Genomic DNA, 123,301 nt, shown 5'->3' on the forward strand with positions numbered 1-123,301 from the left:
TGGGTGTCTTGTGCGGCTGCAGGTTCCCCGTCACTGGTGCAGGGAACCACGCTCCAGTCTTGGTTTCTCCTTCCTGCTCCCTGGAACAGCTTGGAGGGGGCGATGGCCTACAATGAGATCTCAGCTGAGCGGAATTAAAGCACGGTGTTTCCTCAAATTACGTCATGGGGTGGGCAGTGGGCGCAAAGTGCTCGGTCAGAGCTTTGTTCTGTGGGTGCGCAGTACGTGGGGTGGCACAGGAGGAGATGAGTGAGCTCAGCCCCCAACGAGGAGCTTTAGGGACCGGGGCAGGGGATTTTGCAGGCGGTGCGGAGCCGCTCCTCGGAGCGCTCTGGGACAGGTACGAGCTCTGGGGAGCACAGGGCTTGCGGTGAGGCGCCCGCCGGGGTTTTCACGGCGCATCAGCCTGGGGGAGGTGGTGTGGGGAGCGTGGCAGCCAAGGAAGGTAAAGGTTGGCTGTGGTGGGTCAGGCTGGCGGCACCCCCTGTCCCCAGCGGGGATTCGGAGGGGACAGGCAGTGAAGTGGGGCTCGGTGGTGCTCCAAGCCTGCGCCGGCTGCGTGCTCAGGGGTCGGCCTGCCTGGTGCCTCCTGCGCGGCCTGGCTGCTCCCCGGCACCTGGCCGCATCCTGCACGGCCTGGAGCCAAACGTAGGCTGCAGGAGCCGCCAGCCCGGCCCCGGCACATGCGGGACCCCGAGAGAGGTGTGTGGGTGGTGAGAGCATCCCCAGTGCGTCCGTATGGGCTCTGCCTGTGTTCAGCAGCCCGGGAAAGAGGAGGCTGGGTCCTGCGCGGCCCCGAGGTTCCCCGTGAGAAACTGTACTCTGGCACTGCTAAGCCTAAATGTCCTCTGCCTTACAGGGAGAAGGCATTCCATCTGTCCGTCTGTCCTTCTGATGCAGCTTTCTGCTTCCCTGTGCCGCCGTCATGTCTCGGAGCCCCTCTGTGGATGACCAGACCTTTCTCCTGGAGTACCGATGCCACCCAGTGCGGCCGGACCCCCCCAGCCCGACCTCCCCGCGCAGGAAGCTCAGCTCCACTACGGCACCTGAGGCCACCTCGCTCTCGGCATTGGGTTCTCCCACCTCGGCTGAGCCGCGCCGCATCGTCCTCAGCACGGACAGCCCGGCCGCGCTGAAGGTGGGAACCCAGCAGCTGATCCCCAAAAGCTTGGCTGTCTCCACCAAGACCAAGAACAACCCCTCCCGGCACCAGAGCTTCGGGGTGGCCGGGCCGAGCCGGGAGCCCCTCAGCCCCGATGCGAAGCGGGTGTCCGTCCCCATCCTCTCCCTGGAGGCGGAGGTGGAGGATGATGGTGGGGGGGCCCTCAAGCGCAACCTGAGGAACATGTCCTACCGCGCGGCCATGAAGAGCCCGGGTGCGGAGCCGGAGCCGGCAAGTGCCGTCCCCTTGCTGAAACCCGTGTCGGAGGAAGGCAGCGCCCGGCCTGACCGCAGCCCCGGCAGGAACAAGGTGGGTTTTGCACCCGCAGTCACCCGATTGCTCTCGGGTGGGCTTCGAGCCCCCGCTCTCCTGGTGATGAGCTGCTGCCGAGGGGTCTGCAGAGCCTTTTTCCTGCAACTCCTGTCGGTCAGAGCTGCGTGAGGCTGGTGTGGAGCTGGCACGGCTTTGCTGAGCCTGGGGACCTGACTCGTGCCTTGGGAAGCCTGCGTGTCCCCAGCAGATGCTGGAGGTCCCCAGAGAGCCTGGGAATAGCCGACATGGCTTTTGCCGGGAGCGTAACTGGCTGCTCTGGGGCTCCCGCTTGTCGGCGGGCGGCTGCAGGCATGTTTGCAGGGTGGGGTTGGCCGGGAGCGCGGCTCCGAGGCGGCGGTTGGTTGTACACAAACATGGGAGAAGCAGGTCTGGGGAGAAGGAGACTCCAGTGCAGGCAAAGTCCAGGTGTGAGAGAGAGAGATGTGAAAGGCGGCGGCGTAACTACAAAATGGTTTAGATTGTGACCCCGATACCGCAAGGCGAAAGCTGAGTCACTTTGCTAAGGCAAACAAAAGCTCAGACGATAATCAGGCTGTAGGAACAGGGTGGTACTTGCTGCCTGGCCGCGCAGGTGCCTTCTCCTCCGTCCTGAAGGAGCGAAGTGCTTCCCAGGGCCGCAGAAATACAGTAACTGCAGCGCGTTCTCCACTTCTTCTTGCAGAGAACCTTCGGGCGGAAGCGGGTGCAGAAGCGTGGCGGCTCCTTCAAGGACAGTGAGTGCTGCTCCCGTCTTCCCGCGAGCGCCGGCTGCGGCGTCCCCCCGCCCTGCAGGGCACCGGGGCGCTTCTCAGCGAAGCGAATCCCTGCAAGTCCCTTCGCCACGTGCGCTGCTGCCGCTGCTTGTCCCTGGCCTGGGGCAACTGCTTTTGCCTCGGTTTCCCCACCTGCGCGAGGAACATCGCAGCCCTGCTTTCCCGCTCCCCGGGGCGGGATGAAGCCGAGGCTGCTGCCGCGCTCGCAGCTGGAGCGCTCCCAGCTTTGCTTGCTCCGGGCAAACACGGGCGAGCTGCGGGAAGCTGTCGGGGAGCGGGAGCTGCTGGTTAATTGGTGCTGTGCAAAGTCCGGCCTCGGTGGGGAGGCGCTGGCCTTGGCGCGCCGGTGCCCGTGGCAGGGCTCTGGGCCGACGGGGTGAGGCGGCAGCGGTGGGAAGGGAGGCCGTGGGCCGCGGCTGGGAGCGGCTCCGCTGACCCTGTGCCTTGGCCTCCCCAGAGCCCCGGCTGTATCAGGAAATCCGTGAGAGAGGTCTGAACTCCGTCAGCCATGAGTCAGACGAGGATTTGCTGGAGGAATCCATCCCAGAAGAGCCGTCCCTGCCGGGTGCCGCTATCGTGGTGCAGGGCTATCGCCCGGCGCAGGTGACCTGGAGCCAGCTCCCAGAGGTAGGGGCAGCAGCCCAGCCCGGAGGGTCCGAAAGGCCCCGCTCGCCCTCGCCACGGGCTGCTCCCGTGCTCGTGATGTGTTGCAGCCACAGCTGCATGTATTTTAAAAGCTCTCTGAGCTGCCAGACAAGCCGTGGGTGGGTAATTCTGCAGCATTAGTCTTTGCGATGGGATGTTCTGGGGCTGTCCAGCCCTGGCTGGGACACGCAGGTTCCCGTCCGGGCTCGTTGGGATGCCGGCAGAGCTGCTGCGGTTGTGCTTGCGAGAGGTTCACCTGCGGACGGGGCAATGCAGATGCTCCTGCTGGGTACCAGGGCTTTGCCCCGGGGGAGAGTGGTCTCCTCCTGCGGAGTGGCATCAGCAAACCGCCGTGGGCTGCGGAGCTGCGGGGGGAGATGGTGCTGCGGGGGGAGATGGTGCTGTGGGGGGGTCTGGCAGAGCCCCGGACCGCACTAGAGGGCGTGCAAGGACCATCAGTCGGGTGAAGGCAGTGGCTGATCCCGGTCTCTCGCCTGCAGGTGCTGGACTCGGGCATCCTGCAGAGGATCTCCCCTGAGGAGCGCAAACGGCAGGAGGTGAGAGGAACCTGCGATGCAGCGCGGACGCCGAGCGCAGTGGGGACACGCGTGGCTGCGCCCGGGACCTCTCGCGCAGGGCTCTGGTTTACGGTGCCACTCTGGGACTGGGCAGCGCTGGGAGGGCTCACCCGCACGTCTTGGCGGGGAAGCAGACAACTCCTTCAGCTGCTGGTGGGAAATAGCCACTGAAGGGAAAACATCTTAGTGCTGTGGCTTATTAGTGCCCGAGTGTACTAAAACGTGCTGAAGTTACTGGTGTAGGCTGGGCAATGCATGAGATGATATGGGGAATGCCATACTGTTGGAGCAGAGTCATTCCAGTGGCTTTGTGCCAACCGAATGTCAATAAGTTTTAATTCACCGCCTTGTTTAGTCAGTTTGTGCTGTTCCATCTTCACTGCCCTGCTCTTTTCAGGCAATGTTTGAGATCATCACTTCCGAGTACTCCTACATGCACAGCCTGAGCATCCTGGTGTGCAACTTCATGAGGTCGGAGGAGCTGAAGGAGACCATGACTCAGACGGAGCACCACCACCTCTTCTCCAACATCAGCGACATCCTGACGGTCAGCACGAGGCAAGTGGGGTTCATCAGCGTGGGGCTGGGGCCAGGCGGGCCTGGGGGAGGGACTCTGGAGCTCCGTTTATTTGCCATGTGAAAACAACCACCCCTGGGATTTGTTGAAGGTACTGAGTCATCCCACCTCTTGCCCTCCTTCCTGGTGCCTTGTGTCACGGCACGCTCCCCTGCAGCGGCTTCCTGCTGTTACATACTCGGGACCTGAATGTCTCATGAAAGATGTTCTATTGCCCTGACATCCTTTTTTTTTTTTAATGGGTTATAATGGTGTTGCTGCCAATGGGCACCGAAAGCTGTCTGAGCCCCTCTCCCCGGCCTTGGGACACTCCTGTTTGCCTGGAAACTCCTCCTCGGGTGTCCTGGCGCTGCCGCGAAACTGAAACTGTGCCTTGAGAGAGCCAGCGGAAGCGTGGCCTTTGCTCCTGGGGAGGTGGGGAGCAAACGCTTCGGGAGCCGCTGCTCGGGGCGGCCGGCAAGCCGTGTCCCCCGGGGAAGGCAGCAGGAGGAGCGCGCAGGCAGCCTGGGAGCTGCTGCGGGGGCGTTGAGGGCTCGTGGCTTCCCGCAGCTGGGCAGAAGTGGCCCTGATGGGGCAGAAACGAATTTTCCCGGAGAGCTAAAGCGGAGGAGGGGTCTCGTGCAGGAACGGAGGAAGCGTGTGCGTCTGGGGGCCGGGGAAGCTCGAGGGCTGCGTCCCCCATCTCTGCCGCGGAGCTGCTGGGAGCCGCGTGGGTGTCTCAGCTGCGTGGAGCTGAGCTGTGCAGGTCCAGGGCCTCATCTCCCCTGGGAGAACTGGGGAAAAGTTGCAGTGGGAAGATTGTGTGGTTTGTCTGGCCCTAATGAGTCATGCAGTGAAGTTATTTGAAATTCTCTCCTTAGCTTCTTTGAAGACTTAGAGAAGCGCCACCAGGAAAACCTCCTAATTCCCGACATCAGTGACATAGTGGAAGAACACGCCTTGAACCACTTCAATCCTTACATCAGCTACTGCTCCAACGAAGCCTACCAGCAGAGGACACTTCAGAAGCTGCTGTGAGTACTGCTGTGCACTCGGGCCTTGGGCTTGCGAGGGGGTGGCCTCCCAGGGGGCTTTGGGCCACGGGGATGGATGCCAGCTGGCTACGGACAGGGAAGACGGGACCATGACTTTCCCAGAGCTCCCCCGGCTTGCGGTTGTTTCCTTTTCCCTAAGGAAGGCTGTCTCCTTTCTGAGCAGAGCTCAGCTTCTACACCTCCGTGTGGCTGTGTCGGGTGATTAGGATGTGATTTGTGTCGTGCGCGAAGAAGGGTGAAGGACGGGGATAAGCGGGGGTGATGCTACCACGTGCTGAAGGCAGATGGGTCTTGCCACGGTCAATAACACATATGTGGTGTGTTCGGGACACGTATGGCAACTGTTTGCCTCCAGATCATACTGGTGGTACAGGTCAAGTTTGTGTCTACTGTTGGTACCTCTACGGCTTTACCCGCCTTTTGGTGGACTCAACATCTCTCGGTGCTTTTCCACCACCCGCTGACGGCCCAGTCCCTTTTCCGCCCCAGCTGTGTGCTCTGAGCTCAGCAGACTGCCGTTGGGCACTGCCTGTCTCGTGCGTGGAAAGCTGCTGGAAAAGTCTTGATAACGGAAGAACAGAGTTAATGGAGCTTTCTTGTCCTGTTCCAGAACCACAAACCCCTTATTTAGAGAGACCTTGAAACAAATTGAAAGGAAACCAGAATGTGGAGGCCTGCCAATGATATCATTTCTCATTCTGCCTATGCAGAGGGTAACGCGGCTTCCCCTGCTGTTAGATGTAAGTAAGTCACACGGTGGCATTGCTTGGCGCCTCTGAAGAGGCGACAGTGTTATACCCTTCTTTGGTTTGCTGAGCCCGGGACAGCCTTCTGCGTGGGCTTCCAGCCTCCTGGGAGCCGAGGCTGCGGCGCCCGAGCCTCTATTCAGGATTTGGATCCAGAGCGATCTGCTGCTTGAGGGTGTCAGACGTGCAGCTTAAAGCACTGTGAATAATGGGTGACATCTCGGCACCATCCACCCGAGCGACATGAGGTTCTTCCGTGCCCCGTGCTGCGTACCCGGAGCGCGGTGGCACGAGCGTCCTGTTTGATTAACGGGCAGGTGGCCCAGGAAGGGAAAGCAGGTTTTGCACAAGCTTCATTGAAATCTGGGACTTCAGGACCAGCTGCTGTAAACAGCAAAGCTGCTGGAAATGGGATCTCTAGTAACTGCCCCCGGTCTGGAATGGGTCGCAGGAGAGGGCCGGGGGAATGCCCGGTGCCTGGGGTGATGGTCAGGCACGTATCTGATGTGAAAGCTCCAGCAGAAACCACGTTCACCGCTACCAGCACTGTTAAACCTTGCTTTGTGCCTGTCCCGCTGCCAGGCTGACCGTTGGGAACGGCTCGAGCACGTGTCACGTCCCGAAACCCCAGGGACGCGGTTGATGCGCAGTTCTCTGTCTTGCAATATCACTAAAGCGCCTTATCTTGACCTTCTAGACTGTCTGTCAAAAAACAAAAGCATGCACTGCAGAGTACGGAGCTGCCACCAGAGCTCTGAAAGCCATCAGCAAGGTGAGGCCCGGCTGCCACCGTCCCTCCTTCCAGCGCACCGTTGCGTCACCCCGGCCCCGAGCCTGCCCGACTCGCCTCTCATTTTTCCTCCCCGTGTCGGTTCACTTGGGATCTCTCTGCTCCAAATAGCTGCTGGATGTACACGTCTTCTCCCCCGCACAGCTTTTTCCCCTGATCTTGATTTTCCCTTTTTCTTGTCATCTTTTCTTCTTTCCCCTTTGACCCATCGTTTGTCCTTCCCTTCGGTGTCGTCTTCTCCATTGGTGCTGTCCCTTCTCAGAACCGCCCTCGAGGTGGCAGCGAGCTGTGACACTTGATTGCTGTGGTTTTTGGAGATGTAGGCAAAGAGCAGCAAACAAAGCAAAGAGCAAAGTGTAGAGGAGCGAAGGCGCAGTGGCAGTCATGAGCTGTTCGTGCTCCCGTGTCTCCTCTCCGTCTGCTTTCCCACCTGGTGGTCAGTCACACAAGGCGATGCACCACGGACATTATGGCCACCAAAGTGGCCGCGGTGGCTCTTCCTTCTGTCCCCCCTGGCTCTTGGCAACGTGCTCCTGCCGCTCGTGGTCTGTCCCGCTCGCTCATCCGGTGAGGGAACAAAATGCACAACGCCCCCGCGGGCCGGGCTGGACCCCCTTCCCCGGGCTGGGGGGCGGCTGGCGGAGCGGCGGCAGCACGAGGGGGCAGAGTGCCACGTGGCAGTGTGAAATGTGGCGTCGGTTCACCTGCCTGTGGAAGGCTTCTGTCCTCCCCTCCGCCCGTCTGATTCTTCATCCTCCTGTCTTAACCTCCGCTCCTCCAACGATTCATTCTTCCTCTTCGCGTTGCTCCTCCGTGAGGCTTGGTTTCGGTGCGGTTTCGCTTTGGTCCTTCTCCAGGCAGAGGAGACGTGTCGTCTGTCCCCTGGAGATCTCTCGCGGCAGGAGAACCTCCAGCTGCCTTTCCCCACAGCCTGGCTTGAAAGCTGTGTGGGGACGCGGCGGTTTCTGCCGTGTGGGGAGGCGGGTGGCCGCCTGAGCCTTGGTGCGGAGGATGGGGGGGCTCAGCCTCCCGCCATTCTCCGCTTCCCTCGGGGGGTTTCTCTCTTTCCAGCTGGTTAAGAACTGCAACGAGAGAGCTCGCGCTATGGAGAGGACAGAGCAGATGTACACCCTGCAGAAACAGCTGGAATTTGGAAAGAAGAAGGTGAGGTCTTGTGGAAGAGGCGGGGGGAAATCTCGCGGGGTGTGCCCCTCCCAGGCGTGCCCGACCCGGCCTGGGAATCCTCCCGGGAAGCCTTGGCCTGCTGGAGCATCGCTGCCGCCGGGAGCAGCATCACCACCCCGTGCCCGGGGTGACCATTTTTTCCTGCTGCTCTCACTTTAATATAAGTTTGTGGGCAGTCTCCCTGCCGGCGTGGAGAGTTCAGCAGAGTAGTCCTGGATAATCCGCGCCCCCTCACAACCCTTCGTTTTCTCTTCTGTCGCGCTCTGAGCTTTCATCTCCTGCACACGGGTGGTGGCAGCTGGACTCGCCCCTGGCAAGAGGTTTTACCTGGGCAGCAATCTCTGCTCTGGCTGTCTTGTTCCGGACAGACACGGGCCTCCGTCTGTCCGTAAGGACTGTCGGATGCGGGCAGCTTTCTAAAGGGCGCTGGTAAAGCCTTGACGTTGTGCCCCACCGCGGTGGTTCGGGGGGCTGTGTCTCCGGGGGTGCTGGAGCAGGGCGCTGGGCTCCGCTTCCCCGCCTGCCTCCTGGAAAGTCTCCCGGGAAAGATGTTTAGGAGTGGTGTGATGAGTCCATCCCGATGGACCCCAGGGTCCGCTGCAAGTTCAGATACGGGTTCTGAACTTGACTTTGCCTGCAGCTTGTGGGAGAGGCAGTAAGGCAGTCTTTCCCTGGATCCCTTTCAGCCTTTCCCGCTGATTTCTGCTTCCCGCTGGCTGCTGAAGCGGGGGGAGCTGTACCTGCTGCTGTCGGAAGAGGCGGGCATCTTCCGCCGCGGCGCCGGCAGGCTCTGCTACCTCTTCTCATTCAACGACGTCCTGATCATAACCAAGAAGAAGAGGTACGTCTCGGGGGGGACCCTTTCCTTTCCCTACATAACAATGAGGGGGGTTAAAACCTCAGTTTCCCAAGCAGCACGTAGCCTAAGCAATTCTCGAGATTCCCGTGTGGACCTTAATTGAGGTGTCCCGTGTTAGCCAGAAGGGAGGTGACCGGCTCCACAGCCCTTGGCCTCACTTCTCTTTGCGGATGGCCAGCAAGTCCGCAGAGCCCTGTCCCACCCCCTGGGCATCAGCTCGTGTCCTCACCATGATGGTCACCTCGGTGGTGCCCACTCAACTCCACCCTCTGGGCTCTGAGCTCTGCTGGGATGCAGCTCGGTCCCCGCCGGCAGCATCCGCTCTGCGGCTGCACGTGGCTGAGGTGCCGATCCTGTCTTTGCCGCAGCGAGGAGAGCTACACCGTCATGAACTACGCCACGCTGGACCAGGTCACGGTGGAGAAAATCGAGAACGTGGACCCACCTTCCCCTCCGCCCGGCAAGACGGGCAGTGGTGGCACAGCTCGTGGCGCGGGCGGCGGGCACCTGCTCCGGGTGGTGATGGAGAAGGACAGCGAGGGCCGGCGGGAGGAGATCGTGCTGTCGGCAGAGACGCTGTGAGTGGCTCAGTGGGATTTCACGGGTGCGCGTTCTTGCTTGTGGGATATACTGGGGTGCTGGAAATCCCCCTGAGGCGTCTGTGAAGCATCCTTTCCCTCCCAGAAAGGGGGACCGGCGTGGGCTTCTCCCCGTGCTGTTTCCTCCTCTCTTTTGGGTTTCCCATATAATTCCCATATAATGCGTCCCCTGTGCAAATGAAGCGACGTGGCTGGGTGATGCGTACTGCTTGTGAAGTATCCTTATGCTGAATGCTCTGATCAAATACTTGTCCGGTCCGACTTCTCTTGAAAGCCTTCATCCTGCCGGGGATTTCCCAGCTGCTGCCAGCAACAGGGGGGCAGTCTCTAAGGCTTTCTCTCCCTCTGCCAGGAGTGACCGGGCCCGCTGGATTGCTGCGCTGATGCACCGAGAAAAGGAAAAGCCTGACACCACTCCTAAAGGAGGTACGGGGATGCCGGAGGTCAGCCCTGGCCGTGCGGGGATTAGCGGTCGCGCTGGAGCCTGAGCGGTTGCAGGCACAGGTTTTTACCCTGTTACTTACCCGCGCCTGCTGGAGGAGGGGCTGAGGACGCGTGTCGATGGAGAGGAGAAGTCGGGGTACCACGCCTCGCTCGTTAGGAGTTGCCTCCCATTAAGTTATCGGTCACAATAAACCTTCAATACATTCCCTGGGAGGCACGGTGAAATTCCAGGAATGCCGCAGGCTGTCAGTAAGAAGACATTTGTCTCCCCCTCCCCATGCGCATGGAGGGGGCAGCGGGAGAGATGAGGGGAAGGGAGCGGGACCTGCTGTGGAGCCCCGGCGTGGGGGGCGGCCGGGGGGGCACTGCCGAGCAGGGGTGCCGGGCTGGGGCTCCCGGCCGTGCCGTCTCACTCGGTCCTCACTGCTGTCCTCCGCAGAGCTGAGCCAAGTGGAGATAACCCGCACCTACCTGGCGAAACAGGCGGACGAGATTTCCCTGCAGCAGGCGGACGTGGTCCTGGTGCTGGGTGGGGAGGACGGTACGTGTCAGCCCGTGGGGACCTGTGGCCTGGGGGAGGCTTACCTTCGGTGGAGTGATAGTGTGGGGGGGGAAGCTCCAGTGAACTGGAATTTTAGCAATTTTCAGAAGCTTCCAGGAAGCCCTAGCTGCTGGTGGGGTCCATGTCGCTGGCTGGAGCTGTGTCGCAGCAGACGGCGGTGGGTCCCCGGGGGCTGAGGGAGGTGGCGCTGCCGTGGGCGGCTGGTGTGCGCTACTCACCAGGAGCGCAGGCTGTGGCTGGCAGCCAGCAGCAGAGACCCCAGCAGCGAGAGAAATAAGCCCCAGAACAGGCAGTAAATCAGAAACCTCCTCCCCTGCGCGGCTCTCCCCGGGCGCCTCTGGCTGTCACCTCCGGGGGAAGGGCAGCGGCGCAGCCCTCGACTCCCGCGCGCGTCCCCGGGAGCAGTGGCCCTCCCTCCTTGCGTGACCAGCTCTGCTCCTCTCCTAGGCTGGTGCTGGGGCGAGAGGCTCAGGGACGGCGAAAGGGGCTGGTTCCCCCAGTCCTGCGCCCGGCAGATCACCAGCCGCACAGCGGTGGAGTGCAACGTCCGCCGGATGGAGCGGCTGCGGATAGAGACCGACGTGTAGGCTTACAGCCGGGGAAAGACACCTCTGTCGTGACTTATTTCAGGGGTCTTCGAACCTCCGCGGACTGAGCCCGTAACGAGAAGGGAGCGGGAGGTCCTTTCTCCTTGAATTTTGTTTGTCTTGAGCAGTCACAGGTGGCAGCTTTTATCCTTCAGGACTGGTCTTTGTAGTGGCCGTGACAGCAGCTAATGGCTGTGAGACCTGGCAGCCGAGTGCTCTGGCCAACGCTAATATTAACGACCTGGAACAGGCTTCAGGAGGCCGCCGGGGTGTTGGCTCAAGCTGAAAAGGCCGCGGCTGCATTCTTGGCTCGGCAACGTGCCGCCTGCTGCCCTCTCGTTCCCTGCTGACCTCTGGGCCGGTGCTGGGGGCAGCGGCCGCACACCTTGCGTGGGAAGAGCCGGGGCACGGGGCCGCCATACCCGAATCGAGAATTTTTAGGAACTTGAATCTATGTGCCAGGCTTGTTCCTTGACCCAGTTTTCCCCTCCTATTTCTTTTTTTTTTTTTTTCCCTTTCTCTTCCTCCCTCCCCCAAATTATTCTTGGTTCTTTTGAACACCACTGTGACCTTGGCAGGGTGAGGTGATGCCCACTGACTTTCAGTCCCTCGCCAAGCCATGAGATGCTGGAGGCTGATGCCGTCGGGGTTGTTCCCGTGGCATCAGCTCTAGGGGCAGGAAGGGGATGTTCCAGCCAGAGGGAAGCAATTTGCAAGTCCCACCAGAGGAGCACAGAGAGGAGCAATGCTGCAGCTCCCACCTGCCTTTGCCCTCTCTGGGGGGGACGGTGGCTGTAACTGGGCAGAAGGTGGGGGCTCAGTCCACCGTAGCCACAGAGGTCCAAACCCCATCTGTCCCGAGGCAGAGCCATCCCCTCTCCTGCCCTTCTCCCCCAGAATTGGCACCAACGGGAGGAATGAAGAGGGCCGAGGCCCGGTAGTTCTTTTGTCAGAGCCGGGCAGTTCACATCTGGGTTTTTCCCGAGCCAGATGTTTAACGCCGCAGGGCCGTCGGGGCGGTGGCTCTGCGATGCTCAGCCGGTCGCACCTCAGGGAAACAGCAGTGACAATTTCGGGGTGAAGCAGCTCCGTGCACTGCCTGGGTTGGGATTCGCTGGGGCAGCAGTGTTGCAATGTGTCTGTCTTGATTACATTGATTGATTAGATTAACAATAAATTCATGGATCCCGGTGAAACAGGTGTTCTCCTTGCCCAAAAGAACTGCGTGCAGCGTCAGCAGCACCGGTGGGTCCCTGTGTTCAACTCGTGAACGGCTGTCCCCGAGCACGACAGCTCGGCGGAATGGGCACCAAGGAGCCAGCTTTCCCCATTACCGGCTCTGAAATGAAAGCGTCAGTCTGATGGCAGCATCTCTCGTTCTCGACATACGCACATCTCGGGAACAATCCTTCAGAACAGCTGACCAAACGTCTGCTGTCAGCTGCAGCACATTTCACGTGTCAGTGACTGAGAGAGAACAGATAAATAGAAGTTGAGAGAGGCTTTCTGTTTATTTCTCTCTTAACGGTGGAAGAATTAGAATTTCTCATCAGTGCTAAATTAGAGGAGATGGGATCCAAAAAGAGAGACACTAGCGGCATGAAAACAAACTGTATTAAGAAATATGAACAGGGAAAATAAATCATGGTATCAAAAAATATAGGTACAGAGGTGCTGCGCTCCCGTGCTCAGGCATACGGTTTACTCCGAGCAAGCGCTCGGGGAGCCGCGGAGCCGCAGCTCAGGCGTCGGGACCGACCCGTCCCCGCGCTTAAGGCTGGGCCGCGCTCCCGTGCCCTCCTGGAGCGGGGCCGTCGGTGCCGAGGGCTGCTCCTCAGGCACGGCGCCATCGCTCGCCGGCAGGGTGCCGTGGCTCGCCGGGCTCCCACGTCCTTAGCCGGCCCTCTGCCCGCTCCGCGGCGCCCGGCTCGCCGTGCGCGGCGGAGGGGCGCGTGGGAAGGGGCTGCTCGCTCGCTGCTGGAGGCCGCGCCGGCTTTGCACCCGGCCGAGGGAATAAATAGAAACCTGCGGCTGATGCGGCGCTCGCTTCAAGGCAAGTGTAGGAAAACGTATGATTGTCTGGCGAGGCGGCAGCAAGAGCAGCAGGATTGATCGGGGTCATTTGGCACACGGACAAACTCTTCCTACTCCCTGGTCATCAATCATACAACGTACAACCTCAAGTACACAATTTTGGTCCTTCACTACGTACTTATATTAACATTATTTCTTCACAAGAATGATATCTAATGCAAAAAATACTGTTAAGGAAGAAATAAAATAGGAAAAGAATTAGCAAAAAATTACAAGTTATATACAGATTAAAATAAATTCCATCAGGAAAAGAAACAACTCTTTTATTATTTTCCGTTGGCCCCCGTGGGAATAACTTAAAGGCCAAGCGCCTGGGCAGGGCTGTGCTGCCGCAGCAGCAGAGGCAGATGTGCCGGGACGGGGCCGTCCCGTCTCCTTCGCAGAGCCTGGGTTCTCCTGGCGTTGTCGGCTCTCGGCCTCTCTTTGCCCCAGAGCTTTGTGCAAACAGAGGGGCCCTTTGCCGGGGTGATGGCGTTCCCCGGTGCTGCAGGTGGCAGCCGAGGCTTTGCCGGCATCCGCACTCGCTGCCGCACCAGGCTCCATCCCCTCCCCGGCTCCTGGGCTCACCCCGGGTGGGAAAACAGCGCAGGGTCCGCGCTGGGCTGGAACACTTCACTGGGGATGCGCTTTACTGGACCACCACCTTCGTGTCTATCCATACGGTGTCTCTGATTATTACACTTAATTTCAGCATACTTTTCAGTGGAGCAAAGTGGGCTGACGTGCTCCAACGCCTGCCGGGAGCGGACGGCACTGTCAGCGGGGCAGGCGCTGCCTGTCACTGGAAATGCACTCCGGGGGCACTGGTCTGGCACTGGCAGGGAGAGGGTCAGGCTGTGGGCACTGGCTCTGCAGAGGTGCTGAGGTCAGCGCTAGAGCCCACCGCCTTACCCCCACCCCCAGCAAATGATAATTTATAGTAAAAGAACATTGAAAAACGCAAATAAAAAAAAATTATAAAAGTCAGGTGAGGCAGTACATTACGGGAGGCATGATCTCAGGAGAGCCGGGCACATTCAGCCATCAGGTCTGACCACGCTGTTGTACGGCTTCCCATAAATACTGCTGCATAAATACCTATTTCGGACCATAATTTCAGCCCCCTCCCAGAAGCCCAGCACCCAAAAGACGAAGGCCACGAGCTATCAAAGTCTGCTGTCTGCTGACCAGAAGCGATCGCTTCTGAACTGTTCCTTCTGCTGTGTGGCCGAGGGCTTGTGCCGGTGCAGGCGCGCGTGCCCTCGCCGTGTGCCCAGAGGACAGCCCGTGCCGCCGTGGTGAGCCGGTTACACTCGGCGCTTCAGCCGCCCTCAGACAACCCCAAGAGCAGCAGCTTAGTCTGTCAGGCAACGATAACCGCTCGCGTGGCTTGTAAACAAGTTCGTTAAACAGGTCGTTGGCTTCTTGAGGTGGCTGCTTGGCGACGCCGAGGGAGCGCTGCCGGCAGCTGCCGGACCTAGTGCTCGACCGGCCGGAGCCCCCCCTGGGGCGGGGGTGACCCTGTGGGCGCCGGGGGCTGCACAGCTGGAAGGGAAGCGGGGACAGGTCAGGGGAGATGTTACAGGGCTGATGCACCGGCGCTGCTGCTCTGCCCCGCTCTGCTCCCTCCCTGCCGGGGCAGGCATGAGCTGGGAGCGCTGGTCCCGCGCTGTGCCCGTAGCCGGGCTCTGTTGTCTTGAGGTTATAATAGTCCACTTTTGTCGGGGTCTCTTACTGACCTGGGAGCAAGGAGGGGTGCTCGGCCGAGGGCAGACGAGGTGTACCACCTGCAAAGCAAGTCAGAGCATCCTGCCACCCGTCCCCGCAGCAGCACCCACGGGGCAGTCGCTCTGAGCCAACCAGTTCCATCATGGTTTGGCCAGAAATGAGGGGGGGGGCGGTTCCACCCTGGTCAGTGCACGGGATCATTTTGTTCCAGTGTGCCCAGAAAAGAGTGGGCTTGGTGTCCGGGCTTTACCGCGGGCACATTTGGGGTTAGGCTACTAACCAGCATTATCTTCACAGCAGTCAGCATGCAGCCTGCGTCTTCCCTCGCGGCTGGGGTGCCGGCGAACAAACCATGCCCAATGAGGGCTTTGGGAAGAGGCCGGTGCTACACTATGTTTATTTGCTTATACCTATACCAAAACCAGCCCACCGGAGCACGAGCGACGTCCCGAGCATGGGTACCACAGCATCGCTCCCCGCAGCAGGGTCCTCCCACTTTGGCCTCCAGCGGTACTCACTGCGCCTATACGTTACCTTCCCGACACGTGGGTCCCATGTGTCCGCTCAGACAGAGGCACTGGCCGTTCCGCGCGTTACAGTAGGAGCTGCCGGGGGCACACTGGCAGGGCAGGCTGCAGTCGGGGCCGTACGTGGTGGGTCGGCAGTCTGGAGAGGGGGCAGAGAGGGGTTCGGGCTGCTCCTGGGGCTGGGCAGCGGTGCCGAAGCCCCGCCGTTCCCCGCTGGGCAGCGGGCAGGGCTGGCAGAGGCGGCTGAGCGCGAGAGAAGGCAGAGCACGCTTCTTGCCTCCCCTCCCCCCCGCCTGCTCGCGAGCGCTGGCAGCGGAGCATCCCAAGGTGTTCCTTCTGCAGTTGAGCCTCAGCCTTTTGACCCCTCTGAGCTAAATCCGAGGGCACGGGAGGCTGGGGGCACATTTGCATTCAGATCTGACTACAAATAGAGGCTGGAGAGGTGACTGCCTCTGTTCGGATACCCTCTTACTCTTTGAGGGCACACGCAAGAAAGCAAGCCCCCTTCCATGAGAATTTGGGTCCAGCAAGAGGGGGTTTGCATCCATCTTAGGACTGGGCTTCTAGCCCACTGTGGATGGGCTTCTAGCCCACTGTGGATGCCCCTCTTGCACGGTCCCTTTCTCACCTTCCCAAGCTGTGGCTCAACTCACCTGAGCCGCACTTGAGGCCGGTTTTCCCCGGGGGGCACAGGCAGCGCCCCGTGGCCGGCTCGCAGGGCGCATCGCCCAGGCAGTCGCAGAGCTGCTGGCATCCCTCGCCGAACGTTCCTTCCTCGCAGCCTGTTTTGAGAGGTGAGATACGGCAAAAGCGCTATGAGCCTGCGCCGGGGGATCCTGCCTGTTTCTGGGGATGCGGGAGGAGGACGGCGTACCTGTCTGACAGCGCTCTCCGCGGAGCCCAGCGGGACACTGGCAGCGACCGGTGGCTGGGTCACAGCCTGCGCCGTGCTCGCAGTCGCAGCGCTCCCGGCAGCCGGCTCCATGGAAGCCCGGGGGACAACCTGCGATGGAGCCGGGTGGAGAGCTCGGTAAAGTGCGGCGGGATGGAACTCAGGCTCAGGCGCAGACAGGCTCTGCAGCAAAGCCTCCGTCAGCCCACCAGAGAGAAGCAGCGAGCCTTGCTCGCGGAGAAGTGCCCCAGTGCAGGCAGCTGCAGGAGCGCAGCGTCTCAGCTCCGCGGCCCCACCGCCGCGCTGCGGTGCCGTGCATGCCCGGCTGCCTTGGGGCGGCACCGCTGTACCCAGCGCTCGCATGCAGAGAATGGAAATTACTTTGTGACTGCTGCTGCCGCCTGGGAGGGGTTTCTACACCGGTAGGAAAACACTCTGAGTGTGGTAAAGCACTGGCCCAGGTTGGCCCGAGGAGCTGTGGCTGCCCCATCCCTGGAGGTGCTCAAGGCCGGGTTGGACGGGGCTGGGAGCAACCTGGGCTGGGGGGGGGTGGCCCTACCCGGGGCAGGGGGTGGCACTGGGTGGCCTTTAAGGTCCCTTCCAACCCAAACCATTCGGTGATGACTCTATGAAGTTGGGCATTGGACTAGATGACCTTTAAAGGTCCTTTCCAACCCAAACCATTCTGTGATTCTATGATAAAAGAAGCGCCCGTCGGAGCACACAGCCACGTGTGCAACTGCCACAAGTGACACCCGTGTCCTACGGGCCTGCTCTCTGCACGAGCTTTAGGAAACACCCGCCCTCCTCGCAAAGCTGAAGGTGTTCCCGCTGCCACGACTCACTGTGTTCGCAGAGGGGCCCGTAGTGGCCCGGGGGGCAGCGGCAGGCTCCCGTCCCCGGGTCGCAGGTGGCATTGTGCAGGCAGGCGCAGCGCAGCCGGCAGTCGGCACCGTACCTTCCCGGCGGGCATTCTGCAGGGAAGAAGCGGCGGCAGAGCTGCTCAGCGGCCGGAGAGCCCCGGCCCCGCTCCTCCTTCAGAGGGCTCTGACGTGATAAGGCAGGACAGGCACAAGCGGAGGTAACAGAAACTGGACCCAGTATGAAACAGACTGAGTGAGCTCCACGGTTACCGGGCCGGTGCAGGACAATGCAGCCAAGTCAGGTTTACCTAATTCGCAGGATTTCCCCGTCCACCCGAGCGCACACGAACAGGAGCCGTCGGCCGCATCACACAGCCCCCCGTTGCGGCAGGAGCAGGTCTGCTGGCAGCCCACCCCGTACCGGTGCTTCTCACAGCCTGCGGGACGAGAGGCAGCGGCAGTGCGCACGCAGCCCATGGCGCGGTCCGGGCAGCAGCGCCCCAGCGCAGGCAAAGGTCTCAGGGCCAGGAATTCCGTTCCTGCTCAGGACCTGTTCCAGCCCGCTGCCTGAAACACAGCCTGATGCACAACCCTGCAGCTACTCTTTACCTCGCTCACAGGTGGGACCAGCTCTTCCCGGTGGGCAAACGCAGTCTCCGGTGACGGGGTGACAGGTAGCGCCGTCCCCGCAGGAGCACAGCCGTGCGCAGTCCTTGCCGTAGCGACCGGCAGGGCACCCTGGCGGGAGGAAGACCTTGGTCACGCCAAAGCACTGCTGGCTGCGTTTGAAGGCTCGAGAGGAAGGACTTTGGGGAGCAGGAGGGGTCTGCAGCGCTGTCGCCAGCGCGCAGCGCGGCCGGCAGAGCAGGGAGAGAGCTTTTAGGACTCCTTCTGCTGGAGGAGAGGGGCTTTTTTAGCAGAGAGACAGCAATACAGTGACGGCATGACGCGGGGACTGATGTGTCAGGCCTTGCCTAGTGGAGAAACCACTTTGGCACAAAAGAAACGGAGGAAGAGAATGTTTCCCTGGTTAAGGCAGACAGCAAATGCGATCAGCTGCAGCTGCATTCCCGCAGTAAGGCTGGCACGACGCGCGCCAGCGCCGTGCTGAGGCGGGGAGGGCACTGCTGGGAGCGCGGGTTGCAAAGGGCGACAAGGAGCTCTTTTTCTGCTGATGGGTCAATGCAGGAGTCCGTCACTATAACGCATCTCATCTCCCGCAGGCTCAGCACCCGGCGGTGTGCAGGATTTGCACCTATCACCATTCGCCTCTTGCTGAGGAACCCCCTGCGAGCCCATGGCCCCCCCGGCCGACCCGGGCACTCACCGACACCGCAGTCAGCGCCGATGTAGCCGGCCGGGCAGTGGCACATCCCTGTGGTAATGTCACACAGACCCCCGTTCTTGCACTTGCATGGCCTTTCGCAGTTATGGCCGTACCACCCAGGGGAGCACTCTGCGGGGAAAGAAAAAGAAACAATGGCCTCAGGGTCTAAAAAGATGAGACCAAGGTCCAAACTCTCTGGAAAAGCCCACCAGGTGGACTCAGCCAGCCATTTCATCGGCGAAGACGCCGACAGCTCTGCTGGAGGTGGGTTTGTGCCAGGCTGGCACAGGCGATGGGCTCCAAGGCACACACGGGTCAGCCAGCTACGGCAGTGTGCCAAGTGCGTGCAGCTCACACGCACGCATCCCTTCCACGAGCGGATCGTGTCGGATGTGACCCATCCATCGCAGCCAACACAAGCTCCTGCAAGCCGTGCTCAGGTGCTCCGTCCCGGCGGCACACGCTGAAGTGCAGGAGCGCCACAGTCGCTGCGAGGGGCCACCGGTTCAGCAGGAGCCAAAGAAAACCCCAGGAAACACTTAAAAGTAATCTCATGGCAAAGAAGAAACAGCACCATGTTGCTTGGGACTGTTCAGAACCTCTCTATTAAAGACAGAGCTGATAAACGTCCCACAAATCAAAAGAAAAATGGTCAACACAATGGCCCGAGTGCAGACGAGAATGATGTTTTGTTTCCATGAGCTCCTGCTTGCAAATGAGCCATTGGGAGACACCGCAGAGGTCAGAGCCGCTCTGCGCGCAGGGCTAGGGAGCACGCAGACCCGTGCCTGGACAGACGCCGCTCCCCCGCTGTAAGAGCGGGGCAATGACCAAGAGCAGAACGAAACAAGACCTTGGCCAAGCAAAGGCAACCACGGCACGAAACCAGGGAAGGCAACCTGTGCTTGGAAGCTGCTCCAGCCAGCTGGCTGCTCCCCGCGCTGAGGCTTCTCCCGCGGTCAGCCCAGCACCATCCCATGTGCCGGGGAGCGATGGCTCTGCGCCGGCACCGCCGGCGCTCCCGGCACTGGCACCGTGCGTTCAGGATGCAGCGCAGCCTCCGGCAGCAACCTGCAAAGGTCCGTGGAGCAGAGGAGGGCCGGAGCGCGGACTCACCCAGCTGGCAGGTGGGACCGTGGAAGCCGGGGGCACAGACGCACGCCCCGGTGACCGGGTGGCACTCCTGGGTGGCTCCGGCACACTGGCAGATCTGCCCACAGCCCTCGCCGAAGGTCCCTGGCAGGCAGGCTGTCAGGAGAGAGGGCACCAAGGGACTCGGATTCGCTCAGCGGGAGCTATCCCACCCCTCTGTGCAAGACCCTTTTTTCCCTTTCTATTTTAAGCCAGGATTTAGGAAGCCTTTTATGAGGGCAAAAGATCTTTGCCACCCAAAAAGCAAAGGGGCAAACGGTTCCTTGACTCCGGGAGAGACTTGGATTGAAAAGAAAACTGAGTACTGAAAGGCATCAGATGCCTATTGCAATGCTACCCCTGCCGACCCCCGCGTCCCCGCAACCTGCCCGCCCCACACACGCGGACATCGCAAGCGCACCCCCGTCCCCCGGGTAAGGAATGCACTCACATGCCTCCCTCTCTTCCAGACTTGCTCACACCCACAGCAGCTCATTTTAATACTGATTTATTGCTAATCCTCTGGATAAACACATAGCTCTGATTTCCCTCTTGGCTCGCTGTGCTTCGCTAACATTCCGTGGGCGCACACCCGGCCGCCAAAATGAGAGCTGCTCCTTGGCACGGCTTGCCGTTGGTTTGGGTTTTTTTCCTTGTTTTTCCTTTTTATTTTTAAACTTTATGTAGCGATTGCTTGACCCATCAGGTTCCCAGATCCTGTCAGCAGAACTGTGAGAGGATCGCCCCCTTCTACGTACATTTTTCACATCCAGAGCCGGTAAAGCCCGGCAGGCAGCCGCAGCGGCCGGTGACGTGATCGCAAGGCACTCCCAGGGGACAGGCGCAGCGGCTGGCACAGTCCTTCCCGAAGGAACCGGGCAGGCAGGCTGCAGGGAAGCAAGCAAGGAGAGATGTGAGGCTCCCAACCGGCTTTCAAGGTAGTGTTAATGCCTGAGAGGCATCAGGGGCTGAGGGGCAGCTCCTGCCCTCGGCGCCCGGCTCCCGCGCGGGTGCTGAGCCAGCCAGGCAGCAATTTTTGCAGCGACCCAAAAGCCTGTTTGAGGGCAGGCTGTCAGCTCCTCTCAATGTCTTGCCACAATTCTTATTAAAAACGAAGTTTCTCTGCTTCCCGGACCGTGGAAGGCGCCAGGGATGTACCCAGCGGCGCCCGGGCGCCGTGCCGCCGGAGGGGTGCTGGCTCACCTTTCTCGCAGCGCCGGCCCCGCCAGCCACGGGGGCAATCGCAGGCGCCGGTAACGTGATGGCACGACACGTTGTCCCCACAGTCGCACTGCTCTTCGCAGCGGGCCCCGAACACCCCCTCTGGACAAGCTTCGGAGATGCGAACACAGGAGAGAGATGACAAGTTATACAAAAAAAGCGACACGGGTCTTTTCCACTGCAGTTTCTGCAGGCACACACTTCACTTCAGTTATGTCCCTTCCAGTCCTGCCAAGCCAGCGCGGTGCTGTGGCTGGAGCTAACGGCCCCTCTTGCCTGTGGTTTGGCAGTGATGGGCAGCACCAGCCTGTCGGTGCGGGGACTGCAGTCCCTCTCTGTCCCACGGCACGCACGGCGTGGGGAATGGCTGCACGGCGCGCCGGAGCGCGAGTGGCTCAGCATCATCACGGCCCAAACCTGCCCAGGGTACGCGAGCGTGAAGTGTACCGCTGGCGGTCACCTAATTCAGCGGGGAAGTCTTTTTTAACTGCGCCAGAGGTTGTTGGAAGAGTTATTCCTGGAGAGTTATATGGTTGTTGGAACAGTTATTCCTATTCTGTTTGACGAGAGCCGGGTGCCAGCACCGAGTATTTGAATCACGGCAGCGATCGTTTAGTTTTGCTGCTTCTTCTGTTGTCATAGAAGCACCCGGTTTCTAAGGCAGCTGCAAGACAAAGTGTGTGCAGTACCGCAATTAGGCAGAAGTCAGCGCTGCGGGCGCAAAATCCACGAACCTATTTCTCACTTCTGCCTCATGATGAATGAAAGCAAAAAAAAAGTCAGCAAGTCCCTGTACAGCTGTCCAGACAGGCTGCTTGGCCACGCAAGGGCCAAGTTTGCACATGCAGCCGCGGCGAGAGCGTGGCTGCGCCGTGCACAGGTATTTGCACACACACGCAGTTTGAATACAGCTCTGTGGGAAGCCAAGGAGACAATTCTAGCGCTCTTTTTTTTTTTTTTTGAAATCATATAATTTGTGCATTTGCAGGTGTGTTTTTTAATTAATTTCTGTTGAAAGAAATTATAAAATGAACCGGCGGGTGAGCTCAGTGCAGGCAACTGCGGGCAGGGTGAGGCAGGAAAGTCCCCGGGGTACGATGGCCAAAACCACGGGGGCACCTGGAAGCCAAATCCCCCAAACGCCCGTCCTTTGTGATCTCCACCCCGGCAGCTTCACGCTGCCTCGTGCTGGGGACCTCGGTGCCGGGGGGGGCTCTGGGTGTGGGTGTTTGGAAGTGTGTGACACGATGCTGGGAGGGGACGATGTGCCTGAGGACGCGGCAGGATGCGCCGTGAGCTGCAGGTGCCACTCCGTGGCCGAGTCTCGGCCGCCGGCCGGCCCGCGTGCCAGGGAGACATTCCCGGGAGGGAAACCTGAGAGCGCTCTGCTGTGGCTCATGGCAGAAATAGCTGCAGCGCGCAGCTCCCCCGTGCCAGACCTCGGCTGCCAAGGAATGGCACTGCACCGACGTGCCTTTTGCACCGTGATATAAGGAGTATGCCCGGCTGAGGTGCCACGACCTCTGGAAGGGAAGCGGCTTGTGGGTCTCTTCTCGGCGTACTGATACTTGATGAAGCCCCCGCTGCTGCTCTTAGCACGGCCAACAGCCTTTTCAACACTTCCTCATAGCAAAGGGATTGCCAGGGTGTGTGTTACGCTTAAAGATAAGGTGAACAGAGGAGCCTGCCGAATGACAGATGTAATTATTTGCGGGGGCTCGGGAGGGAAGCCAGGCGTTCCGGGTCAGTATAATGCGGGGAAGGGCAGGAGAAAGAACGGAAAGGAGATGACCTTTTGTTACACTTAAAACAAATGGGACGGAGGAAGATCTTCCCTCGGCAGTGTGGGTTCCCCGTGCGGGTAGTGGGGTGCGTGGGGGTCTGCTGCCCTGCCGCGCATCCCTGCGCAGAGCCTGCGGCATTGTACTGATGCCCTCGGGGACCGCAGCCCTCTCCCAGGGGCTCCGCTGTGGGCAGCTGCGGGGCCTCGGTGTGCACCACACAGCCAGAACCGCGGTGCCCACAGGCTCTCTCTGCAGTGCCGAAATCCAAATTTTATGCCTTTGCTTAACCCGCCCCCCCGAGTCCCCCAGCCCCCCCCCCAGGGGCACTGCTGCAGCACGCGGTACCCGTGGATCGCATCCCTGGGCCACACTTACGGCTCTCGCAGTTCGGGCCCGTCCAGCCGGGCTGGCAGAGGCAGTGGCCCGTCCGGCGGTCGCAGAGCCCCCCGTGCTGGCACTCGCAGCGCTGCCGACAGCCGGCCCCGTGCTGGCCCAGCGGGCACTCTGGGAGGAGGCACACGGTGAAACGCCGCCCTGGCATCCACCTCCCCGACCCCCCCCCAGCCTTCGGAGGGAAACGGGTCCTAAACGGGACAAGTTTGTGCCAGAGCCGTTACTCACCCAGCTCGCAGGCCAGTCCCGTCCAGCCCTCGGCGCAGGCACAGAGCCCCGTGACGGGGTCACACGTACCGCCGTTTTGGCAGAGGCAGCGCTGGCGGCAGCTCCTCCCGTAGAAACCCACCGGGCACGCTGCGGGAAAAGCAGGCATCCCAGTCAGAACACAGGTCCAAAGGCAAACGCCATGCCTCTGGCAGCCCGCCAGGGTGACAAGTGGATGGTCTGATATAAAGCGAAGCCGTTACTGCTCGCAATGAGAGGCAGAGAGAGGAGCCGACAACACCCTGAGGCTGCTTAGCTGCCCACACGAAGACATTTGGTATTTTAACCTGCTCAGGTAAGAGGTGGTGAGGACACAGGGCTCTGGGTGCCTGATCTCTTTAGAGCCTTCTTAGCTCCGGGGGTGGAAAATACACAAAAGAAAAGAAGGTTGGGGGAGTTCAGCAGCCTGAGAGACGCTCAGTTGGTAACTAACGCCTTCGGTCCTGAGCTGCAGAACATCCTCCTCTCCTCGACCCAGACAGCGCCAGTGCTTGGCAGAGAGAAAATGCCATTTAACCACATGAATAATTGTTGTCATGTGCACAGGTTCACTGAGCTGCGCCTAAAGGCATCGCCGAGTTGGTGTCTGTGCAGCGGACAATCCAGCTGCTACTCTCTGCTGCTACCAAACTGCAAGTCAGTGCAATTCCTGGTGCTCTTGGACAAGGCAACCTCTTGGCTTCTCTCTTTATGACTGAATCAGGAGGCGCTGCAGAGCTAACCATGACCTTAGCTGCAGCATGGTCTTGCTATCGAACTGTCTCAGCTTTTTGTAGGTGCTACCCCATAGAAAACTCCGACCCACCCTGAGAACTGGCGTGTTTAGCGCACGCTGGCAGAGGAGGCAGACGGTCTGGGTTAGGAAGCGACCGTAAGGCGCGTTACCTTGCTGGCACGTGGCTCCCGTCCACCCGGCCGCACAGAGACATCGGCCGCTGACGTGGTTGCAGGTAGCGTTATTGAAGCAGTTGCATGTCTGGCTGCAGTTCTCGCCGTACCTGTTCTCCTGGCACGCTTCGTGGGAGCAGAAGCAGGCACAACTGTTAGGCAGCAGGTATGGGTTACATCAGCCAGAGTCCCACCAACCGTCCCGAACGCGCTTGGCTGGGAGAGGAACCAACTCTGGTGGCTGCTTTGGACGGCTGTGTAAGTTGGTTTTTATGGTGCTATGGGGAAATAACAGCTGTATTCTACAGGTGGGTGACATCCAAACACGGACACTGCTGTTATCGTCAATGTTACGTCATTTTATCTATTTGGAAACTGCTTTGCTGGATGCCCAAGCCCTCATTACATTCCCATACAATGGGCTCAGCCAGAGCCCCCCCACCCCTCTCCAAAACCAAATCCTTCTCTGCTGCACAGAACTAACTTCCATGCGGAGAAAATCACACGTGAGGAACAGACACCTAAACCTCCGGGCTCTACGACTGAGCAGTGCAAGAGCCGGCGAGGGCTCCGGAGTGCCTCATGGAGGGCTGCTCCAGCCTCACCCCATCTCATCCCATCCCATCCCATCCCATCCCGTCCCATCCCATCCCGTCCCCTCCCATCCCATCCCATCCCATCCCATCCCATCCCATCCCATCCCATCACATCCCATCCCCAGGCGCAGAGGGTGGGTGCCAGGCTGCTGTGACACCTACCCTGGCCGCAGCGGGGGCCGGCCCAGCCGGGGGGGCAGTGGCACTGGCCCGTGACATGGTCACAGCGGGCACCGTTCAGGCAGTCGCAGGCTTCCCTGCATTCCAGTCCGTAAAAGCCATCAGGACAGGCTGCGGAAAATGAAAGATAAATCCCCACAAAATGCCTGTACAGAGAGCTGGGAATCTCCCAGCAGAGAAGAGATGCCTCTTGGTGGCCCTTTTTGCCGATACGATGCTGCACCGGTGTGACAGCCAGCCCCTTTCCCCCGGCAGGGCCGCAGGACATTGGATGCCTGTCCGTTATTGTCACTCAAGGTACAGGACAAAGCTGGGGTGCACCAGAAGAGCGACGGCACGAGGTTTCTGTCCACCGAGCAGGTTGGTGCGGGAAACAGAACCCTGCACCCAGGGACCCCTTGGAGAGGCCGCTCCGAGACCCGGTGTGCAACCTGCGTGCACACACGGGCGACCGGGGCAGCTCTGCATTTACTCCTTGTATACATTTTGTTAGTCTTTTTTTTTTTTTTTTTTTTTTCCCCTAGACCTTTGCCCTTCAGCATTAAAACCAGAGACCTAGCAGCTTGCGGAGATGCGGTTTTCCCCATCACCATCCCGAGGGGTTCTCTTTGCTGTAACAGGACAGCAAAGGAGTGCGGACCCCGCCGGCGGGGAGCCCGCGGTGGGCAGGAGCTGCTGCGGCACTGGGTCCCAGGCACCGGTACTCACCGTGCTCACAGAAGGTTCCTCTCCAGCCCGGGCTGCAGGTACAGGCGCCGCTGACATGGTCGCAGGCAGCCCCGTTGTCACACTGACATTGGTGCCGACAGTTCAGCCCAAACCATCCTGCCGGGCACTCTGGCAAGCAGAAGCAAAGGAGACTGAGGAGCCTGTCCTGTCCCGGCGTCCCCGGGAAGCTCTGCTAAGGCAGGAGCTCAGGCTCTGGGTGGAAATAACAGTATATGGCAGCTGCTTTTTTATAACGACTTCTGGGCTCTACCCTACCCCTTACCGAAGTGTCCCCGTGTCACCCAGCCACCCGCATGACAGGAGTGGACTGGCAGCATCACAGACAGGGCACCGGGGACCGAAGCCCTGCGACTGAACCAAGACGCGCTGCTGGCTGCCTGCCCCACGCCTTTCCCCCCGGAAAACAAATGGGCACGGTTTGGCATCAGGGGCGCGCGGGGCAGCCCGCTGGCAGCACTCACTCTCTTCGCAGCGGCCGCCCGCGTAGCCGGCTTCGCAGGCGCACTGCCCCGTCTCCGCGCTGCAGCTCCCGTCGCTGTTGCTGCAGTTGCAGGCGTGAGCACAGTCGGGGCCCCAGCGACCGGCGTCGCAGGCTGAAACACAGCGGGGAACCGACCCTCTGTGGCGTGGGGGCCACTTGCCCGGCCTCTCCCGCGAGCCCAGCGCGGGCACAGCGCTGCCTTCTCCGCGGGGTGTGATATCCATTGGTTACAACTGCTCACTTGGGCAGAAGGACAAACACGGCTGTAGGTCCTCAGAAAACCCAGTGGGACAGTGAGAGCGGGTGCTACGTTAGCACGTATTTGATGTGAAACTGGTGAGGGGTCTGGAGCACATCTTATGAGGGAACCGGGGTTGTTTAGCTTGGAGAAAAGGAAGAATTTCTTTACTGAAAAGGCCATGAGGCATTGGAACGCGTTACCCGGGGCAGTGGTGGAGTCCCCATCCCTGGAGGTATTTAAGGGTCGTGTAGATACAGTGCTGAGGGACATGGTTTAGTGGTGGGCTGGTCAGTGTTGGGTTAATGGTTGGCCTAGATGATCTTACAGGTCTTTGCCAATCTAGGAGATTCTGTGAATTCACCCTGCAAGCAAGCCCACTACAGAAAGGCAGCCGGCGGCGCTGGCAGGGCGGAGTGGAGAAACCCAACGGATTTCAGACAGAGATCTGTCTGGCAGAGGCACAGCACAGAGATGACAACGAGGCAAATCCCAGCGCAGCTTTGCACGGGTCAGGGTGTTCTTGGCGCGGTGGATAATAAGCAGTGGGCACAATACCTCTCTGACAGTGGTACCCCGTCCAGCCAGGCGGGCAGCTGCACGTCCCCGTCACGGGATGGCAATGTCCGTCGTTCCCACAGCTGCAGCTCAGCTGGCAGTCTGGGCCGAACCAGCCAGGCGGACACACTGCCAACGCAGACACGTACCAACTGCAAACGGCTGCCCTAACACCGCAGTACGGCTTCCTGCCCCGCAGAGCCAAGGGGTGCCGCAGGGCGCTGCTGCAGAGCCAGCATGAGCAGCGACGCGCCTTGGCTGAGCTCCGCTCCGGGCTGAGCGGGCCAAGGGCCTTCGGGCTTTACCTCCCCTTCTGCCGATGTGAAAGTTACCACTGTGAAGGTAGGACTAGCGGGACATCAAGGGAAGAACCCAACCCGTGCCCCAGAGTGTGAGGCACCGGAGGCGTGCACGATGCTCTGATGCGTGCGGCGGTGCCCAGTCCATAGCTGGATGCTCTGCTCGCTAGAGCAGGCACTCCAGGTCCACCGAAATACCCCTCACCCCAGCTGGAGAGAGCCGTTCAGGGACCCGACGGCCGACAGCACTCACCGTCCTGGCAGCGACGGCCGGTGTAGCCGGGCGGGCACAGGCAGGCTCCCGTGGCGGGGTGGCAGCTGGCGTTGTTGGCGCACTCAGGACAAATCTCCTGACAGCCCAGTCCCCAGCGACCCTCCGGGCAGGCTGGAGCGCGGGCGGAGAGAGAGGACACACAAGCATCGGGATCACAGCCGAGGCGCAAGAGGGAACTTTCTATTTTCTGGTGCGCGGCAACGGGTCCCCTTTCTCGCTCATGTCCGTGCAAAGCATGGACTTTTGTTTGGCAATACGTGGCTACTAAGAAGGACAACGTTGCTTTGTTTGTTTGATAAACAGCGTGAGCCCTGGTAAGTGCTCTTCTGGTCTCACTCCAGTACTTTCATGTCAATTTTGGATTTCCATCTACTAGTGGGAGCTCCAAGGGCTCCTTGCTAGGAAATGGTGTTGCTGGCAAAGGGTCTTCGCAGCTGCTGTCCCACTACCGGACAGCACGTTAGTCAGCGCTCCCAGATCTGCTTGCAGTTGCAAAGGAGAAGCAAAAGGCTGAGAACTGATAAAACTGGGGCAGGAATTCTTGTTAAACTGCTCCAGGGCCTGGAAAAAGTCAGTTCAAAATGTATGGTGAGCACTGTGCATGTGTGGCTTCATTGCTCAAACTATTTAGGAGCAGGACATCTATATATGACTAATACCTTCCAGCTGCTCTAATACTGTATAATCATGTAAACGTTTTTAATTTAGGGTTGTCTAGTTTTGCAGCAGTTAAAGAGTAATATGGTGAAAGCAATTAAAAGTGCACATCAGTGAAGAAAGACTCCTTTCATATGTTAAGGACTGCAACAACCGAAAATATCTTCATCTTTTTTATTGTGTATGTTTACTTCTACTCCGCTCAGCTCCAACACCAGAGCTAAGCTAGCTCAGGCTATTGTTTAAGACTTACCATCAAAAGCTGCATGTTTTCTAATTTTCCATGAAGATGATTCTAATTGCACGAGACGTTTTTTAAAACTAATTTTAGCAAAAGAAAAATAACAGCTCCACGCCTAAATCCCTACCTCGGCGTGTTTGCTGCTGTCGCCTCCTCACCTTGGCCACAGTCGTGTCCGGTCCAGCCGGGCAGGCAGAGGCACTGCCCCGAGCCCCGGTCGCAGGGCGCTCCCCCGCAGCGGCAGGGCCGCCGGCAGCCCGCCCCGAACGTCCCCTCCGCACACTCTGCGGGGAAAAACAGCGGGGTGAAAACCTCCCCCTCCTGAGGTGCCCTTCCCAAGAGTGTATCACCGATCCGACCCCGCACACCAAAGGAGCCTCCGGCTGTGCGAGGAAAAGCCCAGCGGTGAAGGGCTTCCATGCTGCGGGGCAAGACCGCGCTCACGGGCTCGGATGCGACCGCTCCGTTACCCGCACCTGCATCCTCTAGCATGTCCCACCACCGCCTCGAGGTGACTGTTTGAGCATCGCTTCTCTGGTGTTGACTGTCCTTTCAACAAGTATCTCCTCCTACAAGCGCGACCGACTGCATGCCCAAGAGCCGAGGCCAAACCGGTCTCCAAACTGTGAACTCGATTCTGCAACGGGACCCGCTCCCTCCCCGCCGCGCCCCGGCAGCACCGCAGCCACCGTACGGCAGCACCGCTGCGGCAAAGATGGGCTCTCGCTCTGCCTCTGGGACCCACGGGCTCGTCCCACGGGCAGCGGCCCGGGCCACCCTGCTCCCCTGGTGCAGAACACCGGGTTCCCAGCCCCCAAACCCGTACCATCCCTTGACTTCTAGAAGATGTTCTGAGGGCTTTTTACTGCGCTGGCTGAGTGCCTCCAGAACCTGGAAGCCAGGCCCCGAAGCCGCAGCTAGGGTTGCAGCAGGTACCTTGGCGTAGAGCAATAAAGAAGGAGCATCCTCAGCCACGGGAGGAGTAAGCGCTTTTCCTTCCCTCTGCTCTGAATGCCGGGGGGTACTGCTGACACCAGAAAGCTCGGGTCGCTCCTTGTGCCCCATGACACAACGCAGCAATAGCTAATTACGTGCAGACTGAGGGCCTCAGACCCAAAGATCCTTAAATCCTATTGGAGTCTCCCAGAAGAGCTCCATGCTCGCAGACCTTTGTGTTCACTGAAGCCAACGTTTCGTACGGCTTCAGCAGACGCAGACACACCAGCGTTCACAAATCACGGAGGAAAAGCACACCAGCGCGTAGATTTCAAGTGACACAGTGGAGTTTTTGTTATTCCTCCTCTTTGCTAATTGATGGCAGATGTTTGTCTTCACCCTTTAATAATTTCCAGATCCGAACAACAGCCAAGAGCCTACTATTTCTATACAAATATTTGTGTTATTTCCTGTGACTCCCCCCTACAGGCTTAAACTTCTTTCTTATTCTTTTAAAAATATCCCCACCGAGAGCGCCCAGCCCGCCGAGGCGCCGCGGGGCTCTGGAGGCAGCAGCGTCCCGCCGCGCGGGGGGGCTCCGGGGCTGCCGGGACCCCTGCGAGGGGCACCAGCCCTGCGAAAGCTGCCCGCGGCGCTCCTCCTGACGCTCCTCAGCCCCGTTAGCACTTGCTGGCGTTGGGACTCTTTGTGGCCATCTGCAGCTTTTGTGCTGATCAACAGAGCAGCGATGCTCTACCAGCTGTGGCGTCAGGCAGGGTAATCATGCGCTAGCGGCTTAATTAAGTTAATAGTTATAATTTCTGGGTCGGGTGTAGATGGGGTGCTTGGTTAAACTTCAGTTAGTACAGAAACTCCCGGGCTGCTTGAATGAGAATTCGGACGCTGACCACCGCAAGCCTCCTGATGCAGTGTGCCTTCTCCTCAGGCAGTGGGTCTTCAAGTGTGGACTTCAAGAGTTCAACTTTTGCATTTTCTGCTGGCTTCGACCAGTTGAAGCGTGATTCAGGAGACAACCTCACAGGAGGAGGAGCCTGGCTTTTCAGCCCTCGATCAGCTCTGAGGCTGGCAGAAGTTATTATTTTCCAAGAACTGTGTTCGTGTTTTGCAATCATCACCTCGTGCCAATGACTCACGGCCATTAGGTTCACTCAAAACACCTTTGTTCAGGAAAGCCAAGCTCTCTGACACCCCAGCTATCTCCGAAGGATCTTGAAAAGCTGCGCCCTCAGAGCTTGTGTGGCACTGCGCACCCCGAGCGGGGCAGCGGTTACCGTACTGCCGCCTGGCCCTTTGCGTGAAGAGCAGAAAACTGCTCTAGGAGGTTCACACAGAGGCAAAAGTTTAAATCCTAATGTAAATGAAATATAAAATTTTCTTTTCGACTTGAAGATCAAATAGAGTTTCAATATGGAATAGAGAATAGAGCGGAAAATATGATACCGTTCTGCTGGGCACTGATTGCCTGGAAGTACAAAAGACATCAAAGAGGGAGGAAAGATAACTAGATACCTATCACCTTCATCTACAAGAGCAAGGATGCCCAAGTGGCAGGATAAAGCGAGACCTTGTTCTCCTTTTCTGAATAAGACCCATTATGCGTGAGAAACCCTGCCCCCCCCCCGCTTTGGAGAGACTGCAGCGTTTTACAAAGACCTGCAAACGGCAGCTCTCGTGTCCTCTAAAGCCATTTCAACTCTTCTCTCATCAGATCAACTGCAGTGGGCGAGGGGGCCCGAGAGAGCACAGGAGGAATTCTGGAAGTCCTTTCATGTCGTTTTGTGAAGAAAAAGTTTGCATGTGCGGGGAATCGCGAGCTGAGCGCAGGCTGAGCTGCCGCGCGGGGCCACTGCCTTACCTTGATCGCAGTTCTCCCCACGGTAGCCTGGGGGACACTCCTTCCAGCACTCGCCGGTGACATGGTCACAGGACACTCCCGGAGGGCAGCTACACTTCTTCTTGCAGCCATCCCCGTAATAGCCGGGGTCGCAGTCTGTTGACAGCCATAATTAAAAAAGAAAGAACATCTGGCGTTACTCAGTGGACCCTGGGAGAGCGGGCAGCGCCGGCTCACCGCGCCGGGCACCGAGCGGCACCGAGCAGCACCTCCGGAGCCGGTGGCCGGCACAGCGCTGCACGAGCTCCACCGGCCGCCTTTACCGGCACTGCCACCCGGCTGCGGGGGTTCCACGCGCTAACCCGAGGCCCACAGCAAGTTTTCTTCCTAATCTAAATAAGAAGAGCTGAGATAGTCTTAGGAGGGGGGAAAGCTGAGCTTTTCTCCACGACAACGAGTTAGGGGGAAAGAGGTCGCGGGAGGAGAAAGGGAGAGGCTCCGCGAAGGCTTCTCGGCCACTCACTCGTCTCACAGCGCTTGCCGCGGAAGCCGGGTTTGCAGCGGCAGGAGCCGTCCCTCTTGTCGCAGTCCTGCGTGTTCGGCTGCACGCAGCGGCACTCTTCGGAGCAGCCGGGGCCAAACGCCCACTTGGGGCAAACTGGATGCGGAGGGAAAGAGATGGTGAGGGACCTGCGAGGCCAAACGACACAGGGCACGGGACAGAAACTCTGCCAGGGATGGGACCTAGAAAAGCTATAATCTGAGAATAGTATATATCTCATAAAAAAGCTGAGGACGAGCGTACCTAGATGGCAGTACCGTCCGTATAAGCCAGGATCACACAGACAGGCTCCGTAAATCCGATGGCAACGACCCCGGTTGGCACAGTTGCACTTTTTCCTGCATTGTTTCCCAAAAAATCCTTTCGGGCACCCTAGTAACAGAGAGAGAGAGAGTTTCTGGGAAGACGAGTCGATTTCAACCTGTCACTTTATTTCCAGCAGGAAAACCACACCAGACTCAAAGCCGTACACCACCGGGAATGAACCCAGGCAAAGGGTGAGCGAGCGTGGAAAAGGAGGCTGGCTGGGTTTCTGAGAGGGAGCGTGCTTGTGTCTCTACACAATATGGCAACGATAAGAGCGAGCAGCTTCCCTGCATCAGCATCAGCGGTTGGCACTCCTGTCCGTGCCCAGTGCATCTCTCGTGCTGCCACTCGCCAGCCCTGGGGCGCCCATCAGCTCCGCACCGGCACCTCGCTCGGACCGGTACCGCTGGCCGGGCGAGGGACCTCCCCTGCGGGGCGCTGAGAGGTCAAGTTTTTCATACGAGAGAAAGTAATCCATGGGGCTGTTCCTATTGATAAACAACAGCGATATTGGCACTATTAAGAGAGCAAAATTATTGTTCTTTCTCTGTTACGCTAAAGATCTTAATATTAGAAGCACATGGCAGACAGGCTGCGTCAGCAGAAACCTGCGGCCAGCATCTGTCCGGGCAGCGCACGCCTGCTCCCGTACGATGGGAACAGCAGAGAGTTTAAGCAGAGGAAATGCCACCCTGGGACAACGCATCAGTTCTTCATCGTTTATTTTAATCTCACCTTCCTGTTTTTTCTCTGTACCCCTCAATCACCTCCTTCCTACAGAAAAAAAAAGGTCGGGGCATCTCTTGCCTTCATTTACATTCTGCTTCGGTCTCCTCCTTCAGTAATAGTTCCCAGATGCTCCTAACCATTTGTCTGAAGTCATTTTGTCTGAATCCCTTATTGTCTCACTCTTTCTGTGTTTTTAGATTACGTCCCCCAGATTTTAACTCTTTGGGAGAACAAATACCTACCAACAGCAAGGGACACCTCCTTTTGCAGTACTTTGGGTAACTACTGTTGTCACAGCTTTGCAATGCCTTGGGTTTTCTTCAGCAGAAAATACCTCCAGTGTTCTGTAAATTTACCACTGAATATTCATTTTTGACATCCTTTTCTGTGTTCGCCACTGAATGTTCAGTGAAACATAGACGGCTGCCCACACCACTGCTGAGGGACTGCAAAACTCTTCCAGTGCAAAGAAAGGCATACTACCTGGAGGACCGTTTTGTGGGTGAAGAACCCCCTTTACCATCTTTCCCTTATTAAAATGACATTTTTCCACACAAGACTAGGTGACCCACCGAGTCAGACGGAGCGGGGATGTGTTAGAGCCACTCCCGCTGGGGCGGCTCAACAAAAGAGCTGAAAGACGCTTTCGGTGACCGGCTGCAAAGGGAGCAGTGTACGGTGTGCTGTGGGAAAGACTTTAAGGCTTCTGAGGAGCACAACGGGAACATCAAAGAGTGGCACCAGAGATGGCTGCAATAGCCATTTACCAAATTACAGCAAATGCTTTACTAACACGTTGAGAGAAGCAGAAAGGAGCCATCTCCGCAGGCGGGGGAGCATCACCCGCACCTCGCTGCGGCCGTTTCCTTACAGGAAAACGTTTTGGGGAATGGAGGAAACTGCAAGGGAGCCCCCAGCGCTCTGTGCCTGACGTCAGGGCCCGCAGAGGGGCCATCCTGCCTTTTGGCAGCGAGGTGAGACATCCCGCACCCCGCCGGGTCCCCGCGCCCGGCCCAGGGCTGCGGCGAGAGGGAAGGGGATGGCCCCCAGCGCGGCACGAGGCAGGCGATGGAGAGCCGCGCAGGCTTACCGTCTTGGCAGAGCTCGCCGGCCACCCCGGGCGGGCAGCGGCAGGCGCCAGTCATGGGGTCGCAGGTGCCGCCGTTCTGGCAGCGGCAGGCCAGGCTGCAGTTCCTCCCGAAGGTGCCGTCCGGGCAAGCTGGGGCGAGAGGGAGAGGCGATGCTCAGCCGGCTGCCACAGCCCCGCACGTGGCCACCACCTCCCTCATCCCGGAGTGGGGACGGGAGGAGCTCATCCCACCAGCATCACAGAATCCAACTGGTCAGGGTTGGAGCTCCCCCAGTGCCACCCCCCGCCAGAGCAGGGGCACCTCCGGCAGTGGCACAGGACATGTCCAGGCGGGTCTGGAGTGGCTCCAGAGGGGGAGACTCCCCCCCTCTCTGGGCAGCTGTGCCACTGCTCTGCCGCCCCCACAGGAGAGAAGTCCCTCCTCAGGCTGAGATGGAACTGCCCATGGTCACGTTTGTGCCCGTTCCCTCCTGTCCTGTCACTGGGCACCACTGGAAAAGCCTGTTCCCATCCCCCGGCACCCGCCCTTTAAGCACTGATAAGCGTTGATAAGATCCCCCTCAGCCTTCTCTTCTCCAGACTGAACAACCCCAATTCCCTCAGCCTCTCCTCTAAGAAAGATGCTCCAGTGCCCTCATCATCTTCGTAGCCCTTTGCTGGACCCTCTCCAGCAGTTCCCTGTCCTCACTCTGGTTGCAGAGGACACCAGCATCACTCACTCTGGTTGCAGAGGACGCCGGTCCAGCCTGCCGGACAGTCGCAGCCGGTCTCCTCCGCATTGCACGTGGCTCCGTTCTGGCAGTCCTCGCAGGTCAGGCTGCAGTCGGGGCCGAAGGTGTGCTCCAGGCAGACTGCGAGGAGAGGCGCCGCTGGTGAAAAGCCTCCCCCAGGGCTGCCTCAGCATCTCGGAGAGTTTGGGCAGAGAAACCCCCCGTGTGCCGGCTGCGGCAAAGCTAAACGCATCTGTGCTGTAACACAGGTTCTGTGTACATGGAAAAGGTGCTCGACAACTCCTGTTGCTCACCAAACACAAATAAACCCAGCACGCGTGTGAATCCCGAAGAATTCCAAGCAAAGTATGCCATTTACCAGAGCTGCAAAATGCCTACCAAATTTTTCTGAAAGTGTGTGCTCTCCTCTTGCTTCCATCTCTTCCTCCTCTTCATAGTCGTCATTAAAGAGCTGCGTAAGTTCATCTCGCAGGATTGCAACATGAGGGATTGGGCGGATAACGGGGCGCTGAGCATCCAGAGCTTCCACAGGGTCCTCTATAGCTAGGGAAGCAGTCACGGAGAGGACAACGTCAAAGTGGGAAAAGAGACAAGATCTCCAAGAGGTGAATAATAGGGCAGAACCTCTGTAATAAGAAAGGGAAAACAGAAACGCCCGTGCAGGGCTGCTGCATCTGGTTTGGCGTGGTTTGCACCACTGGTCTCTCTATATCGACACCTCTAAAAATTTCGCAACTTGTTTGCGTGTTTGTTTTGCCTGGAATGGGCCCGGGGCAGCTGAGTGACCTCACAGTCTATGGGAGAAGCTTTGGTCGGAACCTCGACAGACAGCTCTGGCCTCTCGGGTAGCTCCGCTCGCCCTCACCGCATCGCCTCTGCCCTGCTGCTTTTCTGACAGAGCCACTCGGCTTCTTTGCGTTTTCTGCTAAAAGTTAATTCTTTTCTGGGAAATTAAACAATCTAACAAAATCAGGCAATGCTTTCCGGCTCGGTCCTCCTTTTGGAAAGAGCATCTATGAGGTACAGCTCGGGGTCTCCTTCCCTCGCAGGGCAGTTGCAGGGTTCGAGCCAGGCACTCGCACTGCGCGCAGGCACGCTGGGGACCCGGGGCGGGGGCTGCAGAGCCTACGGAACCACCGGCTGGAGGAGGCACAGGGTAGGGAGGCACCGAGCGCTGCTCTTTGGGGTCCAGAGCTGAGAAAGCCTTTCCAGGGCCCTGGGCAACGCTGCTGGGGGCCGTCGGGTGAAGCGAGGGGGGTGTTGGCTGCCCTGTGAGGGAGGAAGTTGGGAAACGGTGTGTTTGGTGGGGGGATAAAGACAAAGCCTCTTAAAAAAATAAATCCATTATAAGGGGAAACTGTAAAGACTGTGGAAAGGGCCCTGGTTCTTCAGTTAATGTGGAGTGGTCACTGCAGCCTGTTGTAAGTGTAGCTGTGCCAAAATCCCTTACGCTTCTTTGGAAAGGCTGAAACAGCACCGGCCCCGTTGGGGAACGCTTTCTGCCGGTGGTGTGAGTTGTTTCCGCTGCTAAGAGTAATAAGTGCTGTGGAAAAGGTGGCGTGAAGGGCTAGGGAGCTGCAGGGCGAGCTGGCCCCGGCTGTGCCGGGGGAGCAGGGCCAGGGGCAGCCCAGACGCCGCACTTACAGACGCAGCTCCTTCGGTCCTCAGCCAGCTTGTACCCGATCTCGCAGCCGCACTGGAAAGAGCCGAGCTGGTTCTGGCACGTGTGTTCGCATCCACCGACATTTGACGAGCACTCGTCCACATCTAAAAAAAAACACGGGATGCTCCAGAGTAATGGGAGCAGGCTCTCTGCACGGGGCAGGGGCCCACCGACTGGCGAGCAGGCTGACGGCATCCTCTTTGGCAGTTAGCGATGCCATCCGACCCCAAAAATTGAGTGAGGCCACCCAAGCGATCCCGGGAGCCCTGGGTTTCAAAATGCCACGTGCTAGGCTTCAGCTCACGTCTGTCACTAACTGTGTAGAAACAGGCGGGTAAACCTGGGCTTTACCCGGGAAATGTTATCGGAGAGCTTTGGTAGTGAGAACAACTCATCAGGAGGAAAAAAAGCCCCAAATCCTTTAGGCTAAGAAGGCGACTCATCAGAGAGCTGACAGGAAAATTGGTATAAGCTGGGAGAAACTGTAAGAAATGCCTGGTTATTTGCAACCGGGTAGGACAATTTCTTGTTCTTTTTATTAAGGGCTTCTGTTAGTCACTGTCTCGGCTGTATTTTACATAGACGCTTTTATTTACCTCTATCTCTTGGGTGAAAAATGATGGGCAATGTTGGCCTCCGGGGTCGAACATAAAACGATTTCTACGAACGAATGGAGCCAGACCTGGACTGACTCACTCTGAGACACCCTCATTTTAACCCAGTGCGTTCAAAAGCCCCTTTGCTACTCCTCAGCTGTGCTGCACCGGTGTGCGGGTGAGAACAGCCGAGCTGCCTTAGCAGTGAGCAAGCTGAGGAGGCTGACAAACCACAGAAAAGCGGAATTAGAGGAACGCGTTCCGCGTGTGCGCCCTGCCGCGCCGCAAGGCTGAGGACCGCAGCGTTGCTGGTTGACCTGCAGGAGTCCAGCTGGATGCTTCTGCTTACCATCACACCCACAGCCGTCCGTGCTGAGCCTGTATCCAGCATAGCAGGCACACTCGTAGCCCCCCGGATAGTTGTAACAATCTTGCTGACAGCAGTGAGAACCATTGTCACATTCGTTGATATCTAAATAAAAACCAAAGGGCAGTGGATGTTAATGCACATCGAGCTCTGCTGCGGTGACAGTACTTGTGAAAATTGCCCCGTGACTAGTTCTGGTCAGATTTTACTGCTCTGACTGCCAAATGCTGAGCTAGTATTCTTGCTTTCCTCTGAAATAAGCGACTTTATGTTAACAGATCATCCTTGGCAATGCGCTCCCCAGCCCGGGGAGGAATCCCGGAGACCTGTGGGAAGTTAACCGTGATTTTCAGTTCGAGATTGTTCTTAAAGGTTTTGTGTGCTTCCAAATAGGGGCTGACTCCGACTGTAACACTGACTCTTGCTTTCGGATTTGCCCTGGTGCAAATACTGATGTCGACGGGTGAGAACTGCGTGGTTCCTTCAGACTGTCTCAGGGTGAAGTCTCTGAAGGACGGACGTAAGTAACCCGGAGAAAGCAGAGCTCCTGCAGCTTTAAATTTTAAGCCCTTTCTATTTATGGGACTTCATTTGTGCACTATGAAGTGGAATTATCCCGGTGCCCATGTAGCAGTGGGGCTTGTGAAGCATCCCCTACCGCCAGAGGAGTCTGGACCAAGGAGGTCTCTTGCAGGAAAACACACAGCACTGCTGGGCTACACAAAGGGCACTGGGCTTTGTGGTATGCTCAGGAATGATGTTCCTTCCGAGTAGGCTTCAGCTCCTGGCTATTCTGCTCCCGTGTTGCGATGCTCCTACAGAGCCGCAGAGGAAAGCAAACGTCCTGCGGGTTTTGGGTTCTCTCCTCTGTGCTGCCCCTTGCACAAGCAACCGCGGGTGCCGGCGGCAGCCTGCTAAGGGGGATCTGCTCCTAACAGACGTCCTGGAGAGGCGCGCTCCTTGAAAACGGCAGGAAGAAGGTGGTACTGAACAAAGAAGGACCAAATTCAAGAATTATTTCCTGAGTAACGAGAACTGCAACTCTGCACTGCATGGAAATACGTGAAGTACTGTTTCGCATCACTAAACACCGTTTCTTTTTGCTGGCGACCTCCTCTTTGCTGGTTTTATAGAAAGAGAAGGCTTTAGGCATAAGTGCCTCAATGCACTGTCTGAGGCACAGACCCTCCAACTACCCTGCAAGAAGGGCACCGGGATTTCTCACAGCTTTGGGCTGCCTGAGGGATGGAAACCCCCACCCGGCCGTGCTGTGCCGGCCCCGGCCCCGGCCCCGGCCCCGGCGTGGGCGCAGGAGGAAACCACAGCCCGACACGGTGCGGGAAATGTCAGGCTGGGGAGCACCACGGTGGGTTTCCGACCAGGTTATTTGCTGGGAAGGGCTCGGAGTAATGCAATAGAGAGCGTATGCCTCAACTTTACAGCACGTCCAGAGCTCGAGGTGCATTTCAGCCTTACCTCTCCAGTAACACATACTTTACAGAACCAGATGGGGCTGAACTACGCTTGGCTGGCAGCCAGTGACTCATCCACATCACTCATTTACTCAAATTATGCTGCTGCTTCCTTTGAGATAACAGGCAAGACGGTACATTTCGAGCACCATCCCTTCTAGACGTAGGCTTACTGGTATCTGAGATGTGAGTCTCTCTATCTGCCAATGCCGCCTTAGACCAGTTCCAACAGGGAAAAACTAACGAGTTCTGAAGTCAGCGTTTGCTGTCCGAATATGTCTTGAGTGGAGGTTTGAGGATGTCTTCAAGTAGAGCAATATCTCATCTCCTTTTAATTTGCATCTGTTTCTAGCCTTGTTAACCTGTTTGTAGCGCATGTACACACAGCAGCTGACACACGGAGGTCCCCAGCATTACCTGAGATGTGCTTGTGAAAACAAGACACGTACCTTTTCCCTCGCCTTACCAGTGCACGTCTTCTGGTCCTCTTCCAGCCGATAGCCAAAGTTACAGGAGCAGACTGGGCCAGAGCTGGTGTGGTGGCATGTATGGGAACAGCCACCGTTGTTGGCTTCACAGCTGTTGACAATCTCCATTTCTATCCCTGGAAAAGGCACACCGGTTAGGATCCCGCACATCTGGCTGGCCCGTGCCCTCCCTCGGTGCTGCGCTTCCAGCCGGGCTCCTCGCACGCGCGTTTCTGTGCGCACAGCCCCGCTGAGGAGAGGAGCGACCCGCAGCGGGCAAAGGATGGAAACAGTTTTGCACAGGGGCGGCTGCTGGGCTGGGAAGCGATGTATAAAAATAAAGCGATGGATCCCGGGCAACACCCCATGTAGCCTCTTGGGGACAGACTTGCGGAGCAGACTCTGGACAATCTCCGAGATGAACCAGACTGCAGACAAAACTGCTCCCATTCCTGACGGGCTGCAGTATGTGCTGCCAACCAAAAGTTGGCTCAGTCTTCGTAAGTACAGAGCCGTTCTGATGCCAGCTGGGAATGGGAGCAGCAGAATACAGCTTACTACGGAAACATCCGGATGCCTACAGCTAGAAACGTTAGTTACTGACATGTCAAAAATGGTAGGCGCAGACATCAATAGCAGCCATATATTTCTTAGCTTGGCAAAGTTTATGTAAACTTAAGTCTAGTTAATTAAGCTTTCTTAAACTAAAAGGAACTTGTCTCATGGAGCTTTGACTCAGTCCTGAACCTCAGGAAAACAATTTCTGCCTTCAAGAACATTTTTGAGTTTTTAGGATGTTCAGACCCGAGAAGGCTGAAAGAAGGGGAGCTTGATGCTTCCCAATGGATCTGTGCGTGTCAAAACCAAAAACTGTGCCACGGTGGAAGACTATATCTTCCAGATTTCACAACATGAATAGAGTCCCTCTGTCTTTTTCCTTTTCTTATTCGTGCAAGAACAACCGGGGTTTTGCATAAAAGAAACGCACTAGAAGGGGCAGGGAGAAACACTTTTCATACAAGAAGGCTACTTAATTCTATAGCTGGCACCAAAGCAGAGCTATTGTCAGTGGTTATGGCAATGAGTCACAACAACTGGAGAAGCCATGTCAGAACACGAGTGGGGCTTGTGCTTTCACTGTCCCTGCTGTCAAAAGTGACCCTCCAGGGCTGGCATCTCTTACCAGGGGCTTACCTGGAAAAAGCAAGATTTGAGCAGCAATAAAACTACGTTTTTTTTCACCCATGGGCCAATCAGCTGAAGCCACAAAGGGTAATCTTCCCTGCTGCACAGTCACGCTGCGAGGGGAGGAGGTAGCGAAGGCGTAGACCTGGCTTCCCAGTCCAACCCCTGTGAGCCCTGCTGGCTCTCCTGCATCTTCTCCCCAACAGCCGAAGGTAAATGTGCAGTTGCACATGAAACTGAGCTATGGGATATTCTTTTTTTTTTTTTTTTCAGAATATGCGGTGTGAGATAACCCACGTTCATAGGAAGAAAGGTGTGTCCGTGCTTAGGCTCTTAAATAGCATGTTGTCAGCCTAGTTCCTCACATTGCTCTGTTTGGTGCCTCTCAAGACCCATTTATGGTCTGCGCAGCCTTACCCTCAGACCCTGGGCAGGCTCCCAGCGAGAGCGGCAGCACTGCACAGGTGGAGCATCACGGCTTCCAGTAACACCAGCTGCCAGCACTGGGACTGCCACGGTGGCTTTCATCAGTAAGGGGGCTGCTCGTGCTGGATGCTGATCGCTCCGCTTTGGACCGTCCCTGCTGATGTGTATCAGCTGAACAAGGACGTATGGACCATCTGGCTCGTTCTTGCACAATAGTGTTTACTTCTTTTCTTGATGGGAGCAGATGTGATCACTTCGCTAGCTCAATTCCTTCTTCAGTTACACATCTGCAGCCGACTGAACTCATCCAGTGAAGTCCCCAAGAGCAGAACTTGGCCTATTTGGAGCCAAACGGCTCCAAATAAACTGCCTAAACCAGCAAAAGGAGCTTCATGGCAACTTTAAAGATCAGAGAAAGTTTTTTATCTTGGTGGGAGAGTAAACAGCGCCAAACCTGTTTGTGAAACTCTTCAAAAAAGATTGCTGAAACTTGGCCCCACCGATGCCCAGAGGACAGAGCGCAAACGCTTGCCTGCGGAAGCAGTCCCGCCTGGGGTGGGCTCTGCATGCGGTACTCACGGTAGCACTGCTTGCCGTCTGCCCCCAGCTCATAGCCCGGGTTACAGGAACACTTAAAGGAGCCGCGAGTGTTGAGACACTGGTGTGCGCACATGGCCAGTCCAGTCAGGCACTCGTTCACGTCTGCAAGAGATGAGCAATCAATAAGCAAAGCGGGTCTTTCAAAGGGACAACTGTTATAATCTTCAAGTTTTCCACTGCTTTTTTTGCAGCCTGAATTCTTCACTGGGGTCCAGCCCAGCAAAGAAACAGAGCTGAGAGTTCAGAATCACTGTAAGGCTTCCTAGGAAATGGGATTGCAGGAAACTCGAGTGCTGTTCCAGATGACTCGAGCAGGGCTCTTGGACGGACATCGACTGAGCGCTTTCGTGCCACCCCGCTGGAAGGCTTGTGCACCACGCCGTTAAATTCACAAACGCTGATAGATTGAGAGCCACTTCACCCCATGCGACGCGGTTGTTTTTCCCTGTGGAAGCTTTGCTGTAGGCAGCTTACCTTCACAGGCCCTGTTGTCGGGCGCCAGCCGGTAGCCGGGGTGGCACTCGCAGCGGGCTGTTCCGCGGTGGTTGTGGCACCGGTGCATGCAGCCCCCGTTCCTGTCGGTGCAGGGGTTCCTCACTGCGGGTCAAAGCAGAAGAGGCTGATTTGACACTAATCCTAGCTCCTGTTGGCGTTACGCTTATGGGAGAACAGAGCATCGAGCAGTTACGTCTGGCAAAGAAGTCCGCAAAGACCATTCTCCACCAGACAGAAAATCTCTGCTACCATTTACTGCTCCATCCAGGCAGGGGGATCTACACGGCGCGAGACCCTGCAAAGGGCAGGCACTGATCTGAGTAAACCCTTTCCAGCAGAGGCCTGGCGTGGGCACGTCCCTCCACAGAGATTCCAGAGCAAGCAGGAGGCAAATTTGCTTCAAGTGCTCCTATCAAGGGGTGTGCCAATCTCTGACCTGCTCCAAGACTGGGACAGATGCTACCAAACCCTCCCGACTGCTGCATTTTTAATACCCCAGTCGTTGCTTTTCCCGTAGCAACTTCACAGCTAAAGACTTCCCTCCTCCTACTGCTTGAATGCCAACCGCTATGAATGAGGAGATTAAACTTCTGCTCTATATCCCCTGCAGCCTCTCTCCCTCCTGCAGCCGGGAGCAGCTCAGCCAGAAAGCTGTCTGCAAGCAGAGGGAGAGGATCCCGTCCCGCTGCGACACGCTGCTGTTCCTCCGCTTTCCCAGGAGTGTGTGCCTTCATACCATTTCATTTTTGTTGGCTACGCTCCTCCAGCTCTTCCTCGCCTTTCAGAAAAAGCTGCAGAATAGGTCCATGACAATATGACACGCGGAGATTTTACTGCAGAGGGACTCCCCGCTCTGATCTATATGACATCTGAGCATGCGAGTGGATGCTGCCTATTCCCCCCAACTCCCAGCTGCCCCTGGACGAAAGGCCAAAGCGAAGCTCTGCCCCCCCAGCTTCCCCGGGATGCTCGAGGGGACTCACGGACGCAGCGTTTGCCATCCTCCCGCAGCTGGTAATTGTGCCGGCACCGGCACTGGTGCTGCACCAGCGTCACCTGCACGCAGTCGTGTTCGCAGCCGCCGTTGTTCAGGGCACACGTGTTCACAGCTACGAGGCAAAGGGACAGCGCGTTCACCACAAAAATAACGGCACCTGGAGGAGTCGCTTGTGCAGGACCAGGGCAAATCCCACGTACTTACACAGAGCACTGCTGATGAGGATTGAAAGCTGGGGCATGTTCAACCTCTGCTAAAGCGAGAAGTTCGTGGCAAATTTTGGGAGTGTGCTAAACGTGAGCTGTTGCTACGAAAGTCAGTTCTGTACGCAGCGCAGGAGAGAGGTCACCCACCACGGTCCCGCAGAGGGACCTCGGGCAGAGCCCCTCGAGACAGGGGGGCCCTGTCTTGAAAGGTAAGATGGGCTCAACCGTGTCAGGTAGCAGCGTAAAATCACCGCTTTCTACAATAACAGCTCCCAGCAGCTCTCCCGGGAGGAGACCGGGACGTGGGGGTCTGGGCTGACAACCGCCACGGTTCCCAGCGAGCATCAGCCCTCCCGAGGGGTGCCCGTGTCAGCAGGCAGGCTTCTCGCACTGCGCTGGGGCTGAAATTCCCGTAACTTTGTTCAAAGACGGTCACTGACGCTGCAGTGCCACAGCTAGTTCAGCTTAATTACTGCTCAGTTGCGCTCGGGTGTATTCAGGTTTTCTTCTAACAAAATGATACGGAAAACTAAGTTTCTGGCTCTACGCGATGCAGAAGACAGCAATTACACAGGGCAAAGCCCAACAGGTACCATCAGTTCTCCTGGGAACGCTTAAGGAAAAATGTTTTGAGATGCATCCTGCATGTCCGCACTGCCGTCGCGTGTCACAACCCCCGGCTCAGTGCTTTGGCGAGGAGATGTCTGCATGAAGGTCAGGACACGTGCGCTCGCCCACACCGCAAGTAACCGATGCTGCGACCAGCAGAGCCGGAGCACTCGGAGATGTGCTGGCGGGAACTGTGATTTCATCCTGAGTGCAGGCGGGACTGGGAATCGAGAGTCCCCACTGCTGTTCCTGGCCGTGCCACAGCGTTTCTGTGTGGCCTTGCGCAAGGCGCTTTCCTGCCCAAAGGATTTCAAACAGTCGGAAAACAGAAGGTTTTGCCTAGGCTACGGCAGAAAACAGATCTTATGACCAAACATGTGGACTATCTTCTCTTTACAAGCCTGCTATCATTAATCAGCCTTAAAATAGCCTTCTCCTCCCCCCTCTCTGCTCTTATAACCCGGGAGTTCTCTGCAGGATAAGCAACAAAAGCGCGATGTTTCACTGGAGATGCGTGCACCTTGCAACCAGCACCCGGGCAGAGCTTCCCTGCTTATTTTTTACTAGGCTGCAGCTATCTGGGACCACTGCCCTTGTTGTAGCCAGGAAAAAATTGAGCTAGAAAACGAAGCAGGGAAGGACTTTCCGGAGGGGAATTCACAGCTCTGGTAGATAAGCCATCTTGGCGTAATTACATGCCACCAAAGTGATGAAAGTCTCCTCTTAGACCGTGGCGTATCTCCTGATTTAGCCTACCTACTCCTTAATTAGTGAGCTTCTCAAACACAGACTGCTCCAAAAAGAGGTGGCCCTTTCGGGAATTGGGATATCGGCCTTTAAAGTCTGTTCTTCTTCTTGGGAGACCTGAATGTGCATGAAAAGCATAACACGCTGCACATCAGAGCTGTGCGTGTGCGACACAGCAAAAAACCCGGCCACGGTCTGGGATGGAAACCCAGACCTGGTTTCCATAAGCAGAACAGTATGATGAGTTGTGGTCTCACACGTTTTTGACCTATTTTTCAAACTCCAGAATAAACTAATGTGCTGACTCCAAGGAATCTTCTAAGAAAGCTAAAAATATCTCTAATGAAAAACATCTCTCCACAAACTAACACTTCAGGTAATCCCAGTGCCCTCAACAACCTCCGGAGTTTCGCTAAGCAGGCGAGCCTGGAAAGCACATGCCAGTAAAAGTCTCTGCTTTTAACGAGGTCTCCGAGCGCCAAGGGCAGCCGGGTCTGTGAAACACCCGTGCCCAGGGCGCAGAGGAGCGGGCGGGCTGCGGGCGGCTCGCCTGGCGCCGGGTACCAACGCCTCGTCCCGGTGCTCAAAAGAGTATTTTCTACAGACAAAGTACCGAAAGTCATTTGATTAAGCCTCTCTTGTATATTAGTGAAAAACAAATATTTGCCACAGGAGGAAAAGAAAAGGCAAAACTGTAAAACTGTATGGTTTGGTTTTGTTTTTTTTTCTGAAAAAAATATGCCTTGACTCAGAGCTGAGGAGCTCTCTCACTTCAAACTTTTAACTGCTAACTTCCCGTTGTATGCCTCTAATTAACTTAACATTTGGGGGAATAAAAGTGACTTAATAGGGTCGAAGTATTGCCATACACAACATACGGCTGGAGCAAGAACTATCAGTTTATGTTAGTTGTGCTGACATTGTTTCCTTTAATCCGTTTGGAAGGAAACAACAGAAATACCCAACGTTCCTGAAAAGTTATGGGTCAGAGTTACAGTACTCAAGCTTTAGCAGAGATGGGTGGTCATTTTAAAATATTCTGATATATTAAAGTGTTTAATAACATATATTGAAAAATGCCCATAAATAACGTGCTTGTTCTTCTTGGAGTGTTTGGGGGTTTTTTTAAAGTAAAACAATGCTAATGCCTGCCAAAACATTTCTTCATATGGGAAAAGTACTGGGCTGATACATAACAAGCCAACACATCTTACGTCTGTAATAACCTCCCAGTATGCAGTTATTTGTATGAATTTGCAGTCTAAATAACCGCCCGCCTTGCATACCTCTAAAAGACAACTTTTCAGAGAGGAAAAAACTAAAGTCCTGGTTCTTTTTTATCACACCAAATTCAGGCAGACAAATCCTGTAAGGCTGGATACAGCAGACTTTCCAAAAGGATTATTTCTACATAGAAGAAGATCAACATGTCTCTCTGGGTTGCCCCAAGGCACAACACCCGTGTAAGGATGGAGTTTTGCAATGGCAAAACCCGTTCCTTGAAAGGCAGAGGAAACTTCAGACACACATGGCAACACTTGGCCAACCACCGCGGGCAGCTTGAGTAGGGTACGGGCACGAACAAAAAGGACGCGCGTTCCTCTTCCAGCGCGTCCTCCTTGGCCAAGGGCTTAAGTGCAACCAAGTGCCAGAACCACTTACGCAGATCTTAACTGATGCCGTTTGCGGACCGCTAAGAACGTAAAAGGTGAAGCGGTGAGAGCGCAGGCGTCTTGCAGAGCGTTTTCTTCCCTCTTGTGTTTCTTTCAGTATGGCTTATTTGCTCGCAAGCGTACTCTTCAAGACTAATAACCCCATCTGAGCCTCTCCATTCTGCGATTGCACGTGATGACGAAGGGGCCGGGCTGCGCTGTGGTCTCAGCCATCGCGGGGACGTTCCAGACCACTACGGGTAATGGGAACCAGAAGTCCTTCTCTGCCAAGACACTTATGTACGGGGAACAAGTAGCCGGCATCACGGGCTGTACGGCACTCGTAAGCTATGCGGCACTCGTGGCACACGCGCAGTGAAAAGAGCAAAGCAATCGCCTCCTGCGGTGTCCCACAGAGCCACCCACGGTGCACCGATGTTCTGCTAAGATACAAACTAATTCAATTTAAGAATCGGGAATAATAAGACAAAACAAATGAAACGTTACAATTGTTTTGGGTGTCTTTCCATGAAAGCGAGGGCCTTCTAATTCTGGGTCTCCTTAGCTGGCTTCTCGTGGAGTAACAGCCAGTAGACCTCACTGCTGGCCTTGTTTTAATTACTGCTCTTTTTTTTTTTTTTTTTCTGTTTACAGAACCACTCTAAAAATATTTCCATTCCCAGATGCTTTTCCTAGCTTAACATTTCTGTGACAACGTTGCCAAATCCAGTGTCATCTTGTACACCACACAGATTTTTGTAATTAAAGCTCAGACAGATTTTCCACAGATGATATTCCATCGTCTGCAAGAGGGATGTTACGTCCATCCCCTCTGTCTGAAGGGAGTGCGGTGCTGCTGAAAGATGCTAACTCCCACCACCTCACCCTTCAGGCCCCAGGAAACGCATAAAAAGGGATGACAAGGACGTTGTTACTACTGGTTGCACGTGGGAAGTGGGTCTACGCGGTAGCAGCCTAACTTCTCCTCTTTCCCATCTGTATCACCTTTCCTTCAGACCCAAGGAACTTGCCCTCAGAAGCGCTGAGCCAATACGTTACCAGTAACTGCAAGCAGCTGTAACTAGAACTGAGCATGACGTTCCCTTTTACAGCATCACACAAACCCATCGATTCTAAGACACGTCTGAGAAATGCCCCACTGGGCAAAGAAAAGGTCAGATTTTCTAAGCTGTGCAAGTTGCCTGTGCAGTGCATGCAGATTAAAACCCTCTAAGGAGTACACACAGACGATTACCCTCTGTGCACGTGGCTCAAGCCCACACAGACCTTTACGGCACAGTCCTTCTGTTTGCTATATAAATCGCTGCTTATATTTGAGTTTTCTTCGTTTGAAGTACTCATAATATAAATAGGGATACCTCATGTAATCCCAAACTGATTTATTCTAACCTCAGACAATTTCCAGAAACATGTTGTGTGTTAATACAGACCATCTCTCTACTCCGCAGGCCAACAAAAGCAATTGGCTCAGATTAAATTCTTTGCCTTGGACTGGAGTTCATCCCTCCGCTGAAACAGTGGAGAAGGACCCGAAGATGTCAGCTTCCTGCCTCCTGCCCATGTGGTTCTGATAAAGGAAGAGGTAATCTCAGGACGTCCAATGACTCTTTTGGTTCTGTTTCACTTTCAATAGAAATGTTTGCTCTTTTCCCCCTCCCTTCTGTATTGAAATCCTCGGTGACTCGCTACATTCGAACTACAAAGCCGCAACAAAAGAATCTTGCACAACTGAGCTGCAGATTACCCAAAGCATCAGAAGTGGCTGAGAGCTGCTGCGAGACACAGAGCAGGACACAAGGAAGGTGGCTTTCAGCCCTTGTCTGTGCTGCCCCGAGTCACGGGGATCGGAGCGGCTCCAGGTCCGGAGAGCTGCCTCGGCATCCCTGGTTGCGTCGGAGCGTCTCTGGGATGCAGCCCAGCGCAGGCTCTGGCACCCCGGCTTTCTCACAGCCTCAAGCAGAGCTTGGCCACGGCGGACGCTTTTATTCCGCTCCTGCACCACAGGGATCACCGTGAGGCTTTTGGAGCCCCTCGCTCCCATGACGGCTGATGGGGCAGACAGCGGTAGTGACGGAAGGGATCCCGAGGTGCGAGGGGACACCAGGAGGCTGCTGTCGTTGACTGCCCTTGGTTCTCCAGGCAATGTGCAAGATGACATTTAAGAATACCCTGTTGGACTGCGCAGAGAGCCAAGCTCTGCTTATGCTGTAAAAGGTACCAACACCCTCAAAGAAAAATGCTTTTAAAGGCAAAATATTTCTTCCAATCCCACACAAGTGCTAATCTAAACAGCTCTTTATCTGGAACCGCAATACGCTTCATAAGGAATTGCTTTTAAAGGTGCCTGAGTAACTTCTGAAAAATTCTGCTGATTTTTTTCCCTACATTGGGCCTTCCTCTATCCCCTGCAATACTAAGCCCAAAGGTGCGAAGAACTACCAAGGGCGCAAAGCCATCGAAAGAAAGCGGCAAAAGATTTTATCAGTTTTCCAATTCTTTGACGTCTTCAGGAATAAAATAGGCTTCGACTTTCCATCCCAAGCTTGGAGTAACAGTTCAGCCAGAGGGGGGGAAAGGACCGCTCGCCCTGAGCCACCCCCCGGGGGCTGAGCTGCTGCGGGGTGAGGAGCCACCAGCCCCCGCAGGGCGACTCCGGAGCGCCCCGCTTCAGGCAGCGTGGCCGATTAATTGAAGCCCTTGTGCGGTTTCTGGGAATCGGAAAACATTTAAAGAATTAGATCCGTGGTTTTACAGACCTTAACTAGAAACTTCGTGGCAACAGTCTTTTCCTGTCTCCGAAACGTTTTCTGGCCTGCGTTGCTGCTGGCGGGGGCTGCCCGCAGCTCCCTGCAGCCCCTCTGCGGGCTGGAGCAGCTCTGAGCTGCGAGAACCCCCCACAGCCCATCACCAGCAGCGGCTTCGCTGCCTCTGAGGGCAGAGCAGCTCTGGAGCAGAGGGGAATGCATGGGAGACTCTCTCTGTCTCTGGTTCTCCTTATTCCTATCCCACTCCTTTTATTTAGCGGCAATTTGTTTCTGTTTGAGCAGCACCGAAGGTTACCTGCCCAGCAAAATTAGAGGATAGCCCCAACTTGACAAAAAACTCGGCTTTTATCAGTGTACCTAATCCCTCAGAACCACACGGGGGGGGGGGGGGGGGGGAATCTTGGTTGCAGTCAAGTCAGCACCTAAAACTTCACAGAAGTGAAGAAATGTGGCTCAGGTCTTCCTGAGCAAAACCCACCACCTCTTCCTACCTGCGGCCCGAGCAGGCGGCTGGTGGGCACTGCACCGGCTCCGCAGCCCCGCAACGGAGGTTACTCGCCCAGGCAAACGCGGCTCCCCTGGCCCGCGCAGCCTCATGCCACAGCCCTGGCTTTGCCGTACACCACAACCCATCTCTTCGTAGGTACCAACGCAACAGCTATGAAGCAGCTCATTACCGGGGAGAAGCTCAACTATCTAATTGGACCCACAGAGAGAGGCTGTCGCATCTCCTTTCTGCGCAGCCCTCACAGCCTCCAAGGCACCCGCGAGCCCCTCTGCTCCGGGGGACACAAAGAGCCCCTCCGCTCCGGGGGACAGAGCCCCTCTGCTCCAGGGGACAGCCTGCGACCGGTCCCCAACGCGCCGGTGGCTGTGGCAGGCGCCCGCGCTGCTTCCCAGCGCTCTCTTGTGTTGCTCTCCCTGCCTGTTAGAGTGGGCACTGAGCGAGGGGACATCCTGTCCTTGTCCCCAGCGGTGCTCCCGGAAGACGACGACGGAAGCGTGACGGGCGTGCGTGCGGAGCGAGGCCGCCTGTGCCCCGCCATCGCTGCCTGGTGACTCTCGTCGGGAATGCCGGCTTAATAAAAACCGTGTGATTTCCAAGATCAAGTCAGAGCAAAGCCTCTGACTTCGCAATGTAAATATTTACGTAGACCGAGCACTAAAGGAAAGAACCACTTGCATGTACTTGGGGAGACACCGCAGAAAGCGAGCACGCGCTCAAGGGCTCGGGATTACATGGAAAGCCGCCCGGCCGGACCGCACGCCGCTGCTCGTGGGTTTGCCGTCTGAGCGTCGGCAAAGGCAGCAAACGGGAGAGCACATCCCGCTGCCACGACCAAACCCGGGGCGAGAGCATCCCCTCGGTGGCCTCCCCGCTGTCCCTCGCCTGGGCTCGGCTTGGGGTGGGCTCGTTCCAAATAGCCTGTGTTTACGGGAACGAGAGCCGTGTGAACTCCAGCCCCGTCGCACTGGGCTGCTGTGCGTGACCGCTGCCGCGCAGCCAGCGGACGCAGGGAGGAGAGCTGCTGGGCTGCGGCACCGGGAACCACCCACAGCATCCATAGGGGCAGAAAGCTGTGTGCCGGGGAGCGGGGCAGGCGGGCGCGTGGGCACTCGCGGCACAAGGCAACCCTATGTCCATGGGTACAGAAACCCTGTGGGCAGCCATAGACACCAGCAGAGGAGTAACCTCCAAATCTGTGCTCTGTTCTGAGCTTTAACGAGCAAAATAAGTTTCATCCCACCCCTCTGCACAACCGGCTCAATAGGTTAGCACAGCGCTGTCACGCAGGCGCGCCATATATACACATATGTGCACCCTTCTGCCACAAAAGTGTAAAGAACAAAACCCACCGGTCCCGAAGTGAGAAAGCCAGGTTCTTAGGTCTGCTCTGTTGTTATTTTAGAAACAGTTTTGGACAAGTATGTCGGGAGAGTTTTTACTCGCCCTGCCTGGTCTGCATCCACTTCCCCGCGTACTCCGAGGATGGCAGGGCACGGGCACCGCTGAACTGACAGCAGATCCTGCCAGCCCCGCTCCCCAGAGCTTCCAGGGACGGCCCCAGTTACTCCCCTCGCAGATCAGGTTTCGCGAATAGAGACCCCTGAGTCTTGGCAGATGAATTCCGACACGGTGCGCACGATGGCAAATACTTGCTCAGAAGTTTAACGCAAAGCAGGTTTGCAGCGCTCAGCGCCCGCAGCGCGGAGCGGGGGAGCCCTGCCTGCCCGCGCCCCGGAGAAAGGCTCTGCACGTCACAGCCACGGGCGCAGGGAAGCCTGAAGAACGAAAGCGAAGGATGGAAATTGCTTTTAAACAAGAGATTCCTCCCTATAGCGGTCCCTTCGACGCTTCCTCTGGAAATCGTTTCGCCTTCTGGGGCTGACCCCGCTGAGAACACCAGAGCTTCCCGATGCCTGGCTCAGCCCTTATTCCACGAGGCAGAGGCAGCAGAATCACTCTACACCACAAAAAAAGAGAACTACAGATTATAAAGCCAATTATTAGATGACAGACCGCATGCACACTCACATGCAAACAGTGGCAACGCACTGCGAGTTCACGTGCTTGGTGCGAGAGCGGTGGGCTGGGAACGACCGGCTTTCTTTTCTCGATTTGTGATCCTTTTGCTTCTGGATTTTTTTCCAGCGGAATACAGGGCGCTCAGTGAACTTACACCTCAAGCGTACGTCCCGCTGCTCTTGTTAAGAGTATTGTCACACAGTGGGGCAGTTGCGGAAGGATGTGCAGTCTGTGCTGCTCTGGGCACGGTGGGTACCGCTTCCTTAGATGGTTTTTTCTGCTCCCATTGCCGTTCCCAGCTGGCGCACACACACCGGCTCACACAGTCATTTTTAGCAAACTTTGGAACGCGACTATACTCTGAGAAAAACCAGCAAATGGCCTTTGTAATGCCACTGCCCAGGAATTCTTTCCACTTGTATGAAAATATCCCTCAAAAAAACCCCAGAAGAATGTGTCAAATAAAGCTGTGAGGGAGAAGGGGGTTAACACAAACAGCAGCAGCAGCGGATGCTGGACGGCAGACTCCCAGCTCCACCCAGGTGTCTCTGAGCCCCTAGCTTGGGGCCGGCAAACAACAACATTTCAAGAAACTGGCCCAGAAACCAGCTGCAAGCCAGCCCTGGCATCTGAAATGTAATGGCTGGACACGCACCATCCAAGGGGACGCATGACCACCATCCCAGGGAAGAGGGGTTTGACGTTATTATGGCCACAGTTCCACACACAGCCATGCTTCTTGTCACTTGTTTGTCATACCTGGTGCCTACCACGCGGACTAGGGAAATTAGCTGAGGTAAAAACGACTGACTTGAACCTTTTCATAATGTAGTTTATGTATTTGTTCTGAAAATGCTGTATCTGATGCACTCTGCATCAAAAGCGGAAGCACCAAAGCATCGGAAGTTACTTCTCCTGAACCAGAATGAACTGAGGAACTGCAAAGAAATCAAAACGGTACGTGTCCACACTGAATAATATCAAACGTTGTGAACCCCGCAATAGAAACACGTTAGGGAAGACTACCAAGACCCTGAGAAACAAAGGAACACGCAATCCATCGCCATCATCTCAAATTCCCCGCACAGAGGACGGCTGTGAGTGGGGACGCCAACGTAAGCATTTTCTGTACAACGCTACACGTTTACAGGTAGGGAGAAGGCCGTGAAGAATTAAAGATTCTCAAGACACTGAAAACTTATGACTTACCAATGCAGGTCCTGCCGTCTGTGTGCAGGCGGAAGCCGGGCTTGCACTCACAGTAATAAGATCCAAGGGTGTTCACACATCTCTGCTGGCAGCCCCCGTTGTGGACCTGGCACTCATCTACATCTGCAAAAGAAAAGGGAAGAGTGGAAAAAAGTTCAGAGAAGTGGGCATGAGGGCATCGGAGGGCAGGATTATCTATCCTCTGCTGACCTCCTCCAGACCGGAGGAATGAATGCAGAAGGAACAGGACTGCCCTTTCTTATGTTTAATCAGTCAAGCTATTCAAGAGATTTCAAGGACAAGCACGCAATCGGGGAGGGGAAAAAAAGCATCTTATTTGTCAGTCAGCATAAACCATCCTTCATCTTGTTCACCTCGCAACGGTCGCTTCTCCCATCTGCTCAAAGGTTAGGGATTTATTAAAATGTTACACTTCCTCGCTCTTTATGTGTTGAAAACAGGCCGGGCCGGTCCATTTGCTACTTAGATGAACGGTGAGAGCAAACACCAAACATCGCAGGCCGGGGCGAGAGGGAACAACACGAGGCAGCGAAGTTCAGCGCCGCGGTGCCACCGCAGCAGAGGTTCTCGTCTGCTGGGTCAACCTCCTCCTCCTGCAGCACAGGAGCTGGCGTCCCCGAGCTCAGCCGCGTGCCAAAGCCGAGGGGCTTTACTGTCATGTCTCTCATCTCAGTATTTTCGCAAAGCATTTCACACATTTCACACCGTTTACACCTGGAACTCCCCTGACCTGCTGCTGAAAGGCAGCAAAATCGGGGGTACCTGGTGATACACCATGCTCAAACTGCTGGGCATCACCGGGGACGTGGAAGAAAACACGGTAATACCTGGAGAAAGTTGTCCCGACGGACCAATTGTATGATTAGGAAGGATTTGCTCATAGTTGTATGATACTTAAGAACACGGTGAAGTCCAGCTTGACCCCAAAGCACAAAAGGCGGACTAGAAAGGGCGAGACTCTGCCCGCAGGTCCCCAGCCCTCTCCTCCGGCCTCCGCGACCAGAGCTCCCGGGAGAGCCGAGGCGGCTGCTCCTGCTGCAAGAAATCCACTTGGCCAACACCGCTGTGCATGTCCATTTCTACTGGTAGAACGACAGGCCCTCCAACAAAAGGCAGTCTCAGAGCCAGAAAAATCCTCTGCCAAGTGCTGAGCAATCTTTCAAGAGCCGAAATGGGAACTACCCCATGAGTTATTGGTAAAAAATATCCTGTTTCATTTTATTATCGAAGCTTCAGAACCAGGGAGGTAGACGGCAGTGTGTTACAGAAAGGGAGATCCATTCCTCTTTCACAGACCTTAAATTGCCTTTAAGCGCTGGGAATAACTTCCAGAACTGAGAAGAAATGTGAAAACGTTTGGAGCGCCCAGCTACATGGTGCTAACTAAGATGCGTATCAGAAGCTTGTCAAAGGCAATTTCAAGTTTCTGAGACATAAGACTCCTTCATATGGCTATAATTAGAAATAACAGAGACATTTGTGGCTATAGCTGCACAGTTCCTTAACTCCCCCCATTTGTGCGTGTACACGTATACACGTACACCACCGTTCAGCCTGGAAAGGATCAGAGATCTCTAGTCGGGTGGAGGAACCCCATTCACACCAACAGCAAAAAAGCCAACCAGCAGTTCCTTTTTTCCACGGAGAGCAAACTTCAGGAGCTTTGGGTCTGTCAGCGTTTCTGTGCGCTTTTTGCACTTGGTAAAGACGACTTCAGCACCCACAACTATTTCCCGCTGGCGCAGCGCGGCGGGTCACGCCAGCAGCAGGACGATACAGAGCCAAGCTGAGCGACGAACCAGCGCCGCCTCATCAATGGCTGCTACTAATGAGATAAAGAAACATTTCCTCAATGAATCACGGCAGGGCGTTGCCTCTGCCTGTGCCTCTGCACGCCAGCGCCGCACGAACCTGCTCAAGCCTCACCCTTCCCAGCGCCCGCAGCCCGCACCCCTGCCCGCAGCATCGCCCCCTGCCTGCTCCCCTGCCCGCAGCATCGCCCGCTGCCTGCTCCCCTGCCCCCAGCATCATCCGCTGTCCCATGCTCCTGCCCGCAGCATCACCCGCTGCCTGCTCCCCTGCCCGCAGCATCGCCCGCAGCCTGCGCCCCTGCCCGCAGCATCGCCCGCTGTCCCGTGCTCCTGCCCGCAGCATCGCCCGCTGCCCTGTGCTCCTGCCCGCAGCATCGTCCATTGCCCCGCACCCCTGCCCGCAGCATCGCCCGCTGCCCCGCACCCCTGCCCGCAGCATCATCCACTGTCCCGTGCTCCTGCCCACAGCATCATCCACTGCCCCGTGCCCCTGCCCACAGCATCGCCCGCTGCCCCGCGCCCCTGCCCGCAGCATCGCCTGCTGCCCTGTGCTCCTGCCCGCAGCATCGTCCATTGCCCCGCACCCCTGCCCACAGCATCGCCCACTGCCCCGTGCTCCTGCCCGCAGCATCGCCCGCTGCCCGCGCCCCTGCCCGCAGCATCGCCTGCAACCCGTGCTTCTGCCCGCAGCATCGCCCGCAGCCCGCGCCCCTGCCCGCAGCGTTGCCCGCTGCCCACGCCCCTGCCCGCAGCATCGCCCGCTGCCCGCACCCCTGCCCGCAGCATCGCCCGCTGCCTGCTCCCCTGCCCACAGCATCACCCGCAACCCGCGCCCCTGCCCGCAGCATCGCCTGCTGCCCCGTGCTCTGCCGGCTCGCGCGGACCCGCCTGCAGCTACAGCTCGCGCTGCGGGGGCAAAAACCCCAGGAAAAGGAGAAACGCCACCTGGACTGAAGCCCGTGCTAAAGTTTTACATTAATTACATTCGCTTTACATTAATGGGGTTAATTGCCGGCAAAGTCAGCTAGCAGCAAGCAAATGGGCTGGGCCAGGGGAGGAATGGGAAGCGAGGTGGGAAAGGTGATGCTCGTTTGAACCAGTGTTTCTGAGCTACACGTTAATAATAACAAATGTTTGTTTTCTCAGAATGCTTTTCATTAGAAGGCTTCTCACTGCTAAAAAAGTTAAAACCTACGGATCAGAGCACATGCAAATGGCTCTCTGCCCTTTCTGTCCCAGCGACGGCCAGTGAAGCCCCAGTCCTGACTTCCGAAGTCCTGCTGGCAGGGCCGTGCAAGGCTCCTTCTTCAGAGCTCCCCATCGTAGCTACAGTCTCTATTAACCCCACGGAAAGCGATAATTTCTGCAATGCCAGACCTTTGCTCCTTCAGTGGACTGTCGGTTCCGCCTCTGGGCATTTTAGAAGGCTCTGGTATTTTCTTCCTGTTTTCTCCAAGAGACTTAGTTATTAAAGAAAGGAAAATGAATAGATTTTTGAGGTGAACCATAAGCTTTAAGTGATGCTCTCCAAAGAGTAGCCCAAATTCAAACCAGCTTTTCAGGGGGGAAAAAATGCTGTGGCATGAATCTGAGATGCCTGTCAGAGCAACCTAGCTCAAACGAAATCATTTTCATCTGTGAAGGCTTGACACAGTTTGGATGCTGCAGAGCCCCGGAGCCCCTGATGCGCTCAGTACTCGCGCGGCGGGGCAGCCAGCTCCTCCGCAGCAACACTTGGACTGGGGTGTTGAGGTCTGACACCTACGAGAGGAGACTGCCCGAGCTTTATCGCTCACCGGGAGGAGGATGGCACTCCTGCGGCACGAGGGAAGGACACAGGTCTTCCCGCAGCTGCCCGGGGCCAGAAGAAAGGTGACCTCCCTAACCCGCCTGGCGGAAGCGCGGCCAGCCCCGTGCCCGGCCAGCCCCGTGCCCGGCCAGCCCGCGCGGTGAACAACGGCCGCGTGGCCCAGAGAGCTCGCAGGAGCCCGGGCACAGCGGGGCACAGCCGGGCCACTTCTCATACTTTGCATTTCTGCTATTTTTTATTTTTTTTTTAACATCTCTATGGGCAGAATCAGCCATTAATACACAGAACTGGCTCGATTCAGCCAAAGGTCTTCCAGACTTCAACACAGTGAAATCTGTGCGACGCACTGAGCCCGTGAGCATGGGCACAGCACACAATAAATTGCTTGGTTCGCGCGAAAGCGTAAGCACGTACAAATGCATTTCAGTGAGACTCTGAGGTATTGTGTCTCTAGGAAGCGCTGAACAGGAAAGGAGGACAACGAAAGCAGAACAAAAGTAAAGAAAAAAGACTATTTGACAAAGGAACAGAGATAAAGAGTTATCATGAATTATATTATTCCCAGAAATTACAAAAGCCTGCCTTGAGTAAAGCTGCTCTGTCATTTTCTGGCAGACCAATTTTTCCATTGGAAAATGCTGGTGAAAAAAAACACACTTCTTTTTTCTAAAAGCAACACTGGAATTTCTATTCTGCAGGAAATACTAAACTTTCATTTTTATGGGGAACATCATTTTCTATTTTGAATTTGCACAAGAACAGGAAAACTGGGGTTTGGGAATATTTTATATAGAGTAATAAAGTTCTTCGGTCTGAATTTACATGACTATTCCACTGCTTCCCTTCAACTCTAATCTGAAACCATAGAGAATTTACTGTCCAGAAAAGTTAGTGATGTGTTGAATAAACTTCTTACTTTCACCCCATTACTCATACTCAGTAATTATACATCTCCTCTCTAAATGTCTCTTCTGCCCCCTTTGTATTTTTCACCCTCTCAATCTCTGTAATTACCGAGGGCTCTCCCCCCGCCAGCTCCCCCCCCCCCCCCCTCGCCCCAGGAACGGGCCAGTCCTTCCTCGCGCCCCGGCTGCAGAAACCCCCATCACCTTCACCCTCCGTGCTCCCCGCCGAACCCGCCGCCTCCCGTTTTCCCTCCTGGAGCCTCGCTTAGCTCCTCCTGCGGTAACAGAGAGACTTTTGGACACGTACTGCTCGATGGCGCGACCACAACAAACCCCCCATCCTTCGCGCCCCTGACGGGAGGGCAGCAGTCTCAGCCCCCGAGGAACCTTAGGTTTGTGGCTTTGGGAATAACGCAACTGTGCAACTTGCCCAAACAAATTCAAACTCTGGTATGAGGGCGCAGAGAGAAGAGGCGCCTCCTGGGCAGACGCTCTAGGGAGAGTTGGTATTTTTTGCAGTGGGGACCAGTAGCTTTCGGTCCTCTGACTGCAGCGTCATGGGCTGCGACTGCCGCAGCCGCCGCGGGACCCCGGCGGGGGGGAGAGGAGCGCGAGCGCGCTCCCAGCTGGGCGGAACAGCAGGGCTTTTCCTGGTTTGACCTGAAACGCACCGCTAAAAAGAAGGAACCACAGTGATGGTGTGTCAGGACCGCTGCAGATCCGAGAGGATGGCTCTGCCCTGCCCGGGCGACAGCAGCGGCTCGTGCTGGGGAACGGGAACTGTCCCCACTCCATCGGACACCCCGGGCGCCCTCAGCCGGCCCTGCCCAGGCACCAGCGTCCGTCCCGCAGCCCGGGACTGCTCTCCCACACCCCACAACAGACACCGGAGTACGGAGAGAGGAAAGCAGCAAGAGCTGCATTTCCCAGTGGGACATGCGATGGAGGAAAGGCGACGCATCGGCCCCAGGGACAGCGATGGGGGCATGTCCAGTGGGCACCCCCAGCAGCGGTGACAGCGGCTCCCTCCTGCCCAGCCAGGCACAGGGCTCGCCAGTGAGGGATCCACCCGGGAATACAGCCCACCACGCAGCAGGAGCTGCTCCCAGGGCCAGGCCAGAGCATCGTTGCGAAGGGTCACGTTGCCCTCGGTGCACGTCTTGGCAGTACAAAGACCCCAGAAATCTTCGTGATGCTTTGCGAGATGCGGTTTGTGGCACGCTGAGGTTATTTTCCTACTGGAGAGCTGACAAAATCTGGATGAAATTAATATGCCAAAGAAAGAAAATTAGAAGCATACAGGCTTCTCTTCCGAGGACGGCAGCTGACACCGAGCCGCCCAGAGCCATGCCAGGACGCAGCATGCCGAGCCCACGTGCCTCGGCACTCAGCCGCGCCGGCACGGACAGGGCAGCGGGTACCGGCCGAAGCCCACCGAGGCAGACACAAAAAACAAATACAGCGAAATCCTGGGAGTGGGACTCAGGTTATTGGGTAGAGAAACTCTACTGCATAAGGAAACCAGAGTTCATGTCCCCATCCGCAAGGAAACAGCTGATGCCCTCGTCAGCCTCTTCCCCAAACAGAAACCATCCTTCAGACCTCAGAGACCCGCTACGTGGACCAACAGGGGCAATGCTGTAACCGAATGTAGGGAAGACGGACACAAGACCAAAAAAAAGAGGAGAGCACAAGGAGATGACTCCGGTTGAGTGCACTCCCTGACCACGCACAGGTCCTTCGAGAAGAAGTACTGATTTATCTCAAACAAGAGCTCCATTTCAGAGGAAAGAAAGTGGCAACAGCAGTTCTGCAAATTACTAAATATTTGGTACAGAGGCAGTTTATCTCCTCTGAAAGGCTGAGGAGGAGGAGATGGATCCCAGCTGGAAGCACAGGCAGCAGATACGCTGCTAAGGTTCGCTCTATCTGGGCAAAGAGCAGTGCCAGGCTTTAATCCCTGCGGCAATTAGCCTGGATTACAGAGCAGGGCTGCAGGGAAGAGGTTAATTAAAATCCACCAAGATGAGCATGTGTGGGATTTAGCGACTTTATCTTTCCGGTACCAGTTTGTTAAAGCTAATTCCGCAATTTTAAGGAGTAAAGAGACTGGAAGGAGATGAACCACCGGGGCGGCACGCTGGATGGCCGAAGCCAAGTGCTCCTGGGTGGAGGAGCGCAGCGGGACCGCTACTGCCCCGCACCACAGCCACGGCTCAGCCGCTCAGGGCGCAGACCGGTGCCGCGCTGCATCAGAAGGAAAAACCCCTGCGCGTTGCTTCATCTCTTGCACGCGTTGCGCAGCCCCTCACACGAATAACCTGGAGAGATGGGAGGCCCGGGTACTCCGCGCTGCCCTCGCGGACAGGAGTCAGCCATGGCAAGGTCCAACAGCGCGAGGAAGACACAGGAGAGGATGACGCCTTGTCCCCCGCTCTGCTGACTGGGAAGCCCTCCCCTCCTCCGGGACCAGGGTGAGGAAGGAGGTACCTGCCTCGGGCTGCTCTCGGCTTCTAATCCCAGTGACTCAGATTCAGAGGAAAGAAGAAAGGTTTATTTTGGGTGGTCAAATTGCCTCCACACCCTCAGTTTTCATCTTGTTCTAAAAAAGGCGTTTAGGAAAGACTTGAAGGCTCTTAAAGAGCTCCTCAGAGCTATTTGGGCTGGCATTCCTTCCGCTGCAGCCTCTCCCAGACAGATGGGAGATGTCCGTAGCTTTCCCGCGCTACCCGTGCCATCCGCACCAGCAGCAGTCTCCAAAGGCACTTCAGGAACGGATGCGCTGGTTTTACAATTATCTGACGAAGTGAAAATGTATCGGGGAGTTATTTTGCCTCAGTCACTTGCTTTGTCCTCAGCTCACCTCTTTTTGCCTCCGAGCGCAGCAGCTGGGAGTCGCCCAGCTCTCGTTTGCGCTCACATTTCTGTCTCTGGATGGTGCGGATAATTGGGCATTACTCAGAGCGGGGCAGAGGTGCACGTAACAACAAGCAGGCAGCCTGCTCTCGACGTGCTGCTGCACTCACCCGCTCAAACCCTCTTTCGTAGCTTTGTTCTACCTCGCTGCTCCGCGCTGGATTGCATTTCCGATAGAGGACGGCTCCGCGCGGAGGCACGTCGGTTTGGTCCCCGCGCCCCGCGCTGGAAGCAACCGCACAGAGGTGAACACGGACGTGCAGCGGCCACGGCACGGACCGGCGGAAAGGCAGGGCACTGCTGAAGGGGCTCACAGGCTAGTGGGAACCGTCTAGCCAAACAAAAGCGACCAGCCACGCTCTATGCTGTTTTCTGCCATACTTTAGAGGATCGCAGAGAGAGTATCAAGGTACCAGGTCTACTTCCCTGTGTCGATTCAATGCAAGTCCCCAGCAGAGCACACCGGTCTCTCCCGTAAAGGCTGGCTGCATAGGGCCATAATCCACAGCACTGCAGTTAGCCGCTCTGCACTCACGCAAGGAACCAGCAGAGCACTGTTTGTACACAGAATGCATTTTAAGGCACTCGAGGCCTCAGCGAAATGTACACCGCTATCACACAAAACACCTCTTCATTCTCCGTTCGTGCGGTAAGACTGCCCTACGCTGCGGCTGGCCGTGCCTGCGCTGCTGCAGCCGCCTGACGAGAGCAGCACGTCGGCGCAGAAGCGTGTGCCGTCTGCACTGCCGAATGGGAACGCGCTGCAAGCAAACCCGTGCACGGTACCGTAAAAATCACACGGCCAAGGGAACGGCTGCTGCTACCTGTCAAAGAGAAGCTCGAGCAGCCAAGGAAAAGCCATCAACCACACCCACAGCAATACCGGGTTTAGGATGAGCGACCTGGCTGTGATCGTCTCCTCTGCCTTGCCACCCGCCGGCGTGCTGCCACCTTCCTGCCATGCAGCTCCTGCCCTCCGACGGCTCCGGCGTGCCCTGCGCCACCCACCTGCGCGGCTGAGGGGCTGCACAGCAGCGGACATCTCTCCAGGGAACCTCCCCCCAGCGCCTCGGCTCAGGTCAGGTCTCCTGAGGACCGACTTGCATTGAAAGCCAAAAATTTAGTTCCTTGAAAAATTATCTTGTTTCTTCTACCAGCGCCCTCAGAGCATGGTCCAGACAGCGCCTGTGGCAGTGCAGGGAAAAGACAGCAGCTCCGTGTGCTCCTGGGAGATTCGAGGCCAAACCCCAGTGCTCTGCTGGTGCATGTCAGCGCCGCGCACAGAAAAGGCTCATTCTGTGCAAACTGAGGTGTTCGCCCGCGCCCGCCTTCGCCCCTCCATCTGCCGGTTCCGTCACAGGTACTGCTCAGAAGAAAGGCATTTCGTGTCGCAACATGTCAAAAATTCACTTGTTCTCAGAGGTGGAAAGAGAGAAGGATATTCTTTCTTGTTTTTGTTTTTTTTTGTCGTTCGCAGTTGGGCGGGCCTGAAGGCTGCGGTGAGTTGGACTGGGTTTGGTTTGGTTTGTCATCTGCACCTACTTCTTTATCAACCATGTAAGAATATTAGACATACCTTCTGGGAAGAAAGACATGTTTATGGGACAGACTTTGGCTTGCAAATCTCCAGCTATGCGCCTCTTTCTGAAGCCCAAACCAACCAGACGCCTGGAAAAGGGGCCACAGAGACCACACACTCTTCAGCTGCTGTTTTCCCCGGGTTCAGAGCGCCTGGGACGGACGGAGAGAAGGCACTTTGCTTTGCCAGTTGAAGCTTTAAACGATATTGTTCCTGAACTGGAGGAAAACACCTCAGCCTCGCAGACTGAAAGATATCTCACACGACAGACCCACGAGCGGGCACGGAGCTACCTGCCTGCGGAGCCGAGATAAGCAGGATCAGGATGAGGTGAACTACGCGGCAGGGAAGGGAAAGCTGGAGGTTTATTCTGCAGCCACAAAGCTGGATCTCAGGAGCTGGTCTTGGAGAAGTCATATGAGCTAATGGAGTTGGATGGAGGCAGCAACTGTGATCCGAGTTCGAGACAAACATCTGATCTATAAATAACAAAACAGCAACTCACCCCCATTTCCAAAGGTCTGGCACATCTCACAATTATACTGATATCACTTTTATAACCGGCTGCTTGGGGCATTTATTTATTAGGATTATCTCATGATGAGATAATGCATTCCCTGATGTCTGCATTACTCAAAAGCATCCAAAGTCTTTAGTGAACTTCACATATTCTCCATTATTTCCTAAATCTTCAGGCAACCTCAAACTTTATCTGCTGCTACGTCAGCTGAACACGCAAAGAGGAAGAAGCAGGTCTGTGTGTGCTTACACCTCGCTCGACGTCCCCATCCACCATCACACATGAGCCAGTGCACATAAACATTCAACAAAAGCGATTGGAAAATAGCAAAAAGGTATTTCTTGCCTCCTCGTAGTGCCTGACAGTGCAGCAGAAAGTGCAAGTTTCATTAAAAAAAAAGAAAAAGAAAAAGAAAAGTAAACCTATCAACAACAGGGAAAACCTGCGTATTTTGCTCCTTACCGGTTGGGAAATGGAAACATATAAGTTGATCGTTTACCTTCTGGTACGCTGGAATCTCCATCTACTATTAGAACACCATCAGTTAACGTTTCTGGCTGTCCAAAGGGATGCGAACGCACCGGGGTACCATCGCCAGAGGCGCTGCCCGTGCACAACGGGAGCACAGAGCGACTCCAGCCCCTCCACCTGCTCGATGGGAAACTCCGGCTGGACAAGCACTATCCACACAGCGACAGGCTTGAGACGCCTTGGTTGGGAATTCGCTTCCAGCAGACACTGGGAAGTGTGAACACTTCAGTGCAGAGGGGTGACCTGTGGGACGCGGCTCCTCTGACTGCACCTACCGGCTGCAGCACACACACTCCCCAGGTCCCGGCCCCGCTCACTGCTGCCGGAGGGTTCCCCTTATGCCTAAAATGACGGCGGGTAACACTGAGCTCTATCCTTCGCGCGACTCCGCTGTACAATACTCACACAACCCAAACTCAGATAGTCTCTCAGAGAGAAAGGCAGATTTTTTTTCATGATAAAACAATATTGTATTTCATTGATTGCCCCGGACCGGGGTGAAATCCTTCGGAACAGAGGAAAAGACTAATCAACATACCCCAACCAAACGCAGACATTTGTTTTTTAAAGGCATATGGCACAGTAGCTGCCTTTAACCGAACCGCACGGCCGCACCGCGGCTGATGGAAAGAACGGAGTTCCTTTCCCCTCTGCCACAAGTGACTTTTCCGAGCGGCAAATCTGCCAGAGGCGGACCTGTGCCCGCAATAACGCCCGGCGAGGACAGAATGACGGGCAGACGGACAGGCGGCTCACCAGCTTGTGACTTCGGCTGCTGCCCCCCCGCCCCCCCCGCCGCCCCCCCGGCCCCGCACCTACCCGGCCTGCGCCCGCCGTGCCCCGTCCGCCCCGCCGGGCAGGGGGGGCAGCTCCTCCACAGGTAGTGGTAGTAGTGACTGCCGGCGGCACCGGGGATGCCGCCCAAAAAGCCGAAGCACCACAGCAGCATCCAGAACTGCCTCTGCTCCCGGCCCATGCTGGAACGCTCACGGGCATTCAGACTGGAGGGGGGGGGGGGGGGATAAAATAAAAAAAAAAAAAAAATTACCAAAACAACCCCCCCGAACGCAGAGTCCCGCGGCACGTCGGGGACGAACCGCCGCCGAGCTGCAGGAGCCGGGAGGAGGGGAGGGAGGGGATGGGGGGGGGGAACAAAAAACAAACCCAACGGCACACAACCCCCGAAGCGAAGGGCAGCGCGGCGGCGATGCGCGGGGCGGCGCGGAGGGGCGGCTCTGCCGGCGGGGGGGCGGTCCCGCTCCGCTCCGCACCGCCCCCGCCCCGCAGGTACCGCCAAGCCCGGCGGCACCACTGCCCCTCGACGGCATCCCGGGGCCCCCGACGGCACCCCTGCCCCCCGGCCGGGCTCCTGCCCCCCCCCCCCCCCCCCCGACGTGGCGCATCCCTCGGGAGAAGCCCCCCGGGACCGGGGCTCGGCTTCGGCCACCGCCGCCCCCGGGGAGGGAAGAGAGCGGGAGGTTTTCCCCATCCCGGGTTTTCTCCATCCATCCATCCATCCATCCATCCATCCATCCATCCATCCATCCATCCATCCATCCATCCAGGCTTTGGAAGCTGTTGGGCACCGGGGAGCAAAGCGCCCGGTCCGCCGCCGGGACGGACAGACAGACGCCGGCGCAGCGGGAGGCTGAGCTGCCCCCGGGCACCCGCCGGGGGGGGGATGTGGCCCCTCAGAGGCGAAGGACCCGCTGCGGCGTCTGCCCGCACAGAAACTCGAGCAGAACCTTCACCATGAAACAAAGCCGCGTGTTTGCCCCAAATCCGTCGGATGAGTGATGAAAAGCGGCCACCGGTGGCCCGGCTGTCCCCCGGGAGCGCGTCAGGAGCCGCCTCTTACCCCGGGGGGGGGGGGGGGGCTTCTGATTTACATCAAACCAGTAATTCCCGCCCCCCTCCCTGCGGTGGGTGATGTTGGGCGAGTGCCCTGTTATCATCACACCTCCCTGAAACAACCCACAACTGATGAAACTGCAACAAACAGAAACCCTTCACTGGGCTTGTCTTAAAATAATGAAAAAAAGAAATTTTCATCAACAAATTTAAGTTCAAATGAGGAACAGCCACTGTGACTACTCCAAAGAAAAACCATAGTATTACCGTTTCCTGTAAGATGGAGCCTAGAATTTTATTTTACCTTTTTCATTAAACAAGAAGTAAGAATAGCTTATTGGATTTTCCAGAGGCCAGCTCAAAAGCCTCATTTAACTTTCTGGAATGTTTTGAAACAATGTGCTTGCAGGGCTGAGCTGGGGGAGAGCAGGGCCTGCTACTTTGAGTCATTTTAGCAGTATTATTTGGCTGTAGTAAAATTCCAAATTAAAACTTGTGGTTTAGGCTGCAATGAATAGCATTCCATGAAAAATTTTGAAACACACGATTGAAGCTGAATCCAGGAAGAAAATATCAATTTAAGGCTATTGCTGCAGCGGTTTCCAAAGGAAGGTGGACTTTAGTCACGAGTCGCCTTTGCAGATTGTTCCAAGCGAGAGCAGCTTCCTAACGTTTCATGGACCGCTTCAGCCCATCTTAATATCCACCCGGTGCAACAGCCCCCATGCTTCTTATTAATATTTTGAGTTTAACAAAAATACCCGACCCAAAAATTTGTCAGTTACTTTGTGGAAAAAAATGTAACCTTTCTAAAAGATGCTGCAAATTTTTAGAAATGGGCTGCGGAAGGCAAATCAGTGCAAACTGCTGATGTGCCACAGCCCGTCGGCTGTTTAACATGTGCCTTCCTCTCACTGCATGGCAGGTCCGCCAGAGCCCCCGAGGAGATGCTCAGCACTGGGGGAGAGAGGACACGGGGCAGGAGAGGGACAGGAGGGGGGGAAACGCTGGAGGGTGTTACTGAGGGACACCAGAAATTACCCCCGCGCTCCCCAAGTCCCGTGACGAACCGACTGCCCCGTTGCATCGCTCTGCAACGCGCCTCTGCGGGCAGCCATGTGCTGCCATCCTGCTGGAAGCCACTTTTAGATCTACCAAATACTTCACCCATTTAAAAATAAGGCAGTGCCAGACATTATCCATTTTCACTGCTGGCCTGGATCAGCTCCTTGGGAATACTGCCTCCGAGCCGCGACAGTTGCGCCATTACAATGGCGAGTGTTGACACTTTTCCTGTAAATGTTTCCAGTAGTGTTGACATGCAAAAATGAATGTTGCCACAGAGCTATGAAAAATGGTTCAGACCAACTTCCTCAGTTCAGTGATGTTATTAAGACATTGTCTATATTAAATTATCCTTGCCTGGAATGCAGATGAATCACAGCGAGCGCAGCTCTCCAAGTGACTCCCTGACTCCACAAGCACCCACCAAAGGGACCTTTCCACTGCCTCCGCGACCTGGAAATTCCTCCTACCCGGGCACAGGCAGCTCCCGACACAGAGCGCTCGCTCCTCGCCCTGTGCAAACAAACGCTAGCACAGCCGCCGATGCTCAACAAATTAAGTGACAAACTTGTTCAATCTCACGTTTTCTTAGGCTGCTAAAAAATAACAACTAATGATGAGAGGCCCAGAGTTTTCCGAGCGGCTCTGTGGTGTAAGACATGCATCAAAAGTACATCGGGCTCGAACATAAACTGAATCCTGCTTATGTAATAAGTTATGCTTGGCCAGGTTTGGGCCAGCTCGAGCTTCCTTGTCACCTAATTTACTTCAGCTGATTAAGTACTAAGGGTTGATTTGAGTATGGTAACACATTACAGTCAACGGCAAATCGTTACTGCTTCCTGCGGAATTGGCTAGGAGAGCAGTAACGTCCGGAGGGGTTCTTTAAACAGGACCAAGCTGGACCAAACCCGTAACTCTCATGGAATTTAATTCAGATTCAGGCTTAGCATTAATAAATTCTCGTAAGAACCCAAACAAATTACAGCCGACGATGTGGTACTTTGCAGTTCAACGGCGCGTCAGGTCCTGGAGTTAATTCATCCCTGCGCAGACACAGGTCGCCCAGCTTAGGTAAATACGAGCGCTTGAATCTTCGTCCAAAAATTACCCAAACCCGGAACTAAGTTTCTTCTGAAATTTTAAAGAGGATTCTACAGTTAAAAGGAAATGGCCAAATGGAGAATACGAAAGCAGTCCAGAAAACTGCAAGAGGCGGAACACGGAAGGGGAGCGGAGAGGACGGGGCTGCGGCAGGGGGCTGGTGCCCCTGGGGTTCAGCCCGGCGGGAGCCGTCACCTCGCGTGGCACAGGGCTGCCCAGCAGCACGAGCGGTGCGGGCAGGGTCACAGCTGCTGGCTCGTGCACCTCTGCCCAGCGGGGGGGCGAGCAGTGGGTGTGCGCTCAACCATTCCCGCTTCAGCATCTTCTACCTGCCTCACCCCCCCGGGGGCCGTTCCGTCTGTTCTGGGTGAGCTTTCCGCCCTCAGCTACCTGAGGCTACTGCGGGAAAGGTTTTCATCTTACTCCTCAGTTTTAACCAGATGAGATACCACAGGAGTAGCTTAGAGGAAGAAACGGGAATGAGTGAAAACTGGAAAAGCTAAGAGCTTTCCATTTTTCCAGCTGCAGAGTTTGACCTCCCTCTCCCAGTCGGGAGTTGCCCTCCTTGATCCATTTCAAAGGGGATTCAAAGAGGGGAAAATTCCCATAATACGGTGTTCTGTAACGGCCCATGGCACTGGTACACGCTAGTTCCCCAAACCCTTCATCAAGCTACGGCTTGTCTGGCACGAATCCCCCGGCAATCTGCTGGGGGGGTTTCAGGGGCTGGAAGAGGAAGGTTCCCCACCTGCAGGCGGAAGCTAGCCCAAAACAGAGGCGACCCCTCCGACAGCCGATTAGGGTTTAGGGAGTTCCTTCCCCACTTTTGTCTCCCCAGTCTTTCTGCTGAGGTCAGAGAGAGGTTTGGCACCACCTGGATCTCCCCGTCTGCATGGAGAGCAACTTCAAATTCCAATCTGTTTAGCCCTGACATCTTGACTCGCTGGAGCAGCAGCTCGGGCGCTCTGTCGCTGTGCCGTGCTCTAACGTTGGCTGATGAAGAGTCAGATAAACAAACAGCGCAGGAAATTTAACACATACCAGTCACGGGCTGCATGCTGAAATGCGTTCCAGACAGATTGTTGAACCCCTCTACATGTGCATAAGGAAAATGTTAGTTGGTAATTAAATGAACGGAGCCCCCCGTGTGCTGAATTAGGTTTATTACACACAATCCAGCTAAAATGTGATTTTTGATTTCATTTTGGAGCTAATGCCCTTGTCCTATGAGAAGTCCAGATATGTTTCTCTATCTGAAGTGGCGCTTAGAAGGATAACATAAACAACAGTTTGTGAGAATCGTATTTTAGAGGTTTGGTTTATGATGCTTTCTAAGAGCTCTATCCACTGCATACTTGGCTGAGCTCTCTCCATCACGCCTACCGCGAGCGCATACCGACTCTTCCAAAAGCGCGTGCAAGAGCGCTGCCTTTCTGCAAAGCCTCCTACAGCAAAACAAGAGATTTGAAGGTGAAGGATGGCTCAGTACCACTGCAAAAATGACCTCTTTTCCTGGGATGTAACTTAAACCTGAACTGATGGTGGCCAATGGATCTAGGAAAGGGGCTTCCACGTCTTTCAAGTCCCTGACATTATCATGTAACACTGTGCAGTGGAACCTCGAGAAGATGTTGTTGTTCAAACAGAACTTGAGCTCCCCCAGAATTTGCCGTACCTCAAAAAATGTGGTAAAAAAGAAAACCTGTTTGTTCCCTGTAAAAAAACCCAACACACATTGTCCCCAAACCACTCTACAGACAGCTCTTCCAGTACAGATAAAATTTAAAATACAGAAAAACTATAACGAGGATAACGGTCCTATATTCAATAAAACAGTGACACTGCACAAGCACCTAATCAGCTGTATACTATAGATAACGGTAAAGCGTACGATGATTACTGTCCTTGAAAACATATTTCCTTGCAAGTCTAGATCACTAGCTCAAGTTCGAACCACGTACAGAGAGCCGAGGGCCGGTACCATCCAGGGGCTCCGAGCCAGTATTAAGTGAGCTTGTCAGACAGATCCCAGATGGGCACAAGGGCTACTCGGCTCCTTTCCTGGTAGCGTTAGCAAAGCAGCCCAGGACTCAATAAATCCAAGGGAGGATTTTCTTTCTCACTATAATCCCTTTAGCTCAGAAGTGAAAACAGAGCAGAGAGCCAAACTGCTGCCCGTTTGCCTGTTTCATGGACAGGACCGAGCCAGGCGTCGCTCCGTAAGGTACCCGGCTAGGTCTGGGCCAGCAGCGTGCACGCACACGCACGAGCACACACGGACATGTACCCCAGCCCCGTCCTGTGGCGTGCATCGCTGGTGCTGGGCAATGGCAGACAGCGGGAGGTACCGGGGGGTCCTGCAGCTCAGAAGGTGTCACAAGTGACCATCTCTACTTGTCATTGACCTGACAAGCGTGCCAAGCTCCGGACAGCCAAATAGTTAAAGAACTTCTTATATTTCTTTGCAGTACTGCAGGGGAACCTTTACACTTGTTTTAAGATCCCGGTCATCAGCCAACCAATCAACACCCTGGCATGAAAGAAATTCCCTTTTTGGCCCCTTCGTCCTGGAATGGTCTCCCCCATCTCCCGTAGTCCTACTGAGAGTGAATCAACATAACCGTAACCAATTCTGGGCAGGGAAAGGGGCAAGCTCTCCCCGCGGTACAACCCCCCCTCTGTTTCTGGATAGAGGTTGGGTTGGGAAGTCCTCCTGTAGCCGAGATTAAATTATCTTCTTCAAAAAATTTCCTACCTCGGAAGCAAACACCGGGTTCTGGCAGTTCTCTGCCTCTCCACACAGAGCATCCTGCTGATGTTAGTGCGCAGCTATTTGTTTAGCAGATACTTCAGTGCCTTGAGCCCTCCGAGCCGGGCAAGAGCCAGGAATCAAGTCACCAGGGTGAAGGCAGTGAACTGCCGCCCTCTGACCCCGCGACTCGTCTTCTCGGGCCACCCTCAGGAGAGACGCGAGGTCCAAACCCTCCTGTCCGAGACGGAGCCAACAAAGGGCTCCAAATGTCTAACCTCATGTTTTGAAGCCCAGGCTGCTTTATTCAGGTTCCATCAGGACTTCGGTCAAGAAAAGCTGAATATTTTGCAAACCGTAAACATTAATCAGTGCCTTTTGTCTTTTCTAAACTCCCCCGTCTGTACAAACACGGCTCTGATCCCGTCCACTCCTCTTCCTACGCGCATTAGCATTCAGGGTATTGGAAGAGTCTCTTCTCTTTCACTTTTAATAAGTTTAAAAGTAAAAATGAGTGTAAAAAGCGGTGAGTACAGCAGTGTCCATCGGCAGTAAAGTGATGGAGAAGTGCAGACTACAGGGAGGATAACTAACACCCGCTGTGTTAGTTATCTAACTAACTAGTGGGGTTAACTAACACCACTGTGCTGGTGTGTGGAGATTTACTCCTGACAAAATGGGAGTACACGAGTGATGTGGCCCAATGCAAATTCCAGTCTCGGTTAATTTAGGGCTTAATCTTTCCTGTGCGATGAAACCTGCAGACAGAACAAACGCACACAGAAGGAACGAGGAGCTCCGGGAGGCCGATGGCCCTTACTGAGCCCCACGGCCCCCCGACACGGAGTCGGGCAAAGGAGAGGGACCGGGGGGGTCCCATCTCCATTGCGATGAGGGGGAGAGGGGACACGTGCGGGCTCTGTGGGCACAACGAATTACAAATAATTCCAAGAATATATGCAAAGGGATTCACACCGTCTCCCCTAAAAAAAAATGGAAAAAAAGAGGATTGTTTGTTTCCACCAAAATCCTGAAGCTCTTTATCATCTGAGAAGCTAATCCTCATCAGGGGAATTCTGGGGAAACTGAAAATATTTTAGCTTGGCTAAGATAAGGGCAGAGCTGTTTATTTCACACATCTCTACAGTGGTACAGAGCCAGGAAATACTTTTCAGCTATTTTCAACAAAACGAGACAAATGCACCAAATTGGCAAGAAAGTGACATTTTTCTGCAGAATTCTTTAATGTCCAAACCCATATCCACAGAAATGACTCTTTCCCAGTTTGTCAGCATCTTTGTTAATTATTTTGAATGCTTTTGGACCTCTGCTAAGCACATCAGTGCCGAAAATATGTGAGAACTCCACCGCAAAACATGACCATCCTAAGCCATCAAGAGCGTACCCTGCAGTGGGCATTTTAACAGTGCCCTTGAGAGCCCATGAGCTGCAGACGTCTGGTCCGCGGGAGCCCAGGAAAGGTGTCTTTCTCCGGTACTGTCAGTCAATCCTGGAATGGCAATATACTCCAAAAAAACCCCATATCTTGTTCTTGGCTCTGATAAGCAAACAACTTTTTGCATTTTTCTGACTCTCAGCTCTGGCCGACGCGAACACGCAGCACTTGCACAGACGATAACGCCCAGGGAGAACGGGACGGGGAATCTGCCCGGTGCACGATGGCTCAGACGTGAGCTGCAGGGGCTGACACGGCCGGGCGACGTGACGCCAACGCAAATCCCATCCAGTCTTTTCATTTTACAAACACAAAATTGCGGCTTCTCTTCTACTTTGGTCCGAAAGCAGGTTTAAAGTGGAAGCCAGGGATCAATGTGATGATACGGACACCGCAGGAGAAATCGCATCTCTTTTGAAGCAAACAAGATACACACCATCGACTTCGGCGGGGCCAAGATCTCACCCCGAAACCTTCACTTCCCTGCAGGTCAGGCTTTCCTTCTATGACTGCCATTTATAGCTCTAAGTGTGCAGCAGAGAGAGCGCTTTCTTGGGATGGCTGAACAAGTGAAACGCACGTGGTGTGAGGGACAACCCCAAAGCCTCCCCTGTGGCAGCGTGGCTGGGACCACCCTGCCGCCGGCGTCCCCGGGCAGAGCCCGTGGGAGCCCTCGCTCGGGCTGGCGGTAGAAGCTCCCGATGGTGTCGCAGCACTGGGACTCGCAGCCCCCGTTCCCCTCCTCGCACTCGCTCACGTTTGGAAGAGAGGAGCACGGGTGAGGCTCTGCCGCCGCGCCGAGCTGCGACGCTGCACGAGAGCAAAACCGACTGCTTTTATTACAGCTTATTTTCCTATTACTAATTTTTCAGTGCTAATAAGAAGAATGTCAGCCAGTAGGAAACAATCCCCCTCGTTACATGCTCAAACACTTAAGATGTCACTACCCAAAAGACTTCTGCCCTGGATGAACACCGGCACTCACATGGATAAGAATATATTCATTATCCCAACACAATGCCTCACTCTGTAATGGCCATCTTGTTCATGAAAATGAGAAGACAAAAGTTTTCTACAATTAAAATCTGTTTGTTTTGAAGTTTTACTTTCTTGTTTTAAATCAGAGTGGTAGAACTGTTACACCTTTCCACTAAAACTCCTTCAAATAACACCACACAAGTTACCTGAATAGCATTAATCCAGAGAAAACTAAACTAAAAGTTTGAAAAATTAAAATACCCACACGTACACACTTTCTACTAATTTTTGTAACTCAAGTCCAGAATAAATCCCGTTACCCTACCGAAAGCAGAGATTTCTCTTCCCCTCATCCGGGTGTGGGTCAGACCTTTAAGGAACACAACACACCTTTCTCGAATTACCTTTTAAACAGAGTGAACGACTAATCACCAGGTGAAAATGGGGTAATCACCACCCACCTTATTGTCCTTGTTACCTGAACACAGGCTCCCTCCACTCGGGCAGTTCAGCTCAAGGGATTTAACGACTGGGGGCCCAAACGAGCCGAAACCTGTAGTTCCCCTCTAACTCTGAAGCAGTCCTCCAAAAGCCCATCTGGAAGCCATTAATAAGCACTGGAGATGCTTTCCATTCACGCATTTTCACACCTCACCAAAATACACACAGCTACTTTAATTAGTCCAAAAAAAAATGGACTGCATAAGGTGCCAAGGCTCCCAACGTACAACGTATCAGCTGCCTACGCCAGCCCCGACACAGCCTGGAACCTCCCAAGCCCACAAGCCCCAGCGCCAGAACGCCGGTCCCTGCCACCGCCTCTGGAACACCTTCGGCTGGCAGAAGGGCAGAGGGAGCCGAGAGCGGCAGCGAGACGGGGAGGAGGAGACCTTGAGCCGCATCAGTGTTAGGCCATTTTATTTTCAGTTACAGATCAAAATCACCCCCAGATTAGGAAATGCCAAGTTTCAGTTAGACATGTGAAATAAATGGGGAGGTTTCAACAAGATTTATCCGTTGCTGGCAAATTTTTGACGTTTGGCACTAAGCGAGGCACTCTAAAAATGCATTTGTGCTTAAGAAGCTACATTTTTTGCTCTGTAAAGAAGCATTTCCTTCTTAAAAGAAAGTAGAAAAATGGAGACAAATACTGTTTTAAGGCATTTGGTCTGGATGGAAGAATAATGAGCTGTAGCTTTGCCAAAAACGCATGGTTCAGCCATACTGTACTCTGTACATTTCCTTCTGCTACTGCAGATAAATCTCGGTTGTCTTTTGCTCACCCAGAGCCGACAGAGCTGGCGGTCTGTCGGGAGCCCCGTTTCCATCTGCTCTTAGCTGGGAGCCCGACTCCAGCTCTGCTGCCCCGTGGGCAGAGGCAGAGCGCACCCTCTGACAAGCCGTGGGGAGCAGGAGTGGGTCAGGCACACGGGAGAGCGCCCCAAAGGCAGCGGGGTCGGGATTATTTCAGGCTGCTGCAGAGGTAGCCTGCGGGACCTATACATGCATTATTAGAAGAAAAGGAAAAAAAAAAAAAAAAGGCATTGAGGTGAGCCATTGTGCTACATTTTAAATTAGTGGTTCGCAAACCGGGGACCACAAAGTAGCCCGGGCACCGCCCGGGTACGTGGGCAAACCTGGGTACCACCCACGCGGCCACACGAAAGCGGTGCTGCTCGGGCGGCATCCCGCTGGGTGAGGGGCACAGGGGCGGCGAGCGGCTCCATCCCGCTCCCTCCGGCCGGGGAGCCGCCGTGTCAGACACGCACCGCCTCAAACAGCGCACAGCCGCAATCTCGCTCCGCTTAGCGAGCGTACACGCAGCGGATTGCTCCCGGCCAGCGCCACGTGAAATTCCACTCTAGAGGCAAAGAAAGGCGGACATTGGGTTGGGGGGGGCGGCACGATGCAGCACAGCAGCCCTCGCACACACAGCGCTCGCCGCGGGTGGGATGGCAGCAGGCAGCAGGGACGGGGACGGGGACGGGGACGGGGACGGGGACAGGGACAGGCAGAGCCACAACCCAGCGGTGCCCAGGACATCCAGCACTCTCTGCCAGCAGCGCTTCCCCTGCCCGTGGCAAAGCTCATCGCAAAGGTGTCCCGCGCACTGATGCTCTTTATCCAGTACAAAACAGGCACAAGATCACTCCTGCGATAACAATAATAAAAGGTGTCCGCGGGTAGAGCGCAAATGTGTGAAGCCATGAAGAATTCAGTGCATTACCAGGCCAGAACAGAGTTAGAGGACAGTGAGCAAAACGGGGCTGATGTGATCAGAGACCCACCACTCAATTCCCTCAGTCCTGTCTGGGCTCGGAGTTCCCTAGCTACTTCCGAAACACCAGACCATGCAAGTTTTGTTTTACTTTTCAGAAATCCTGACCTGCTAGAGCTTAACGAAATCCCCAGGGTTTATATGTGCTTAATCCTCCCAATGCAGCAGCCTGCCAGCGTCAGGAGACCCACGGTTGTCCCAAACGCTTTGTGTAAGAGGGAAAGGCTGCCAGGTGGGCAGTAGGAGTGACAGCAGTTCCCCCACCTTCCCTCTGACACTGCATTGTCACACCACAGGCGTTACAAGTACGAATTCAATAGCTCCATAAATTTTAATTAGATTTTCATGTACTGTAACTGCCGAAGTGCAGCGCCTGTTTGAAGAAAGGTATGTAACTGTCACAACTGTAACAAGAAGAAGAGTTTTTAAAACCAGTTCTGGAAAGTAACTGTTCATCCGTTAAAGGCTTTCCTATTTTCACCAAAGATCTGTCAAAACTTCTACATATCGGCCTGTTGTGAAGAGCTCTGACGACAGATGCCAGCGCTGGCAGCTACACCACAGGGGACACGATGGGCCCTGGCTTACATGTATATATAAGAACAGCGATTCTACGTGCTGTGAGTGATGCCCACAAATACCAGGGAAAATTCTTGTTCCTGCTCTGTCCATTGCTCCTATAACCATTACCACACGGTTTCCATCCCCACAACCGGTGTCGGTGGTTGGACACGTTGATTGGGCAATGCAGTGCTTCAAAGAACTACTGCCTTGTTCTGGAGAGCAGAGGGGGAATTAGGAAATGTGGCCTTGTGGGATTTTGTAAAACTTAGAGAAGGCTTAAGAATTTGAAAACCTGATGTTTTAGAAGCTAAAAGGGCAGCTGGAGGCAATGAAGCAGCTGTCATGCCGAGTTAGGCGAGGAAAGAGGACTAAGAAAGGCTTATGCGTTTGAAGGTCCTTCCACAATGGAAGTCGCCCGCTGGGAGCACTCAGGGAGGAGTTTATGATCCACAATTTGTCTGTCTTAATCCTGCTCATCCTCATAATGTCTCATGCTTTAATAAGCCTCTTGCTCAGCTTCTCACACAGCAACACCTTAAAGCTGTGCCTATGACGTGGACCTGTCACTGCGGAGGAGACCTTTCTGAGGCCATAAATCCAGATTATGACCTTATGAAGGATTAGACAGAAACCATAAGGAGAAAGGGAAAGACTCCGAACTCCAAAGGCGATTTGGGCAATATGAAGTAGGTTTACCTGGAATGAACATCAGCAGAACACAGCAGCTGCGTTTTGAAAGGACCGGAGCAGCTGTTTGTCTGTGTGCTCTGCACGTTGGGTCTCACGCTTGATGTTCTGGAGGCAAATGAGGGGGAACCCCAACCGACCAGCCAGGAATCACAAAAGTGCCATCAGCTGAAAACCTGGCCGTTTCGCGGGCCCACACCCGGACCCAATGTCATCCTACGCGGCACAAAGCCACAAAACAGCCACCGGCTTGTCGAGGCGTTGCTGCCAGGTTTGGCAAGCTCTGCCGGGGAAACCACGGAGAGGAGTTTATCACCGAGCTTAAAGGGCTCCGGAGCTGTGCTGGGTGTGTGCTGGACACAGCTGAAGTCTAGCATATTTGAAGAGGATTTTTATTATTATTATTTTTTAACAGTGGCTTTTCTATAAAGTTCCCTTTAATCTTTTAAACGGACACAATCTCAGCAGCTTCCCCGTAAGCCATAAGTTTCCCCAGAAGGATACAGCAAGAGCAGGAGTTATTCTTGCCCCCACGTTTTGTGAAAATAAGCATTGTGGTTAGACTCTGCAAACACTTCTTTCAGTTTCTTAGAGCTTGTATTTATCAAAGCATTATGAAACTTCCTTCCAGCGTTCCTCATCCCCCGACCCACGGCACGCTCCGGCATCCCCGCCGGCTCTCTGCCTCACGCGCCTCTGTCCCGACCGCTCACTCCTGTCCCGCAGCAGCTCCGCGCCGGCGTCTGCGGGAACTCGGGTTTGGTCTCCCACCGCTGCTTGCAGGTGCTAAAGGAGGGCGCCCCGGCCATCCCCCCCGGCCATCGGGCAACGCGTGAAAGCTCACAACACCCCTCCGCTGCCCAGGACGGGACGGGGAGGCTCAGCCCCATCATTTTTCCTGAACCCCAATCGCTCTTACACCAGAGCACGCTCCTCTCCCCCCGGCCACTGCTGCCACACCTCAGGGCATCAATTGCCATTGCACTCCGAGGGCATTAATTGCCAACCACGGCAGAAAAGTGGCTCTGACCTGCTGAGAGCCCACCCTTGTTTCGAAAAGGAGGAGAGCCTGAGGTTAACTATTTTGCTATCACCGATTTGGGGCCGTTTGGCCATCCTGAGTTATATGATCTTTGGACAAAGGATACCTCGAAATTGCAGCCAAGCCCCCCCCCCCCCACCCTGGCACAGAAGTATGAGACTTATTTTGCCTCTGCAGGCAGCCGTGAATCGGCTGTCCCCACCAGCCGGGTGTCAGGAGCACAGAGCGGTAAAGGTTGGGCCCTACGTCAAAGCTGAACGCCGCGAGCTGGCCAGGAGCAGCTCTGCTGGAATGGTCCTCGCAGGCGCTCGGGAGGAAAGACCGTGTATTATTCCCTGGAGGTTGCCACACATCTTTGAAACCATTACTATTTCAGAAAGGTGTGGTGGCTGCGTGCATTCCCTCACTCCACGTGCTTGGCTTACACTGAAGATTTTAGGCACGCCTGCCACGTGCCACCCAAAGTTACAATGCTCTGCTCTTCTCCTGTCCCCCAGGGCACCACGGGCGTAGCTGCGGGAAGGGGTGCGGGTTCGAGGGACAGGTTGTGGTACAGCACTCACAGCTGACATCCCAAACCACGCTGGGCACCCTGAGCAGGCGCTGGCTGCCGCTCCCCTCTGAAGGACCAGCCGAAACCCAGAGCTGCTCCACCACCCTTGTCCTCAGCTGGTGCGGCCGAGACCCGAACCGGGCCCACGGCCCGTGTATTCCTGAAATCACCGCCCTGCGTCCGCTTTGTTTGCTACACCATCAATCCTGCCCAGAGCTTTCTTGAACTCATATTTCCTAACAAACTCAAAAGTCAGTTCAAGTTCGCTGAAAGGTCTGAAAGTCTTTCAAGGAAACCAGGACTGGGTTTGAGCCCAAAAAGGGCCGGGTTATCGTTTCCCACTGAAACCATACACAACCCACGGACCCTTCATACTGCTTGAGGGAATCCAGTTTGTCATTCTGCCTAAAGGCTCAGGCCTGTCCAGATCCATAACTCAGACCCAACCTGAGACACTGTGATACTCCCCTGGATGTGAACGTTGCACATTTTTTTATAATACAATTCTGGGGAAGAAAAGAGCCCAAAGTTGCGCGTGGCTCAACAGCACGGTATGAAATGACCACAAACAGCCTTACCAGTGCTTGGAAGCGCGACTGCAGGGGCACAACCACCCATAAATGTTTGGGGTTGTGGATGTAAGCCTGCTGAGACTGCTCAAGAGCTGTGCGGCGGAGGGGAGGGGTGACCGGAGGCAGGACTGCACGAGACCCTCCAGGTTATTCGCATGCAGTTTCTGCGTCCAGATGACTCCTATAGCTCAGATGACCCGGGAAATGCAACTTTCCACCTGCGTTGGATGATTTTTCAAAACGACAAAAGAGTCAGTGTCCAGGAATACCACTGAGTCGATTTGCACCCCAGCGGGGGGAAGGCCGGTGTTCCGCGGGGTCCCATTTCCACCGCGGTAAGAGCAGCGGACTCGCGGGGCAGCCGGAGCGAGTACGGGGCTCCGCGCGCTCCTCTCCGTGGGTTCCCTGCGGACGCTGGAAACCAAGTATGGGTCGCCTCGAATCACACCCACAGGCTCCACCTACACTTGATTTCCAGCGTCTCACACGGCGGCCGTCAAGGAGCTCCTAGGGAGACAGGCTTCTTCCTATCCTTAGCTCCATGTGTACATTACTCCAGTGCCTCGTAAATGCAAAGAGATTCAATATGAAACCTCTTACAAGATTTTTGTTAAAACTCGGTTTCAGTTAATCTGTTTGTAAAATACATACGTTTGCTTTTTATTTTTTAAGAAAGAGTTAGGAACAGGTAAGAGAATATTGTATTGAACTTTCATGCATATAACGCGTTTTCCCGGATAATCTGCGCCCATTCAAAAACACCAGTCTTCAGATAATTCACATCCCCACTAAACTAAAGGCAGGCAGGAATCAGAGGTTGATTAGAGGAAAGATGTATACGCAATATAACTGGTAAAACCCTGTTTTGTTTTCTGTTTGTTTCCCCAATAACCACCAGAGAAAGGAGCACCACCTGCACAGCACGGCACAGCGTAACCGGAGTCCCCGGGCAGCGCTGCTTGTGCGTCTCAGCCCCGACCAGAAACATCTAAAAACACAGGCACAGCGCTCCCAGACAGTCCAATTTAGACTTCAGCTGTCACCTCACTCTTCCAGCCCTGTGCTCCCTCCAGGCAGCGACCATTAGGGGGTTTAAAGCACTGCAGTAGTCTCTATTCCTGCTCGTTATCTTTAGCAATTGTCGGGCTACCTGTGCAGTGCCCGAGCTAGCCAAAAACAACGGGAAGGGTCCTAGGGTAACATTACCACGGTCTTCTATAATCCTTCCCACATACAGCCTGACCTTCAAACACTCGAAGAAACCCATGCCATTTGAAGTGTCAGGGCTGTGATATGAAAATAAACATATAATTTCAGTTAAATTCAAAAAATAAATCCATCCATATTTTTAAGCAGCTTTGCAGGGGAATACTTAGACTTTTTACAGCAGTTCGGTCACACCCACCTAACGACCGTGTTCCTCATAAACCTACATTCATCTGCTTTGGAAGAATTTCCGACTGCTACTTCAGCCCTGCACCTGCGCAAGATTTGTTTCAAACCTATTCTCCGTCCTCAGCTGAGCCCAAATCCCTCCCAGCAGCGACGAACTCCCTTCTCTGCGTCGTGCCTTTCCTCCTGCATTGCACCCTACATCTCCGCGTACCTCCATTTGGCACCCTGATGGCATTTCTTGCAGTGGTGGCTCAGAAGTGTCCCTGCAAATGCATCAATGTGCTGTTCTTGTGCCCAGACGGGACAGACCAAAGGCTCAGCTGGGTTTAGGGCTTACCTTTGGGACTGCTGGGGCGTTAGCGCTGGGCTCAGACGCTCGCTCCCAGGACCATTTGAGGTCCTGAGTTCCCCTCTGCTCCGTCCTGAGAGGGTGTCTGCCGGGAGCCCGCGTCCCCACCACCGTCCCTGCCCAGCCCCGGGCGAGGAGCAGCCCTCTCCCGCCAGCCGGCAGCGAGACTGGCAGCACTCCAAATCAAAACCTGAACTGCATTTCTTGGAGGATCTGCATTTTTTATTTTTTTTTTTTTTTTTGCATTGGGATTTGGAATTACAGGTGAACCTGCCTTAACCTGAAGAGCTGAGAGCCCCAGGACGGAGGTGAACGCCCTGGTGGTACCTATTCCGCATCAACCTGGCTACTGCGCTCCGGCATTCACAAACTCACTTTGACACCTTTTGCTAGAAAAGGTTTGAAATAAAATACTGACAGCAGTAGGTGTTCCTATTCTTTATGAGAAACCCTGAGTCATTTTAAGCAAAACAGAATTCAAGCACATCTGGTATTTTATATGTGGAGGTTACACACTCCCACATGAGAGAAACCATCCACATAAGCTGATAACAAAAAAAAACACTTTTCCATCTGCCTTTGGTCTAAGAGACCATTAATATTCACAGCCTATTGTCAAGAGACTTTACAACATCTTGTAAAAAGGCCTGAAGGAAGCTTAAATGCCAAGAGGCCCTGGGTTCGAAGCATCTGGCTTTGCCTTGAACAACGGCTGCCCCTTTCCAGCAGCCCCAGAAAACACAGCATGAAGGGACAGTCATTGCCCAGCTTGGAAGCGTGCACGACAGCCACGGTTTGGGGACTCAGGGCAGAGAACACGACCCTCGATAGAAAAAGGAATGTCTTTGCACGCTATTCTGATGACCCGTAAAAGGTAAGGGAGCTCCAGCCCACACAAATCATCTCAGCTATTTGCATATTCGCAATTCCCTGGGAAAGAGGACTGGGCTCCAGACTTTGCTGCTGATGTGCCAACCTCTTCCCCATCCCAGCGGGTTAAGTTTTTACATGGCTTAATTTCCCTTGGCTAATTAAACCCACCCAATGTGGCAGGTGAGAGAAGCTGGCAGGAGTTTCTCCTCCCTTCCGCTGCCGGCTCTCCCCAGCTGAGGATGGCAGCCCTGGAAAGCGCTGCGGTAGCGCTGCACCAGTGGATAATAAACGAACAATTACCTATGGTTGTCAGCAGATGGGTCCCCAGGACACCACCGCCAGCCCCCCAGCGCCGAGGGGCTTGTTGCAGCGGGGCAGCCCGGGACACCGGCAAAGCCTGAGGAGCATCACCTCCTCGTTCCGGAGCTGAGGGTGGGGAGGGCATCTCCCCCCGCAGCCTGTCCCGGCCGGGCTGTGTCAGCAAACCCAGTGCCGGTGTGCACCGAAAGCGTGACTGCGGGATTCGGGCTGCAAACAGGGGACTCCTCTCCAAATTAGAAAATAATGATCCCAGTTTAGGCCGTGGAAAGAGGGGGTGAAGCCGGACTCGGGGAGGGACGACCTTGCTGGGATGTGTCTCAAAGGCAGGGACCGTGTGTGTCAGGCGGCCGGCCGGGAGAGCACGGGTGGGAACATCCCGCGAGGCTGCAGGTAACGAGCTGCAGCACACGGCTCGGCCGCACCTCGAAAGGGCACTTTCCCCTCCGAGAGCAGGAAAGTTGCTGTCCTGCTGGCCACAAGGAGAGCGACTCCTCCGCGTTCTTACTGTGACTTTTTTGTGGAGCCAAAAGTAGTTTTGACTCTCTTTGCTCTCTCCAGTCCTTTACGTTCGTCTTTCCTCATTTTGGTGTCTGAGGCTCTGGTGCAGCCAAGATTTTTCCCACGAGCCACGAGGGGGACCCAGATGCTGCCGGCGCTCTGCCCGCAGCCGGGATGCTGCAGCTCTGCCCGAGAGGGAGGACGTGAGAAGCAAACCCTCAAGAACAAGCAGCCCAGTCTGTGCTGCTGTCTTCCTTCTCATTCCTTCTGCTTTCGGCAGCCCATTTCCTCACCTTAGGTAGAACAAGCAGATTGGGCTCATTCCCAATATTCAGGGGAAAACCCTTGCTGCTGGGACTCTTCCTTTCGCACACCCTCCAAAGGCCGCTGCAGCGACGCTGCTCCCATCGCTCAGCTGAGACATCCCCGGTGGAAATCTCAGCAACTCACTAACCTCACAGCCGCTTGCACACCAACAGCTACCTACTGGCAGCTCTCTCCTCTCTCTCTTCACTTAAACACATTCTTTATTATAGAGATAGGGGAGTACATTTCTGAGATCAGCTGTGTGCTCCGAGCAGGACAGCTGTACGGCTTCCACGCTCCTCGCTGGTCACCCATCATCCCCAGGAAAACAGAATTTCTTATCTGTGAGATGCAAAACTCATATTATCCTCAAGCTGGCTCAGCCCCAAATACCTCTCAGCGATACTGACCTGATGCCTATACAGAAAACCATCTGACGGGACACTGGGTAAATGATTGCTGGACATTTCTGCTCCATGATGGTCCAGAGAACGGTCTCGCTGCCCGGGACCTCATGCCAGTGCGTTCTCCCTGGCTACAAGAGAGATCCGGTGTCAGTCCTGGCTTCAGAAACACAGAGTGGGTGGCTGAGCGAGTGTTTGTACTGATGCTTATTGCACCAAATAGGTCAGTAGAAAAATGATTTTGATGCTTTGTTTCAGAAACCATCTGTCCTACTCGACACCTCTGCGATATGGCCTGGGAGAGCGGCCGTCCGCGCGGGGAGCGCCTGGGCTGCCCAACTCGCAGTGCCGCTTGGACTGCCGTCTGCCGCTATCTAGTGAGAAACAGCATCATTGCCTTTTCCCATCGTCATCTTTTTCCTCTTTTTATTAAAATAATTTTTAACTGCCTCATGATTTGTTATTGCAGAGGAAGAATTTCCATTTCCTGAGCATTTCAGACCCCGAGAGCTGCCTTTTTCCTCCTCGGCATGTATGATCACAAGCAAGCCTGAGCTGGCCCCGCAGAGAGCTCTGTGGGAAACTGTTTTTCCCCCCAAAAAATCTATAAGCTTTAAAAAAGCGTATTTCTTTCCTTTTTTTTTTTTTTTTTGTAGGGAAGTGACCTTTAGTAAGACAAAAAATTAAACAAAGTTGCCACCTTTTATTTGACCAAAAAAAAAAAAAAATTAAGAGATAACTGCTAGAGTTTATATAGATTAAAAGTGGTTTAAATTGGGATAAAATAGTTTTTAACTAATTCTAAAGGGATAATCCTGCAGCTCTCCAATGGGAAAAATTCTCTCCACAGTCAAAGGGTGAGGAGAGCACTTCAGGGAGCTCCGGAGCAGAGCGGAGCGGAGCAGAGAGGCTCTGTCCCCTCCCTCTGGCCAGAAAGAGACGTTAACAGCCCTACAGCCCTTCGGAAGGGCCACGGCAGTGCCGAGCTGAGTCCACTCACTTCAAAGATGTAACTCCGTATAATTATTTTCTAAAAATCAAGTTGCTGTAGCATACCTTCATTAAAACAGCTGTATTGGGAAAAAAGCTGTGATGTCCTGAGAATTTGAGCTACTCTGCTTTACAGCCACTATAAGGCAACCCATTAAATAAAATTTACACACTCGTCTCCCAATAACAAGCACCTAATAACCTGGTAATCAAGCATCTGATAATCTGAAGGAAGTAAGAAAATATGCCTTATCTAGTGCAGAAACGTAAGCAGTTAAGCGTCGCAATAGCAGAATAGCACAGGTCCTACGGACACTTCTGCATGGCTGAATTTGGGTTGAATGAAAATATTTCCAATTGTTTCTCTGAAAATCTGCCAAAGTGATGAGCCAAGAGCAGGCTGCTGCACAGTCACGTCACTGTTGCAGCTTTGCTGCTTCCCCACTAAACTTGCTTGAAAAGTTTGTCAGCAAACCAGAAATTACATACAAAATCCATGCTTGGTGGGGATTTTTTGTTTCTTTGCTGTTTTTTTCATTCTTTCCCCCCCCGCCCTTTTTTACAACTCGGCACACTCTTCAATTTGGCGTCCAAATATTAAAAAAAACACAACACCTCTCTCCCACGGTATAACCAGACCAGCCAGCGACCGCGCTGCTGCCTGGAGAGCGCGCACGGAGAGGCTGCAGACCTGGGGCACGCGCGGCCCCGAGGCTCTAACCGAGGGGTGGGTTCTTCGGCCCCGGGATGGGGAACCGCGGGGATGGGGAATCATGGGGATGGGGAACCGCGGGGATGGGGAATCATGGGGCTGGGGAACCGCGGGGATGGGGCTCTTCCCCCACTGCTCAATTCTTGCTGCAGAGAAACCAGCGACGGTGCGCCTGCTTCGGGCAGGGCAGGGTTGCTCCTGGTGCAGAAGGGTATTGAAGGTGGGAAAGACAAGCTGCGAAACACAAGTGTATAACCAGACTTGTAAAACAAGAGAAATTGTAAGGATATATTATATGTTATCCTGTCTTTCAGGAATTCCTAGCCAGATTCTCATCCTTAGCCTCCTAACCATCTATAAACTCAATATCATATCAAATGCTCAGCCAACCTCAGCCTGTCTCCTCCTGATCTGCAATAACAGAGACATAATAAAACAGCCATGACAGACAGCACCTCCAGGAAATCTCTTTTTTTTTTCTAAAAAAAAAAAAAAAAAAAAGAGCACCGCCTTTCAAGAGAACATGCCCGATGCGATCTGCCATGGTCTGCAGGGAGCAGATTATCTTTCACGACTCTGTAGCTTCCTGCAGTGCTCAGATAAAACTTCCTCAGTGCCATGTTCACTGCTTTTCATGGGCTTTTTTGTTCACCCATAATTTCTTCTGTAATTTTCTGTCCAAACTGATATCACCTTAACTTTGCTGGTCAGTTACGTGTAATTTTTCGAACATTTTTGATGTATCTGGTCTTCTCTAATTTGTTGTTTATCGCAATCTTTATGTCATAATCTGCAGAGCACAGGGCTGTACCGGCTGCGACAGGAGGGGCGGCGTGAGTCATTTCTGCCCTGCTTGTTAAGACATGTTGATGTCGGAAACGCAGCAGCACGCGTATAAAGATTCGCACATACACGTACGCATACACACGTATATATGTGCGCTGTCTGGTTTAAGCAGAGGTCTGGAGAGTACCAGGAGAGAGGGACTGGAGACCATAGGTTCCTGTTATCCCAGCGGTATCGTTCCCACGCATACCAACGGGGTGTGTGCAATCCTAAATCCGCTGTTTAGCAATAGTCAACCTGTACAGAGTGACTGCGTTATCATTCTTGGCTCCTGTTAAACTTCTCCAAAATATAAATATGTGAGATGGCCAAATTACATGTAATCAATATCACAGTTAGGGCTTTAACTTTGGCCCTACGCTGACCACAAGCTTTGCAGGGCTTTTCTAACTCGACTCCTGGACATGATGGGCTATGCCATGAAACATTCCGAAGGATTTTGTCCACTCTTTAAGGTATTTATTTTTTTTAAAGAAGAGGAAAATTAAGCTCAACTATTTCAGTGGTTCATCTCAGGCCAACATGTGACAAAAGTGCATTTCTGCTCATCGCCTTTCCCAGCTGCATGGCCTCCCCCAAGACAAGAAAATTAGCTTTGCAGTGAACCTGTGACCAGGGGCTTCCCAGGGGTGTCCCTGACCTAATGGAGACTCAAAATAATGCTTGTGACCTCTTCATCTGCATGGAAGTGCAGAGGTGAAGGGCTTGTTGGGATCGCCCCTGCCCCACTGGAACGCGTGCACATACCTGCTGGGTCAGCGTGAGTTACTCCTTTCGGATGTGCAAATGTTCTGGAGGAAGGAGCATCTGCAGGAGATAACAGCTGCGCGGAGCCCAAAGCACTTCCATACACGTAACGAGCTGTGCCGGGTATCTTCCACGCAGCTCCCATTAAGGGGTGAGACAAAGGGTTTCACCAAATGTTCTTACTCAGCTCAGCACACGCACGCTTATTCCTATGGATGTCGTACGATCCCCTATTTCCTTCCTATTAGCTTCTTGCCCATTGCAAGCCTCAGCCAGACTTCAGCCCACGTCACCAGAGATAGTCTCCTCTTTCTGCCCCTTCCTATCCCCTGGCACTGGTTCCTGCTGAGGTCCTCGCTCTCTGCCGCCATGCCCAATCCATCCGCAGTTTGGCCAAGTTTCCGCTTTGTCTTCCTGAGGCTCCTCAGGAGCCAGAGGTGGGACGGGGAACGCCGTCAGCCGGGCTGTTCCCTTACCCTGGTGTCACCCTCACGCCCCAAGACCTGCTCCCACTGGGGTCAGAGGCAACAGCCTGACCAGTCTCAGGGAGAGCAACCTCAGACTCAACTTCTGCCGTGAAACCCTACGGACTATAAGTATCTCTCCATAGTGGAGAGAATTCTTTTTTGACACATTATATAATGGAGGCAATATAAGAATAACACCGCGCTTGGCAGCCCTTCCAAGGCTTCCCTTCGGGAGCTCCACAAACAGGCTGGTGTTTGATTATTATTATTTTTTCCACTGTATGGCCACAACTGCATTTCACGGAGAGACGGAAAGATGGCTCTCCTGGGAAAGAACCCGTATTCCTTTTACAGAGAAGCTGAAGAGACTTCCTTCAAAGTTTCCAAATCTTTGAAGTGACCTCAGCTCCATGAGCTCACGGATGTGTTTGCCAAGGCTGAGCGTACGAAGGTGTGAATGTCAGCGGCAGATTTGTTCTGTTATTAATTGCTTCTTGCAGAGAAGGCGGTGTCAGGGCGAAGCTCTGCGCTCTCCGGGCAGCTGGTGGTCTTCAGCTGCGCGGCCACCGCGGCACTCAGCCCGTTGCCGCCGAATGGAGCCCCGATACGGCTCCTGCTCTCGGCCCGGTGCGGCCAGGGGGAGACCTTTGTTCTCACTCATTACATCGCCCCCTTCCAAAGCCAACAAGATCCGCACAGAATCGAGGAAAAATGTGTCAAAATCTAGCGGGAAGGTTCAAAAGCAGTGCTGCTGCAACTGGCTCGGCTGCGAAGGGCTCCGACGGGGACGGGAGATGGGTGAACCGGTCTGAGCGCCAGATGCATCTGCACCGGGAGGCGGGAGAGCTGGGCTCCAGACACAGCCCAGGCTCGCTGCGTTGCCTCCCCACGGCCAAGGCACGCAGCCTGCCCTCCTGATTCCTCCGGCTAAAACATCAAAAGACGTACCTACTTCACGAGCCCTGCTAGCTGGGACGCTTAACGCACGTGAGTCTGTTGGGGGCTTTGGGAGTGTGGCAGAGCGCTGCTCCTCTGCCGACCTGGAACACCCATCAGCACCATTTGGTTTGACATTCAGCTGTTTTTCCCCGGTCTGGTTTAAACTTACTTATCTGAATAAGAAGCTCCGGGAGCCACACGCTATACAAAAGGAATCCAAAACCAAGCAACTTTGCAAGCTCTGAAGCATTGACTGAAGCTGCTCCTTCCAGCAAACCTCTAGTTTTTGGCTGGAACAGAGTCAGAAGTGCTGAAATACCATAAAGAAGATTATGACCTCAGGTAGAAGGGTTATAACCGGAATGGGCAGCTATGATGGTCTCCAGGCACTTTGCAGAATGCTGATTGTATGCAACACTAACGCAAAGAGTACCTCTCTTTTGAGGCTTGCTCCCTCAGCTACCGACGCACGATGGGCGCTGCCGGGCAGTCTACAGAACTGGAAAGTCCCTGGGAAAAATAATCTTCTCCTAGTCTCTTTGTCTCCATATAATTAAGCTCAATACTACAAAGCATCCAAGGGGGGAAGCATTTTGCGAGGTTCTCAAGGGCTGCAGCAACGTTTCCAGTACAGGATGGTCTATGTAAAACTATTGATTACTGATCTCATTATTTATCTTTCACTACAAAAGCCGCTCATGTTCCCAGATGCATAATAGGTGTCAAGAGTAGGAACCTTGAAAAATAAATGGAAAAAGTTACAATAGCAAATGGCTTGTTTATGCCATAATTGGTATTAGGCAATTAATGGTGGGATGAAACATCACATTGCTTCCGAAAACAAAAAGCAATACTGTTTAAAGAACATTTAATGAGCACGTTTTATGTTGTCCTCAGCAAGTTTACTGCCAAGCCATACACACTTCCTTTTGTCTCTAATGAAAGGGTCAGTGCTACTTGCTTCTTGTTAAATTCACAAGTTAAAAAAAAAAAAAAAAAGCACAAATGTAATGTTTTAAACTTGAAATTCACCTTCTGGAAGAAGCAGTTGCTTAAGTTCAAAGGCGTTTGCTCGACAGAGGCGGTCACAGCACCGTGCAGGCTGCCCGAATTAGAGGCAAACCAAACACCTCTATGCAGGAAGACGGAGTTCAGCGGCCGCCTGTCACAGAGATCTATTGTATAGCTCTGATACCCGGATACTCCAAATATTTGACATTCCAAAATCTTCACTATTAATGGGGTGAGATCCTGAGCAACCGGGAAAAACGAAGGCGGAAATAATGTGTTTATTTGCCAGGACTAAGTATTCTGCTGTGCAATTCAGGGCAGTTTCCCAGACCACAGTCGAGGGGGATAACGCCTAAATCATTTTAAACCAGAAAAATTACCTGATCTGCTGTTTCCCAAAAGCCATTTTCTACATCTGTTTCTCCTACGCAATTCAAGTACCACCACTCTCTGCTGTTACATTAAAAAAGGTCAATGCCAATACGCTGCACAAGGAAGGCGCTGCGTTCCCAACTACGGAAAGTTTCGGTCCCGCAGAATGGAAAACGGTGGTACAAACCCCTCCGAACACTTTCCTTTCAGGAGACCGGAGTCCTTTCCCCCTCTCTGCTGCGACTGGGCCGTGGGAGTGACACCCAGCTACGCCGAGGGCTCCCACGCCGCCTGCGCAGCGCCGCGCTCTCGCCGCCCGCCTGAACCGCACACAGCCCTGGCAGGAGCTCGGCAAAGGAGAAAGGTGTTAACAGCAGCAGAAAGTTCCCAGGAAAGTAAGTCGGCGGCATCGTTTTCCTTCCAATGAACCTTTTTTCTAGGTTTGGGGAAAAGAAAAAAAAAAAGTGACCTTACATACTGTTTCAAGAAAATAATTTTTTGAAGTATTCTGCCTGGGAAATACATGCAGGAAGGAATGGACTTCAAAAGACGTAGAAAATGCTATATTCACAAAACTGAATGAGTGTACTATGGAGATGTAGCAAACAACACTTATGAAATCTCACATAAACCTCAGACTCCTGATTAAAAGCCTGTGTAAAGTAAAAATATTTTCATAATGAGTTTATCCCTAAATACGCCATGATGCATTCTGTATTCATACTGTCTACACGGCTTAATGTTCTCTTTTTAACCATTTCTTCAGTTAAAAAATGTGCATTTTTAAAGAGCGTATCCTGTTACACTGGAGACCGTAAAGTGAAAAGCCATGTCTTATTCTCACATAAGTACAAAAACATCTCTGGCATTCTTTCACTTAAATCCTTGGAGTTTTCTAGGGATTCATTTTACAAGTTAAATGTGGAAAATAATTTTCCGGGCAAGTTTATCAAGGCAAATCATAACTGAGCTCATGAACAAACACAAACTGAAATCCATTATTTGACTTTTCCACATGTGACTGGTTTGGGCTGCACAAGCCCATTACTTATCAGTTAAAGAGAAGCCTGATAACATCTGAGCTATCAGTAAATTGTGGGAATTCAAGCTTCTCGTGATGAAAATGTACAGTAGAGGAAGCGATGGACAATTTGCAGCTGGTTAAAAGAGGTATCCTCTAATGACATACATCTGGCACCCATTATCTCAGCATCTGCTGTGCTGAAACCCAATACGCCTCACAAAAACACAATGCTATGCTGAGGAAAGGCGCAATATCCCCTGGATTCTCTTTAACAGCTTAACATCCACCCGTCCCCTTTATCCGCTGAGCGCTATATCGTTAAACCGGCGAAAGGAACCCAGCATCCTACCGATGGCTCGCATTTGTTACCCAGGACTGCATTATTCCGGCCCTTTGATCTCTGACAATCAGATTAGGACCGTGAATCAGTGTAACTGACTTCCATTATCGATGATTCAAACCAGCTCCTGCGGGAAGAGCCGAGAGCTGGTTTGGACCCCTGGTAATGATCTACCCAGTCTTTAAGCAAGCTACTTAAATCTCTGAAAAAGAAAAAAAAAATCCCTATTTTAATCTGCAGACGTGGGCTGTTCTACTTCTTTCTTGTCACCGTTCATTCCTGCTATCATGGCCCGTCGGCGGCAGAGTCCCACCTCAAATCACTGACCTAAGTTTTAAGTCTGGACCACCAACAAGACCTCCTTGAGAAGCCGAAGGACCGAAGGCACCCGAGAACGGCAGATGCACTTCGTAGGGCGAAAACCATCAAAACCTGCTTCCACTGCAAAACTACTGACGGCGGCGACCTGTGTGCGATGGGAGCCGGCCCAGCCTGCCCGGCGACCTGCGCGGCCGTGTGCGAGACAAAAGCCAAGGCGATGACAGGGTCAGCACGCCAGGCCTCGCAGCTCACGTTCCAGAATAAACGGAAAGTAAACCACCAGCGCATTACTTAAGAGAGCAGCTAAAGGCCAGCGGCCCCGGCGCCTGGCCCGTGAGCGTGCCAGACGGCGCGCCGTGGGGAAGGGGGCTCCTTCGGGCTCCTTGGCAGCCCCACGCCGGGCCGCCCGCTGCTCTGCTGTTGAGTGGAGGATTTCCAGATTCAACTGCGGGTTTATTCGCTTGGGGAGGCGGGAAGAAAGACAGTTAATATGCATTCGCGTACGGCAAACTAGAAACACCTGTTGGCCTTAAAAACAGTTTTTTGGCTGGCTTATAGAGCCCGAGGGTCTAACAGGTGTCCCCGTAGCCAGTGGGAATGTAAAAGGGTTACAGAGGCCCCACGAACATTGAATTAGGCAAAGAAAAACCGTCTGCACAGCTATATCCAGCACATGTGTCCGTGTGCGCAAGCCCAACCGCGAGAAACTGAAGTCCCATAAAATTAAGCATGTCTGGGAGGAAACCAGCCGCGCTGGGGCTGGGGAGCCTCAGCCCAGGATGGCAATGGTCGCCTGGACCCTCCGTCCAGTCCCGAGCTGCTTCTGCTGGCCAACGCTGGCCGCTCACTGTTCCCACTGCTCCAGACCCATTGCCGGACAGGGGTAACCAGCCGGGAAGGGGCAACCAGCCACGCAGCCTGGAGATGCCGACACGGCCCCGGCGCGGCACGGCTGGTGCCCCAACCACTTCCCCACGGACGGGAACATGGTGCCATGGCCACCACTGCCAGCGAGAGCCCTGCGGGAGTGCGGCGTCTGGTGGGCTGGGACAGCAGCACCGCAGAGAGGAGCGGGGTTCTGACTTGGCTTCCTACAGAGTGCGGGGCACCGGCCGTGCTTGAAGGGACCGCGTGCTTATGTATGGCGAGGAAGGTAAAGACCCCCAGTCAGGTAAATAGTCACTCCACTGCAAATCATTTCCATGTTTCCAGTGACAGGACCATTAAAATACAATACAAATTTTAAAATATTAGCTATAGGTGGTATTAGTATACCATAAACAATGTATGTACTATGATATATGATGTACCTAAAGGGGGCCTACAGGAGAGCTGGGGAAGGACTTTTTACTGGGGCACGTAGTGATAGGACACGGGGTAATGGCTTTAAACTGGAAGAGGGCGGGTTTAGATTAAACATTAGGAAGAAATTTTTCGCTTTGAAGGTTGTAACGCACTGGGACAGGTTGCCCAGAGAGGCTGTTGAGGCCCCATCCCTGGAGTTGGTCAAGGCCAGGCTGGACGTGGCCGTGGGCAACCTGGGCTGGTGGGAGGAGTCCCTGCCTATGGCAGGGGGGTTGGAACACGATGATCTTCAAGGTCCTTTCCAGCCTAAACCATTCTATGATTCTATATCTTACTGTTTGTATACTATATCCCACTGTCTGTATACATGCATATATATATATTTATGCACTACAGTATTAACTTAAAACCACAACATAGCTGTGATCAGTGAACACAAGCTAGGCACGCGGGAAAGCTGAGGATAAAGGAGCTGCAGAGGCGCAAACGCCCCGAGTTTGTTCTTTGAACCTGGTGCCGCGGGCTCAGGAGGGGCAGGATTCCCATGTCCAGAGATAACCATTTTTCATTCGAATTTTGTAACATACCTGGCAGTAAAAAGTACCTGTAACAAACTCCTTTGCTGGCTGGTGCCACCCTTGATTTGCTTGGGGGGGTTGTCAGTGGGAGATTCTCCTCCTCCGCGATTAGACAACTGCGTTTGGGTTAAGGCTGCACAGAACAGCAAACTTCAGCCCAAGTGAAAAAACTGCATTGCACAACAGGAATGCTCGAGCACTTGAACTTGGATCAAGGATATACAGAAAGTGTCCTCCCTTTCTCACACAGCTCTCATTAATTAAACCTCCGGAGCGGGAATCCTCTGAGAATCTTCCCAGAAAAAAAAAAAAAAAAAAAGGTATTTGTAATGACTGGAATCTCCACATATGTTTGTTTCATGAATTCTTACACAAAGTATAGTGTAGCACTGAGACCATACAGCAAAGGAGAGGAAACAGACCGAAACACAACAAACAAAGCAAAAATTAAAGGAAAACTTGTGGCTGAGGCGGAGAGAAGGAGTTTCAGGGGCTGGTTAAAAGATGTTATCACCTGCTAGAGAGCACTGCTTTTAAAAAGATGTCTTGGAGAAGGCAGCACATAATGAATAAAAAAATGTTTTCTCCAACCTTTCCAGACCCAGAAATTGAAAGCATAACACACTGACGATTTATTACAGACCGTACTGTGTATTTAAGCATAAATTAATTCTAAAATATTCCAGGCAGGTTTGCAGCAATGCTTGGCTTTCTGCTTTGGCCTTCACTCCTCATTTCCCTCCCTAAACCACCTATTTTGGCTGGAACCTGTTCCCTTGTGCCTGCGGCCACTGTGGGTCCCGCACCACTGGTTTTCACAAGATCCCCAGAAAACAAGGGAAGGTCTCTGGTCCTGCGGATGCAGCCACCCCGCGCCACGTCTCGTCCGTAAGGCAAAGCGGGCAACGGTGGGGGCAGCGATGCTGCGGGGCACAGCCGGAGAGGAGCGGCACATCTCAGGATTCTTCTGCACAGACCGGACCGCGCTACGGTTTCATTATCGTTCTCTCTCGTTCCAGGAAAGCAGCCAGCTGGGTGAGCATCGTCCACATGGGATGGCCCGTGGCTACCTGACCTGGGCATGGCCTCGTCCTCCCCAGTAACGGTCCAAGGATTCAGCATTAATTCAGTCTACTTGGCATTCGCGTATCAAATTCTTCTTATTACCAATTACACGATGGGATCCCAGTGGTCCATTTTTAGACTGGAGTATTTTTCATTGCTTGGAAAATAATCTGTTCTCCTATATAAATATCCTTTGTCTCACCTCCGTGCTTACAGTCTGACTTTCAACAGATGGTTTATGAGAAGAAAATACTTAGGGTGGACTACATAGCTCTCAAAAATGTAAAGCTCTTTAGACCCCCACCTCAACTTTGCGAGTCGCTGAGGTTTTGCAAACACAACCTCCCCCTTTTTAATTGGCCCCAGCTGGCTGCGAAGGTTCGCGGGAACCCTCGCAGTGAGATTAGAGCGGGGCCTGACACTGGGCCATGGCACTGGTGCTGTCATAATTAAGGAGGTGATCACGGGAGGGGCTGAGGGGTTTCAATCCTCACTAAAGGGAAAACATGCATCCCTTTGAAGATGGCATCAAGTACTTCGCACGACTTGGCCCGAGGTACCAATCCCTCAAAACAAAGGGTAGATTTGGTCTTCTCCAGATGGCACAATAAGCAGTTTCATTCCAAGCTTTTCTTACCCCTGACAGATCTTAATGCGAGAAGCAGTAAAGATCCATACAAAAATTTCAAAACGGTGCAATGTCAGTGATAAGATTCCTCTCTCGTTTATTTGCCAAAATCTAAGCAGAGGGCTGCAACTCATCTAAAGGACTTGAGCCATGCATTTTCTGTCACCCAATATAATCACCTCTTTTAAAAGATAATGAAATCCTTAATTCTTGAGTTCAACCCAAGGAAAGCTTGAAAAGAACAAAGAAAACCATATTTTGAAGTCACTAAAGCTTTTAAAGATTTTAGTCTCTTAAACGAGCAGCTCTTTTTCACCCACTATCATATTCCTTTAAACAACTGTCAGTAATATTTTTGCCTATGCATGCGCTCCATCACTCATCGATGAAGCTGGACAACTTTAAACGTGATAGCGTATGTCCAAAAGGCTGTTTGCTGTACTCCAGTTAACCTTTAGAAACTCAAATCATATGAACTATGAAGTTATTCATGGAGTAACTGCTCTGCATTTGTGTCCAGGTTTGCGGACTGGAGGCCGTGCCAGGCAGCCCGCGATGAACGCCGCCTTGTGCGTCTCGGTGAAGGACGCCGGAACACCCTGGAGAGGGCAGCGCGAGGAAACTTGCTTCACAGGTACAAGCCCCGCTGCTCCCCCAGCTCCGGCACATACACTTTCCCTTTTCTTCAAAACTCGCTTCACTGAAGATTTTTTTTTTCTTTTTCTTTTTAACTGAATAAGCCCCTACTACATAGCCTTGGCTTGTTTCCTCTCACTAACTTTTTCAAAGAGTTCAGCACTACCTGTTTGCCAGCTATTAAATACCTAACGCTTGGCTGATGGACAAGCAGATAGCGCGGGACGAAGCAGAGCTCTGCACAAGCTGCCCTTGTTCCACTGCCTTCCTGAGCCAAACCGAGAGAGCCTCCCGGCAGGCAGAGCTGCTCGGCAATGCGGCGCGCTGGCAGAAACCTCCTCTGGGCTCAGGCGCTTCTCCCCTCCCCAGCAGAAGGCTAAACCTTTGAATGAGGAGGCTGTTTATAAATAAAAGTATTCAGACTTCTTGGCTGTTGGAGAAGTGCTCTGCTTAATTTAGCCCTGGTATTATTAACAGTGGATTCTCTCCAATAAACTGACAGCTGAAGAACAATTGCTGCTATTTAATCCCACAAACGGATTCTAAATCGGCCTTGTGAACTGTAAACCCATGAAACATCGAGCACAATATCTTGCTACTGTCAGTCTGAAATCGGCACCGGGGTCCCCTTGGAGCAGGGAAGTCACCCGAGTCCACGCAAGTGCTCTCGCACGTGCACACTCGCTGCCAGGGGCTTTCCGCCTCAGAAAGACGCATCCGGCCCTTGGGTCCACGAAGAGTCGACTTCCAAAGACAAAATCTTTCCCGTTTTGACTCGGATGCCCCCGAGGGCTCCGCAGTCCCGCGCTGCCCTTTGGGAACCACCTCCGGCCCGAGGGCTGCAGCAAACCCCTCTCGCAGCCCTCCACACCGCAGAGGCTTCCAACTGAACAGCCCCAAGAGATTAGTGGAGAAATAGGGTCATTAGTCAATCAAACAGCACTGAGGGCATGTCAAATGCTTGTGTAAATGAGGGCAGTGCTATAAAAGAGAGAGACAATAACGGTCTCCTCAAGCGGCAACAAAGCCATTTCAGCTGGCCTTGCAAAAGCAGACACTAATCACGGGCCCTGCTTGCTTACAGTTGACCTCTCCTTTGTGCCAGGCTAAAGAAGATTTGGTCTGGCCGATCCTTCAAAACGCAGCCGGGCTAATTAGGAAGGGTCCCGTCCCTACAGCACGGCGAAGTTCCCACACGAGAGCCCCCGAGGCCGGAGTGCTGCTGACACGACCCGCTCCGCCGTGAAGTTTCCCGTAAGCAGAGGCTGAAGGCAGAGAGCTGAGTGACACTATGGGATGCAAATAACAACAGCCTTCGTGGTCCCCATCCTGTGGCTGGGCGGCCCCGCTGTGAACACGGGACCCCCGGCGCGCAGAGGTCCCGGGCGCCGCCGGAGCCGTGCGAGGAGCCGCTCCGCTGTGTGCACTCGGGTACGCCGAGTTCACCGCGACCAGAGCCCAAAGCGCCGGGTGATGCGCGGATCCCTGGGAAGACAGGGCAGGCTTGGAGCGGAGCCCAGGTCCTCCGACACCCCCTCCCTCCCAGCAACCAGCCCTGCATAGAGGGGTCATTTACGTCCAAGCTCAAAGAAGGGAGCGCCTACAGAGAGGCTCAGCCTGAAACCAAACCTCCAACACTCCATTTACAACCCTTTCATCTAGCAGACGTGGAAGATAACGAAGGAGTTGGGGACAGCCCAGCCGCTTCCCCATCCCAGTTGGGATGCAGCCTCTGCATCACCGTGATATTGTTCAGCTCAACCCCTTCCCCCGGTTCACTGCTCCAGCGAAGCCCCGCTCAGGGCAGGTGGGCAACGCCACATTGCAGGGGGAAAAAAAGAAGGTAAATCTCTACACTGACAGCACTTTGCGGGATCAGAAAGCCACCGAGATGCACGAGGCAGCAGAAAAGGCGTTGAAACCCAGACGGGTAAAGACGACGTACTGCAGACCTTCCTCAAAGAGCTCACGCAGCCCCAGGCAGACGTCTGCCTTCAACGGGAGGTGATTTAATGCAGATGAGAGTGCCCAAATATTATCACTTTCAACAGCTCAGGAGAGCAGGAAGGACAGCATCTCGCCCCTGGAAGCCCGGCTGATGGGGTACTGCCTGTTTCCCAGCCAGGGTAAACACAGGACTGCTGCCGCTCTCGGCCGGCCAGTAAAAATATCCCATGCTGAAAGGTATGATAAGAGTCTGGCCAGGACTGAGAACGTCCTGCCTTTAAAACGAACACGCCTGTATTTCTTTCCAGAAAAGAAAAAGCGATACTGTTTAGATCAGACAGAGATATTTCTGGAAGACTAATGACACCGCAGAATATCACCGGGGAGCAACTTCGTTCACTCTGGTTCATTTTCACGCTTTCATCAGCCTCGTCAGGAGCCCTCCGGACCACGTCCACATTCATCCCAGGCAGATGCTGAACAGCTCCATTTTGGGGAACTATTTCTCAAGAAGGTATCATCATCCCAAATACCAGGATAGCTTCTTTTATAGGTGACAGATGAGAAAAATGATTCACCAATTAAGCATTATGTGTCTTTCCCCAAAGCTGTCTTCCCTGAAGCAGCTTCCAGCCTCCCACCCCATCATTAAAATCCAGCACAAAGGTCGACTGACCGGCACAGAAGTTAACCACCCAGAGTACTTTTAACAGTGAAAGAGGAGAATCCAGACAATTAGGTTTCTGACAGAAATTTGTCCAAAAAAGTGTTTACTAAGAAAAATAATTTAAAGCCGTCAATAAAAAGTTAGGATGAGTTTGTGGCTGGGATCTTCCTGTACTCTCTATCAGCACATTCTCTGTGGCAAGGACAGTGGTTTTTGGAAAACACTATGAATAATGAAATGCATCAAGAGACAAACAAACAACAAAAAAATCAATTCTCAAGCTAGGGCAAATAGAGCATTTTCATTGGTCTTTTTGAGTTTTTCAGGAGCACCATATCTGTTTAAAAGCAGGGAGGAAACAAAGGTTAAAATGAAACTTGAAAGCTAGGAGAGCTTTCTGGAGATGCTCGCAAAGTAACTTGTCTTGCAAAATGCACACTGTCCTCAGTCTATTATATCTATATATTTCCTTCATCAAATGCTCCTTCATTTGCAGAGTCTACATCAGTGGGTGTGGGGACACCAGTGCCTCCAGGAACGGCCGAGGCACACGGAGCGGTGCCCCAAGGCACAAACCGCTCTTCCTGCCAATGTGCTGGTGGCTCTCATGTCCACCGCGTGCCCTGTCCGAAAAATTCACTGCGGCTAGAGCTGGTATTGGTCACGTTGTGTTTGTCACCGCTTTACCAGCGGACAGGGGAAGGAGTGGAAGCCCTGAGCCAGCCAGCACGTCCTGCCTGGGACTGCGCTTCCATAGCTCCATCTCCTTCCCTCCAGCCCTTCAAGCGACCAGAAGGCCCCGTCGGGGCGGGTTTGCTGAAGGAAGCAGGACACGGGTGCCTTTGCGATGTTTACAAACAACAGGTCTTGGAAACAGCAACATGTTGCCGCGGCAGAAGGGGGTGTCAGGGGGTTACTTTTGCCCCAAGGGCGAAACGTAAATCACTCGGGAGTGAAAATAATTTGAGGTTGCAAATGCAAAGGAATGCTCCGGAGTCAGCTGGGCTGCGCTGTTTGAAAAGGCAATAGAACAATTAACACTTTATAAACTGAGGTTAAGCAGCGTGAAGAATGATTTATCCACTCTATTTCACATTCTTCCCCATCGCTTGTAATTAGCTCGCTCCGAAACAAAGAGTTTGGGCTGGTTCCTTCCTTTGGCTTCAGGCAGCAGAGCCATAACTTGTCTGTCCTTGGCCACCCCCCGTTGGCTGCACCGCAGCCCATCCCCGCTGCCGTGAGCGAAGCTCTGCCAAAACACGGAAGGTAAGGGTCTGAGCGCAGGTATTCCGGATTTCAGACGATCATTTAAAGTGTGACAGGCATATTAGAGATGAGCAGATCAGATAAGGAGCTTCTCTGAGCAGCCGCTAAATATATATTTTGAGTAAAGGCATTTTAAAGGTTCAAAATAAAGGTCAGAAATTCAGTGAGTTTCAAACGCTCTTCATTATTATTTTTTTAATCTAGTTTTACAGTTTGGTTCTTTGTTTCTAGGTTCCAAATACAGACATATATCGAAACATCACCGTCGAGGCCCAATATCCTGACACAACAGTTCAACAGCCAACTCGCTTGGAGTTTAAAAGAATTAAAACAAAATCAAAATTCCTTAGAAATCCAAATGACAACCATGACATAGCCACCTCCTGCTTTGTTAATTGGCAGAAAAACCTTGGATTTTTTTCTTTTTAAACTCAATTTATCACTTCCAAAAGACTCAACCATTGTCATACTTTACAAGATTGCCCAAACTGCAACTATTGGAGGTTCACCCACACCTCATTTTTAACCAAGAACTATAATTTTCCAATTTCTCCGACTAACAGTTTCTCAGACTAACCTTTTAAGACCCAAAGCACTGACTTCGGGTCCCTCACCCGAGCGGGGGTAAGGTCAGGGCAACTACAGATGTATTTTCTTCCCCTCCAAAGCTAGCCGGTCATTTCCCTTTTAAAAAATATTTGGGGGTCTCAGAAATGTGTGCTTTATTTTCAAAGCTGCAACCAATTATAACTGCGGGAATTGCTAAATATTTCCAAATGTGAAAGTGTTTTTTACCTCTCAGGTTCTGTACAGGAAGACGCCCGACGTTTGTTTTATAAATTTGTACGAGAGAAGCTACGACAAAAAAAATGCAGGGACCATTTAAGGGCTGTTTATTTCCTCAAAACCCCTCTAATGTACGAACACAAACCTGAGCCGCAGTGCGGGATCGTGTGTGCTCCGAGAATTAGCCATGCCCCAACCCTGCGGGGGTCAAAGGCTGAGGGGGAAGTGGTATTTTAAGTCACGTCTTTTGACCGCAGTTAGGAGAGTCACTGGGGGGGACAGATAATTTGGACTCGTGTTACTATTGTGTCTGCAGCACGACTGTTTTAGAAACATAAAGCAAAAAAGCAAAACAAACCGAAAATTGTTTTTATACGAAGCAGCATCCATACTAAGCAGCATCCTCTTCACCTTACTTAAGAGGTAGAATTATAACTGGTAGCACTAAACCAGCCGCAGAGCCTTGAGCGACTAGCGGATCAGGGTCAGGGAGGGGAGCCATGGGACGAGGGGGAGCGGTTTGACACTGACAGAGGGGAGATTGAGATGAGATATTGGGAAGAAATTCTCTCCTGTGCGGGCGGTGAGCCCCCGGCGCAGGGTGCCCTGAGGAGCTGTGGCTGCCCCATCCCTGGAGGTGCTCAAGGCCGGGTTGGACGGGGCTGGGAGCGACCTGGGCTGGGGGGGGTGGCCCTGCCCGGGGTGGGGGGGGAGAGTGGATGATCTTCAAGGTCCCCTCCAACCCAAACCATCCTGTGATTCTATCTCTAGCGTATGGCGTTAACTCCGGATGACACCATTGCAAATGCTGTGGAGAGAAGGACAACCAGCCCTTGAGAGATGTCCCACCTGGCCATGGGCGGATGAAACCTTGCTGGCACCAGGAGGCACTGGCAGAGGTGCAGACCTACTGGCCCGACAGACACATCTCAGACAGACTCTGGGAGGGGTTTGTGCCTCCTGCCAGAGGGGTCCATGCCACCTCTGCGCTGGACAATGCCCAGACTCCACAGGACTCACACCGGCCTGCCCGAGGGGCCGATTGCTGCCTGCGTTTCTGGACACAGCTCCGGTTTGGATGTGCTGCAGCAGGAGAGCAGCAGCCGGGCTCATGAGCTGTACGCCTGGGCTCTGGGCACTTCTTTTTTCTTCTTCTTGCTTCATGGCCTAACTGAGAACTTGTGCCACCGCTGGCACACGGGGCAGGGACTCAACCATCGCACACAAACCACTGTCCCAGACGAGTCCGAGGAAATCCTCCAACTGCAATAAACACAGCTCCAGCTCCAGTTAACAATATGCATCAAAGACCGAGCGAGGAACGAAGACAGCCGAAAGTCAACAGCATCAAGGAGGGTTTGGCCAATCTACAGTTTGTGTCTGACAGATACAAACTTTTCTTTAAAGGTATTATCTAAACGCGACTTAAGGGCCTTTTAAGCACTTCTAAATTGACACTTGTAACAACAATTAGAGTTCCTTAAAGCAGATGCACCATGAAAAACGCCCAAGAGCCGGCCGGCTCAGCAGCCGCAGCCCGGCTCCGCCGCGCAGCCGCGGTGGTGTGCCTCCTCGCGCGCTGAAGTGACAAGACCTCGTATCTGCCCTCTTAATGCACACTTTCCCTGAACTGATTAACTCACACAGTCACCTTTCCGCCCTCTGTCCTGGTTACTCCGGGGTTGGAGGTTTCAGGCTTTGCAGAAAACGCTCCTCTCCAGCCCTTCGTGGTGGGAAAAGCACAGCCCCTGCCAAGGACTGTCCCAGCGCAGGTCCCAACCTCCACACCCCTCCCTCTGTTTCTGAAAGAGCAAGGAAGCACGTGTCTCTGAAGGAAGAGATGTACACTTAAGGACGGTAAAAAAAAAAAAAAAGTCTTTTTATTTAATTTGCTGTTATAAATCAGTATAATCTAAAGGTAATTTGAGTAATTGTTACTGCCCTGTACCTTGCAGACTGAGAGGGAGGAAAGGGACAGCCGTTCCTCTCTACAACAGTCCAAGGCACCGTTTCTCTTCCCGTACACGCCGCATGGAGAACCATTCCAGCTTTTAGCAGCTGTTTGCTACAGACTCTTACATCGGCAAATCAGAACATCTCTGACTTACCAAACATAGGAAACTCAATAACCTTCAAGAGAAAATTTGTATATTGCATGAAGGTTAATTAAATAAAGCTTAGGAGCCCCAAAATAAAGCCTTGCCCAAGATATAACTGATCCAGCTAGTCAGAGCTTAACTATTCTCCCTTCTGATGTGGCAGCCCATTGCCACGCTCCCCGGGCTGAGCTCCGCTCCGCAGGCCACGACCCCAGGGTTTCTTTGTTTGACCCAACTTTAATCAGCTTCCTTCTCCGATTCCAGCAAATCCCTCCGCTGATGGCAGCCAGGAATAAAGGCTATTGTACAGGACGGAGCTATGTTTCACAGCAAGTCATGATAAGCATTTCCTTTCCAAACATCCAAGTTCCCCAAACACTAGAAACAGCGGCCAAAAAAGTAGAGAGCAGATTATTGGAGTTTTGCACATCAAACAATGGCTAGGATAAAAAAAATATTGGGGCATCCCTCGCTCTTTATCCTCTCTGCTTCCGACTCAAAATTAAAGGAAGAATTGGAAAAGACGGCTCACCGTACTGACAGCGAGGTCCCTGGAAACCAGAGGAGCAATGACAGAGCTGCGAAGATCCCTCTACGCAATTTCCACCGTTGAAACAAACCCCGTAACCGCAGACAGCTGCAAGGAGGAGGGAGAGAATCATTCCTGAGATCACGATCAGAAGTGTCTGTGCACTAATAAATACCCATAGACTGATGAGGTTCCCACAGCCCTGTAGCACATTTGAATAGCTATAAAAACACCGTTGAGCCATTTTTGAAAGTTTGCTCTTTTTTGGTTGGCAATGTGATACTCAAACAGTACTCAAAATTCAGGCTAGGAAGTAAAATACCTCAGGCAACGCCTAAGGGCTTTTCTTGAAGTGCAGTTAAGTGAAAATTCGCAGGAAAACATCAGCAGAGCTGCAGGGTTGTTGTTGAAACAATGCTTTTCCAACTGGCAAGTGGGTAAAATAGTCAGAAAATGACTCATGCAGGATCATCCCAGATCTTGTGGCAACAGAGATAACTCAGTTATTTTGAAATCAGAGGCATCTTTCAGGAGCAAAGCGCTAGAAGCTGCTTTCCACCTCTCTGCTGAGCGTTCCTGGGGAGCTGGCTACCCAACGTGGCGTCACCTTCTGAATGGACGAGAGGATGAAATGGAGCTAAACTGTAAGTAAGCCTGAGCAGCCACATTTCTCTGTTCTCACCAAGTGGAGTGTAAAATGTACACAGAGACAGAGAATGCTCAATTAGGCTTCTGAAATCCACCTTTTCAAATCATCTAAATAAAACCACAAACAAGGATATGTTTTTCCAGTGAAACATATATTTCTCATAACTCAGGAAACGCAGCCAATATTTTATATTTCCCATTAGAAAATGCTCATCTCGAAAGGAGAAGTGTTGTCAGCAAGTGATGCTGTCACGTGTGCTGTGCTTTGTCAAAGTGTAAGGATGCAGAACGAGCGCCTATCTTCCGTTTTAAGTCCATTTAGAGATTCAGACAATGAAATTTTCTCTCTATTCGCTGATCTGGACACAGCTGTGTTGCCAGCCAATTTCTCTTTCCTTTCTTTTTCCTCCATCTCCTCCTTCCCCCCCTGCCCTTTTCACTTTCACTGAAGAAGCTGTAACAAAATCCAAGAAAAATGGGATTGAGTAGGAATACACTTCACAAAAGGCGCGACAAACCACGTAACAGGGAGCAATAAGAGCATCCATCACCCGTCTCCACGGTGTGAGATGTGTCACGGTAGTACCTGCTCCGGCAGCTCCCGCCCGCCCCGAGCTCCTGCTCAGCCCGGGCTGGACTGTGGGCCAAGAGCAGCAACGGGACCCGTGTGCTACAGCAGCCCGGGAAGGAATGCACTGCAACTGCCAACCGGGTCACGGTCACCAGTTTCAGGGCCCCACGCGTCCTGTCGATCCGGTTGATGGATCCAGAGAACGTAATTATTTCAAATAGCCGAAATTACAAAAGACAGACCTGGCAATCCAAAACCTGTTGGCTCAGAAGCGCAGATTTACTAGAAAGGGCACAGGACGCAGGCGAGCAGACAAGCGCTGGCGGAGCCAAGAGCAGCTCACGCCGCGATTGACTGTGGCTCGTGTGCGGCTGGAACAGGCTGCTGCCCCGCGCGGTCGCCCACTGAAGTGACCTGCCGACAGAAGATGTGAACCATCAACCTGCAAACCTATGCTGCATCCTCAGGAGGATGCCAAACCTCCTCTGCTGGAGCAAAGATGAGGTTTGTCTTTGGCTTCAGTGGAAACAACAGGGGGAAAACTGAGTGCAGTGTTTTTCTCCTGCCGGGAGAGCTCGGGGTTATCGCAATACCAAGGCACGCGTGGGGTAGCGGAGCTGCTGGTTGGCGTAAGTTGATCACAAGCAGTTAGTGACCCCCTCCGGACCCACAGTCAGAATTTGCCCCAGGTGGGTGCCACTGGCTCCGCCGGTGCCACACACACGTGTACAGCAATTCTTCATCCTCAAGAAAAGCGCCTTTCAGAATAATATCAGAACCGTCCTCTCCCTCAGCCTTCAGCAGTCACACTTTCTTTTAAACAGCAGGCTGCACTGGCCAGCGTAAAGAAAGTTTTCAAGGATTTCACGTCCGAGACGTTTCGGACGGACTGGGCGTCCCACGCGCTCCTGGCCGCTCTCCTGACGTGTCTGCAGCTCCTCACGCTCAATTCACATCACGTGGGAAAACAACGCAGCAGCGTCTCCTGCGTTAACATCACCTGGGCTCATGAGTGCAGACAGAATAAATAAATGAATGAATGAATGAATAAGTAAGTAAAAACTCCAGGAAAGCCATTTTTTCTTCTCTAAAGCCGCAAGGCTGGCAGTTCTGCATGTCCTGACCGCCTTAAGGAAAAAGCTGGAGAATTAAGAACATCTCCAGGGGGAACCGACTGTGAGCTACTCGAGGGGGCCCAGCAAGGCCCTCAGGAGACACCGGTGGCACCGGCCGGCGTGGAGGCCAGCGTGGGGTCCTGGGCACGGGCTGGTGGAGACGTCCCCGACCAGAAGGCTCTGGACCTTGCTCAGGGCCAGCGATGAAACAGCACCTTTGCAGTTACCGACTGACCACAAAAAGTCTGTGATTGAATTACAAATCCGCACATGATACGGGACCACCTGAAAACAATTATAACAGCGCCCACCGGACAAAGGTTTCCACAGGCACGCTGTCTGTAACTTTTCCCTCCGATTTGCAAGTTGGGGGCCGCCCGGTTTCCCTTCCCATTCCAGCTAAAGCTGTAACTAATTAGTAACAGAAAAAGCAGGTCTGTGATTACACATATCATTTTGCGCCATTGTAACAGGGGAGGAAAGGCACCCCGTGCAGGCTTCAAACACGGCTCCAAATACTTGGCACAAAATGTTCTGTGCCTACTCCAAAACACCAACTGTGCACTCAGAAAAAAAAAAAAAGGAATCGCAGATGGAAACAGCGCAAGGAAGTATTTGCATTTTTGGGGCACATTGGCAGGACGTTTTGTGCACCCAAGAAGGTAAATTTGCAGCGCTACCAACACATTCTCGAAGATAATTTGGAACTTTAAGACATACACACAAAACCAGAGATGGGAAAGAGCAGGTGCTACCTGCACAAAAGAAACCCAAAGCTTGCCGTGCCTGAAAAACTCCTGCCCTCCCAACTGCAGGTCCGCTCGCGGCTGCAGAGACGGGAGCCGTGTTCTGCGGGACTGGCATCCCCTAGGATCAGAGGAGTAAAGGCAGGTCCCTTTTCTCTCCCCACCCTCCCCTCCACCCCCCGATCCGCTGAGTAACGAAGGGGATGTAGTCAGTGCAGGGCAGATTCGTGTCCTCAAAACTCCAGAGGCTGACAGGTTTCACCAACTGCACAAAGCTCCTCGGCGACTCAGGCGAAGCTGCCTGGAACGCTCTGCCTCCCGACCACAGCCTGGAGAGACACCAGTCGGCACTTTGTTTTGGGGCTCAGTGAAAGCCAAATCACTGGGTCAAACCCCGATGTTGGCCAACCCCCAGTGCTATGTTGTTGGGTATTTACACTACTCTTATCGTAATGCAATCGGTTACAACCTACTCTACACGGAAGCCTAATAACCACATTACCAAGTTTCCCACTATTCTCCTCCTACCGTTGCATCCTCCATATATCAAGTATTGGCTCTGCTTTTTCCTACAGAAACACAATTGACTTCCTAATTTCCCCTCTGTGCTAAATCTTGATACTGTCTAACACAGCGCTTTCCGCCCAGGCTGCGGCGTTTAAGAACGTTTTGGGAAGGTTTAAGTGAATATGACATTCCACAAATTTGCACGTTTGCTATCACAACACACACTCTTACAAGACAAAGCTCTGCACCTACTTTAAGGATGTTTGCTCTACCACTTCTTTTACACCACCACCGCCAGGGCGCCGCTGGACGCGGGAGCTCCCTTGCGGCTCACCCAGCTCCCGCTCAGCAGCCCCAGCCGTAACTTCAGCTCCTTGCAAGTCTCATTCTCACTGATATCCAAACTCCCCAAACTTTGCACCTTAGATGCGTTAGAGCTGAAATACTTAAGCCCCAGTGTCGGCTCTTTTAAGGACCTGATGATTTTTCAAATCCCCCCGCCAAAAAAAGATTATTTAGTAACACAAAGGTGGCATTGAGGTCCAAACACTCTACCCAAACTAATGAAACAGCGATGAAATGTTGTTTCAGAAGGCCAGTTATCTTCTCATCTAATGTCTTAGTCACTTTTCATAGCCACGTATCCTTGGGGACCCTGGCGATCCCGTATCAATCCCATGCTGGCCTGCTGGTGCAGAACACGGGAAGTCGGGAAACTCTTTCATCACCAGCATCGCGCTCGGCTGAGCCGCGCCGCGTGACGCCCGCGACCGCACACATTTCCCCCGTGCGTGCTCCCGCCTGGCAAGGCAGACGGAGCTCCTGGCAGCGAGCGTTTCGTTGCAACTTCCCATCCCCAGGTATGAGCCGAGATTTTCTGGGGCTGCAGCCTTAAGTTTTTGCTAGCTCTAGTCTTGCGAGGAGGGCTGTCTTCTCCTTTCTCCCTCTCCTTCAGGCCTCTATTAGACAGAACTGACTGAGTGGCCAAATTGCATAAAGAGGCTGTTTGGTTTTCCCCAAATCCTTCACCTTAATCACCTAAAAACGGGCCTTCAGACAGGGTCCCAGTAAGGCTCAGCCTGGCGGCACGGCGCCCGGTTTGCCAGCAGCGCTCAGCCCTCCGTTCCGTAAGACCCAAAGCACAACAATGGAAAATATTAGAAGCAATTGCAGCAACACAAATCAGGGATTAGAAGATACGGGTGTTATTCTTGGCTGTGCCCCAGATTTCCTGAATGACCCGGACAATTCCCTGCTCTGTGCTTCAGGCTGGCACACACAGAGTGGAAACCATAATAACCTACTTCCCAGCCCAGTGGGGCCGAGGGGGCCGCGGGGCTCCCTCCCCTGCGCTTCCCAAGCCTTCTGCAAACCAGCTCCTAATTCAGAGCGACATAATTTAATGCAATGGAAATTTGGGAAAAGGGTAACAACGACACTGTTCTGGGGAACAGGAAAGAAAGGATAAATTACGGAAAGCGTCATCGCCTGCTGTTTGAAAGGCTGGACAACAGCGAGGATTCAGTGAGGCAGGATTCCTGGGAAGTCAGAGACTGATTTAAAAGGAGGAGTGATGGAGAACAGCACTTCTCTTACAACGTACGGGCTCACTGAAGTACACCACGGCCATCCTCTGCGCGGACAAAGACGGTCTCCCGGGGGAGCGCACATTAGAAGTTTAACCAGTCCCAGGCTCAATCCCAGGGGAAAGGTTCAGAAGTTCAGTCAAAGCCTTTCAGCTGACAAAACAATGAGCCTCCAGGAGCCAAGAGGTGATGTACAAAGGAAAGTCAGCCTAATAGGGAAATTAAATTGTTAACCGAACACATTTCCTGCCGTGCCTTCCAACCTGCATCGCAAATAATGGCGCTGCTCCCCCGGCGGCGGCTCGGCCGGCTCCCGCGTGGCTGTGCGCGCCTGCCTGCACCGCCGGGCTCCAGGGCTGCGGAGCAGCCGGGCTCAGCCGTGCCTGTGGATCCCGGACGGCAGCCGAGCCCGGCGACCGCAGCCGGCCCTGCCAAGTGCTCCTGCCCCGCTCGCCGGGTGGTACGCTAAAGCTAAGCAGAGTTGGCAGGACAGAAACGCGGTTCAGTGCAGGGTAACTCACTCTGGAGCCTTTTAATGGGCCATTTGTGACTAATAAAAGTTTCGCTTTTAACGAGGAGATTAAGATTCAACTGCTTTCTACTTGACCCCTGGGGATGCTCGGAAGGGTTCTCATCGGGTCTCAGACTCTGACACTTCCTCCCACCTCCTCACCAAATGAGCAGCAATCCTCCCTCTTTACCTAGGGCCAGGCTCTACCTCTGCCTGAGCTAAAAATCAGAGCAAAGCGTGATCCTAACGAGGGCTGGGTGAAAACTCAAGATAAAGACATGTAGGAATGGCGACTGAAGCTTCAGACCAGCAGCTCCAGCCGAGCTCCTCCAGTAGCTCCATGGAGGTACCCGACCAGCAAACGGGGCAGCGCGAGCCGTGTGAGCCCGAGCAGCAGAAGCCGTGTGGCCAGGCAGCCGCACCATGGCCAGAGCTGGCCAGACTGCTTCTTGCCCCTGCTGTGCTCGCCTGGGCTGTTCCATGCCCCTGCGCTAGCTCGTTACAAATCCATTCGGGTATTGCCATGCCCCCCCCGGCAGCAGAGCCGGGCTCCCTCCCCGGCCGCGGTCCCAGCGCTCCTGGCCTCGCCGCTCTTCCAGAGAGCCCGTGTTTCCCGCAGGAGTGTGCGGTCGGGGCAGAGCTGGCACTGGCACCTCCTGCATGGGTTCACAGGCAACATTGCAACCATGAGAAAGTCACCATATACTAAATCTTCTAGTAACAGTCTCCTCTTTAGCCTCTTCCATGCCTACTGCTCTCCTTGGTGCCTTTCCTCCTCACCGTGTCATTTCTGAACGTGGCAGGGGTTGGCCGGAGAACACAGACATGATGTCGGCGGCTGAACTCCAGCTCCTCCGTGCAGACCAAGAGCTCTAGACTTGGTGGGACTCGGCTTTTCAACATCTCGAGCTGAAAGTAGAGATCACGGGGATTACCAGGCACGCAGGCCCCTTGTCCTAATCAGGGAGGGCTTTAACTGCGTTATTGAGCCCGTGTGGAATTTAAGTAGCATCTCAGAGGCCACTTGAAACTGAGAAGCTTAGTCTGAAAGTCAACCTATCAGTAATCAGGCAGGGAAAGAACCTGGTGCCATGCTAAAAATGCAGAGGGTGTCTTGACTTCTGACCTTTTTCCTTCCCAAATGGGACTGAGCGGATGAATGCTCCAAGGCAGAGGGCAATGGAACCGCAATAAGCCCTCACACTTCTGCAACCAGCACAAGAGATGGGACAAAAAGCAGGGACGCTGCAAGGGAGCCGGGCACGCTGCCTTTACAAGGTGAGACCCGACAGCTCCAGGGGTGTTATGAACAAGCACAGCCGTCACGATTTCAAATGGCATAGTAAGGAGAGGAACAAAGAAATCAAATATTCTTTCAGACTCCTGAGATCTCTGTGGAGCCATTAGTCTTCAGACCGCTTGGCTTCAGCGCCGTTTTACAGGGTGTTTCTATGAAATTTTCCATCTCTTTCCAGGCTACTTGCTCCCAGCAGAGCCCACGCGCTCTGAGCCAGGGCGTTCTGCCCTCGCAGCTCGGCACGGGCCATTTTCTCACCTGTCAGTGCTCAGAAACACAAAAAGGGTGTGTTGGAAAAAGGAGCACATCCGTTTTTTTTTGCTACGGACAGCCACCAGCCTCGGCAAACAATGAGTACACTCGGCACAGTGGCCGCAACGGGGCAAGCTCTCTTCTTCCAGGCACCAGTGCAGGCTCCGAGAGCCCAAACGACCCGACTGAACTGGTCCCCACAGCGTGCTGGGGCCTCCCGTTTCATAACGCTACTGAACACCACTGTCAAGTGTTGGACAGTATGTCATGTTCAAACAAGAAGAAAGCAGCAGGACTTGGCCGGCTACACACCAGTCTACAGTGGTGAAAATTTCCCCTAATAAAACATCGCATGGTTTGTGGGTTTTTTTATTATTTTTAAGGAAAAGTGATGAACAGTCCAGCATTCGGAGCAGAGAGCGCTGCGGTGGGGAGATGCCAGCCTCCAAGGGGAGGCAAGATAAAACGTCCTTACTGGAGCGATTCCACCACACAGTGCCCAAGAGCTCTAATTAAGCTGTCAACAGCGATGGCCTTCCCCACCTTTGTACTCCTGGAACCCGATCAATGGTCTCTGAAGACAGATAGGAAGGGCCACAAATCCTGTTGACATACTTTGGCTTAGCTTCATTGCCTTCAGCAGAGCTGCGCCAGCGAATGCAGGCTGACTCGCGACTGCCATGCACAAACCAGAAAATCCTCTAACAAGCATAATGCCCTGGCTGTGTCTGCCTGCCTCAGCTCTTCGCTAATATTTACTGACTCATTTCCCTGCCAGTCCTTCCTACACCCTCTCCTGCTCCAGAGGAACACGCGTGTACTAAGGCCCAGGCCACCAGCAGGAAAAGTCATCCCACCTCTGCAAGCGAAAAGCTGGGAGCTCCTCGGGGCGGAGGGTTTAGTTACACAGAAACCAGAAGGGTTCCCCAGGAGAGCCTGCGGATCGCGGCGGACAATCCCGGCTCAGGGCACCGGCCGTCCCGCGGGAGCCAGGCAGAGCTGCCCCGTTGGCCCCGGTCCAGCCTGCGGGATGCTCATCCAGCTGCTCATCCAGCTGCTGCCGGACCAGCACCGCCTGCGGGGGGCCGGGAGGAGAGGGGATGGAAATGGGGAGCAAGAGTCCCGTGGCCACATTTCAGCCACCGAACCCGCTGGCCGCTCTTCTGCGGCTCTCAGGGGATTCAGAAAATGATTCAGAGCAATGTAACTTGAGGTTCCTGCCCTGCAAAGGGCCCACGGGGACCATCTCCTGATGTGTAAATTGCACTTGAGGTGTGTGAATACCCCTTTCTTCAGTCCGAGAAACTTAAGGTTACAGCACAGTCCCCATTTTCAAATTAATGGCATTCACCCGGATCCGAGCGGCTGAATGGAAGCAAAGCCCCACACGTCAAACACACACATCTCCCGGTGAGTGCATAACACAGAAGGTGGAACATTTATACTCTCAGCATCACAAAAGTACTAAAAAGACTTAAATATTGAAATAAATAAAGCTGTTAGAACACGAGCTCCAGAAAGGCACTTGGAAATCCAACACACGCTTCCTTGTGAGCTTATGCCATGCACGAGCGGGGCGACCCGCGACTCTGGAAACCGAACCCTCCCCGCCACAAACACCAGGTCCACGCTGTCACGCCAGTGACGCTCTTACATTCTCCCTCCTGCCATGCCAAAATTTCTAGTGGTGGTTTTAAGCCAGCCATGACCCTCCCTGGGGCAGCACACACACCTCATCCGAGCTGCTCACCCCACCTCAAAACCCCACCGCCACCCGGGCAGCAATTTCTGCTGGGTTTTTAGAGTTGGGGTCATGCTGCTTTCGCAGAGAGCTCCAGGGCTGGCTGTCCCTAGGAGCTGTTAAAAAAGAGACAAAACCACACAAGCTGTGCATCGCAGGAATATTATTTAAGGCGCTTTGAGTGCTCGGGGTTATCCAAACACGGAGAGCTGGCGGACGCTGCCAGAGCAGAGGCGGGAGTGGATCTGCAGTGAAGCGGTGCGGTGGCACAGGGCGCATTGATGGCCTCGACGTGCAGTCGCGTCCTTCCTGCTAAAATGCCATTTAACTGGTCGTGTCACCCTCATTCTCCCTTTAGAAATACTGAGGTTAATGGTCGGAAGCCGGGGACAAGCAAGGGCTTTGTAACCTGTTCTTCAGCTTATACTCCAGCTGCAAAACATCTCCCAGCTTTCCTGCTCTGGGGAATAATACACAGAAAACATGTAAACAAGACTCATTTAAAAGAGAGCAACAGGAACTACGGATGTATGCATGACAAGAAAACAAACACCAACGGCTTGCCCGTCACACCAACCAGCAGCAAGTTTGAAAGGAAAAGGGAGAGTCAGAGTATTTTGTCTCGGAAAGAGCTGCACCCCCCTCTCTCCTTTAGCACAGAGCGGCTCCGCCGCGAGCGGCGCGATGAGGACCGTCGCCCACCCCCGGGGCGCTGGTCCCGGTGAGCGGTTAAGAGCGTGCCCTGAGCAGCTCTGTTTCCTTTCCTCTGCTTCCTTCCTGGATGGAATTACTCATTTCCTCGGCAGGGAAAATCATTACAGAACCCACTTTTCTGAGTTCATCTGAGGTTATTATCTGCTGGCTGACAGTGGGTCGGTGGGCACCCACGGAGTTTCCTCCGGCACAGCGGGGCTGCTCTCCTGTGTTGCAGGCTTTTGAATAGGAAGAATAAAGACTGGTTGCTAGACGCACCTTTTTTTTTTAATTTTTTTTTTCCTTTTTTTAAACCTTTGCTTTAAGCATCAAAGCGCACGGAAGGTACATGCAGCCTCTTTACAGAACAAAAGGTGACTAGCTGTGGGAGACGTTTTCCTATATTGTAGGTCAACATTGTAGGTCAATTACAATCCAAATCGCCTTTACAACGGCGTTGGACACGGCTCGCTTTCATTCCCTTGATGGCAAGGCAGGTCAGATCCCGAATGCTTTGTTGGTTCGCCTGCCTTATTACTTAAAACGAAAGCTGCTTTTCTATGGCCAGGGCAGGAGTGCCCCTCCAATGTCTAATTCAGAAAAGATCAGAGCTCCATTATGCAACTAGGCAGAGAATTAATAATATATCACGGGGAGCGTGTGCGATTCTGCCTCGATGGTGACATTTATTTCTCCACATATGTTCAGATAAACCTCTGTTTCATCAGAGAGCAGATTTTTCTTTGCTCTCAACATCTCAAAAGCAAAGTTTAAAGTTAAATATTTCCCCAGCTGGATGTGGCCACAGTGTTTGGGGGAAGGAGCCGGGAGCTACGCCGCATCTGCCTCCCTGTCGAGCAGCGCAGCCTGGAGGGGGCGGCGGAATATGGGGCCCACGAGGATAATGCTGCCTCTGCCTTCTGCAATAATAGCATAAAATCATCTTAGATACTAATATTTGCACATCCCCTGCCTGACTCACGTGTAAATCCAAATACATATTGCAGCCTCCCCGCACAGCTGGGAAGTAGATACTTTGATGCCTGTTTTGCAGAGAATTACACTAGAACAAACACAAAGGAGGAGGAAAGCCAGCCATGGAATCCAAAAGTCTCAAGTGCTGGGTCTCCTCTTCAAACCTTACGAGTGCCATCACTTCAGCCACGCTGGCAGTTTGCCTTGTCCCTTGAGGCTGACGCTGAGATGTCCCTCGCTGGATCCCACCAGTCCCGAGCCCGAACAGAATCACAGCATCACAGCATCCCAGACTGGTGGGGGTTGGAGGGGCCCTCTGGAGCTCCCCCAGTGCCACCCCCCGCCAGAGCAGGGGCACCTCCAGCAGTGGCACAGGACACCTCCAGGCGGGTTTGGAGTGGCTCCAGAGGGGGAGACTCCCCCCCTCTCTGGGCAGCTGTGCCAGTGCTCTGCCGCCCCCACAGGAGAGAAGTCCCTCCTCGGGTTGGGATGGGACTGCCCATGGTCACGTTTGTGCCCGTTCCCTCTTGTCCTGTCACTGGGCACCACTGGAAAAGCCTGTTCCCATCCCCCGGCACCCGCCCTTTAAGGATTTATATTGGTAAGATCCCCCTCAGTCTTCTCTTCTCCAGACTGAACAGCCCCACGGCCCTCAGCCTCTCCTCGTAAGAAAGATGCTCCAGTGCCCTCATCATCTCTGTAGCCCTTTGCTGGACCCTCTCCAGCAGTTCCCTGTCCTTCTTGACCCGGGGAGCCCACAGCTGGCCACAGCGCTCCAGATGTGGCCTCCCCGGGGCCGAGCAGAGGGGGAGGATAACGCTCACCCTTTGGCTGAAGGAGGGAGGAGACGAGGGGGAGCCCCGCAGAGATCTCTGCCAGGGCTGTCTCAGCCTCAGCGAGTCTTAAAAATAACAGATCTCGTACCTGACACACACACACACACACACACACCCTTTCTGAAGAAGTTGAGGAGTCGCATCCCCTTACAAGAGCGTTGATGCCGGCATCCCGCGCTCGGCCGCAGCGAGGAGCAGCCAGGGCCCACACGCCGCCTGCCGCAGCCCGGCTCCTCCGCCCCCGCGCAGTCAGCCGAAGGCCCCTCTTCCAAGGAAGCAGCTTTCACGAATGCTGAGTAAGAGCAACTAGACGGCAAATTAGCCATCACCCGGCCGGGTCAATCGCTCACAGCAATTACTGGTTTTTATAATGAAGAGTCCACTCGGGGCTCGGATTACAGCTTGCCAGAGCTTCTGCCAATGGCATCATTTGAAACACCGGTTTGGGCTTGATTTTAAACGTTCAGTAGCATTTGGCAAGTGGGTAAATGAACGTGACTCTGAAAACCCTTTCATGCTGCAGCGAGGAAATTCTCCAAAAACGGAAAACAACACACAGCGCTTCCTGGGAAGCCAGAGAAAAATCCTTCTGACACACAGCTAACAGAAATAACAATTAAAACCAAGAAACAAACAACAACAACAAAAAAACCCAGTTCTTTTTAAAGACATTTTTATAGCATTTACGGCAGGCACAGGACTCGAAACGAGCACCCTCAGCCGAAAACCCAATACTGACAGTAGCAAGTGAGGAATCTCATCCGAACAGCGCGATACTTACGGTAGAGACAGCCGGCATCCCCCCCGCGCTGGGACCAGCCCGGGCAACACCTGTACGTGGTCTGGTGTTTCACCTTGTACACCTGTCTGTAGCCCGTGTAATACGCGGTCCTGAAACACAAAACAAGGTACCCCCCAGACACCGTTAATTCCTGCAGAATGGGGGAACTGGGAAGAACAGAAGCTGTAACTCAAACTGTGGATGTAAATGAAACGAGGAATTCGGTTTTCAAACATCTTTTTCCACCTGGCCTAGCAATGATCGCTGATGCTAAGAAAATACTTCCTAATTTACTTTAATTGGGAACACGAGAGACTGGAGTGCCCACGTCCTCGTAACACCCCTGGCTTTCTTCTCCTTTCCTAAACTATTTCACAGCTTGTTAACAAAGGAAATTGAAATGGTAAGACCCAGTCCAGCTTTAGCGACTGTGAGCAGGTGTCTCCAAGGGGCGGGTGAGCTAAAAACTCATCAGAATCCCGATGGGAAAATCGAGCTACTCGAAGAGCTCCCCATGCCGACGTGTTTTACACCGCAAGGCTCCTGCGGGCTGAGGCTGGCAGAGCCGGTTCCCGATGGAAAGGGCTTTCCCCTCCTCAGTTCTCCTTCCTCTGCACCCCACCAGCACCAGCCCGGCCATGGCACAGGTGGGAGCACATCCCTCCCGTCTGCCTGACGCCGGCTCCAGCCCCGCACAGGACGGGGACGCCGCGGCGCAGCGGCACCGCTCGGCAGAGCCGGCGCAGGGCTGGCGGGGGGTGCTGCGCTCCAGGTGCTGACGGTCCCTTGAACACCCCCTGCTCGTCCCTCCCGGGCGAGGAGCCGGGCTAGGACAGCAGGGATTGATCTGAAGCATAAATAAATAAGAGTGACACTTTTTTTTTTCCCCCGGAAATTTGACGCTGTGTGTACGTGAAAATTGAAACACAGATAAAACTTTTGAAGCCGATTTTTTAAAAAAAAGCTCCTTTGGCAGGACATGAAACTGCTCCGCCAAAGCAAATCAGACAAACAACAACAAATATTTGGCACAGCAGATGTGTTGTACATGTCCACTGAAAATATTTATCCTAACTCAGTCTAGTTGTTTGATTTTGTCTGAACGTTTCTACAAAAGAACCCTAAATAACGGTGCGCCATTAATTCCCGTGAAGGAAACCTTGGGCTGCGCTGCTGTGCCAACCAGCATATGGAAGCACAGCTGAGAAAAATGAAAGCAGATACCCATTTTTTTTTTTTTTTTGTATGAGCTGTTAACAAATTATGAAGGAAATAGCCATGTTCCAGAAGCAGCTGAGAAAGCACTTTGCAGTCACTCGTGCACCAGAAGAGCCAGCGATGAGGCTCACATCCACCCGCATCCTCTGGGTACCAAGGGCCACCTCCCGGCCCAGCCCGGGGCTCAGCCGCGGCGGCAGGGCACAAGAGGACGCGGCGGTCCTGCAGTCACCGCACGGGCCACTCTGGAAAACACCGTCCTTTTCATTGAAAAGGGGAAAGCCTGCACGGCAGCACACAGCCTCCTCCATCCGCCCACCGCGGCTCAGAGACGGGGAGGAAAAGGTGTTCCAAGAAACAGCGATGTGGGACAGCTCAGGACTGATGATCCCGGCTTCCCTCCCGTCCCAGCAGCGCCCCGAGCAACCCCATCTCCACTGGTCTCGCTGGGTTCTATCGGGCGCTTCAGATCCTTAAGTCAGCCCAAGTGGGTTCTCAAGGAGATGCAAATATTTTGACAGCCCCAGTTGCCTGTGGATATCTGGATGCTGCAGACTGGAAAGAACCACATAGGAGATACTTTATCTTCAATGTTTCTGTTTTCTTTTGTGTTTTAAGGAGTCCCTGGCACAGAAAATGTTGAATGAGCCAGAACTAATGCAACCCAGGCTTAAAACTCCTGCTGTGTCCTGCTGCTGGAAAATCCACTTCCAGCCCCTCCGGGACAGCGCCATCATCCCTCCAAGTTTCGTTCCCGAGGCTGAGCAAAGCCGCCTTCTGTTGTCACCTAATTCGGGAAAGCGACATAACCAGTAGCGAAAACGTCACTTTCCCAGGAATGAGGAGAAGCGCAGCGGATGCTCCGTTCACAGCCGAGGAGCAGCCGCCGGCTCTCGGAGCGGGCAGGGCCCGGTCCCGCGGGTGCAGCGCGACGTTTGTTTGGATGTTTAGGAAACACTATAATCCAGTATTCTCAGCACAGATACAAGTCTTATAAAAACAAATGCTACTGAGTTTGGAATGGCACTTACAGTTCAGGCACAGCGATGGGACTGTCGCAGTATCTGCAGCAGCCCAAGCGTGCCCGGGAATTTTAGGAAATTAGCTAACGATGCTGAACCCCGCAGAGAGCTGCTCCCGGCCAGGCGGGTGGGCCAGGCAGCAGCGCCGGGCGCTGCACTGGGGCAAGGAGAGCAGATGCTGGATTTTCCCAGTCGTGTCCATGAAGCCAAAGGCGCCGAGGCCGGATTCAGGCCAGCCCCGTGCGTGTCAGCTCCCGAAGCTGTTCATGTGCGTCCTGAGCCCCGCGCTGCCGGAGCGGGGTCCAACTGGAGCCACTCCAGCGGGTGAGCCGGGGGCTGCGCAGCATCCCTGGGAATGCCGCCACTGCGCGCTCCGCTGCCCTCAATTGCTCAGCACAAGGGAGCTTGGCAGGAGATCTCCCATCTATTGGAATAAGCGTGCTGCAATGGGAACTCCCAAAAGAAGTTTAGAGTGAGGGGATACGGGACAAAATCTTGCCTGAGAAAAGCTTTCCCGATAGTCCTTTTGCTGTACTTGCTTTTAAAATTCCCTGGGTGAGTTCCCTCACAGCACCCCTAGGCTTCACCTCTGTATTTTCATCGGGAGCAGAGTTTTAGCGCTAGGCTGTTCCGATATTTATAATGAAGCACGACAGAAAGTTTTTGCATTTCATTTCCTTGATTTACAATGTTAAAAACATACATTAAAGTCCTAAAGGGACAGCTGGGTCCGAAGAGTTCCCAGCCTTTGAAGTAGCAGCAGACGGGGCACCTCTCATTTCAAAGTCCTCTCTTTAAAACATGGTCAAAAGACAGACTCTGTTTGCTCCTTTATTACCACTACACAGATATCATCACCAAGATAATTACTGGCAATTACAGGTTAGGAGGAATTCCTAAAGTCAAGACTTAAAAGCTGTCTCTAGTCCAAGATGCTTCTTTGAAACTACTACTACCATTATTATTTTGTAAAGGCTTGTAACTGCCTAATGAGGCCAGAAAAGCAGGTGGAGAACAGAAGAAGATTGGGCACATTGTAGTTTGGCTGCTGTGTAGGTAAGAAAAGCGCATTATTTGCCCTGTTGCGCATGTTCACAGCCCTCTCCCTACAACTCCTCCGTGCTTGGCCTCCCAGCTCCCCGTAACGGCCAGTCGGCGACTCAAGGGATACGACGAGCTGAATGACCGCATCAATTTTCCGCTCAGAGTACACCCAAACTCCTTTCTTGCAGGTGCAAGCCTGAGGCCAGGGAGCTGCACACTCTTCTGACAAGAGGCAATGGCCTCAAGTTGGGCCAGGGGAGGTTTAGGATGGATATTAGGGAAAATTTCTCTCCCAAAAAGGTTGTCAGATGTTGGAACGGGCTGCCCAGGGCAGCGGTGGAGTCGCCGTCCCTGGAGGGATTTAAAAGACGTGTAGATGTGGTGCTGAGGGAGATGGTTCAGTGGTGCTATTGGCAGTGTTGGGTTCACGGTTGGACTCGGTGATCTTAAAGGTCCCTTCCAACCTGGGCGATTCTGTGATTCGGTGACGTGGGCCTGAGCACGGTCCTGCTGGCGGTGCGAAAGGAAGCCAAGGCCGCTGCAGCGAAGCCTGCTGACCCCCTGTCCTCACGCAGCATCACTTGCACCACGGCCACATTTATTTATTTATTTTTAGACCAAGCACAATAAACCTCACTTGGACTCAGCAACTGCCTTCAGCGCTGTAAAATTTTACTGCTTTGAAGCCGAGACATCTAAAGATACAGGAATAATACCTGTGATGCGATTACGTCACTTCATTAGCACGGCATGACCACAGGAAACAGATGTAGTATGTCATCGGAAGACTGGGAACAGCTAACCACGGCCACAAAGCTTCTTTAGAACAAAAAGTGATATATCTTCTCTTTGGGAATTCCTTAACAGATGAAAAACTCTCAGTGCCACAGAGAGGGCAGGTAGGGTCAGAAACCCCTCCGGCGAGATGCACGTAGGGTTTACAAATCTCATAGTCTCCCGGCTTTAGCCAAGAAAAATGCCTAATAAACAGCTCTACTCTTTATGGCTGATTAGTGGCTTCGGAGCCACATCTCCCCCTGCACGTAGCTCTCCCTTCACATCGACCCTACCGTGAACGGCCATGCTGCCTTCGCGCCAGACCGGCTGGAGGCCACGTGCCCCGAGCTGTGCGCTCGCTGCCCTCCTCCCGGGGAGCCGCGGGCACCGAGGAGAGCCGCAGCCACGCTGTCAGCTCACCACCACCCCTCGGGGGGGACCGAGGCTGCCTCCCGTGCCACACCACCGCAGGCTGGGCACACGGCGGCCGTTCCCAGCCCTCCCCTCCTCTGCCCGGACCCCGCCAGCCATGCAGCCGCCACGATGGGCGGACACAAAGCGAGCAACAAGCTCTGGCCGCTGGTGAGACGGAATCCGTTCTCACCACGCAAGGAGCGAACCAAGCCCCAAGGAAGAGCACGTACCTCCGCTCGTAGCCCGTGCACCACTGCCGTCCCCCGCAGTCCTGCTTCCAGACCTTGACGGTGCGGGTGAAGGCCCGGGCGCACGGCTGCCGCTGCCCCACCATCGCCAGCTCCCGCTCCGCGCAGACGTTGGGCCTGGCACAGAGAGACAGAGGTGTGCGGGGGTCTGCAGGCGGAGACCGGCACCAGTCGCGGGCAGGGAAGCGATATCTTAAGCGATAGACTGTATTTGCCTCCTCGTTTCATTAAATGGGCGCAGGGAAAAGAAATCCCCCACAAGCCGCTGCCAAGCGCAGCCCACCCACCTCCCCCCCAAAATCCCGCGTTTAATGCTCTTGTGAGCGTTGAACAGGGTGGCACCCACCTGTGTTCCTCAGAAGCACGTGGTTAGGCCTTCGTAGACTGATTAAACATTGGAGAAGTACAAGGTGAACATCGCAAACCTGTGTTCACAGATGGGAAATTGCCCCACAGGGAGAGGACACACCGCGTACCCCGCGGTACCAGTGGGGGGCACCCACGGGAAGCCCACTCCATCCCGACCCCCCTCCTCGAAGCCCCAGACCTGCTGCCCACTGTGGGGCTGACACAGCGATGGAACCCCAAAGCCGTACGGGTTTGCAGCACTGCGACATGGCCAGTTCCAGCGAGACTGGGAAGCTGCTGAGGTTTCCCACTCTAGCTCCTGGGACGCCGCTTGAAAAATGCAGCAATTACTTTTCCACTGACATATTAAGGCTAAATTTTAGCCTTAAAACAGAGGACGGATGAGAAAAGAGGCATCAGCCTACATGAGGAGGGCCATGGAGATGCTGGAGCCCCTCTGCTGGGAGGACAGGCTGGGAGAGGTGGGGGGGGTCAGCCTGGAGAAGAGAAGGCTCCGGGGAGACCTCAGAGCCCCTTCCAGTGCCTAAAGGGGCTCCAGGAGAGCTGGGGGGGGACTCTGGGTCAGGGAGGGGAGGGATGGGACGAGGGGGAGCGGTTCGACACTGGAAGAGGGGAGATTGAGATGAGATATTGGGAAGAAATTCTCTCCTGTGCGAGCGGTGAGCCCCTGGCGCAGGGTGCCCCGAGAAGCTGTGGTGCCCCATCCCTGGAGGTGCTCAAGGCCGGGTTGGACGGGGCTGGGAGCACCCTGGGCTGGGGGGGGTGGCCCTGCCCGGGGCAGGGGGGGGACTGGGTGGTCTTTAAGGTCCCTTCCAACCCAAACCACTCTATGGGTCTATAATTCTATGATATGGTAGCACAATAATTTCTGTTTGTCCATTCTGTCCTCTCTCAGTTAACAAAGAATACACACGCTTCCTTTCAGGATTATTTTCCTGACTATTGTCCCTACAAACACCAATGGTATCTGCGTCTTCTGATAGTGTCTGGGGAAAAAAAAAAATATTCTGCCACTAGAAATGATGCATCATTTGATTAATAGTGCCTTAAATCAGAATTCAGTGTGCTGTCTTACATGTTTTCTCACTCGTTCAGGGCTAAGGGCTGCAGGACTTATTCCAGTAAATAAAGTGAGCATATATAATTCAGTGAGAAAGAAAATAAGAAAAATACCATTTGCACTTTATTTCTTTTCGAATCCTGACTCTCTCTCACCAAACGTGAGTCAGTAGTTTTAACTAAGAATGAAGAGGGAAACATTTGTCCCTGACTTAGTAAGTTATGAGCCGTTCGTTATTTGGGACTGCTTCTGTTCCCTCCGATTCTTCAAAAGGGACTGAGAGCTTTCACAAAAATACTTTCTATAAAAGAAGTTAAACTAAACAATGTGGCGGTGGTGAAGCATAGAGATTGCAGCTGGCATCTGAGTGCTGCAAGAGGCTCCGTGACGGCGCTGTTACAGCAAGCCTGGCGATGCCTCGGGGATTCCTGGCATGTTTCCTTCCCCCCCCCCCCCCCCCCCTTCCCCAGCCTGGCTCTCAAACCTCCTCTCCTCACCCCCACATGTGGCCACCACCGAGCGGTTTGGCTCGCAAAGCTCCGTGCACATCACGTCACCGCCACAGCACTCCCCAGCGCTAACGGTGACGGCCAGAGGAGCCCGTTGGGTGTCCCCATGGACAGGGAGCTCCCGGGTGGTGCAGGGCAGCACCTCCCTGCCCCCGGACCGCCCCGCAGCCGCCTCACCCTGCGCGCCCGAAAAACGGACGGAGAGGAACCACAGGGACGAGGCTGGCAGCAGCACCGCTGCGGTGTTATTTATCGCAGCCAAGAAAGGTTCTTGTGTGCCCCAAACAGCGGCTGTGTGTGTACTGGGCAGCGTCAGCGATGCCCCAGGGGAAGGGACGGCACTTCCCAGGCGCTGGCGTTTTGTTTCCTCTGGCGCTTTGGCACACATCTCGTCTCTCGTGTCTCATCCAAGAAGTCCTAAAAGTGCTTGTCAAGGCAGGAGCACAAAACCTCTGACAGAGGGAGAAAAGGCATCTTCTTGCAAAACCTTTATCTGCTAAAAAGGACCCCTTTTCAACCGACAAGTTAAAGACATGGGGGAGAGCAGCGTGGAGTTAGCACACCATGCAACACTGGGTTCATTTACAAAAAGAATTAGAGCAATCCCCCTGCATCGAGAGATCATCTTCTGGCAGGAGACCAAATTGTCAAGGAAGTTTTCCAAAGAAGCCAAATAATTAACACCAAACTGTAACTGTAAAATCTAATTAAAAAGAACGGACTACGCGCTGCGAGAGTAACAGCAAAAGGGGGAAAGAAACACACAATAAGAAAGAGGTAAATGAAGTGCAATAAAAACAGTAGTTCTGTGAAGAAAGGTCAAACTATTTACACAACAGTCACCTCTTGTGCTCACACAATAGCAACATTTGAGTTAAAACCAGCAAGGTTCCTACAAGCAAAGTCTATCCGGATTTTCACATTTCTATTCACCTTTATGTACATCTGGTACCAGATGAAGAAACGCAGACCAGCCCTCCCTCCCCTTCACTCTCTCTGCTCCTCCATTCACCCTGGATTTTAAAATACTGTATTTAGCTTCTGCTGTACGGTTCCCTGCCCTATAAAAACACTCCGGTTCTCTTTTCTTGCTACTTACATATGGGGCTGAAGTTTGTTCCCAGAGGCAAGAGAAGATATTCGCAGTGCCAGGATGAACGGCAGTGCCAGCGCGCCAAACTCCATCGCCGCAGCTCCTCTCCCGCCGGGCGCTGCCAGCGGGTGCCCAGGGAATCTCACCGCCTCCTCCGGCACGGTCCTCTTCCTCGACGGAGGACGCTCCTGGCTGCCTCCCGTTCCCAACTCGCCGGTGTCTCTCTTGTTGGCGGAGGGCGATGCTTTCGGAGCACACAGGAATTCTTGCACGGGGGAGCAGAGTTATCACTCCTGGATGCTTCCTCCCATCTGGGCTCAGTTCAGCAAGTTTCTTCCGAGCGTGGGAAATGATTATCCTGCAGACTGTCACCGGGTTTTTCCCCAAACCAAACCTGGCTTCTTACGCTCGTTTGCTCCTACTGAAATGCAGCGAAGTGACTTTTCCTTCTGGCATTTGCTCCTTGACAAAGCCCACAGACCCGGTGGCTCACAAGACCTGGGTTCCGTCCAGCAACGCAGCCCCACGGGGGGTTCGCCGGTTTGGAGTCCCCATCCACTTCTCACCGCAATATAAAACCCAGCACTCGGCGTGGGACGGGAAAAAGGAGTGGTGCTCCCCCGCACCCCGAGACGTCCACCTCCCGGGGGGCTCTTCCCAAAGCAGGCAGAGAGCTGCTCTACCCCATCCACAGCCCCGCACCGTCCTCCGCAGACGGGGCCGACTGACTCCCGCACACACCACCCCCTGGGAGCAGCTTCCCTGCGCTTCCAGGGAGTAACAAAACTTCCCTCCTGCCTTTCCCAGGTCCAGCTCCTTTCCCTCACATGCTCCCTTGTTCCTTTCCTCGCTGACAGTCCGAAATCCCTCCCACCGGCTGGGTCCGGCCCCGCGGCGAGGAGGGGGAGACCCTGCGGAACAGGAGCGGGAATGAGTCGGGTTTGTTTCTCAGACAGCTCTTCTGCACTGCCCAAGGCCGGCTCCGTACACGCCCCCCAAAACCCCTCTCCCAGTAGCTCAAAAAATGTCCCACAGAGATTCAATCTTCCCTACGTACTCCAACAGATAAGAAAACCGATGGCTTCCCGAGGGAGGGCTGCTGTGCACATGAAACGGGCAGGGACAGACCCGACCCGCGCTCGGCTGCCGTTAACAACCAGGAATACACCGGGCAAAGAGGGAGCTGGGGAAGAAGGTTAAGCTTTTATCCGCCTTTTCCCACCCGACTCCCCACTGTGTAGGGGAGCAGCATGAAGAGGAGCGGGTAAGGGTTTTGCTGGGGGGGGGGGGGGGGGGACTGACAGCCTGTCAGCCTCTGTGAAATGAGAAAACAGAGAAAGAAGTGCCCAAATCTAATCCTGAGATGGTTCACTGCTGAGTTCCCTCTCCCAAAAAAACTGCTGCAGGTATCCCCCGTCATTGCTGCCAGTGCTGGCAGCGAGGGTGAGGACGGAGGGGCTTGCAGAGCGCTGAGCTGCCTCCAAGGATGGGTGCGCAGCAGCCGACGCAGCCGGATGGGGAAGCAGAAAGCGGAGCAGGGATGCTGCACGAAAACTCTGCTGCCTCAAGAACCTGCTGGGAAACTCTCCCCGGGGGCGAGGAGGAACCAAAGCAGCAGCCGGGCACTGCTCCGCTGCCCTGGGGCGGCCCGTGGCCCACTGAGGTCTGGCAAAAACAGGGTGTAAGAAGGGGCCTCGGATGGAAACTAAAAATGTAGACGACTTACAAGTGGCAGTCACTCTTTGGAGCGTTGCAATCAGCCTCGCAAGAGTCCACAGTCTGCCCGTGGAAATCAGAGAGAGGAGAAGCTATATGCATTCAAGTTGTGCTCTGAGCAGTGCAGAAGAGGACAGGACCTGCAGCACCCCATCCCCACCCGGTATTTCATTGTCTCAGACAGAATGGAGAAGGGATCTTCACCTGCTGGGTGCTGAACACACACACACACACACACACACACACACACAGGGAACCATTCCCGTTCCCATGGAGCTTAGAGAAAAGGAAAAGCACAGAAATAGAGGACCTCCTGTGTTCAGTGCATGGAACGACTGGCTGTGCGGAAACACACCTAATATTTACTCAGAGGAGGGAAATATTATTATCATTTAAAGCGAACAGTTGGCTAAAAGGACACAGAACTCAGATCTTTCAGTGCTTCCCTGGAAAAGCCGTGCGACTTCTGGGACAGAGACCCAGAGAGCCAAGTCCCCGGCGCCCACTGCCCTGCGGGGAGCGCAGCTTGCTGTGCCCCCCTTCCGCCTCCGGAGAAGAAGAAAACCAGAAGAGCGAACCGGCACACTCACCCGAGAGGGCAGAGAGAATCTACATTCTGTCAAACACACAGAGAGAAGATAGTTAAAATAATATGTTTTAAGGAGTCTAGAACACTTTATTAATACCAATTCCCGTGAGAGAAGTAGGATAAGAAGGTTTGGGTAGTTTCAGTGCACAGTGTGCGT

At 54.0% G+C, this 123,301-nt stretch overlaps 2 protein-coding genes across 2 annotated transcripts; one reads left to right on the forward strand and one right to left on the reverse strand.

Moving 5' to 3' along the window:
- Window positions 1-925: 925 nt before the first annotated feature.
- ARHGEF16 (Rho guanine nucleotide exchange factor 16) lies at window positions 926-11,005 on the forward strand (the record flags this gene model as incomplete). The annotated part of the gene is made up of 14 exons (XM_082493538.1): window positions 926-1,471; window positions 2,157-2,208; window positions 2,705-2,874; window positions 3,393-3,449; window positions 3,868-4,028; window positions 4,908-5,060; window positions 5,692-5,821; window positions 6,525-6,599; window positions 7,689-7,781; window positions 8,489-8,643; window positions 9,030-9,239; window positions 9,613-9,686; window positions 10,144-10,245; window positions 10,714-11,005. 14 exons carry the CDS (start codon window positions 926-928, stop codon window positions 10,851-10,853), a joined length of 2,118 nt encoding a protein of 705 aa, XP_082349664.1. The 3' UTR covers window positions 10,854-11,005.
- Window positions 11,006-14,403: 3,398 nt separating this feature from the next.
- Window positions 14,404-120,931, reverse strand: MEGF6 (multiple EGF like domains 6; the record flags this gene model as incomplete). The annotated part of the gene is made up of 36 exons (XM_082493524.1): window positions 14,404-14,471; window positions 15,189-15,320; window positions 15,835-15,963; window positions 16,056-16,184; window positions 16,919-17,047; window positions 17,245-17,373; window positions 17,546-17,674; window positions 18,264-18,392; window positions 19,380-19,511; window positions 20,153-20,281; window positions 20,598-20,726; window positions 22,775-22,903; window positions 23,021-23,149; window positions 23,945-24,073; window positions 24,706-24,834; window positions 25,432-25,560; window positions 25,914-26,045; window positions 26,730-26,858; window positions 27,282-27,413; window positions 28,359-28,484; window positions 31,013-31,147; window positions 31,515-31,649; window positions 31,797-31,925; window positions 33,679-33,807; window positions 34,398-34,529; window positions 34,788-34,952; window positions 36,054-36,176; window positions 37,018-37,140; window positions 38,974-39,111; window positions 41,165-41,287; window positions 41,660-41,782; window positions 42,664-42,789; window positions 52,414-52,536; window positions 113,086-113,195; window positions 117,791-117,925; window positions 120,846-120,931. The coding sequence occupies 36 exons, from the start codon at window positions 120,929-120,931 to the stop codon at window positions 14,404-14,406; spliced, it is 4,563 nt and encodes a 1,520-aa protein (XP_082349650.1).
- Window positions 120,932-123,301: the final 2,370 nt, after the last annotated feature.

This window comes from Vanellus vanellus (assembly GCF_965231255.1).
Source record: "Vanellus vanellus genome assembly, chromosome: 20".
NCBI classification, from domain to species: Eukaryota; Metazoa; Chordata; class Aves; order Charadriiformes; family Charadriidae; genus Vanellus; species Vanellus vanellus.